Here is a 144,179-nt window from a genome sequence, read left to right on the forward strand (position 1 = left end):
TGGAAATATAATTATCAACTGATAATATGCAGAGACAGGTGGTGAGAAAGTGAGGTTCCATAGGAATGAATTGTGCCATAAGTGTATAAAAAGGGCAGAGAGATGGCAGAGAGTGAGGACAGACTGCACCTGTTGTATGTCGCAAAGCGCTGCTCCACTGTGTTCCAGATATGAATGCCTAATTGACTGTACTGCCTTTGGGTAAGATACTGATGCTAATAAGCTATTTTCTTATATCCACTTATCTAAGCACATTTGCTTATTTCCGATCTGACGAAGAAGGGCAACCTTCGAAAGCTAATCAAGAAATGTATTAAGTTATGTCCAATAAAAAAGGTGTCATCTTATTTTCTTTTCCATGTTTTATTTTGTTTGATTTCTATTGATAACCTTAAGAGTGGACTAACACGGCTACCACACTCCTCTACTTATATCCACTGAATTCTGGGCGTCTTACAGATTATGGAGCTCGTTAGTTCTCAGCCTGTGTAAGACAGTCGGAGCAGATATGGGGCCACAGTAATTAAGTCAGTTACACGGAACATGCAATTCTTTTCAGGGTGGTAGAAATCCTATAGCTTCCCCTGCCCAAAGGCTTTTTATAGCCGCTAAAATATACACAACACAGATACCCTGACACATATGTATAACCTTCACACAGACACACAAACACAGATGCACATGGAATACAGTAGTAAACATACAAAAGGAAAACACAGACATACAAAGTCACAGTAACACCCACAGACGCATACATATACCCCCTCCACACAAACTAAAGAGATACACAATGCCAAAAAACCATTGACAAACACATCAATGAAACAGAGACACGTACACAGATGAATTAGTAAGAATTCCATGAGTCATGCTTTTTTCCTTTCCCCTTCTGCTGCCACACCTTATCCCTGCAGACCTGGCTCGTAGCAATTCAGATATGTATTTTATTTTCAGTTTTACTGTAAAACCTAGAGACTGAACTTTATAGCTTTCATAATGTGCTGTGTACAGTGATAGCTAATGACTGAAATGTAATTGACCTGTTAGTGGTTGAAAAACACATCTATATCTGCTTCCAGTGTGTAATTAAATGTTCCGTACTCTTAGTGGCTTTATAAACCTCAGCCAAAGTCAGTTTCTAGCCCTTTCCACCTCCCAACCTTTGCTTTTGTGGGGGGTTTTTTACATTACATTTTTCTTTTATTTACAGGAATTCGTACCCTTACAGATTGTATTTGCCCTGAGTTGGTTTTATGATTCTTTTCATCACACACATATGTCGTAACTTTTTTTTTGCACTGATTTTTATTTTTTTACCATAGCTTGTTGTAATATAATTTTTATGGAGATCGTTCACTTAGATGTCCTTTTACAAAGCGATAAGGATACCGCAGCTGGTGAAAGGGTAGTCTTTCTTTTCTGCAGGAAATGGCTGAGTGGCAAGTAAAGCACTTGCCATGTGGCCATTTTGGTGGGGATCCCTTAGCACCACCCATTCAGGTGGTGGTAAGGGCTCCTGCACTAACCCGACTGTAACCGGGCAGCATGTGGCACTGCCCGATTACCCACTGGGTACAGCCCGGCGCTACAAAAATACCGTGGGATGTGCTCAGGCAGCCTGTGGTGGTTCTGGGATCGGCATATGCGTATTTTGAGACAGAGCTTAGGCGTGCCCTATGCTAATCAGGTACTACTACTACTTATCATTTCTATAGCGCTACTAGACGTAGGCAGCGCTGTACACTTGAACATGAAGAGACAGTCCCTGCTCGACAGAGCTTACAATCTAATTAGGACAGACAAACAGGACAAATAAGGGATAAGGACAAAGGGTAGCAAGATTCCGGAATCCCAAAGGCTACTACTACTACTTATCATTTCTATAGCGCTACTAGACGTACGCAGTGCTGTACACTTGAACATGAAGAGACAGTCCCTGCTCGACAGAGCTTACAATCTAATTAGGACAGACAAACAGGACAAATAAGGGATAAGGACAAAGAGTAGCAAGATTCCGGAATCCCAAAGGCTACTACTACTACTTATCATTTCTATAGCGCTACTAGACGTACGCAGTGCTGTACACTTGAACATGAAGAGACAGTCCCTGCTCGACAGAGCTTACAATCTAATTAGGACAGACAAACAGGACAAATAAGGGATAAGGACAAAGAGTAGCAAGATTCCGGAATCCCAAAGGCTACTACTACTACTTATCATTTCTATAGTGCTACTAGACGTACGCAGTGATGTACACTTGAACATGAAGAGACAGTCCCTGCTCGACAGAGCTTACAATCTAATTAGGACAGACAAACAGGACAAATAAGGGATAAGGACAAAGAGTAGCAAGATTCCGGAATCCCAAAGGCTACTACTACTACTTATCATTTCTATAGCGCTACTAGACGTACGCAGCGCTGTACACTTGAACATGAAGAGACAGTCCCTGCTCCACAGAGCTTACAATCTAATTAGGACAGACAAACAGGACAAATAAGGGATAAGGACAAAGAGTAGCAAGATTCCGGAATCCCAAAGGCTACTACTACTACTTATCATTTCTATAGCGCTACTAGACGTACGCAGTGCTGTACACTTGAACATGAAGAGACAGTCCCTGCTCGACAGAGCTTACAATCTAATTAGGACAGACAAACAGGACAAATAAGGGATAAGGACAAAGAGTAGCAAGATTCCGGAATCCCAAAGGCTACTACTACTACTTATCATTTCTATAGCGCTACTAGACGTACGCAGCGCTGTACACTTGAACATGAAGAGACAGTCCCTGCTCCACAGAGCTTACAATCTAATTAGGACAGACAAACAGGACAAACGAGATAAGGGAATATTATAGTCAGGATGATAAAATAAGGGTTCTGAACAAGTGAATAAGGGTTAGGAGTTAAAAGCAGCATCAAAAAGGTGGGCTTTTAGCTTAGCTGAGTGGAGGAGTGGCCTAGTGGTTAGGGTGGTGGACTTTGGTCCTGGGGAACTGAGGAACTGAGTTTGATTCCCGGCATAGGCAGCTCCTTGTGACTCTGGGCAAGTCACTTAACCCTCCATTGCCTGCCACATTGAGCCTGCCATGAGTGGGAAAGCGCGGGGTACAAATGTAACAAAAATAAATAAATAAAAATAGATTTGAAGACAGAGAGGTAGTGTGGGTAAATTGCTGTGCGTTACTTGGTTAGCATGGGAGCCCTTCCCGCCTAGTAAATAGGTGGCAGTAAGGGTTCATGTGCTAATTGGGAAATCAGCATGTGGTCATTAAGGGGAAAATAAAAATTGTGGCCATTTTACTACGCATGTGGGGAAACCCACACCTCTGCAGTTCCTAACTTTAACTACTTATTTTTATGTCTATTGGTTCTTGATAGGGAAAGGGAAATGGGACTTGATATACCACCTTTCTGTGATTTTGCAACTACATTCAAAGCAGTTTACATAGTATATACAGGTGCTTATTTGTACCTGGGGCAATGGAGGGTTAAGTGACTTGCCCACAGTCACAAGGAGCTGCAGGGGGAATTGAACCCAGTTCCCCAGGATCAAAGTCCACTGTACTAACCACTAGGCTACTCCTCCACTAGCAACATTCCATGTAGAATCTCAAATAGGGAAAGGGAACTTCATTATACCACCTTTCTGTGATTTTGCAACTACATTCAAAGCAGTTTACATAGTATATACAGGTGCTTATTTGTACCTGGGGCAATGGAGGATTAAGTGACTTGCCCAGAGTCACAAGGAGCTGCAGTGGGAATCAAACCCCGGGATCCACCGCTGCACTAACCACTAGGCTACTCCTCCACTCTGCCTAATTGTGTTTCAACTTTAGTTAAGGGAAAATACAGCCTCCTGCAAAGGACAAAATGGATGGCATTCAGGGTGTAGTGTGGAAGAGGTGACAACAGTGGCAGTGGTACAAGTAGTGCTGTTATAACATATTTATTGTTAGAAGGAAGTGACTGTGAGGGAAGTAAGACATGCTGATTAAAATTATTTCCCATGGAGCAAGCCAGACCTAGTTTTATTGCATTGTACATGTGGCCTTGCATTTCTCATTTACCAAAATAGAGCAAGACTTGTGTCTCAATGAAATATTCCATTACGTCCCAAGGATCAGTCCAAACAAATGGGTTGTGACCATCCGCAAGCAGGAGGAAATAGAGAACACTAATCAGTTGTGCCTTATAAGGTCCTGTGCATAGCAACTGAGCCAGTATTCTCTATCTCCAGCAGGCAGGATAGTAGCTGCTGTGCAGTGAGGTGACTTTCTGTGTGGCCTCCTGTCCTGCTCGCAGGTTCAGTAGACTTGGGAATTGACTATCCTGTACTTCAGATGTAAACCTAGTGGTCTAGGCCCCTCTCTGCTCCCCCTTTGTCACTTTCTACCTTCTCTTCTCTGTCTTCCCTTGTTATGTTTCTCCTGTCTCTGTTAAAAAAAACCCCAAAACACTCACTTCATTTCTCTCTGTCAGTTTTCATGGTTTGGGAAGACTTTGGGCTGCAGAGCCTTGGAGGTAACAAGACTGGCAAATTTCTGTGACTATTGTACTCTTCTCTATGTCAGAGCCCTTTCAAAGCTATACACACTGTAGGGATAAGCTTTCCTCTACACTGTTTTCTTTCATCTGACATTCTGAATCTGCCAGTTTTGACTGCCGGTACGACGGCTTATGAGGGATAGACAGAGTCCACTACTGGCACACTTTTGGCAGGCTCTACGGCGGAGGTTCCCGCACTCCGTTACGCTATAGTGGCCATCTTGATAGCTGGCGCCCTACTTACTACTACGGCCCAGGACTCTGTTATCGTGAGTCTGGAAGTCTCCTCGACGCCATTTTTGGCCTGAATGTGTCCTCCTTTTGCATCAGGCATTTTTGTTAAAGATGGTTCAAGCTTCTTCTGCTCCTCCTCCTCACGTTGTGTCTGATGAGCAGATTTCTATGAAAAAAAAACCTTTCGATTTTACAGGATCTGGATGGCGTTTCTCCTCGGGAGTCAGAAGACATGTTTTCTGTGAATTCAGACCACTCTCTTTCTGGGGATATCCCTGACTTTGATTTCTGGAGCAGAAGGGGGAAATGATCCTACTGCAGCTATGTTCACTCCGTGTCCATGGTTATAGGAGGGCGTCTTAGAAACATAGAAACAGGACTGCAGATAAGGGCGAAATGGCCCATCCAGTCTGCCCTTCCTCAGTAACCACTAACTCCTCCTTTTCCTAAGGGATCCCACATGCCTGTCCCACAGGCCTGTCCCACGTGTCCTTAAATTCTGAGACAGTCTTCGTCTCCACTATCTCCACCAGGAGGTCATTTCACACATGCACCACCCTTTCCGAGTGTATTCTTAGATTCCCCCTAAGCGTATTTCCTCTCAACGTCTTCCTTTGGCCTCTCATTCCAGGGTTTTCCTTAATGTAAAAAAGGCTCACCTCCTGTACATTGATGCCACTGAGGTATTTAAATGTCTATCATATCCCCTCTCTCCCACCTCTCTTCCAGCGTATACATGTTGAGGTTTATAAGCCTGTCCCCATACGTTTTATGACTGAGACCACTTACCAATTTTGTAGGTGCCCTCTGAATATAATGGGTCCTGCCAGAACAGTTTGGGCAGCGGAAGCCATGGGCTTTCTACTATCCTGAAAAGGATTGTATGTTCCCTCTAAATACTTAATTACCCTGCCCTTGTATCTGCTTATGATGGTTTTACATAGTCTGGGCAGTAGCAAGCTCCACAATTAGAAAGAAACCCAGTATTCAATAGATATAGTAAGATAGTTTATTAGCATCAGCATCTTACCCAAAGGCAGTACAGGCAAGTTAGGCATTCACATGGTAGAACAGCACTTCACGACACGTCCTCTCTCCCCAGCCTTCTCTGCAGCTGTCTCTGCACCCCTCTGCCTTCTGAAGTCTTCTGATCTAATACCCTTTAGGCTGCCCTTTTTATACCTTTCTGACCCTATTCATTTCAATGGACCCTAGCTTTCTCACCAGAGCTCTTGGCCCTTATCAGTTGATAAGAATGACTTCACATGTTCCCAAACTCTTAAGTATAAACAAAATATGTTCAGGGCAACATCTGTGAAGAAATGACTTCACAGGCCATTTTGCCCTCCTCAGCTCCCCCTCCCTCTACTTGCACCTGACCCACTACTATCTTCCAATAGCCAAAACAACTTCGCTCATGACTACTCGCAGGTGCCAGTCCCAGCATTGTTGACAAGAGCAAAGTCCCCCTCCCTTGTCAGCTCTCTGGGAACTCACTTTAGCTTGTGCTGCAGTGAAATGTATTTTGTATCAGAGATGATTTTTGATTTTAAGAGGCCTAGCTCTTAGCCTGAGCCATTGGCCTGTATTTCACTGAGAGCAAGTGACAGTATATTTCTACAGCTCTCCACTGACTCCATCCTGTTTATATCTTTTTGTAGGTTTGGTCTCCCGAATTGCATGCAGTTCTCTAAATGGGGCCTCACCAGAGACTTATTCAGGGGCACTATCACCTCTTTTTTTCCTGCTGGTCATCCCTCTCCTTATGCACCCAAGCATCCTCCTGGCTTTGACATTGTTTTTTTCTACCTGTTTGGTCACCTTAAGGTCATCGGACACAATCACCCCCAAGTCCTGCTCTTCTTTCGTACACAGAAGCACTTCATCGTCGATATGGTACTGTGCCCTTGGATTCTTGTAACCCAAGTGCATGACTTTGCATTTCTTAGCATTAAATTTTAGCTGCCAATTATGAGACCATTCTTCAAGTTTTGCCAGATCTTTCCTCATGTCATCCACACCCTCTGGAATGTCAACCCTATTACATCTGTATCCTCAGAGCAAACTCCATTTACCACTACCCTCTGTTTCCTCCCATTTAACCAGTTTCTAACCCAGTCAGTCACTTTAGGTCCCATACCGAGGGCACTCAGTTTATTTATCAGTCGCTTGTGCGGAACCGTGTCAGAGGCTTTACTAAAACCACATCTAGCGCCCCTCCCACATCTAACTGTTTGGTCACCCAGTCAAAGAAATCAGTCAGATTTGCCTGACACGACCTGCCTCTGGTGAAGCCATGCTGCCTCGGGTCCTGCAGACCATTTGATTTGAGAAACCTCACGATACTTCGCTTTAGTAGCATTTCCATTAGTTTGCTCACCACTGAGTTCAAATTGACAGGTCTGTAATTTCCAACCTCCTCCTTACTTCCGCTCTTGTGCAGAGGGACCACATCTGCCTTCCTCCAGTCTTTCAGGACCACACCTGACTCTAGGGAAGCATTGAACAGGTCAGACAGAAGCCACCAGGACATCTCCTAGTTCCTTGAGTACCCTCGGATGTATCCCATCAGGCCCCATTGCTTTGTTTACTTTTAGTTTATTTAGCTCCTCACAAACACAATCTTCTGAGAATCAGTCCAGGTCTAAGATAGATCCATCCCTATTAGCATTTGTTTTCTGCAGTCCTACCCCCCGGCCTTTCATCCGTGAATCCAGAACAGAAGTAATTATTAAGCAGTTCAGCTTTATCCTGATCTACACATTCCTCCCCCTCAGTTTTGAGCCTCACAATGCTATTATGGCACGTCCTCCTGACAGCTTTTCCAGCTTCTCTTAGCTTTTCTACGTATTTTTGCCTGTCTTTCTCTTTCTGAGTTGTCTTGTATTGTACGAAGGCTATTTGCTGAAAAGATAAAGGAAAAAAGGATTGCCTGTTTTACAGGGAGTGGACCGCCATAACTACAGACCAGTGGGTCCTAGACGTTATTCTTAATGGCTACAAACTGGAATTTTGCAAGCGAGTCACAAATATTTTCATATTGTCCCCTTGCAACAGCTCTACCAAAAGTTAGGCAGTGCTGTCTACCTTAACATCCTTGATGCACCTTGGTGCCATTCAGCCAGTTCCTCTGACAGAGAAGGGCATAGGCCAGTACTCCATCTATTTTGTCATCCCAAAGAAAGAAGAATCCTTTCACCCAGTTCTGGACCTCAGGGGAGGTGCTCAGTGTGCTGCTGCGGCTACGAAAGCGAATAGAATGTTGGGTGTTATTAGGAAGGGTATGGAGTCCAGGTGTGCGGATGTTATAATGCCGTTGTATCGCTCCATGGTGCGACCGCACCTGGAGTATTGTGTTCAGTACTGGTCTGTAGGATAATTGCACAGATAATAAATTACCTGTGTCCAGGTTCCCCTAAGCAGAACTATCTGCAAGCAAATAATCCTGAATTAGGTCTAGGGGTGGGAACCTTGGAACCTAGCCAAATACTTCCGTTAGAAAGAACTGTAGCTGAGACCGTAGGCTGATATATATATTAGATTTATTATAGTATGTCAGGTAAGAAAATAGAGCTAAGGTATACAAAATAGAACTCTGCAAGCTTTGGCTGATTACAAAATTACTGGCTGATAAAAATTACACTCATACGTCACACTACTAAACACTAATTCTTATTGGTTACCAGGTAAAATTACACCACTGATCAGTCACACTATGTTACGAGGTAGTACAGTTATTAGCAGCTTCTCCTAATCACAAGTACGACAGCACCAGCCTTCTGCTCAGGTAAATACCACTAACTAGCCCCCGACTAGTAGGAAATGAATCTCCGTGTTTCTCACCAGGCTTAGACCTCAGGGTCGTGTCTCTTGGGAGCTGGCACGGGACACCTCACAGACTCAATCTGGATTCACAGCGAGTCTCAGTCGCAGCTGGAAGGGAACTCTGCAGCAGATAAGGAGGTCACAGGTCACGCAGGGCAGGTACAGCTGAACCACGATACTTTCCTCCAGATACACAGTTCATCAGTTGGTGGACCTTATTAGGTCTCACTGGTCTTCTTTTCACCTCCACCTTCTTCCAAGGCTTCTTACTAACTCCTTCTTTGTTCCCGCTCTCCCCGTACCTCTTGGTCCGGTGGCTGCAGGAACCAAACTGGATCTTGCTTGGTTCACTGCGTGGCAAGAACAGTTCGTTGTTCTTGACCTTCAAGTTGTTACATTTTGGTATGCATTTTCTGTTTCTCACCCGCCTTGCTGGAGCCAGCCTCTCAGGGAGATAAGGGGGCCTGCTTTGCCCACAGCATGTCCTTGGTGTTGAGCTTCTGCTGTAATTTTCCACAAGCTGCAAAGCTGTTACTTGCTGACACAGAGATGTGCGGGTCAGAGTTTACAGTCTCCATTTGCTGTCATAGGATTATACAGGCCAAGGCCCGCAAGGTGAGACACACAGGGAAATACTCCTACAGGTCTCCGTATCTCAAAAAAGATATAGTAGAATTGGAAAAGGTACAGCGAAGGGGATGATAGTGGGGATGGGACGACTTTCCTACGAAGAGAGGCTGAGAAGGCTAGGGCTTTTCAGCTTGGAGAAGAGACGGCTGAGGGGAGATATGATAGAAGTGTATAAAATAATGAGTGGAATGGATCGGGTGGATGTGAAGCGACTGTTCACGCTATCCAAAAATACTAGGACTAGAGGGCATGAGTTGAAGCTACAGTGTGGTAAATTTAAAACGAATCGGAGAAAATTTTTCTTCACCCAACGTGTAATTAGACTCTGGAATTCGTTGCCGGAGAACGTGGTACGGGCGGTTAGCTTGACGGAGTTTAAAAAGGGGTTAGATAGATTCCTAAAGGACAAGTCCATAGACCGCTATTAAATGGACTTGGAAAAATTCCGCATTTTTAGGTATAACTTGTCTGGAATGTTTTTACGTTTGGGGAGCATGCCAGGTGCCCTTGACCTGGATTGGCCACTGTCGGTGACAGGATGCTGGGCTAGATGGACCTTTGGTCTTTCCCAGTATGGCACTACTTATGTACTTATGTACTTATGAACAAGTCTCTCAAGGTGCAACATTTTCAGATGGAGACTCTGCAGTCTGTCAAAGCCTTGGTCCAGCCAGGCAAATTTCTCACCTCATTGGACCTCAAAGAGGCTTACTTTCATATACTGATTTGGCCTCCTCACAGGAGGCTTCTCCAGTTTGCGATCCTGGGAAAACATTATCAATTAATGGCCATACCGTTTGGCCTTGCCACTGCACCCCACACGTTTTCCAAAGTCACAGTGGTGATGGTGGTGGTGGCGTTCTTCCTTTGCAAGCAGGAGATCCAAGTATACCCTTACCTTTGACTGGCTGATTCGGGCTTCTGCTTATCAGGAGAGCCTTCAAAGTACTCAGAGGGTAATATCTCTTCTTTCTTCACTGGGTTGGGTGGTGAATCATGGCAAGAGTCATCTCACCCCCACTCAGACGCTGGAGTATCTGGGAGTATGCTTCGATACAAAGGCAGGGAAAGTTTTACTTCCCCAGCATTGTCAACGCAAGCTGAGGCATCAGTCTTCTCTCTCTTTCCTGCCTACAAGCATGGGATTATGTTCAGGTTCTCGTAAGTACATAATAAGTACATAAGTGTTGCCATACTGGGACAGACCGAAGGTCCATCAAGCCCAGCATCCTGTTTCCAACAGTGGCCAATCCAGGTTACAAGTACCTGGCAAGATCCCAAAACAGTATAATACATTTTATGCTGCTTATTCCCCAAGTCCATATTACTATTGGCTTATGGACTTTTTTTTTAGGAAGCTATCCAAACCTTTTTAAAACCCCTCTAAGTGAACTACTTTTACCACATTCTCTGGCAAGTGAATTCCAGAGATTAATTACACATTGAGTGAAGAAATATTTTCTCCGATTCATTTTAAATTTACTGCTTTGTAGCTTTATTGCTTACCCCTAGTCCTAGTATTTTTGGAAAGCGTAAACAAGCAATTCACGTGTACCTGTTCCACTCCACTCATTATTTTATAGACCACTATCATATCTCCCCTCAGCCTTCTTTTCTCCAAGCTGAAGAGCCCTAGCTGCTTCAGCCTTTCCTTAAGGGGAAGTTGTCCCATCCCCTCTATCATTTTCGTCACCCTTCTCTGTACCTATTGTAATTCCACTATATCTTTTTTGAGATGCGGTGACCAGAATTGCACACAGTATTCGAGGTGCGGTCGCACTGTGGAGTAATACAATGGCATTATAACGTCCTCATTTTTGTTTTCTGGTTCTGTTATTTCTAAGGCACATGTTTTGCTTGATGTTTCATAGTTTATTCTACTTTATAGAGGCTGGAGGTTTTTCTGTGAGTCACTCTCTTTCACTGCTTAGCTATCGAATACTGACTGAGTTGCTATGCACTCATTATTGTTCTCTAGCTCCACCTGCTGGCAGATGGTCACAACCCATTTTTCTAGGCTGATCCTTTGGGACTGAAGGAAAGAAAATTATCAGGTAAGACACTAATTTTTCCCTATTAAACCAGCCTGTTGGGAAAAAATGGAGCCAGCTGGCCATCACAGCTAGTGGGTATCACTGTGACACCCACATGGGACTCCAATTAGCATTTATTCTTCCAGTGGAGTGGAGGAGTGGCCTAGTGGTTAGAGCACCAGTCTTGCAATCCAGAGGTGGCCAGTTCAAATCCCACTGCTGCTGCTTGTGATCTTGGGCAAGTCACTTAACCCTCCATTGCCTCAGGTACAAAATTAGATTGTGAGCCCTCCTGGGACAGAGAAATATCCAAAGTATCTGAATGTAATGCCGCTTGAGCTACTACTGAAAAAGGTGTTAGCAAAATCCAAATTAATAATAATTGTCTGTTATGTGTCCATGGTTTTCATGTATCTGTGTGACACCTGTTTGGGGTTCCAATGAAGATCTACTCTTCTATTGTCTGTGCTGTGCTCATGCTTTTCAGGTGTCTGTGGTCTGTATGACATCCACATTGGTCTCTAATGAGGATCTACTCTTCCATTTTCTGTGCTGTGTTCATGCTTAGTGAGGAGGTTGAAGAATTTGTTGAAACCATATAATTTTAGAACTGTTGTACAGAGTTTGATTACTCCATGTTTTGATTATGCTAATGCATTGTAATTAGGATTTCAGAAAACTCAGATAAAAGCATTACAAATTGCACAGAATTCAGTAGCTAGGGTACTGACAGGCACCTGTTCAGCCCTCTCATAAACTGTCCCCTAAGTTTAGATATCCTGACGTTTAACCTTGGCGCCCCAATTCACACCTGAAGACTCTATATTTCTGAAGTTTCTTTATTGAATAACACAAAGATTACTCACAGTCAGATGTAATTCAGAAGCACTGCCCCATGGCATGGAGACTCCATAATTTTGAGAAGACAGTAACTCAGAGCTGGGTGAGTGGAGTGCAATATCTCTTCAGTAAGATATACACAAGATAAAAAACCAAGTACATTAACAGGGGGTATGGCAGGAAAGGGTGCTGTCTTAAGAAGACGGAGACTGTCTCAAGGAGAGAGGGATAGAGAAGGACACACACTGGCCCAGCAAGCAGGGGGAGACCCACCAATGGGAACAGAGCCTGCCATCTAGCAACAGCACAACCAATAATAACAGTTTTATTCAGATAGGCCAGTGTAGCTACATTCCCTGAGAACCACACCACCCACAATGCATCGTTCAAAGTGGAGGAGTGGCCTAGTGGTTAGGGTGGTGGACTCAGTTCCTGGGGAACTGAGGAACTGCGTTCGATTCCCGGCACAGGCAGCTCCTTGTGACTCTGGGCAAGTCACTTAACCCTCCATTGCCCCATGTAAGCCGCATTGAGCCTGCCATGAGTGGGAAAGCGCGGGGTACAAATGTAACAAAAATAAAATAAATAAAAATAATGTGACTCTGCAGTGAGAATGACAGCAAAGGTATCAGGGTAAGACTGTCAGAGGACAGAACAGCATCAGTCAGGTAGAACATATTCATCCAAAGCCCTACACACAGCAATGCTTCCAAAGCACCAAGAGGGAAAAGCGGCGGAACCACAAGGGAAAAGCAGGAAAGCTAAACACACAGTCACAAGTGCACACTGCACTAACACTAACCTGGACCTAAAGCAAGTAGCAAAAGCAAACGTTGCAAAGGCCCTGAAGGGAAGAACACCACTTCCTTATCAAGGCCCTCCCTGATCATGTCACACTTCCTATACCCAGGCAGACAGCACACTGAAACCCAGAGAGGCCCAACCCACACCAATGCAGCACCCTGAAGCACTTGAAGCCAGTACACCCAAAGAGAGGTAGAGCTAACTCAGTCCACCCACACAGCTGCAGTATACTGAAGCAATTAGAGTCATGCTGCTGGAAGCTGCCCGCATAGAGAGACAGAGCTAGCTCAGAAAGGACAGACAAAAGAAACAGAAGCCAGCTAAGAAGCCGACCACCAGGAAAAAGGTAAGTTTGAGAGGGGTTCTGACCACAATCATAACAACTAACTACTAATCATTTCTATAGCACTACTAGATGTACGCAGTGCTGTACACATTATAAGCAGGTACTTCCTCTGTCCCCAGAGGGCTGACTATCTGTTGTACCTTGTTAATATGATCATGAGTCCTTGTGCCTAGGCCGAGGCTTAGGAAGGATCTTGGCCAAGGCCTAGGGTTGACCAATCAGGCGCTAAGCAATACCATGGGCCACAAGGCCCTGCACACTCAGGACAATCAACAAGCACCACCAGAAAAGGGAGATAGACCACTCAGCCGGGCCGCAAGGCCGATCCTGAACCCACTCGTGCAGAGTCCAAGCATACGGGCTGCAAGGCCAAACTGGAACCAAATCATACACTAGGGAAGGGAAAAGAACAGCGAGGGGTCCTCAAAGGGACTGGAGCTCAAGTAGCGCACACAGTGCCAGCTAGTAACACAAAGGGAAGGGCAACAGACAAAACTGGCAGATACAGACTACAACCAGAGGGAGAGAATACAAACAAAGGCTACACAGTAACTCAGGTAGCGGAGAGCAAAGCCCAAAGGGAAAAAGGGAAAGCCAGGATCAGAATGGGACACTATAGACACAGAACCTACAAGAGCAAAGCTCCACAGGAACGGCTGAACAGGGAAAAACAGACTGAAGGAAAAGGCTGCCTTCAAATATAAGGACAGGAAAGAAGCAGGCACACAAGAGTACAGAAAGGGGTAAGGCAGACACCAGAGAAAGTCAGCCTAAAAGAGGCAGGGCTCACAGAAGGCAAATACCAAGCATTGCACATAAAGGGTTAATACTGAGTAAAGAGAAACTAAACGAACAAGCAGGAACGAGTTTACCACGGACAGAAAGGCTGCCTAACAGAGGCAGGGAGAAACGAGGCAGAGGACAGACCCAGCTGCACGGCAGATAAGCAATCAAGGACACGCTGGTTACAACCACCACACACACACACACACACACACACCACAAACAAAAAGGAGAGCAAGCAAAACTCCTGAAAATACACACTGGGCCTCGAGCACATACAGAGTAGGAGAACCAGAGCTCAGCTGACAGGAATTAACGCTAGAGCGTCCGTCCGCTGTAGGGAGAGGTAAGTTTAAATAGGTCTGACTTCTGACGTCTGCTGCTTTAGACGTCAGCTCAATCCCTGACAGGCCAATCAGAAGAAGCGAGTCCCAGTCATTCCCCTGTCTGTCTCAGTAGAATCATAACATACCTGAGGCCATGGAGGGTTAAGTTTCTGTACTGTGTTCTGTCTGTTTGCTCTTTTAGGAACGGATGCTGTGCTATGTTTGTGATGTCATTCTTCTTGTCAGTGAATTTATTACATGACCTCTGTGTTGTGTATTCTTCATAGGGAACGGGAGTCTGCTGTCTCCTCACTCTTGGATATTAGCGTTTCCTGTCATAAAACTGGACTGCTTTTCCATCTATTTTTTGTTTAAATGTAAGAAAGGTGGTATATTAAATTCAATAAACCATCTACTTTTCAATGTATAGTCTATCAAATCTCCAAAGTAAATAAATAAATAACAGTAATAGATTTATTTATTTCTGTCTTTGAGCAGAAGGTGGTGCTAGAGCGCTTGACCTGTTTCTCTGTCTCTGTGGACCCAGAACTATCGGGTGCTGCTTCTGCAGCTCTCTCCGCTTGCTCAGTCTCGCAGGCAGAATCAAACCCACACTTCATGGAGCCAAACATGGAGGGTATGTAGTCAGTTGCAGTACAGATGACACCTTTCCTTCCTGTGCCGTTAAAGGCTTCTAATTTTGTGTGAGCAAGGGCTTTGGAGTAACTGTTGTCAGTTGCATTACAGGAGGTGTGTGTGGGCAAAGTGACTGCGGAGGAGAGATGGCAGATCCCAGAGTGCAAATCTAAGAGACAGGGATCTGTGCACTTGTAATAGCTCAGCACAGTCTTATCGGTTCTTTCCGTAGTCAAAGAGACTTCCCTTCCCTTCTCCCTTGCAGGTTCTGTGTGGCTGCAGGAGGGTCATGAGACTGGAGAAGCTGTGGTTGAAATGTACTGGAACGGCACACGGGGAGCCATTTGTGGTTGTGAGTGGAAAGACGAGAATGCGTCTGTCGTATGTTGCCAGCTCCAGCATGGGTACATGAAATGGAGGAATTAAGAATAATGCAGTTAGAATGTAGCCACGTGACCCTGAATCTTTTAAGTTAGGGAACTTGCTGGAGGTCGTACAGTGAAACTGTGGATGGAATTAGAATTGGGGGTGGGGTGGGGAGGGACAGTTGATACCCCTGCCTGTGTGCACTTAACTGGAGAGTTTTGCTGAATAGCTGCTCTCCGACTGCCGCAGCGCTCTCTGGCTAGTACTGCTGGGGTGGTCCAGGGGCAGAGTCAAGGTGGACCTGGAAGTTCTTTGGGCATCGTTGATATTCACTGCCAGTGTCCAGATGACGATCCAGCTAGCCGGACCGAAGAAACTGCCGTCTTAACTTCTCCAGATAGTTACCAGCGCTGAAAATTGGCCGGACCCAGCTGCAAAAGTTGCATACATTCAGTGGTGGTATCCAGATTAGACCTAGCTCTGAGTATCTAGGCCAGTTCAGCCTGTGGTGGTCAGTCCCTTCACTGGCTCCCTATCCGTTTTCGCATTCTGTTCAAACTTCTTCTACTAACCTATAAATGTACTCACTGTGCTGCTCCCCAGTATCTCTCCACACTCGTCCTTCCCTACACCCCTTCCCGTGCACTCCGCTCCATGGATAAATCCTTCTTATCTGTTCCCTTCTCCACAACTGCCAACTCCAGACTTCGCGCCTTCTGTCTCGTTGTCCCATCCTTGGCCACCTTTAAATCTAGACTGAAAGCCCACCTCTTTAACATTGCTTTTGACTCGTAACCACTCGCCTCCACCTACCCTCCTCTCTTCCTTCCCGTTCACATTAATTGGTTTGATTTGCTTACTTTTTTTTTTTTGTCTATTAGATTGTAAGCTCTTTGAGCAGGGACTGTCTTTCTTCTATGTTTGTGCAGCGCTGCGTACGCCTTGTAGCGCTATAGAAATGCTAAATAGTAGTAGTAATAGTAATGTTGCCAGCCCAATTGACTCAAAAGAGAGACAGACGCAAATGGCAGGTAGACTGGCAGAGACAGGGCTATTATTTATATTTAAGAGAGATGCCACAATACACAGACACAAATGGAAGGTAACTTCTACTGCCCTGTTAAGCAAGAACACTCTATCTTTAGTAAATCACATTTCAAGGAAGTGAGCCTTTCTAGCATTCATTTACCAACAAGTCCATAAACCACTACTAAATGGATTTGGGAAAAATCCACAATTCCAGGAATAACATGTATAGAATGTTTGTACGTTTGGGAAGCTTGCCAGGTGCCCTTGGCTTGGATTGGCCACTGTTGTGGACAGGATGCTGGGCTCAATGGACCCTTGGTCTTTTCCCACTGTGTCATTACTTATGTTATGTACTTATGTACTTAACCTGACAATATATTTTGTTTCCAGCGGTTTTTATAAAATAAACACACAGATAAAAACCACTTCGGAAACAAAATATATTGTCAACTTGGGAAAGGATGTTAAAAAGTTCACTTCCTTGAAATGTGATTTACTCTTGCTTAAAGGGCAGTATAAGTTACACGTGTATCATCAGAACTTAGGCACACACAAGTGAGTTATGTCCATCAACCAGCGGATGGAAACAGAAAAAAAGTAGTTCCATATGATTTAAGGGCATTGTATAGCCTCAGAATGCTCAGTCTCCCAAGTGGATTGTTCATGGATGTGCAGCTCTACCCTGGTGCTTCAGTTTCTGACCCAGGCCCAGGTGCACAAAACCTAACGAGCTAGCAGCGTGGGTTTTACCGGTTTAGCGAGCACGGAGTTCAACCAGACATGCACAAAAGGATTCTGCAAGCTCTTTTTCTGTCACGATAGCAGCTAACGAAAATTTTGTGCAAAGCTATTATAATGAGCTGATTACTAAACAAGTGTACATGCAAAGCAATGCACAGCTGTTTTCCGAGCGATGCACAGAAGCAGCCCCTACCTTTACGTTCGGAAATTTAACAGGAGGTCTGGAGCTGTTGGTCCTGACAGTTTCGTGGTTGCAAGTACTCCACAGCCACTCCAGAGGGTTCTCTGCCACTCCTGCAAGAGGAGAAGGACTTGCAGGGAGAAACAAGATGCTCCAGAGCAGCCTCGTCCTGCTATTGTCAGGATAAAAATCCTTTTTTTAATTTTGTTCTTCATTGCCTGGAGCAGCCCTGCAGGCACCCACCCTTCACCTCAACCTCCCACGGCAGTGAAGTGCAACGAATCTTCAGCAGTGCCGTCACATAGCTGTCAAATGAAGAGGCAACTTTTGTCTAGGGGCTGGACTAGCTGCTGCAAGTGGGATTGGTGCTCGCTGAAGCAGCATGGGTGGAGAGCGTCACGCGTTTCTACAGCGAGCGCTTTAGAAATGTTAAATAGTAGTAGTAAATAGTAGTTACCCAAAGAGGCGAGAGACTCGTTGTTTGCTGTTTCATGTTTCTAGCAGAGAGGAGTCTTTTGTTTCGCAGTTATAAGGAAAAAAAAAACGACAGCGGCTTTCATACATGCAGCTTCTTTGCATGTATGAAAGTCTTGTACATAGCGACTGACTGTTCTGCGCGTGCTCTGCTGGCCAACTGGCTTCCCCCCCCTATTGCATATAAATGAGCGATTCGCTTTACGGGGACCTTAATGCATCTGGCTGTCAATGTTCTGGGTTTCAGTTGTGTCACTCTCAGCAGCAGCTGCTCCTCTTGGATCGGCAGGTCTTGGAGCGCCGATCGCTACCAGTAGCGGTAGCGATCGGCACCATCAACTCAAAACAATCCGTGCGCACACGGGGGACGGGGCCTATGAGCAAAGGCATTTTTGAGAGGGTGCGATGCCGTGCGAGCAGCCTCTCTTCTCACGCGAATTCCCTTGATACTTGAACCTGCTACTGAAAAGGACGCGGATGTGTGTACTCCTGTCCTCACTCCGGAGCGTTGGTTTCCTTGTTTGCTTTGGTTCTGTCAATACAAGTAAGTCCTCCTATCGCTGTTTGCTGGTGTGTTCAACTGCTTATGCTTTGATTTTCAGTTTCACAAAAAATAAAAAAATGTGAGACTAGATTTCGTTATAAATGACTAGGAAGATGTTTCTGAGGTGTCTTGCGATCAAATTATAAATCTGAAGGTTTGTAGTTTATAAGTGTCCTGGATACAACATGGAGGTTAGAGGTGAGTAAATATGTCATTTATTTTGAGAAAACCAGGTTATTTGCTGCGCCCTTTCCTTAAAATATTGAAGAATTTTTGATGCCTGAGCTTGAATACTAGTGTTCTCAGACCAGACCTACTATCAAATTCAAAAGGAAATTGTGGCACGCCACACATTGGATGTCAGGAGAGGTGCTGACTCTGAGGCAGGTTTTATATAATTACTAGTAAAAGAGGTCCGTTTCTGGAGCAAATGAAACGGGCGCTAGCAAGGTTTTCCTCCCCAACACCCCCCCCTTCTCCCTCCCTCCCTCCCTACCTGCCGACCCCTTCGTCGTTCTGACGCCATTGCTCCACACCTCCTGAACGTACCGTGCGCCATTGCTCCGCCCTCGGTGTGTGACGCCATTGCTCCGCCCTCGACGTCATCACGTTTGATGCGAGGGCGGGGCCCCGAGACTTGGCGATTTCGGTGACTTCACCACCACGAACCCTTCGAACCCGTCTTGAAGGAAGTGACGTCAGTGGCTTGGCTTCACTGACGTCAGTGTCTTCAGAACGTTGCGGGTGAGTTTTATTATATAGGATAAGTCAAAATAAAAAATAAATATTTTGTTTCATGCAGATCTCTTTTGTTTAAACATAACTAAATGGGCTATAAGCCTCTAATGCAGTCCATTTTGTTCTTGTGATGACTTATACTGTGCCAAAATTGAAATTTGAAAACTCTTATCTCTATCTGGTCGTTAATAAAAGGAGCTCATTGTGAATACTATCCACCCTAAAAGGATGTTTTGTGGCTATACATGAGAATTATGATATGATCCATTGTTTCATATTGTTGACGGTCTGTGATGATGTCTGTATGGGTGGTGTGTTAGGGTCTGTCCAGTGTAATATTTATGGTACAGTAAGGTTCTGAGTGTGTTTTTGTACAAGTTTGTGCATAGTGTTTTGCAGTTGAGGGATTGTTGGCCTTATTGAGGTGACAAACATCAACACTTTAATTTTAGTTTGTCATAACACCAGACATGGTTTGGTTTTAGAATATTTTGGAGGATCTGGTGTTGAATTGTTCCATAGATGTGTATGTGGTTTAGTGTTGGTTAAGTGCTTGAAATAATTGAGTTTAAAATATGATATGTCATTTATGATATATAAATCCATTTTTACACACACATAGAAGGATTACTTGTCAATAACCAGCAGCCCTTCCTTGGGACTCAATCTCTTCTCCACCTTGACAAATTTATATACCGAATACACTGCAAGAAAACTTTCACTTGCTAACCTTCACTCTCACTAATTAGTGTGATACTTATAACTTTTCACATTTGGGATGGGTCACCCTTCGCTCCCCTAGAGTAGATTTATGGTGATGCACAAGTAAATAAGGTAATTATGGATGTAAGCCCCACCCTTGGCCCCACCCCTAACCCCACCCTCTTTAGCCTCCCCAAACAGTTGGGCCACTGACCGCCTATGGGAATCCTGGATGTGGTTTGAGAAGCGTGGGAAGAGGAACCCAGCCCGGGGAGGAACTTGGCTGAATACTTGTTCACCATGCAAACAAGGCTAAAGAAAGCCGGTGAAGCCACCAAGCTTTACCTGGAAAAGGCTCAAGTGGGTCAAGCATGAGCCTACAATCGGAAGGAAGTTTAACGGACCTTCCGGATAGAGTTCTAGTCCTTTTACCCTCTTCCGAAAGTAAGCTGTTCTGCAAGTGGCAAGGTCCTTATGAAGTTGTGGAAAGCACAAGACCTGTCAACTATAGGGTGGCACAGCCAGACAAGAGGAACAAGGCAAAGGTCTTCCAGGTCAACTTGTTGATGAAGTGGGTCCCCACGATGGCAGCCTTAGTTCAAGGAGACGACTTTGGGCCAGAGGTCCCAATAGATTCCAGACCCTCACAAGTTCCATTTAGCGACCAGTTCTCCAACCTGGAGAAGTTGGTACGCCAGAATGAAGATGTGTTTTCTGAAGTGCCATGTCAGATCTACCCGGCAACTCATGATATTGTCACCGAACCAGCTATCTAATCCCAGAAGCCCGGCAGCAAGCGGTAGCAAAGGAGGTCGCTGGAATGCTAAAAATGGGAGTTATTGAAGAGTTCACCAGTAACTGGGCATCTCCCATTGTGCTGGTACCAAAACCGGATGGGAGTATCTGGTTTTGCATTGATTTCCAGAAGGTGAATGCTGTCTCCAAGCTAGAAGGGCCTGATTTATTTCAACCCTGGACCTTACCAAGGGATATTGGCAGGTACGTCTCACCCCTGAGTCTGCCCCCCTTCAACCTCAATTCATGTCCTCTAGTTCTACCGCCTTCCCATCTCTGGAAAAGGTTTGTTTGCAGATTAATACCTGTCAAATATTTGAACGTCTGCCAAAAATATTTCTGCCTAGGCGTATTCTGTAAGCTGCGCCTAGATTTAGGCACGGTTTATTGAATATGCCTAGCGGCCATGCCTGAGCCTAACTCTAGACGCATCCATTTATTCCAAATAAAACTAGGGGTAAATACTGGCGCCTAAGGCGCTGAGCAGGTGTCTTCTATAACTGTTGGCACAGATTTTTGGAACGCCCACAGCCATGCCCCCTTTTTGGCAGCGCGCATTAGAATTTACATGCACCACTTTACAGAATATGCCTTGCAAATTGTGCGAATAAATTCTAATTAATGCCAGTTAGTACAAGTAATTATCGGTGCTGATTGGCTTGTTAACTAATTAAAGTACACACGCAAATCCAGAATAGAACTGGATTTGCATGCACAATTTTGGTCACGCTATACAGAATCCGGGGGAATTTGTGCAGAGTTGTATAGACATGTGTACTTTTACAGTCTACTGCACAGACCACTAGGCTACTCCTTGTACTTATAAATACGCATAAAGTACATGCCTCAGAGCGGGTGAAAATTTGTGCCCTATTGGGAATAGGTCTGGGGGCATATATTCTACAGGCACATTCATACCTATTGCATTTATAAAATAGACTAGTAAAAAAGGCCCGTTTCTGACACAAATGAAACGGGCGCTTGCAAGGTTTTCCTCGGAGTGTGTATGTTTGAGAGAGTGTGTGTGAGAGTGACTGTGTGAGAGAGAGAGTGAATGTGTGTGTGTGTGTGTGACAGAGAGAGAGTGAGACTGGGTGCGAGTGTGTCTGTGAGAGAGAGAGTGGATGCGAGTGTGTCTGTGAGAGAGAGAGTGTGTGTGATTCTTCTCTCTCCCCTGCCCCCCCTCCAGCCACCCAGCGATTCTCCTCTCTCCCTTGCCCCCCCTCCAGCCACCCAGCGATTCCCCTCGCTCCCCTGATTACCTCCTTTGAAGCGGCTGCGTTATTGAAAGCCCTGCCCGTCTCTAGCCTTCCCTTTGAGTTTGTTCCCTCAGAGTCCCGCCCTCGCGGAAAGAGGAAATGACATCAGAAGGTGGGACACTGAGGGAACGAACTCAAAGGGAAGGCTGGAGACGGGCAGGGCTTTCAATGACGCGGCCGCTTCAAAGGAGGTAATCAGGGGAGCGAGGGGAATCGCTGGGTGGCTGGAGGGGGGGCAAGGGAGAGAGGAGAATCGCTGGGTGGCTGGAGGGGGGGGGGCAGGGGAGAGAGGAGAATCACTGGGTGGCTCAGGAGAGACCTGTGAAGTGACGCATGCGCGGCACGTCGGCCACAGCTCATTTATATAGTAGGATGGTTTTTTGGATGTATTCTAGGCTCTGTGTTATGCAATTTTCCTCTAAATAACACAGGGGATAAAAGGGCTCCTTGAGAGACTTCATATTCTGAATCCATAGGGGCTGAAATCTGCCATTTTATAGGACAGTCTGTGATCTACTAGTAAGAAAACTCTCAAGCCTGACACTGGGGGTCGTACAGCCTTGATAACAACATTGCATGATCCACTGAGGCCACTGACTTATTCAAAGGAACCAGCACAGTTGAATACCTCTATGTGAACTGACCTGAACATCACCTAGTAATGAGACTAACACTGTCTTCATATGGCAGATATAACAAGAGCCTGATTGGAACTTGTCTAATTCAACCGAAAGAGTTCTAATTCCTGAAGGAGAAATCACTCAGTTCCTGGTATAGAGAATATCACACATCTGGAAGTACTTATGTCAGTCTTACAAAATAAAATGACTCCGCTGTCATATTTATCAATCTGAGGGAGATGGGAAAAAGCATAATTAAGTGGACAAGCTTGATGCAAAGAGTATCCTCTGAGATGTCCAACTATGACCCAGTTGTACAAGAACATCCATTGTAAGTTCTTATAATAAATCATAGGTCATTGATAACTTCTTGCAAAGTGCACATTAAGCAAAGAAAACGAAAGCTCTGAAAAAGCAATTAATGCAGAGATGGAAATTTCCCTTAAAGGAGTCAAAAGGTTAGGAATATTTACCGTTATCATGGGAGAATTCCCAATATATGAATCTTTCTTTATCTGCCTTCACCAAATTACAGCAAGTTACACTTTTGGCCCTTGAGAATAACTCTTGTAATAATACCAGCAGCCACGAGAAGACCTTGGTGCCGCTGACCTCCAAGTTTGTGTCACTGCTCATGGGTGGAGGAAAGGGAAGGAGGGGAGGATAAAGGTGAGCTGGATTTTCAGAAGGCGTTTGACAAAGTACCTCATGAAAGACTCCAGAGGAAATTGGAGAGTCATTGGATAGGAGGAAGTGTTCTATTGTGGATTAAAAACTGGTTAAAATATAGAAAACAGAGAGTAGGGTTAAATGGTCAGTATTCTCAATGGAGAAGGGTAGACAGTGGGATTCCCCAGGGGTCTGTGCTAGGACCACTGCTTTTTAACATATTTATAAATGACCTAGAGATGGGAGTAACTAGTGAGATAATTAAATTTGCTGACGAGACAAAGTTATTCAAAGTCATTAAATCGTGGGAGGATTGTGAAAACTTACAAGAGGACCTTACGAGACTGGTAGACTGGGCGTCTAAATGGCAGATAATATTTAATGTGAGCAAGTGCAAAGTGATGCATGTGGGAAAGAGGAACCCGAATTATAGCTACATCATGCAAGGTTCCACATTAGGAGTCATGGACTAGAGAGCTGCACGGGAACAGGGTTTGCAGGGAACCCGCGGGATTCCCACAGGGACAGAAGCAGTTCTGTGGGGTTCCTGCAGGGATGGAAGCAGTTCTGCGGGGTTCCCATGGAAGTGTAAGCTACACCTGCACCAGCCTCTCATCTACCAAGTATCAAGTTCTTTCAGTGCTGTCTCCTCCTCCTCTTCCTCCTTGCTTTAACAGCACAAATGTGGAAAATTTTCCATTAAGGAGGTGGTAGAGACACAAATGATGATGGAATTCAAAAAGGCATCGGATGAACACAGAGGATCTCTAATTAGAAAATGGAAGTTATAAAAAACCTAAAACGTGGTAAATGCAGTTAGCTTAGCAGAGTTTAAAAAAGGTTTGGACAGCTTCCTAAAGGAAAAGTCCATAGACCATTATTAAATTGGATTTGGGGAAAATCCACTATTTGTGGGATAAGCAGTATAAAATGTTTTGTACTTTTTTGGGATCTTGCCAGGTATTTGTGATCTGGATTGCCAATTGTTGGAAACAGGATGCTGGGTTTGATGGACCTTTGCTGTGTCCCAGTATGGCAATACTTATGTAGATTGATTATATATATATAAGAGAGATATATAGATAGATAGATGTAGAGAAAGAATGGACCCGGGTTAAGAGGAGAGGGACGAAAGGAAGAGACAGGGAGAGATTTTGGATCTGGGGGTGGGAGGGAGGGAGAGAGATTATCAGTCCTTTAGGGAAGGGAAGGGGGTTGAGATTTGATATATCACATTTCTGTGGTTACAATCAAAGCAGTGTTTTTCCTGAAATTTTATTAAGTTTTAAAGCACAATAACAATGAAAAATGCATATAGCATTTCAATAATAGTAAAAATGAAAAACCAGGTACGGTATAATAAATATAGTATTACTACTGTAGTTGTGGGATGCAAAGTTAAATGGTAATATGATACAATCAAAGCAGTGGAAGGTTAAAGGACTTGCCCTATCACAAGGAACTGCAGTGGGAAGTAAATAAAATAGCTTTAATTGTTTGATTAACCATGATTAAAGTGTTTAATTACCCAATTAATCACGATTAAATATTTTAATCGAAATGCAGCCCCACAGTTTTGCCATATTACCAATACAATACACTCCTACATTTTGAAAATTACTTCCAGCATCTAAGCTGTGATCGTCAGGAACAATGTTTCCTCCGCTCTGTCCCACTCTCTAGAAATTGATTCTGTGGAAATGCACTTCTGTTATGGGAAAATGAATTGTACATTCTATAACAAATATTCAACCTTTAATATCAGTGTAGAGCTGGCCATTTCTCTGCTTTTGAGCCTATTAGAATTGAACATATAGGGGGCAGTTGTATAACTGGGTGCTTAGATTCCGTCACGACATCTCTGTGCAAAGATTCCATTTTAAAATATGCTTATATTTAGGCATGCCCACTTACACCATGTCAATAGCAGGTATAAATGTGCCTTCCTAAATACAGCACTTTAGCACATACCTTATTCCACAGCCACCACACTCCCGGACTCGCTCCTCGTGGCCGCCGCTCCTGCGTCGGTTCCCTGAGGCAGGGGTTTGCAACTCCGGCATGCAGCTGCCGACAGCTGACTCCTTCTGGGAACCCACTGTCGGTGGACCTAGGAGCCAGTGGCGTAGCCAGGGGGGGTGCCAGGGGAGCGGCCGCTCACCCAAACGGAGTTCTGCCAGATCTGGCGCCTATTTTTTTTCAATGTGTTGCATTGAAAATGTCCTCTGGCACTGGCGGAAGTCCACTCTCGCTCACCCCGTGCCATCAACCTGGCTTCGCTTCTGCTAGGAGCATGCTCATTTGTTGTACGAAGCAGTGGCAGGTGCCACAGGATGATATCATGACGGGGCCCTACTTCAGACGCTCAGTACCGCACCTCAGTGCTTTCACGTTGCTAGCCCCAGTTCCTGCCTAGCCCTGCCAAGCTTCAGGTTCCTGCCACACATTAGCCAGTCTCCATGTCCTTCCAGGTTCCTGCCAAGCTCTGGTTCCTGCCATGCTTCAGCCTAGCTCCAGGGGATGGGACGACTTCCTTATGAGGAAAGGCTAAAGCGGCTAGGGCTCGTCAGCTTGGAGAAGAGACGGCTGAGAGGAGATATGATAGAGGTATATAAAATACTGAGTGGAGTGGAACAGGTATACTAGGACTTGGGGGCACGCAAAGAAGCTACTAAGTAAAACAAATTGGAGAAAATATTTCTTCACTTAACAAGTTATTAAACTCTGGAATTTGTTGCCAGAGAATGTGGTAAAAGCAGTTAACTTAGCAGGGTAATTTCCTAAAATGGACTTGGGAAAATCCACTGCATATGATAGTTTAAGCAGCATAAAATCAGTTTTGCTGTTCTGGGATCTTGCCAGGTATTTGTGACCTGGATTGACCACTGTTGGAAACAGGATACTGGGTTTGACGGACCTTCTGTACATTGCAGTATGGCAGTTCTTATATTTGTAAGTGGAGAGGCATTTTCGATAAAACATCTAAATCCGATTTTGTATATTTTGCTAGAAACATCCAAAAATTGAGTGGTGAACAAAGCCTTTTTGGAACTTGAAAAATGTCTTTTTGGTTTGAAAATTGCCCTTTTCCTAGACTTTTTGTGCTCAGTACATTTTTTTATGGGGGGGGGGGGGGGGGGGACTATTTTGGAAAATAAAATGTCCAAGAGAAAAACATCCAAAAACCAGCCTTTGGGATGTCTGGGGTCATCATTCTTAGTAGAGAGGCCACACAGACATCCTAAGAGAGTAGTGAGGCAGCCTAAGGGGCAGTGAAGTGGACTTCACATAAAAGGTCCCAGGTACACATCTCACCATAATCCCCTTATATTGAATGAAAAGCTCTCCAGGAGCAGAAAAATACCTACTGTACATCACTACAATAGCTCTAAAGCTTGCAGGTGTCACCTAGATGTAGGTACAGTAGGTATTTGGAAGACACACACTTTCCACCACAAGTGTACCAGTTAGAGTGGGATATGGGCCTGGGTCCCCTTCTCTACAGTCCACTGCACTGACCACTAGGCTGCTCCTGGGACCTGCTTCATGCTCTAATAGGAATGGCATCATATCTGAAGCTGTTGTAGAGCCTGGTATGTGCTATCACTGTCACATCTTAGGGGGCTTGGAGAGGCTCAGTGACCACTGGGGGAGTAAGGGGAGGGGGGTGTGCCTTAATCCATCCAGTGGTCATTTAGGGCACCTTTTAGTCACTTAGTCATGACTGAAATAGTTCTAGCCAAAAACATCTTAATTTTGACCTTAAACATTTTCATTTTGTTCCATTATTGCAGAAGAACGATTGTCTTCTGGGGCCACCCATGTCCTGCCCAAAATATGCCCCTTTGAAATTTGGACGAACTGTGGCGCAAAGCGTTTAAAACTAGGGTGTCGAAAATTGCAGCTTGGACATTTTTGAGAGAAAAACGTCCTTCTGCCACTTTTTGATATTTTTTGTTTTGAAAATGAGCCCCTAGAGAAGGGTGTTATATTAAAACTGTCAAGATTTTCAAAAAGATTGCACAAACTTAGCTTGTTCTTGACAGTCTGGTGAGACCTAAGATTTCAACCTACAGACCTAACTGCATTTGTTGTGTAACAGAATTCTGTCATAATCTCGTCCTCTGGGGAATGGTTTCACCCAGTTAATTAATTAATTTATTTGTAGCATTTGTATCCCACATTTCCCCACCAATTTGCAGGCTGAATGTGGCTTACATTATGCAGTAATGGCGATCGCCATTTCCGGGTACAGAATTACAAACGGTATTGCATTAATCTTGCAGGCCTTCAAATATGATGCAACTTAACACGTAAGAAAGGTCTTAATTTTCTTCAGCCATTAGAAGGAAGAGTGAGTAATTTTTACAGATGCCTAGGCCCAGGAGTGGAAGAAGTTGCTTTTCTCTGTGCGAGATGCTACTGTGAATTCATGAAATCATGAGAGTAGCCAGAGTGGAGGTGATTCGTGTACTGTCCTGGGCAAGACTTCAATGATTTTCTAGAGCTCTTGAACCTGACAGCAGAATAACAGCCCAGGCTGCCAGAAAAGGGCTGAAAAATCATCAGATATTTGAAACAGATGGTCTGGAAATTTATATGCGTTCTGTGAGGGTCACGTCAGCCATTCTGCTAGAGTTAGGGGCCGGGGTGTCTTCTGTGAACGATGCCTTTATACTTTTTGGAAATGATTTTCTACCTAAAGCCAGGATAAATGTTTTAAAACCTTTACTGTTGGTGGAAAATGTTGTGTAGTCTTTGTTTTAAGGCATGGATTTAGGGTTCATGTAGCTTTTCTTTCTAATAACTGAGGTGTGATTGATCAGGAGGATATGTGACATTAGTAGGGGGGAAAGATATGAGCAACCTGTTTAAAGTAGATGTGCAGTCTTCTTTATTTATTTACAAAGGCTTGATATAGAATTAAGCTAAAAAGGAGAGAGAAAAGAGAAGTATAAAGAAATCAAAACCAAAAAGAAATTAGGTGCATGTCATATGCAGTAGAGAATAGCAGGACAGGGAAGGAGAAGGGAGGGACTAATTTGTGTCTTGGTAAATATTCAGAAACAGCCAGGTCTTAAGCAGCTTTTTGAATTTTGGGAAAGATACTTTGAGTCTGATGTTCAGTGGTAGGTAATTCTATAGATGTGGTATTCGTCCCAGAGTACTGATAGAACTGAAAATTGAACTTGCGGCATTATTGTTTGTAAAATCGAGCATGGTACCGGAAGATTGGAGGGTGGCCAATATAACGTCGATTTTTAAAAAAGGTTCCAGAGAAGATCCGGGAAATTATACACCGGTGAGTCTGACGTCGGTGCTGGGCAAAATGGTAGAGACTATTATTAAGAACAAAATTACAGAGCATATTCAAAAGCATGGATTAATGAAATGTGGAGGGGCATAATCGAAAGGGGTGCCCAAGTTTTCCTGAGGATGTCCTCACAGGACGTCCCAGCAAAGGGGCGGGGAAACCCGTATTATCGAAACAAGATCGGCGTCCATCTTTCATTTCGATAATACGGTCGGGGACGCCCAAATCTTGACATTTAGGTCATCCCTAGAGATGGTTGTCCTTAGACTTGGTCGTTTCTGATTTTTGGCGATAATGGAAACTAAGGACGCCCATCTCAGAAATGACCAAATGCAAGCCCTTTGGTCATGGGAGGAGCAAATATTCGTAGTGCACTGGTCCCCCTGACATGCCAGGACACCAACCGGGCACCCTAAGGGGCACTGCAGTGGACTTCAGAAATTGCTCCCAGGAACATAGCTCCCTTATCTTGTGTGCTGAGCCCCCCAAAACCCACTACCCACAACTGTACACCACTACCATAACCCTTACGAGTGAAGGGGGCACCTAGATATGGGTACAGTGGGTTTGTGGTGGGTTTTGGAGGGCTCACATTTACCACCACAAGTGTAATAGGTAGGGGGGGATGGGCCTGGGTCCGTCTGCCTGAAGTGCACTGCACCCACTAAAACTGCTTCAGGGACCTGCATACTGCTGTGATGGACCTGAGTATGACATTTGAGGCTGGCAAAAAATATTTTTAAAGTTATTTTTTGAGGGTGGGAGGGGGTTAGGTATCACTGGGGGAGTAAGGGGAGGTTATCCCCGATTCCCTCTGGTGGTCATCTGGTCAGTTCGGGCACCTTTTTGTACCTTGGTCATAAGAAAAACTGGACCAGATAAAGTCGTCCAAATGCTCTTCAGGGATGCCCTTTTTTTTCCATTATGGGTCGAGGATGCCTATGTGTTAGGCCCGCCCAAGGCCCGCCTCTGCTACACCTTCGCCATGCCCTTGTGAATTTTGGTTGTCTCTGCGACGGAAAGCAGTTGGGGACGCCCAAAATCGGCTTTCGATTATGCTGATTTGGGCGACCCTGTGAGAAGGACGCCCATCTTCCGATTTGTGTCGAAAGATGGGCGTCCTTCTCTTTCGAAAATAAGCCTGAAAGTCAACATGGATTTAGTGAAGGGAAATCTTGCCTCACCAATCTACTACATTTCTTTGAAGGGGTGAAAAAAACATGTGGATAAAGGTGAGCCGGTTGATACTGTGTATCTGGATTTTCAGAAGGCGTTTGACAAGTGCAATTCCGTTCCTTTTATCTTGCTGCACCTCACGCCTGGAATAGACTACCCGAGCCTGTACGTCTAGCCCTGTCTTTGGCCGTTTTCAAGTCCAAACTTAAAGCCCACCTCTTTACCACTGCTTTTGACGCCTAACCACTACTACCTTGCCCTGTCCTTTTATCCTCACCTCTTTATTCCCTTACCGTTATTGTTCTGTCTGTTTACCTGTCTGTTTACCTGTCTTATCTAGATTGTAAGCTCTTTGAGCAGGGACTGTCTTTTGTGTATGGTGTACAGCACTGCGTATGCCTTGTAGCGCTATAGAAATGATAAGTAGTAGTAGTATGAATGCTAGCTCCTCCCACGACCAAAGGGCTTTCATTTGGTCGTTTCTGAGATGGGCGTCCTTGGTTTCCATTATCGCCGAAAATCAGAAACGACCAAGTCTAGGGACGACCAAAATTTCAAGATTTGGGCGTCCACGACCATATTATCGAAACGAAAGATGGACATCCATCTTGTTTCGATAATATGGGTTTCCCCGCCTCTCCATTGGGACGTTTTGTGAGGACGTCCTCAGCAAAACTTGGGCGTCCCTTTCGCTTATGCCCCTCCATGGGACCTTACATCTGATATGCATACTTTTTTTAAAAAATTTGGACTTTGAAAAATACAAAGGATATAAAACATTTGTCTGAAGCTGCTCTTCTCCAAGCACAGGAAACCGCCCAGCAGTCTTCTAAAATAAATTCTTTGGAGTCTAAAATTCAGATGCTGGAATCATTGGGTACAGTTTCAATTAAGGAAAAGAATTTTGCACATCGTCAATTGGAGTATTTGGAAAATCAAGTTAGGAGACATAATTTGAGACTGCTCAACTTTCCCATGTCACCTCTGATTTCACCTGTAGACATGGTTAAGAAATATTTGATTGAAATCCTGGGGATGTCAGGAGACTCTTTACCACTTATAACTCGAGCTCAGTATTTGCTGGGGAAATTTCCTGATAAGATTTCTCCAGATCAAGCTGGAGATGGCATGAACATCCTTCTTGGAATCATCATTGGAAGTAATTACACAGAGAACTACTATGGTGGTATCTTTCGCATTGGAGATGGATTACAATGCTGCTTTGAAGCTTTCATTTAGACATTTAGATATGTTGTTTTTTGGTTCTAAAGTTAGGATATTTCCTGATCTTTCAAAAGCAACACAGAAAAGGCGCAAGGCCTTTTTGGCCTTTCAACCAAGGATTTTGGCCTTGGGTGCCAATTTTGTATTGAGATTTCCTTGTTTACGTTTTGTGCTATTTCAGAGTAAACAGCAACTGGAGGATTTTCTTGTAGCCAGAGAAGGAATAAATATTGTATAGTCTCAAACGAACACTGTAGTGACAGGTTGGGGGGGCACTGTATGGGTATGCGATAATCGAGTGATATCCTTTTTTCCTTGTTTCTTTTCTTAAAATTCTTGGATCCTACATATTGTGGACGAAAGTGTTTTTCTTTTTCTTTCTCATATCATTATGTGTAAAGTACATTGTATTTATTCCCAATTTCTATTTTATCTCATTTGCTTTTTGGATATATTGTTAAAAGAATTAATTTAAAAAAGGGCTTTGGAGAAGAGCCAGGCTTTCACCTGCTTCCTGAAGTAGAGGTAGTCTCGAGTTATACGTAGCCCCTCTGGGTGTAAATTCCAGAGCGTGGGGGCTACTCCTGAGAAGGCTGGCTGGCTGGTGGGTATCACTTTGTACAATTTCATTTTGATGAGGGGGCAGATAATGATGATCCTTGAGAGGACCTTTGAGGTCTTAAAGGTGCGTAAAGGGTTAACTTATTCTTTAAGTACTCTGGCCCTTTTTGTCTGAGGGCCTTGAAAATCATACAGAGAGTTTTAAATTTGGCCCTTTAAGGTAATGGTAGCCAGTGTAGTTTTTGCAGGAAGGATGTGATGTGATCACGCCACTTGCAGCTTTCTATCAGTCGTGCTGTAGAATTCTGAATTAGTTGGAGCTGATACAAACTCTTTTTGGTTTTGCCAGTGTACAGGGCATTACAGTAATCTAGTCGTGATGTTATCATGGCTTGGATCACTGTGGTCAGACTCGTCTTTTCAATATATGGAGAGAGATTTCGTAGCTGCCGTAGATGATAGAAACAATTTTTGAAGGCTGTTTCAATTTGTGGGATCAGAGTGAGTGATGAGTCTAGTATCCCAAAATTCATGACCTGGGATTTTAGAGGGAGTTCATACTTTCCAAAAGGTGTTTTGAAGTTGATTTTAAACATCAATTAATCATGGAAAAGGCATCAGTCAAATCCTGGCCTAATGGCGCTGTCAGTTGGATATTATCATCAGCACAGAAAATTCACATGCCTCTAAGGTATGGGATCTCATTCTAGCCCTTGGGAAACACCTAACCAGTCAGGTTTTCAGGATACCCACTATGAGTGTGTATGAGATAGATTTGCATACAATGGAGATGGGAAATGTAAATTTATCGCATGTATTATGTATTTAGTTCACACCTTTCCGATGGCAGTTCAAGACAGGTTACATTCAGGTACAGTATATATTTCTCTGTCCCCTGAGAGATTGCAATCTAAGCTGCAGCAAGCACTAAAGGGTGCTTACCACATCTTAAAATGGCATACTGCGGGTTGCGCTGAAGTGTCTTGTGGTAATGTTTGCTTGTGCGTGCACAAACCACATGCTAAAACTTCTTTTTTTCATTTTTTGGTGGAGGGGTGTGTCTTGGGGGCGGAGAGTGAACATATTATACAAATTGGTTAGTGCATTGGCATTGCTGTGTGCTGATCGATTAGGGCAGGTTTATAGCATGAGTTACTACCACCTACAAAATAGGGACCGGTAGGGTCTCATGTGCTAATGGTAAAATGAATGTGTGGCCATTCATGGAAAAATCAGAAATTCGGGCCTTTTACCCCGTGGTAAACATGGTCTTTGCTCACAGGAAAGACCCGCATAAGGGTGCGCTATGGTCACTTTGTGCTGCAGCTTTGAAAAAAGGACAATGGACAAGGCCACAAGAAGTGCTAGTGGGATCTGAACATTCATATTCATTGCAGATATACTGAAAAGCTGAGGACTGAGTTTCTATAAGGAATTCATTTCATAAAATATATCAAATAAAATGATAAATTAATAAACTATAAAAATAAACATCAAAACAATGTGAAACAACCCATAAATCAAGCAATAAAAACAATTCATTATTACACTATTCAACTTTGATTAAAAACCTTATGAAAGAAATAAGCTGTTCAATTTTTATGAAAAGTCATTTCTATAGTACTAATATAGGGATCCATCATTTGTACCTTATTGTCCTGTGCTCAAAGATTGAAATCTTGACCCTCCCAAAATTGGAGCAGTTGGTCGTCTATCACTACCGATGCTCGTCTATTTGGTGCAAGGAGGAAGCACCACAGTACGGTGTCGTAAAAGTGGGTTGTATTCACATGTCATATATGAAAGTGCATGGACAGAAACATATTTTAAGACTGATGCTTAGTAACCAATCTGACTAGCTTTGAAGTTTTTCTGATAGTCTTGTCCTTTTTTTCCCACCAGTAGGCCCTGCCTTTATTCCTACTCGGCTGGTTGGCGGCAGCACTGCCTTTGAGGGAAGGATTGAAGTTTACTATGGTGGCGAGTGGGGCACAGTCTGTGATGACCAGTGGGACGATGCAGATGCAGAGGTGGTCTGCAGGCAGCTAGGCCTTGGGTGAGTATCTTTTCTAATGTCTCAGCCCCAAGACCTAAGATCAGGACAGGTAACAATAACATTTCTACATAAAGCAATGACTAGCAACCAATTGTGAGCAGCATGCTTCCCAGCCTGGAGCAGTCACTGGTGGAAAAAGGTGAAAATGAGGCAGGTTTCCTGGGGACATGATTTGGACACTGTGCAGAGTGCACATCTGATTTCAGAGTTCTGCCCTGCATCTTACTGAACAGTCATTTATTCCTCATTAAGTGGGTCATGTACTAATTGTACTAATGATTATTCCTATAGGAACTACAGCAGATAGAGTACAGTAACTGTTAGTAAATAACCCCTAAGGGCCTTATTTAGTAACCCAAAAAAACGATCTAGGTGTTGTTGTAGATAATACGCTGAAATCTTTTGCCCAATTTGTGACAGTGGCCAGGAAAGCAAACAGGATGCTAAGAATTATTAGGAAAGGGATGGTGAATAAGACCGAAAATACTATAATGCCTCTGTATCACTCCATGTTGCGACCTCACCTTGAGTATTGCTTTCAGTTCTGGTTGTCGTATCTCAAAAAAAGATATAGCGGAATTATAAAAGGTTCAAAGAAGAGCAACCAAAATAATAAAGGGGCTGGAACTCCTCTCATATGAGGAAAGGCTAAAGAGGTTAGGGCTGTTCAGCTTGGAAAAGAGATGAATGAGGGGAGATATGATTGAGATATACAAAATCCTGAGTGGTGTAGAACGAATAGAAGTAAATCGATTTTTTACTCGTTCCAAAAGTACAAAGACAAGGGGACTCGAGGTCTTGGATTATTCTTCTCCACCTGCAGAGGTTGCAATGGCTCCCTTGCATAACACACTCAGGGAAGTTCTTATGCGAAACTGGTTGTTCCCGCTTTCTAATCCAGTGGTTCCCAAGAAAACTGAGTCCCAATACAGAATCTATGGAGAGCCTGTAATTGTGAAGTCTCAATTGCCTCACGATTCCATGGTGGTGGATTCTGCTCTCAGAAGAGCCAAGAGTACTAGGGACTATGCCTCGGCACCCCTAGGCAGAGAGTCTAGGACCTTGGATTCTTTTGGGAGGAAAACGTATCAGGCCGCTATGCTCGCAGCCAAGATTCAAACATACCAGCTCTACACGAGTATTCACTTGCAGAACTCGGTAAGGCAACTGTCCAGTTTGGTTGAAGCACTTCCTCCGGAGCTCACCGAACCTTTTCACCAGGTGGTCAGGCAGCAGAAGGCGTGTCATAAATTCCTGGCCAGTGGTACTTATGACACTTTTGATGTAGCATCCCGAGTAGCTACTCAAGGTATAGTGATGCGCTTATGAAAGCTCCTTTTGAGCCACTGAATTCCTGCCATCTGAAGTACTTGACCTGGAAGGTCATTTTCTTGGTGGCTGTTACTTCAGCTTGTTGAGTCAGTGAGCTGCAAGCCCTGGTAGTGCATGCACCTTATATTAAGTTTCATCATAACAGAGTAGTCCTCTGCACTCACCCTAAGTTCTTGCCGAAGGTGGTGTTGGAGTTCCATCTGAACCAGTCAATTGTCTTGCCAGCATTTTTTCCTCGTCCTCATACGCGCTCTGGTGAAGACAAGTTGCACACCTTGGACTGTAATAGAGCATTGGCCTTTTACGTGGCGTGGACAAAGCCCTACAGACAGTCCGCCCAATTGTTTGTTTCTTTCAATCCCAACAGGAGAGGAGTCGCCATTGGAAAACGCACAATCTCCAATTGGCTAGCAGATTGCATTTCCTTCACTTATGCCCAGGCTGGGTTGACTCTAGAGGGCCATGTCATGGCTCATAATGTCAGAGCCATGGCTTCGTCCGTGGCTCACTTGAAGTCAGCTTCTATTGAAGAGATTTGCAAGGCTGCAACGTGGTCATCAATCCACACATTCACATCTCACTACTGCCTTCAGCAGGATACCCGACGCGACAGTTGGTTTGGGCAATCGGTGCTGCAGAATCTGTTCGGGATTTAGAATCCAACTCCACCCTCCTAGGCCCTGTTTTATTCTGTTCAGGCTGCACTCTGTTAGTTGTTCTTCGTAGGTCAATCCTTGTTATGTCCTCGCCGTTGCGAGGCCCAATTGACCCTTTTTGTTGTTTTGAGTGAGCCTGGGTGCTAAGGATACCCCATCAGTGAGAACAATCAGCCTGCTTGTCCTCGAAGAAAGCAGAAGATACATACCTGTAGCAGGTATTCTCCGAGGACAGCAGCAAACCCGCCCTCCTCCCCTTTGGAGTTGTTCTTATTCTCTGATTTGCTTTTTATTAAACTGAGGAGGGCACGATTTACCTTTGGTAAAACCATGTTGTCTCGGATCTTTCAACTTATTGTCTTCCAGGAAATTCACTATCCTTTCCTTCAGCATCGCGTCCATTACTTTTCCAATAACCGAAGTGAGGCTTACCGGCCTGTAGTTTCCAGCTTCTTCCCTATAACCACTTTCGTGAAGAGGGATCACATCCGACAGTCACCTCACATCTCTCAGTAATATAATGATTCAGCGTTTCCCTAGGATAGCGTCACCTTGTATCTCACAATAAGACACTGAACATTAGAACATAAGAGGAGCCATACTGGGTCAGCATAAAGGTCCTTGTAGCCTAGTATCCTGTTTCCAACAGTGGCCAATTCAGGTCACAAGTACCTGGCAGACTCCCAAAAAGTGGCAAGATTTCATGCTACTGATCCCAGGTATAAGCAGTGGCTTCCCCAAGTCTGTCTCAATAGCACACTATGGACTTTTCTTCCAGGAACTTGTACAAATCTTTTTAAAACCCAGCTACATTAACTGCTTTTATCAGTCTTGTCTTCTAGAACAAGATTTGAGCATTTAAAGTTTTTGGCTGTTAAAACTATGGGAAAAATGCAAATTTCAGTTTAAAACTGTGGGAAAAGGGTTGTACTCTATAGCAACTTTTCTTATTTTAAAATTCTAACTGTGTGTATCGATATCCTACAATTCCTCTTTTAAACCCTAATTTTTAAGCTGTGCTATCTGTCTTTGACATCAAAGACGGGTGGAGGTCCTGCTCCTTCTTGGTGGTGGTGGTGGTGGTGGTGGTGGGGGGGGGGGGGTTGGCGGCACCGGGGGGGGGGGCTAAAATGTGCCCCCTCACCTCGGGCTCTGGACCCCCCCCTCCTGCCGAAGTCTGGCTATGCCCCTGCTGTATACATTATGTGCAAGTACTTTCTCTGTCCCTAGAGAGCTCACAATTTACTAACCCTTCACACGCTAGTGGTATAATATCATTAAATCTCACGTGGACACCTACTTAATTGTGGGGACCAAACACGATTGCAGTGCCTCAGGAAGAGAGCAGGCAAAGAAGAGAAGTACAAAAATTTAGCACTCTGGGAAACTTCCCTCCTACACAGGTCCGAGACTCATTACAGTCCAAAATAAACACTGAAAGGAAAGGACACAAGGCTCAAATATTACAGGAAAAATAGAAAAGCTGTTTATAGATATATTGGCAGCAAATCAGAGACACTTATGCAGGATTACCCCAAATGATGGTAGAACCTTAAATGTATGTACCTGTCAAGCTACAGCAAAGTTAACACACACTAGCCGTAGTCCTAGAACTTATGGGACCCCTGACTGCCAAGGCACTTTGCAATGAGAGAAACAGTTCAACCTGACAGATGGCCACACTCTCTCCCACTTGTGGATGCCGGATGCAGAGGTGGTCAGGGAGCTGTTGAACTCCTTTCAAGAAGGCAGGCGTTCACCCTCTTAGGACGGAGGCAGCAGCAGACCCCCGGCTGGTCAGCAGATTGTAGCTTTGGCCACTTCTGTAACGAGCTCAGGTGGCTGTCACTTGAACTGACCTTGATAACAGCCAGCATCCTCTGATTAAGAGTCATCCTGACCAAGGACCAAATCTGTTGGGGCCCAAAAGTTCAGCTTTAGACGCTGTTACTGTTTTCCTCTTTACCGTGATCTCTCCAGCTTGATAAACAAAGTTGATATTTACAGTTAGTTTTGCCTCACATTAGCCTTGGTGTGTCTGTCAGCAGTGTGCTTGAGGCCTGTTCATGAGAACTGACACTGACCTAAGTCTGTTCCTTAAAAGTCAGGTTCACAATATAGTCTCACTCACACACACAAGGAGTGACACTGGCTGCACATACTGCAGTGGGACATGTTTATCCACTCCTACCCTGGCTGAGATAATATTTAACCACTTCTCTGACCTCATGTGCAACTTTCTTTAAATCAGTCACCTTACTTTCTAACTCTTCCTACTTTCTTACCTATCTATATGTTGTTTTACCCTTCACTATCAATTATAATGTTCTAGTACATATTGTGTTGACATTGTAAACAGGGGCGTATCTGCGTGGGGCCTCAGGGGCCTGGGCCCCCGCAGATTTTGCCCTGGACCCCCCTACCGCCATCAACCCTCCCCCGCTGCCGTTCTTACTTTTGCTGGCGGGGGACCCCAAACCCCCGCCAGCCGCCCCGCGGTGTTTGAAATTCATCTTCGGCCTCCGTGGCCGTGCTGCTGTGATAGGCGCTGTTGAAATCCACTTCGGAGTCTGACGTCGTTGTACGTTGTACGTGCTGCGACGTCAGACTCCGAAGTGGATTTCAACAGCGCCTATCACAGCAGCACGGCCACGGAGGCCGAAGATGAATTTCAAACACCGCGGGGTGGCTGGCGGGGGTTTGGGGTCCCCCGCCGGCTGAAGAAGAAGTTTTTACGGCAGCGGCAGGTGGAAGCAGACCTCGGCTGGCGGGGGTTGGGGTCCCCCGCCAGCAAAAGTAAGAACGGCAGCGGGGGAGGGTTGGCGGCGGGAGGGGGGTGGAGAGAGTCATTGGTGGCGGTGGGGGCTCGGCGGCGGCGGGGGGGGGGGGGGGCTAAAATGTTCCCTCTGGCTCTGGCCCCCCCTACCGCCGGAGTCCAGATACGCCCCTGATTGTAAATAGTATACTATGCCATACTTTGTATTGTTAGTTGAATATATTTACTGCTGTAATTGCCTATTGCTCATGTTTGATCTATTCTTACTGTACACCGCCTTGAGTGAATTCCTTCAAAAAGGCAGTAAATAAATCCTAATAATTAAATAAATAACTAAGGATAGTGCCTGTTCTGTCCTCACACCCTTCTGTGCAACAGATAGGTCCATGATCAACCCAAGCTTTGACTGGAGTAGTTCAATGATTGACAATCTGAGAAATGTTGACGCCTCTCTTTCTGTCTTTTGGATAGGGGTGTGGCTAAGGCATGGAGTCGAGCCACCTTTGGAGAGGGCTCCGGCTCAGTCTTACTGGATGAAGTTCAGTGCACAGGGAATGAGCTGTCCATCGAACAGTGTGCAAAGAGTGCCTGGGGCGACCACAACTGTGCCCACCACGAAGATGCTGGCGTATCCTGCACACCTCTCACAGGTACCCTGACACTGGCGTATCTTACACACCTCTCAGGTATCCTGACATTAGCACAGCATCACGAGTAGCCTGACATTGGCATATCCTGTCCACTTTTCACATGTACCCTGACACCAGTGTATCCTATATAACTCTCATAGGAATCCTGACACCGACGTATCCTACCCTCCTCTCTCAGATATCTTAACACTGGTGTATCCTAGACAAATCTCACAGGTATCCTCACACTGGCATATCCTGCACAGTTATCACAGTAATCCTGACACTGATGTATCCACAAAGATCAACAAATGTGAACATACACCACTCCGCCACATATATTCAGAACTGTTTTATAATATCTGCTTGCAGTGGCGTTCCTAGGGGGGCTGACACCCGGGGCGGATCGCCGATGCGCCCCCCCCCCCCCGGGTGTAGCACCCCCCCTGGATGCAGCGCGGACCCCTCCCCTGGCGAAAGGACACCCTCCACGAAGGAACACCCCCCCGGGTGCACGCCGCTGGGGGGGGGGGGGGGGGGGGGCCGCGCGCGCCTGTCCTCCGTTGTTCCATGCTTTTTCTCTGCCCCGGAACAGGAAGTAACCTGTTCCGGGGCAGAGAAGAAGCATGGAACAACGGAGGACAGGTGCGCGTGGCACCCCCCCAGCGGCGTGCACCCGGGGCGGACCACATCTACCGCCCCCCCCCCTAGGAACGCCACTGTCTGCTTCTTATATTACTATCATGTTTTACCATTATCATGTTACCAAAGATTCTTCTGTTACACTAAATGTCTGTTTTCTATTTAATTTCCACTACCCATGACGTATTGTAAGCCACATTGAGCCTGCAAAGAGGTGGGAAAATGTGGGATAAAAATGCAATAAATAAATAAATAAATCCTACACACCTCTTGTGGGCACTCTCCAGACATGCTCTGGTGCTGGAAGTCATGCTCCTCCTTTTAATAGAAATATTAACTTGGAATTTCAAGTTCTCATCCGTTATTAATTTTGCACTGATTTTAATAAGGGATCGATACAGCACCTTTCTGTTCAGCTTGTTAGCTTATATCATCTGATGACATGTTTTTTGCAGATTAAAGAGAACAGGTTCATGTTGAGTGAAATTCTTAAATGTAAAGTGTCACCTACAACTCGTTTGTTGGCCAGTAGTTCTGTGTCTTTAAGTCATTTAGCTTGCTGTCTTCATTTCTTTCACTTTCCCCTGTTCAATGAAGAGTTGGGGTTGAGCCATGGATATGACTCTGTCTCCTGTGTTGGTCCTCAGATGGTGTGGTGAGGTTATCCAGTGGGAGCAGCAGCCACATGGGACGCCTGGAGGTGTATCACCGAGGACAGTGGGGCACTGTGTGTGACGATGGCTGGACTGAACTCAATACATTGGTCGTTTGCCGGCAGCTTGGATTTAAGTAAGATTTATTTATTTGTAGCCTTTGTATCCCACATTTTCCCACCGATTTGCAGGCTCAATGTGGCTTACATTTGCCGTAATGGCGATTGCCATTTCCGGGTAACAGAATTACAGTTAGTGTTGCGTTAAGGTGCATACATACATGGTAACATACATGGAATATATGGATCTGCTGTAAACACTGTTAATGGAAGACAAATGGGGTGGTCTCTCAGAAACAAAAGGAGGTAAAACCACTGTCAATTATTTTGTGCAGACTTTATTAAAAGTTAGGAAGACTAAAACATCCAACATGGCCACGTTTCACTCAAATGGCTGTTCCAGGAGTAACAAAACAAGTGGGTGAAATATTGCTAAGATCGGTTAATAAATAAAATAAAGCAGTCCTCCTGACCAAAACTGCCAGAAAACATAGTAACATAGTAAATGACGGCAGATAAAGACCTGTACAGTCCATCTGGTCTTCCCAACAATCCATCCAGTCTTCTCAACAAGATAAACTCATTTTACATGGTATGTGATACTTTATACCCGAGTTTGATTTATCCTTGCCATTCTCAGGGCACAGACCGTAGAAGTCTGCCCAGCACTGTTCTGAAGCTAACGTCGAAGCCCTTTAAAATTTACACTCAAGCCCATCCCTATCTATTCAGTCACGATCAGGGCAGAGACCGTAGAAGTCTGCCTTCACTGGTTTTGCTTCTCATTTATCGCTTAAGATTCCGTAGATCTATTCCTTCTAAACAGGATTCCTTTGTGTTTCGCCCACCTATGTTTGAATTCCATTGCCGTTTTCATCTCCACCACCAGGGCATTCCACGCATCTACCACCCTTTCCGTGAAAAAATACTTCCTGATATTACTCCAGAATCTGCCCCCATCAACCTCAATTCATGTCCTCTAGTTCTACCGCCTTCCCGTCTCCGGAAAAAGTTTGTTTGCGGGTTAATGCCTTTCAAATATTTGAATGTCTGTATCATGTCACCCCTGTTTCTCTTTTCCTCCAAGGTATACATGTTCAGGTCAGCAAGTCTGTCCTCGTATGGTTTGCAACGCAAATCCCATACCATTTTTGTAGCTTTTCTTTGCATTGCTTCCAGTCTTTTTACATCTTTAGCAAGATATGGCCTCCAAAACTGAACACAGTACTCCAAGGGGGGTCTCACCAATGACTTGTAGAGGGGCATCAACGCCTCCTTTCTTCTGCTGGTTACGCCCCTCTCTACGCAGCCTAGCATCCTTCTGGCCATGGCCATTGCCTTGTCACATTGTTTCTCCATCTTTAGATCCTCGGACACCAACACTCCAAGGTCTCTCTCTTGAGTTGAGCTTACTGATATCTCCCCTCCTATGCGGTTTCTCTCCTTTGTGATTCTGCACCCCAAGTGCATCACTCTACACTTCTTGGCATTACATTTTAGCTCCATATACAATTAACACCAGTATATTATGTTATCAACTTAATCCAACATTTTGTAATTTAAATTTATATTTTAAATATGCAGTGCTCAGTATATATTGATGTGCCAGACTACCATTTATCACGGTACCAGCATATAGCAAACAACAACCCTGTACTATCATAGCACTGGACCTACCTAACCTTCCAGACTGGCTGTTTAGATTTTGCTTAATTCACAGTATAGTCAAGCAAAATCAGTGCTTTAAAAACCATAATGGATATTTTCTTTGTTGTTCCCAACGTAAAGCCACGTTTCATCTTGGCGGCATCTTCAGGAGAACATACTTATAACAAAACTTGTCAAAGTATAAATTGCAGGGAGGAGCTTGTTGTGGAGTTGCCTCCCGCATCCCAGCATCCTGTTTGCTTTTTTGACCAACGCCGCACACTGGGCAGCTGATTTCAGCTCATTGTTCACAATGACACCTAGGCCTTTTTCTCAAGTGCTGACCTCCAAGGTAGACCCTAGCATCAGATAACTATCATTTGGATTATTCTTCCCAATGTGCATCACCTTGCATTTGTCCACATTAAATTTCGTCTGCCATTTGGGTGCCCAGTCTTCAAGTTTCGTAAGGTCTTCCTGCAATTTTTCACAATCCACATGTGTTTAGACAACTTTGAATAGTTTTGTATCATCTGCAAATTTAATCACCTCACTTATCGTTCCAATTTCCAGATCAGGGCCGTGCCAACATGGTAAGCGAGGTAAGCATGGCAGGAGGGCGCCATCCTCTGGGGGGCGCCCCGCCGCACCATGCTTACCTCGCCCTCTTCTCCCCAGATCCTTTTCCTTTTTTTTTTTGTTTAAATTTACCTCTGTCCGGCGGCGTAGCGTCAGTGAGAAGGAGGCAGCGCTCCCCCGCCCCGACGTGTCTACTAGTCTTCCCTTCGCTCTATGTCCCACCTTCTTCTGACGTCATTTCCTTGACGTCAAAAGAAGGTGGAACACTGAGCGAAGGGAAGACTAGTAGAGATGTCTGGAGCGCCGTCTCCTTCACTGACGCTGCGCCTTCGTTCGCTGCCGGAGGTAAATTTAAAAGGGATCTTGTTGGGGGGGGGGGGGAGAAGAGGGCGAGCAGTTGGGACATGGGAGAGGGTGAGGTAAGCATGGCGCGGCGGGGCACCCCCCAGAGGACGGCGCCCTCCTGCCGTGCTTACCTCGCTTACCGTGTTGGCACGGCCCTGCACATTAGTTTTAAATGTACTACTTTGTAGCTTCTTTGTATGCCCCCTAATCCTAGTGTTTTTGGAAGGAGTAAACAAACGATTCACGTCTACCCTTTCCACTCCACTCATTATTTTATAGACCTCTATCATATCTCACCTCAGCTATGTTTTCTGCAAGTTGAGGAGCCCTACCTGCTTTAGCCTTTCCTCATAGGGAAGTCGTCTCATCCCCTTTATCATTTTTGTCACCGTTCTCTGTACCTTTTCTAATTGCACTATATCTTTTTTGAGATGCGGTGACCAGAATTGAACATAATATACGAGGTGTGGTCGCACAATGAAGTGATACAAAGGCATTATAACGTCCTCATTTTTGTTTTACATTCCTTTCCTAATAGTACCTAACATTCTATTTGCTTTCTTAGCCGCTGCCTTACACTGAGCAGAGGGTTTCAACGTATCATCAACGATGACGCCTAGATACCTTTCTTGGTCAGTGAGTCCTAATGTGGAACCTTGCATTACATAACTATAAATTGGGTTCCTCTTTCCCACATGCATCATTTTGCACTTGCTCACATTAAACGTCACCTCCCATTTAGATGCCCAATCTCCCAGTTTCGTAAGGTTCTCTTGTAATTTTTCACAATCCTCTTGCGTTTCAACAACCTTGAAAAACTTTGTTGTCAGCAAAATTAATTACCTCACTAGTTAATCCTGCCAGAATTCTGCTCGATTGTGGAGCGCAGAATTCAGCATTTCTCCAGAGAATCTGCAGAAGCTTACCCCCGCCGTCCCGCCCAAATCTCTGCACACTGCCGCCCGATATACCTGTGCATTCCCTGATGGTCTAGTGGCCTCTTCAGGGGGCAGGAAAGAACCCCTCTCTTTTCTGCCCCTCAGCTGCAGTTCCTTTCTGGTGCCGTGCTTTTTCAAAATGGCCACTCGGCCATTTTGAAAAAGCACAGTATCAGCAAGAGAGCAGTTTCAGCAGGGCAGGAAAGAGTGGGGTTTTTTCTTCCACTGAAGAGGTACTCCCACTGCAGCTCCTACTCCTCCTACCTCAGGTGAGTATGGGGGTGTTTGGAGGGAGGGAGTGGCTGTAAAAAAAAAGAGGGGGCATTCTGTGGGTGGCTGTTAATAAAATAGGGATGCTGTGGGAGGGAGGGGCTGCAACAATGGGAGATGCTGTGGGTAGGAGAGATGGGGCTGGAAAAAAATTTGAAAATTTTGTGTGCAGAATTTGCAAACTTTTTGAGCAGAATTTTCAAATTTTTTGGCACAGAATTCCGGTGGGAGTAGGCAAGACCTACCTTGGCTGAATCCATGCTTGTCTACGTCTTCTGTAATTTTATTCCTTATAATAGTTGCCACTTTTTTGCCCAGCACTGACTTCAGGCTTACCAGTCTGTGATTTCCCTGGTCATCCCTTGAACCCTTTTTAAAAATTGGCGTCACATTGGCCACCCTGCACTGCAGGTATTATGGCCATTCTGAACAACACAGCAAGCAGATCAGGGGAGTAGCCTGGTGGTTAGTGCAATAAGACTGTAAACAAAGGGACACAAGGTTTAAGTCCAAGAAATTTTTCTGAGCCTTCCAGAAACAGAAAAATACCTGCGGTACCTAAATATATAATCCAACTTCAAGCCTGAAGGCTATTGTAGAGGTGTAAGTTCAGGTACAGCAGGTAATTTTCAGGTCCTGGAGGGATCACATTTCCAAGAAAAAGAGTTATAGCATGGTTTGAACTTGTGTCCCTTGGTTTACACATCCACCGCACTAATCTCTGTTCTGCAAGTCCCTGACACCTTCAAGCATGCTGTAGTCACACCACTTCTCAAAAAACCTTCACTTGACCCCACCTGTCCCTCCAACTACCGCCCCATCTCTCTTCTACCCTTCCTCTCCAAATTACTTGAACGCGCTGTCCACAGCCGCTGCCTCGATTTCCTCTCCTCTCAGGCCGTCCTCGATCCGCTTCAATCCGGCTTTCGCCCACTACACTCGACAGAAACAGCACTCTCTAAAGTCTGCAATGACCTATTCCTTGCCAAATCCAAAGGTCACTATTCCATCCTCATCCTCCTCGACCTATCGGCCGCCTTTGACACCGTTAATCATAATTTACTTCTTGACACACTGTCCTCATTCGGGTTCCAGGGCTCCGTCCTCTCCTGGTTCTCTTCGTATCTTTCCCAACGCACCTTCAGAGTATATTCTAATGGCTCTTCTTCCACCCCCATCCCGCTCTCTGTTGGGGTTCCTCAAGGTTCTGTCCTTGGACCGCTTCTTTTCTCGATCTACACCTCTTCCCTGGGCTCGCTGATCTCATCACATGGTTTCCAGTACCATCTCTATGCTGATGACACCCAGCTTTATCTGTCCACTCCCGACATCACAGTCGAAACCCAGGCCAAAGTTTCGGCCTGCCTCTCTGACATCGCTGCCTGGATGTCCAACCGGCATCTGAAACTGAACATGGCAAAGACCGAGCTCCTTGTCTTTCCACCCAAACCCTCTTCTCCTCTTCCCCCACTTTCCGTCTCTGTTGACAACGCCCTCATCCTCCCCGTCTCTTCAGCCCGCAATCTCGGAGTCATCTTCGACTCCTCCCTCTCCTTCTCTGCCCATATCCAGCAGACAGCTAAAACCTGTCGCTTCTTCCTCTTTAATATTATCAAAATTCGCCCATTCCTCTCTGAACAGACCACCCGAACCCTCGTCCACTCGCTCGTTACCTCTCGTCTTGACTATTGCAACCTTCTTCTCACTGGCCTCCCGCTTAGCCATCTATCCCCCCTTCAATCTGTTCAAAATTCCGCTGCACGTCTTATCTACCGCGTGAATCGATACTCTCATATCACCCCTCTCCTCAAGTCGCTTCACTGGCTCCCGATCCACTACCGTATACAGTTCAAGCTTCTCCTATTGACCTTCAAGTGCACTCAATCTGCAGCCCCCCTTTACCTCTCTACCCTCCTCTCCCCGTATGTTCCCACCCGTAACCTCCGCTCTCAGGACAAATCACTACTATCTGTACCCTTCTCTACCACCGCTAACTCCAGACTCCGCCCCTTCTACCTCGCATCACCTTATGCCTGGAACAGACTTCCCGAGCCCATACGCCATGCGCCCTCCCTGCCCATCTTCAAGTCCTTACTCAAAGCCCATCTCTTCTCCCTTGCTTTTGGCGCCTAACCACCTTCCCCATTCATGTCACCTCCACTGACTACATAGTTTATAACCTTTAGATTGTAAGCTACCTACATTGACTACCTAAGTTGTAAGTTACCTACACTGACTACATAGTTTGTAACCTTTAGATTGTAAGCTCTCTTGAGCAGGGACTGTCCTTCCCCATGCTAAACTTGTACAGCGCTGCGTAACCCTAGCAGCGCTATAGAAATGCTAAGTAGTAGTAGTAGTAGTTGCAAGGATAACTGTGTGGCCATATGGGGACGAAAAATGATAAAGGGGATGGGACGACTTCCCTATGAGGAAAGGCTAAAGCGCCTAGGGCTCTTCAGCTTGGAGAAAAGGCGGCTGAGGGGAGACATGATAGAGGTCTATAAAATAATGAGTGGAGTTGAACGGGTAGATGTGAAGCGTCTGTTCACGCTTTCCAAAAATACTAGGACTAGGGGGCATGCGATGAAGCTACAATGTAGTAAATCTAAAACGAATCGGAGAAAATATTCTTCACTCAATGTGTAATTAAACTCTGGAATTCGTTGCCAGAGAATGTGATAAAGGCAGTTAGCTTAGCAGAGTTTTAAAAAGGTTTGGCCGGCTTCCTAAAGGAGAAGTCCATAGACCGTTATTAAATGGACTTGGGGAAAATCCACTATTTCTGGGATAAGCAGGACTTAGAGACTTTTTTTTTTAATGTCCCTCCACGTTACTATGTTACTTCATAGCCAGCATAATTTTGGGAACTAATTCCATTTACAGTGTTCATTTTGCAGGATTGCAGACACTCTCTCTTTCATCTTACTCTACTGTTTCATAGGAAGAGGAAGACATTTTCTGTGCAGCTTCGGAATTCTGAACATGTTCTTGTCCATCCAGGTATGGGAACAGGTTACTGGACGACTTCCCTGAGGGAAGCCCAGGCCCCATTTGGCTGGATGAAGTCAGGTGCTCAGGCCAGGAGTCCTCTATCTTGCAGTGCTCCAAACGAGACTGGGGCAAGCATGACTGCAGCCACCAGGAGGACGTGAGGCTCACCTGCCACCCAGATAACGCTGTCTACAGGATCTCGCTAGGTATGTTCCATAAATATGCCAGGCTCTGGGGTTTGCGGAGCAGAAAGTCTCCAAGTGCTAATGTGGGGATTCAAAGTTATCATTTTATACAAATATTCAGTTACCTTGTGCTGCTTGCAGTGGGAGATTTCCCTCAGAAAAAATGGCCAGATGGGTTTGAATTAAAGTATTAAGAGGCAGTATTGACATAAGTTTTGTTTGGGGAAGCCATCGGAGAGCACTGTCCACCCCCCCCCCCCCCCCCCAAATGTTGTAGAGGTGATATTACAGAATTGTTCCCCTTCCTCCATGCTAATATGACTTCCTTACCCCCTTGCCCCCCTACAAAGAAAGCAATCTACACTGATGAGTCATGAGAGCCTATTGTATAAAGACCCCGACACGCATAGCTTGTCTTTAGAAAATAAGCCCTAAGTCCATTTTCAAGGTGCCCTTTTTTAGAGTCTACTCAGTCTTCTTGACATTTTGGACTTATCAGACTTTGTATCTTACGCTAAATGGCTGCCAGAAGACGCATTGAAGGCGCGCTAGTTACTTGGAGGTGCTCAAGAAACAGGTTCCCCTGACGCAGCCATTTAGTGGCGAAACAGGGCTTCCCTGTCGGGAATTGAAGAGAGTGCAGGAATGGATTAAGAAACTGCATGGATACGTGGAAGAAGGCTACGTTTGTTTCACCGTCCAAAGATAAGTAACGGTTTTTCGTTACATTGTATTTAGCAACTAAAAGGCGTGTCCTTTAAAAAGAGGAGTGTCCGGTTTCACTGAGGTCTTTTTTTCTCCACCATCTTTCATAATTGGGAGTCTATACTCACCCTTGAACACTTTTGTCATTGTAGAATCTTTAAAAATTGTGGTGATTATATTCTACATATTCCATAATTTAGGGTAATTAAAATCACCCATTATTATAGGGCTGCCAAATTTACCAGCTTTCCTAATCTCTGTAAACATTTCTTCACCTGTCTATTCGTTCTGTCCTGGTGGATGGTAGTACAGCCCTACTAGTATACTCCTTCCCTTCACACATAGAATTTCTATCCGTAATGGTTCCATGCTGCTACCTCTGTCATGTAGAATATTTATTTTGCTTGACTCAGTTTCCCCTTTAACATATAGCGCAAACCCCCCCCCCTTGCATTTTGATCCCCTCTATTATTGCGATATAATTTGTATCTTGTCACACGGTGCCTCATTGATTGTCCTTCTTCCACCTAGTCTGTGAGATGCCTATTATATCTACCTCATCATTTAGTGCCATATACTTTAACTCTCCCATCTTATCTTCTGTTCATTTCCAAATCTTTTCTCCTCACTCCCTCCACAGCTAAGGATCCTGTGTGCTTATCCCAAGCTTTACCCTTCACTCCACTTCAGCTGAAGATCCGCTGTGCTTATCCCGGGCTTTACCCCTTACTCCCTCACAGCTAAGGATCCTCTGGCCGTATCCCAGGCTTTACCTCTCACTCCCTTGTAGCTGAGGATCCTCCCTGCTTATGTAAAGCTTTACCCATCTCTCCTGCATAACTAAGGATCCTTTGTGCTGATCCCAGACTTTATCCCTCACCCCCCTACAGCTAAAAATCCTCTGTGCTTATCTTAGCCTTTACCTTCTCCCCTCACAGCTATTGATTCTCTTTGTTCATCCTATGCTGTCTTGAAGTGTTATCACTGTTTTTATGTCCATTACCTCCACATCGAACAGTCCTGGCCAACTACTTGCCAGACAATGCGTCCACCTAGGGAGGCACAATTGGAGGGATGACACTAGCTTTGCATTCAACATCTCTAAACGGGAATGAGCGCAACTGACATGGGTCATTTTTTACCCTCGTGGTTCAAGGTCTGCCTGGAGGGGGGGCACGACATGGCATATCTTGAGCATGAGTGTATGCTCAAGGCCTCATGCTGTCCACGCCTCATCATAGAGGCTGACCGCTGCATCATTGCCACGTTCCAAATTATGTTGTCTTGTAGGGTGATAGGAAGACGAGAGGCTGAACTCTTGGAGGGTTATATTGAAGGGGAGAAGCTGAAACCAGGAAGAGGTAGGGCAGGAGAGAAGCTGGACATCCCTGGAAGGAGTTAGGAAAGAGAAGATGGTGGTCACCAGAAGCACTGTTCACTGCAAGGGCTGCTTGGGCAGAATTTATACAATTGGTATACAGATTTAATTCCTTAAGCCTCCTCTCAAATGGCCTTAGGGGCAGACCCTGCTCGTTTTATATAGTAACGTAGTGGATGACCGTAAAAGTTTCCCCGGCACTGGACATAACTCCCCAAGTACTAAAGTTGCAGAAACACACTCCAGCCCATCCCAATGTGTCTAGCCGTAATCGGAGCACAGATCCTAGAAGTCTGACCTTATTTCCCAATTACTGGAGTTACTGTTTAAACACCACTAAGTTTTGTTTTGTCTCTTTCCAAATAGGAATCTGTTGCATTTATCCCACACATTTTTGAATCCTGTTACTGTTTTCATCTCCACCAACCCCCACAGCCTTTCATGAAAAACTACTTCCTGACAATATCCTAAGTTGATCCCCCCCCCCCCTTTCTGTACACTGTCTGCAGTCTGTCTATATCATTTTGGTGCTCTCCAGAACTGGACATGGTAATCTAGGTGACTGCTTCTACCCAATGCTCCCTAGCAGTGCACTGGCTTGACCACAACCTTAACATATTGTCTCACCACCTTGAAATCTCAGTACTGCTAAGGTCTCTGACTCCGACTAAGGCACTTGAGTCCTTGCAGTTTTAAAATGTGCATCGCCATGCTTTGTGACCCACAGATAACGTAGGTCCATTATGGCACTGACCTCTCATATGCAGTACGTTCCTAATATCAGGGACTTTTGCCAGTAGGTATGTATATTTGAAGTAGAATGGAGAAATAGCTCGGTGTCCAGTGCCTATGTGATTATAGTTACAAAAACTCTTCAGCCTCCTGGCCTGATCTACTTCTATCCTGAAATAAATGCTAATTTAGCTAGAAGGAAGGAGTGGGTGTTGTGGCACTCTGGCGTACTGGAAAGTCTCTGTTACAGTGGTATTAAACTGACCTCTGAGCTTGAAACTTTATTCCACCCTACAGAATAAAAAAAACAACTCAAAATGCTACAGATGTTAGGTTCCCACTCACACTGTTCTGGGTCCGCCACAAATGATTAATTTGCCAGTGATTATGGGGGACTTTGACAGCTGTGGTTAGCTTCCTTGAATTCTGGCCTGTGTCTGGTGTCTGACATAGGCCAGACGCAAGTCATCTTTGTAACCTGAACCCCATCACCTCCCCAAAACTCTTTCCAGTCATGCTGCAAGATTATGTTTCCCTTGGGCTCATCAGACTCAGAATGTCGGGCTGTAGGATCCATATGAGAGTGATATAAACATTCAGAACGGAGAATGTATTTAGTCTATTGCTAACAATCTGGGTCTTTGTGTATGGTAAACATAAGGACACAAAGCACCTGCCTGCCCTGAAATTATTGTTTTCGTAGTAATTGGAAAGAAGAGTGGTTTCAAAATTAAATGATGTGACTGGGAATTAGATTGGCTTCTGGGGTCATGTACAGACCTCAGACAAATCACGTGCATTGAGTTGTAAGAACATAAGAGTAGCCATACTGGGTCAGACCAGTGGTCCATCTACTCACTATCTTGCTTCCAACAGTGGCCAATCCAGGCCACAAGTACCTGGCAGAAACCCAAATAGTGGCAACATTCCATGCTACCAATCTCAGAGCAAGAAATGGCATCACCCATGTCCATCCTCCTCCAGAAATTTGTCCAAACCTTTTTTGAACCCAGATACGCTAACCGCTATTACCACATCCTCCGGCAAAGACTTCCAGAGTTTCACTATTCGTTGAGTGAAAAAATATTTCTTCCTATTTGTTTTAAAAGTATTTCCATGTAACTTCCTTGAGTGTCCCCTAGTCTTTGTACTTTTGGAACGAGTAAAAAATTGATTCACTTCTCCTCGTTTTACACTCTCAGCATTTTGTAGACCTCAATCATATCTCCTCTCATCCGTCTCTTTTCCAAGCTGAAGAGCCCTAACCTCTTTAGCCTTTCCTCATACGAGAGGAGTTCCATCCCCTTAATCACTTTTGTTGCTTCTTTTCTAATTCCACGATACCTTTTTTTAAATACAGCGACCAGAGCTGACTGCAATACCCTAGGTGAGGTCGCTCCATGGAGCGATAAAGAGGCATTATCATGCTCTCAGTCTTATTTACCATCCCTTTCCTAATAATTCCTAGTTTTCTGTTTGCTTTTTTTTACTGCCGCCACACACTGGGCGGAAGATTTCAGTGTATTATCTACAACAACACCTAAATCTTTTTCTTGGGTGCTACCCCCAAAGTGGACCCTAGCATCAGGTAACTACGATTTGGATTGTTCTTCCCAATGTGCATCACTTTGCTTTTGTGCACATTAAATTTCATCTGCCATTTGGATGGCCAGTCTTTCAGTTTCCTAAGGTCTTCTTGCAACTTTTCACAGTCCGTATGTGTTTTAACAACTTTGAATAGTTTTGAGTCAAATGCAAATTTAATCACCTCCCGTGTCGTTCTGATTTCCAGATCATTTATAAATATGTTAAATAGCACCAGTCCCAGTACAGATCCCTGCGGCACTCTACTATTCAACCTCCTCCATTGAGAGAAATGGCCATTTAAACCTACCTTCTGTTTTCTGTCCAATAACTAATTCCTAAGCCTACCCTATGACTTTTTAATTTTTTTCAGGAGTTTCTTATGAGAAACTTTGTCAAAAGCTTTTGAAAAATCTAGATACGCTACATCACCATTATTCACATGAAGCAAATTGGTGAGACAGGACTTCTCTTGGCTGAAATCATGCTGACTCTGTCCCATTAAACTTTGTTTATCTACGTGTTCCATAATTTTATTCTTTATAATAGTTTCCACTACTTTACCCAGCATTGAAGTCAGGCTTACCAGTCTGTAATTTTCCAGATCACCCCTGGAACCCCTTTTAAAAAATTGGCATTACATTGGCCACCCTCCAATCTTCAGGTACTATGGATGATTTTAATGACAGGTTACAGATTACTAACCTCAGATCAACAATTTTATGTTTGAGTTCTTTCAGTACTCTTGAATGCATGCCATCCGGTCCAAGTGATTTACTACTCTTTAATTTGTTATATTGCTACAGTGTGTCTTCCAGGTTCACCAAGATTTCTTTCAGTTCCTCTGCATCATCACCCTAGAAAACCATCTCCAGTCACTATATATATGAAATGAATGCGACAGTTGGGTTCTGAGGCTCCTTTCCCTTTGTGTTAATTTTGAGTTATAAGAAATTGTCAGTTTTAAGAAGAGTGATTGTAGATACATCATGACAGCCTCTTGTTTCCTCTTTGAATTGGTTTGGTTGTACAGGTAGATCTCTTACATCTTCTTCCGTAAAGTTCGAAGCAATGAATTAATTCAGTCTCTCTGTTGTGGTCTTGTCCTGTCTGAGTGCTCCTTTTGTTCCTTCATGATTTAATGGTTCCACGGATTCCCTAGCAGATTTTCTGCTTCTGAGTACCTGAAAAAGTTTGCTTCATGACCTTGGATGGGTCAGTCTTTCTCCATTTCCAGTTCAAATTCTGCTTGACTTTCTAAGAAAGATTGAATGCTTGAGTGCCTCAGTACAAAACAATGAAGCTAACGATTCACAATGAGAGTTAGATACTAATATATACAAAGAGAAACAAGATTTCAGGATAATCAGATCTGATGATCATGAGGTAGCGAGCAAATGCAATACGATGGTGGCCGAAGCTAAAGAAATGCCGTAGGAAAGGTATAACCAGTACAGCGAAGGAGTTGACTACTGCAGCTTACTCCTCACCGGCCTCCCACTTAGCCATCTATCCCCCTTCAATCCATTCAGAACGCTGCCGCACGTCTTATATTCCGCCAGAACCGATTTACTCATATCACCCCTCTCCTCAAGTCACTTCACTGGCTTCCGATCAGATACCGCATACAATTCAAGCTTCTCCTCCTTACCTACAAATGCACCCGGTCTGCGGCTCCTCACTACCTCTCTACCCTCATCTCCCCCTATGTTCCCGCCCGTAACCTCCGCTCACAGGACAAATCCCTCCTTTCAGTTCCCTTCTCCACCACTGCCAACTCCAGGCTCCGCTCATTCTGCCTTGCCTCACCCTATGCCTGGAACAATCTTCCTCAACCCCTACGCCAAGCCCCCTCCCTACCCATCTTCAAATCTCTGCTTAAAACTCACCTCTTCAATGCTGCCTTCAGCACCTAACCTTTCGAGAAATATAGTATGCCCTATCATATTGTCTCTACACTTGTCTTTTAGATTGTTCACTTGTCTCTAGATTGTACACCTGTCTTTTAGATTGTACACTTGTCTTTAGATTGTAAGCTCCTTGAGCAGGGACTGTCCTTCCATGTTAAATTGTACAGCGCTGCGTAACCCTAGTAGCACTTTAGAAATGTTAAGTAGTAGTAGTAGAAGGAGGTGGCAACAGATGGTGCATGTGAGTGGTGGAGACAGAAACAGTGACACAGTTAAGACGTTGCCATCAGAACATGATATCACTAGGTACAGAGGAGTGAAGTGGAAAACAAATGGAACAGGGATTAGATTGGGCAGATTAGGTGGGTGTTATGGTCCTTATTTTCAACATTTTAGTAGCGTTATACATGTTGTCCCATTCTCAGCTCTTCTTCTGACTCTGTGTGATTCTGGGTAAGTCACTGTATTTCTCAGTGAAGGAGACTTTCCTTTAAGGATTCAGCTGCTGGAGACGTCAGCAAATATGGAAAGGAGAAAATCAAAAATATTTCATGTCAGTACGTAAATCCTAAGAGTTAATTTCAAAGTAAAATAACCTCTCAGAAAAAGCTATTTCTAGTTCACATTGCAATCATTTGCAACTGCTCCTCACAGTGCTTTCCAACACTGGGGATAACATGCCATTAAAATATAGTGTCCCCTCTTAGGAGAAGCAGTGAAGTCAACCAAAACACATATTTCTCCTGTACCCAAATCACAATGAGCTTACCACTTCTTTCATGGTTGAAGGTGATGAGGAAGGTCCCTTAATTGTCTCACTAGTGGTGTCATTCAGTCATTCCCATCCTTATTTCTTCCTTCCACCCAATCTTTCTTCATGAAACAATATAAATAAATTAAATAACGCTGGTTCTACCATCTCTGTGCACTGACAGCTGTAGCTTCCCACAGGTCCACCTATCCGGTTGATGGATGGGGAAACCAAGAAAGAAGGCCGAGTGGAGATTTCCATCAGTGGTCAGTGGGGGACAATCTGTGATGATGGCTGGTCAGACAAGGATGCTGCTGTGGTCTGTCGTCAGCTCGGCTACAGGTACCCACTGTAACTAGACAGTACAGAAACTTACTCCATGCTCTGGTTTATCAGATCAGTCCAAATTTATGTGCATTAATTGCTACTACTACTGTTTACCATTTCTATAGTGCTATTTGACGTACATAGTACGTACAGATACTCATAAGAGAAGGGCCATGTTTCACCGATCTTACAATATATTCTTGGCACACATAGGACAATTTTGATTAGACTGAAATGGAGATAGTTTAGTGAAAGACTTGTGAGAAGCAGGTTGAAGTAGTCTTAAGTGGGAGGTGCTTGAATGTGGTTGGGGGTTTCGATAGTGTGCTCAGGAAGTAAGAGAATAATTATGGTGATGTTTTGGAAAAAGAAATCACAGATTTTAGCAGTGCATTTGATGTGTGTGCAGAAAGAGAAGAGTCAAAGATGACCCCAAGGTTACAAGCTGAAAAGATTGGGAAGATGTTGTTGTTATCCACAGAGAAAGGGATCTCTTTGTGTGACCTGAGCATAGCCAGTTGGAATATGCTGATTTTGTTTTTTTTTGCACCTGTCGTTTCATGTCTTGCATGTAAAATTCTTTGATGTGTCTTTAAATTTGAAATGGATTGTGTTCTCTTTATCTGGTGTCTTTATTGAGAGGATGAGTACGATTTAGGCCTGAACGATAGTTTCATTCTAACAAGTCTCTCATGAGGGATTTTGCCATACGCTTTCTGAAAATCTAGATACACTACATCAACCGGCTCACCTTTATCCACATGTTTATTCAGACATTCAAAGGAGCGGCCTAGTGGTTAGAGTGGTGGACTTTGGTCCTGGGGAACTGAGTTCGATTCCCAGCACAGGCAGCTCCTTGTGACTCTGGGCAAGTCACTTAACCCTCCATTGCCCCATGTAAGCCGCATTGAGCCTGCCATGAGTGGGAAAGCGCAGGGTACAAATGTAACAAAAATAAAATAGATACTATTGGAGATTCTACATGGAATGTTGCTACTTTTGGAGATTCTACATGGAATGTTGCTACTATTGAGATTCTGTTGCTACTATTGGAGATTCTAGATGGAATGTTGCTACTATTGAGATTCTGTTGCTACTATTGGAGATTCTACATGGAATGTTGCTACTATTGGAGATTCTACATGGAATGTTGCTATTCCACTAGCAACATTCCATGTAGAAGGCTGCACAGGCTTCTGTTTCTGTGAGTCTGACGTCCTGCACGTACGTGCAGGACGTCAGACTCACAGAAGCAGAAGCCTGCGCGGCCACATTGGTGATCTGCAAGGGCCGACTTCTACATGGAATGTTGCTAGTGGAATAGCAACATTCCATGTAGAATCTCAAATAGTAGCAACAGTGGAGGAGTGGCCTAGTGGTTAGGGTGGTGGACTTTGGTCCTGGGTAACTGGGGAACTGAGTTGGATTCCCACTTCAGGCACAGGCAGCTCCTTGTGACTCTGGACAAGTCACTTAACCCTCCATTGCCCCATGTAAGCCGCATTGAGCCTGCCATGAGTGGGAAAGCGCAGGGTACAAATGTAACAAAAATAAAATAGATACTATTGGAGATTCTACATGGAATGTTGCTATTATTGGAGATTCTACATGGAATGTTGCTATTCCACTAGCAACATTCCATGTAGAAGGCTGCGCAGGCTTCTGTTTCTGTGAGTCTGACGTCCTGCGCAGGACGTCAGACTCACAGAAGCAGAAGCCTGTGCGGCCACATTGGTGATCTGCAAGGGCCGACTTCTACATGGAATGTTGCTAGTGGAATAGCATACGTGCAGGACGTCAGACTCACAGAAGCAGAAGCCTGCGCGGCCACATTGGTGATCTGCAAGGGCCGACTTCTACATGGAATGTTGCTAGTGGAATAGCATACGTGCAGGACATCAGACTCACAGCAGCAGAAACCTACACGGCCACATTGGTGATCTGCAAGGACCGACTTCTACATGGAATGGAATAGCAACATTCCATGTAGAATCTCAAATAGTAGCAACAGTGGAGGAGTGGCCTAGTGGTTAGGGTGGTGGACTTTGGTCCTGGGGAACTGAGGAACTGAGTTTGATTCCCACTTCAGGCACAGGCAGCTCCTTGTGACTCTGGGCAAGTCACTTAACCCTCCATTGCCCCATGTAAGCCGCATTGAGCCTGCCATGAGTGGGAAAGCGCAGGGTACAAATAAAAAAAAAATGAAGGTAATAACTGGAAATAAGACAAAACATAGCGCTGCTTTTACTAAGATGAGCTAATAGATTTAGCGCGTGCTATGCTAAATTGTAAGAAGTCCATAGGAATGTAATGGGCAGCATGGTATTTAGAGCATGTTAATCATTAGCACGCACTAAATCCATTAGTGCACCTTAGTAAAAGGAGCCCACAGAAAATAAAATATGATACCTTTTTTATTGGACTAACTTAATACATTCTTTGAATAGCTAACCCTTCTTCAGATCAGAAATCTCTCTCGTCATCCCTCCTTCTACAGATTTCAAACAAGCCAGATCTATTCCAATCTATCTAAATTTCCCCGCAAAATATTGATGAGCACAACAACCCTCCTTCTTCTCCTCCTCCTCCTCCAGCTCTCATCCACTCTTCCCTTGAGGGCTCTTTCACCTCTTTCCAACATCGGGCAATCACTAATCATGCAGTAGGTCATGTTCAGCCTGATCCCGTCAGTCTGGCCGAACCTCCAACAAGCTTAACCAGGTACTGAATGGGATAGAGACACTGGCCTCAAATTCCAATCCAAGATTGTCTTATTATTCCACACTTTTGAGGTCCCTTCTATCCCTCCAGGACCTAAGAGGAAATATTTTTTCATGCAGAGAATAGTTAAGCTCTGGAACTCGTTGCTAGAGGATATGGTAACAACGGCTAGTGTATCTGGGTTTAAAAAAGGGTTAGACAAGTTCCTGGAGGAAAAGTCCATATGTTATTGAGATGGACATGAGGAAACCACTGCTTGCCCTGGGATTGGTAGCATGGGATATTGCTACTATTGGGGGAGGAAAAGATAATCACATATGATTAATTAGGAGATATAGGGGCTCAAGAGACAAAAGGGGAAAACTACAATATAGGATAGAAAAGAGATGGAGAAAACATCAGGGTCACGGGGGGACAAATGTGTCAAGCACTCTCTGCTAACCTCCAAAGGCCTTTAAAAACAGGTGGGTTTTTAAATCACTTTTAAACTGAGATAAATTGGAGAGAGCTTTCAGACTATGCGGTAAACAGTTCCAGAGCTGAGGACCCTGGACAGAAAATATGGAGTGACGAAGAAGCATTGAAAAAATGTCATCAAATGAGGGATCAACTAGAAGGTATTGTTGAGAGGAGCGTAAGGGCCGAGAGGGTGTATTGGGAAAAAGGACTATAGAGAGAAATGATGATTCCTCCGTAGTCCGTATCTTATAGACCAAAAAGAGTAGCTTGTACTGGATACAAAAAGAAATAGGTAGCCAATGGGCATCTTTGAGAAGTGGAGTGACGTTGTCGTGTTTTTTATGCCCAGTAATAAGCTTAATAGCTGTGTTCTGAACAAGTTGTAGGCATCTCAGTTCGTGCTGAAGTAGACCAGTGTAGAGAGAGTTACAATTCTTACGATCAACATCTTGAATAGCTTATTGAGTGACAGCTCCTTCCTATTCACCAGCTTATGTTGAGTTTGTCTACATGTGGCACCAATATAACAATATTTATATACCTATTTCCACATTGCCTCTCCCAACAGGGAACTCAACCATTCCTTCCAAGCCTTTGTAAGTGGAGGAGGTTCTCTAAAGTTTAGCTTATTCAGGGCTTGATAGAGTCTTGACACTACCTTTTCCCTCTTTTTATCCTTAAAACATACCATCTGTAACAGCCACATCTCTCTGAGCAATCCTGCCTTGTATTTCTTAATAAAGTATGTCAGCTGATTAGAACTCTGTATTTAGTCTTCTCAAACTCTTGAGCTTAAATTCACACCCCATCCTCCATTAGCTCAAAAAATGTAGTTACCTCTGTGTTTCTATTGTCCCATTATACTTCCTTCCTGAAAATGGAGACAAATGGGATCTTGCCAGGTATTTGTGACCTGGATTGGCCACTGTTGGAAACAGGATGCTGGGTTTGATGGACCTTTGGTCTGTCCCAGTATGGCAACACTTATGTACTTAGGATTCTGAATGGAATCTTGCTACTCTTTGGGGTTCTAAATGGAATGTTGCTACACTTTGAAATTCTGCTTGGAATCTTGTTATTCTTTAGAATTCTAGAATCTTGCTACTCTTTGGGGTTCTAGAATCTTGCTACTCTTTGGGGTTCTACATGGAATGTTGCTACTGTTTGGGTTTCTCCCAGGTACTTGTGACCTGGATTGGCCACTGTTGGAAACAGGATGCTGGGCTTGATGGACATTTGGTCTGTCCCAGAGTGGCAGTACTTATGTACTTAGGATTCTGAAAGGAATCTTGCTACTCTTTGGGGTTCTACATGGAATGTTGCTACACTTTGAAATTCTGCATGGAATCTTGTTATTCTTTAGAATTCTAGAATCTTGCTACTCTTTGGGGTTCTACACGGAGTGTTGCTACTGTTTGGGTTTCTCCAAGGTACTTGTGACCTGGATTGGCCACTGTTGGAAACAGGATGCTGGGCTTGATGGACCTTCGATCTGGTCCGGTATGGCGACACTTATCTACTTATGTACAAATCCTGTATTTTACTAAATGGGGAGCTTTGGATCTCACTCCCCCAATGAGGGTGGGGTGGGGGGGCACACATCCCCTGTTTGACATATTTTCCTTCCCCAATCCATCCAGATCTTAAAACTAGACTAGAGAAAACACATCATTCTCCATAGACACACAGCTGTTGTCTTCTAACCTCTTATAGAGTGCCCTCAGGGATTTTAATATCACAGCCTTGTAATGCCTCCTCAGATTCAGACATTATCTGGTCCACTAAAGAGTCAGGATTGTTATCAAAAAGTAAAGCTTTGGTCTTATCGGTGTTTAACTTGAGTTGATAATGTAACATCAAGGACCTAATCAGTGTTAAACATCTTTGAAGAACTGATGATATTGAATGTATCTATGAATAAATCAGAATTAACAGTAATATCATTGGCATAACTGTAAGTGATGTAACCCTCTCTAGGTAGTTCCAAACCCATAGAATATAAGAAGATATTAAATAGTGTAGGTGACAAAGGAGATCCCTGTGGGACTCCACAAGGATTTCTCTAACTATCCGATAACTTTCCATTATGTTTTACTTTATATGACCTAGAAACCAAAAATCCTCTAAACCACTTCAATATGTTACCATCAATACCTATATGATTAAGTTCAGAAGGCAAAATATTATAATCCACCAGATCAAAAGCTGACGATAGATCGAACTGTAAGATTAAACCTTTACCATTTTGACATGGTATGCGCCAAACAGCATCATAAAAGACACAAAACTGTTTCTGTTCTATGCCATGTTCGAAAGCCTGATTGGGTAAAGTGGAGAAAACATCAAGTTGCGTCAAGTATGAATTAAGCTGATTACAAACTAAGCCCTCCATTAATTTATCAAAAAAAGGTATTGATGCGACTAGTCTGTAGTTAAAAATGGAACCACTAGACTCTTTCAAATCCTTCATAATCTTTCTGGAAAGAGTCCTTACATAAGTAAATACTGAATCCAATGAAACAGCATAAGCAGAAACTCAAAAGGAGGTGTATTCATCAAAGAAGGCGGAAAAAGGTCCAACCGTACAATGTGATTTAGAATATTTATAGAAGAGTGATTTAAATAATGTCCGCTCAATATAGGCAGAAAATCCGTCCATTTCCTATCAGCCACTATTTCAAAAGAACTAGTTGTAACCTCATATCTTTCAGTCTGCGTTAAATTTGAGGCTCTAGCTTTTAAGTTTCACTTTTCTTTTACTTCTCCGCTGCTTCTTCTCTGTGACATCTTGTTTGATCAACTTTTGTTAGCTGGTGTCTATCACCATAGGAAAAGACTTCACAACATCATTATCTTAAAAACACCATGAAATAGAATTCTGAAACGCAGTACAAACAAATTTCATTCCTGCCAAAATTCCATACAAACGTACTTACTCTAAATCACTCTTAATCTAGGATGGTTGTTTTTCTTGTTCTGCTGCTGAAATTCTGAAGCTGTAAATCATTAGTTGGTGAATATAGAGACTTGTGTTCAGCAGAGCCTCAAGAGACAGGGAGCGGTGGAAATTAGAATAACAAAGTTTTGGTTACAATAAAATAAATGTAAGTAAGCTGCACAGTTGAAAAATGTGTCCTCAGAACATTACAGGCCTCTTTAATAACGTTTCAGGAAGGTAAGTGTAGAAGATGCTGAAGCTGAGGAACTGTATATAGGGCACGGCCTTCTTGCCTGTAAAAGTGGGGGAGCCAAAGTGGGAGAACCTTGTTGTTATTCTTGCAACATCAATTGTATTTCTGTACCCTGATTCCGATAATTTTGTCTTCCTTCCTTCTTGTCATTAGGAATTGTAATATTTAAACCAAATTGTACAATAATTTCCCCAAAAAATTCTGTTACCATGGATTAATAAGATTTCTTTTTAAAAGAAATGTCTTATGGGCTTTCCTAAACTGAAGATAACCACAAACCTTAAAAGAAAAGGAGGAGGGGGGAAGGCACTTGATATACCACCTTTCTGTGGTTTTTGCAACTACATTTATTTATTTATTTATTTAATTACATTTGTACCCTGCGCTTTCCCACTCATGGCAGGCTCAATGCGGCTTACATGGGGCAGTGGAGGGTTAAGTGACTTGCCCAGAGTCACAAGGAGCTGCCTGTGCCTGAAGTGGGAATCGAACTCAGTTCCCCAGGACCAAAGTCCATCACCCTAACCACTAGGCCACTCCTCCACTGTTGCTACTGTTTGAGATTCTACATGGAATGTTGCTATTCCACTAGCAACATTCCATGTAGAAGTCGGCCCTTGCAGATCACCAATGTGGCCGCGCAGGCTTCTCTTTCTGTGAGTCTGACGTCCTGCACGTACGTGCTGAACGTCAGACTCACAGAAAGAGAAGCCTGCGCAGCCTTCTACATGGAATGTTGCTAGTGGAATAGCAACATTCCATGTAGAATCTCCAATAGTAGCAACATTCCATGTAGAATCTCCAATAGAAGCAACATTCCATGTAGAATCTCCAATAGTAGCAACATTCCATGTGGAATCTCCAAAAGTAGCAACAGAATCTCCAATAGTAGCAACATTCCATGTAGAATCTCCAATAGTATCTATTTTATTTTTGTTACATTTGTACCCTGCGCTTTGCCACTCATGGCAGGCTCAATGCGGCTTACATGGGGCAATGGAGGGTTAAGTGACTTGCCCAGAGTCACAAGGAGCTGCCTGTGCCTGAAGTGGGAATCGGTTCCTCAGTTCCCCAGGACCAAAGTCCACCACCCTAACCACTAGGCCACTTCTCCACTCCATTCAAAGCGGTTTACATATATTCAGGTACTTATTTGTACCAGGGGCAATGGAGGGTTATGTGACTTGCCCAGAGTCACAAGGAGCTGCAGTGGGAATCAAACCCCAGGATCCCCCGCTGCACTAACCACTAGGCTACTCCTCCACATTCCAAAACTGTGCAGCCTTATAAGAAAAAGTAGATTGAAAAATCCTCTTTGCCTTTACATGGCAAAATCAGGGAAACTTTAATAAAAAAACGTTTTCTAGTAGATGTAGAAATAAAATCATTTAGAAAAACAAAATGAACACCTAAATAAGTAGGAGTCAATCCATTCAAAGCTTGATAGGTCAAAGCTGATACCTTAAATTGAAATCTTGCCTCCGGTAGTAACCAATGCAAACAGCTTAATAAAGGAGTCATATGATCATATTTGTCTGCGGGAAAGTTAACTCTGGCTGCTGCTTTCTGTAATTTAGACTTAAGCAACTTTGTGCAACCAATAATTTAAAGACAGACAAGTCAAAAAAATGTCCAAATATTCTTAGTGTCTTTAATAACAGAAATGAATCTCTTAACTAAGTTCCTAAAGATAGTTGAGTATCCACCTGAATTAGAAATGATTAACTTGCAGCATCATATCACTCAGAGGTAACGGTGGACCTACCCATAAAACTTTGATTTTTCTTCTTTATTAAGCTTCAATTTATAAGCAGAAACCCATGAATTGACTAAATCTAAACAACCACAAAGACATAGTAACATACATAGTAACATAGTAGATGATGGCAGAAAAAGACCTGCCCGGTCCATCCAGTCTGCCCAACAAGATAACTCATATTTGCTGCTTTTTGTGTATACCCTACTTTGATTTGTACCTGTGCTCTTCAGGGCACAGACCGTATAAGTCTGCCCAGCACTATCCCTGCCTCCCAACCACCAGCTCTGGCACAGACTGTATAAGTCTGCCCAGCACTATCCCCGCCTCCCAACCACCAGCTCTGGCACAGACCATATAAGTGCCCAGCACTATCCCTGCCTCCCAACCACCAGCCCTGCCTCCCAACCACCGGCTCTGGCACAGACTATATAAGTCTGCCCAGCACTACCCCCGCCTCCCAACCACCAGCCCCGCCTCCCAACCACCGGCTCTGGTGCAGACCATATAAGTCTGCCCAGCACTATCCCTACCTCCCAACCACCAGCCCCGCCTCCCAAACACCGGCTCTGGCACAGACCGTATAAGTCTGCCCAGCACTATCCCCGCCCCCCAACCACCAGCCCCGCCTCCCAACCACCAGCTCTGGCACAGACCGTACAAGTCTGTCCAGCACTATCCCTGCCTCCCAACCCCCAGTCCCGCTTCCCACCACCGGCTGTGGCACAGACCGTATAAGTCTGTCCAGCACTATCCCTGCCTCCCAACCACCAGTCCCGCTGCCCACCACCAGCTCTGGCACAGACCGTATAAGTCTGCTCAGCCCTATCCCCGCCTCCCAACCACCAGCCCCGCCTCCCGATCTTGACTAAGCTCCTGAGGATCCATTCCTTCGGCACAGGATTCCTTTATGCTTATCCCACGCATTTTTTAATTCCTTTACCGTTTTCATTTCCACCACCTCCCGCAAGAGGGCATTCCAAGCATCCACTACTCTCTCCGTGAAAAAATACTTCCTGACATTTTTCTTGAGTCTGCCCCCCTTCAATCTCATTTCATGTCCTCTCGTTCTACCGCCTTCCCATCTCCGGAAAAGGTTCGGATTAATACCTTTCAAATATTTGAACGTCTGTATCATATCACCATATCAGATTCCATGTCCTGCGTTGCCAATAGTAATGTCATCTACATATATAAAGGATTGGATCTTCGAGTTCTCTAGGCTTTTGGCTAATGTAGATGTATTTATATACCCCACTTTTTTCCACATTAAGCAGACTCAAAGTGGCTTCCAATGTACAGGAATCAATTACAATTACATTAGATAGAGAAAAAGGAACAGGGTAGGAAGGGAAAGGGAAGAGGGTCTAAAATAGACTGTGGAAGATTATTGTTAGAGACCGTGGCTGTGAGATAACTTGTGGTCTGGAAGGAAAGCAAGGGTTTAAAGGAGGGAGTTTCCTTAGCACTGATTTACTGTGTGAAAAAATGATTATGCTGACTGAGAAAATGAATGTTAGATATTCTCTCTTAGAAGAAATTTGTGACAGACAGTGGAAACTTTCTGAGGACAAAATTAATTTTTCCATAGCAAAAGTCTTAACCCAAGAAAGCATTGAGTATATGGAATAGCTGTTGATATGTGTCTAATTTCATATACAATCTGTTTAATACTGAAGCAGCGGAAGTATTACAGCCTTAGTTAACCAACGTGTGAAAAGAAGTTTTATTGAAGCCTTTGTCAAACGTTGCTTATCTACTTGGGCTTTATCCAAAATAATGATAAATACTAACTAAGAAGTTTCATACCAAAAGAGTTTGGTTGACAGTAGTATAATTGGTCATTTTAAGGAAAGGAAACAGAGGGAAGACTTGTTAAATAGAAAAATAAGACATTAAGACACTCATTTTCAAAGCAGATGGACATCTCAAAATGGCTAAAAAAAATTCCATCTGCCAAAAACGTCCAAATCACTTGAAAGGCAGAATTTGGAAGTCTTACACTGCAGTTCATCCAAATAGCAAGGGGGCGTGTTGGAGGCGTGTTCTATGGGTGGGACCAGGGCGGGCCCAATATTAGGAAGAAATGTCCAAGGCAAACAAGAAGGACATGTCCGGGCACTGGAACTGAATTTCGGGGCATAATTTTGGGCGGGCAGGTTGCTGGAGCTTATGCGAGCCCGGTCAATATTCAGCTGAGTCCGCTTAAGAAAGTGCAGCCCCACGAAAATATCGCCCCACTCCCCAGGCAGCTCCGCTCCGCTCCTTACCACCCCCCCCCCCCCGGGTAGCTCTGCTCTGCCCTGCCCACTCCCCCTCACCAACAAAAGCCCCATCCCACCCCCACCTCCCAGTCAGGATAGGACCCTCCCCCTGGGCCTACCTGACCTCCCTGGTGGTCCAGTGGGGCATTGAGAGCAGGAGCGATGGGGACTTCCTGAAAACAGCTGCTGTGACCACTTGCAAGGGTGGGTAGAGTGGAGTGATTCGGGGTGAGGCCAGTACAAAGCGGAACTGCCCGGGGGAGGGGGGGTGATGTTGTCGGGGGCTGCATCGCCATGGGAGGGAAAAAAATAAACTTTTTTTTTTTAACATGGGGCCACGGCCCGATATTCATCTGGGGCCTGCATGAAGATAAGCGGGTGAATTTCAGTCGGCTTTTGCAGGCCTTGGCTGAATATTGCCGGCTGCATAAGTCCTGGCTGCTGCCCAGTGCCTCCTCTTAGCCTGCCCCTGACCATTCTTCTTTTTTGGGGGCCAGTCAGAGGCGATATTCAGCAACACTCCCCAATTTAGTGCCGCTGAGTATCCGCGGTTGGGCGGCGACAGGTGATTTAAGTGGCCTTAAATCACTTTGAATAAAGGCCTCATACTTTTTTTAATTGGATCCTCACCTCGCAATAAAACACGAATAAATTCACCACCATTGACACACCAAAACTGAATCTTCCAATTTCGGATACCCTAAAACTTCTTGGAGTTACCATCGATCGACACCTAACACTTGAGAGTCACGCGAAAAACACAACCAAGAAGATGTTCCATTCAATGTGGAAACTAAAAAGAGTAAGACCTTTCTTCCCAAGAACCGTCTTCCACAATCTGGTACAATCAATGGTACTCAGTCATCTAGATTACTGCAATGCACTCTACGCTGGCTGCAAAGAGCAAATAATCAAAAAATTTCAGACAGCTCAGAACACCGCAGCTAGACTCATATTCGGCAAAACAAAATACGAAATCGCCAAACCTCTATGAGAAAAACTGCACTGGCTCCCACTCAAAGAACGTATCACGTTCAAAATTTGCACCCTAGTTCACAAAATTATTCACGGAGACGCACCAGCCTACATGTCAGACCTGATAGATTTACCACCCAGAAATGCCAAAAAATCATCCCGTACGTTCCTCAATCTTCACTTCCCAGGTTGTAAAGGTCTTAAATACAAACTAACGCATGTGTCAACCTTTTCCTACCTGAGCACACAATTCTGGAATGCATTGCCGCGAAACCTAAAAATGACTTATGAACAAACCAACTTCCGAAGTCTACTGAAGACCCCTCTCTTCAACAAGGCATACAACAAAGATCAACAAATATGAATTTCTGTATTAACATGTTTCTTCATTATCATGTTACCCAAGATCCTCTTTTATTACTAAATGTACATTTTCTTTATAACTCTTATATATTTCTTAAATATCTCCTAAGACGTCTGCTTGTTAAAATATTTCCATGTTCTATCACTATCATGTTACCAAAAATTATATGCTATTACTAAAGGTATACTTTCTCATGTATTCTCACTATTCATGATGTATTGTAAGCCACATTGAGTCTGCAAATAGGTGGGAAAATGTGGGATACAAATGCAACAAATAAAAAAAAAATAAATCCTGAAAGAGTTGAAGAATGGGAGAGAGGTTACATCTTTAATAAAGGACAGAGTAGTGAGGTTGCCGTGTTGGTCCACTTTAAAGATAATAGAAAGAAATAAAATAAAGGAAATAAAAATGTATTGTTAGTCCAAATTTTCCTCTCTTTTCTTTTGTTTTATTTCTATTTATTATATTTAATATAGGGAATTTGGCCTTTCTTAATTTGTAATACCTAACAAAGCCAGTACATCATTAGCGAGTGATTGTAAGAAGGATGATGGATGTAGCAGAAAGACCAGCACACCACACTAGTTGCTTATATGCTCGACTCGACGACAGTGAGGCGTGCTTATGGAGAACATTGCAGCTGGGGCTCATAACAAGTGACATCAAACTCAACCACATCAGCGTCATGGATACCTGAATGCGGAGTTCCACAGGGATCCCCCCTCTCACCGACTATATTCAACCTAATGATGACACCCTTGGCCAAACTACTATCGAATCAGAACCTAAACCCAATTATATACTTTGATGATGTAACGATCTTCATCCCATTCAAACAAGATCTAAGGGAAATCTCCAACGAAATCAAGCAAAGCCTACATATCATGAATTCCTGGGCAGATGCATTTCAGCTGAAACTCAATGCTGAGAAAACCCAGTGCCTGGTACTCACCTCGCAATACAACAAGAATAAATTTACCACCATCAACACACCTAAACTAAATCTACCAGTTTCGGACACCCTAAAAATCCTCGGAGTCACCATTGATCGACACCTAACACTTGAGAACCATGCAAATAACAACCAAAAAGATGTTTCATTCAATGTGGAAGCTAAAAAGAGTTAGACCATTTTTTCCAAGGATTGTCTTCCGCAATCTGGTACAATCACTGGTACTCAGTCATCTGGACTACTGTAACTCACTGTACGCTGGTTGTAAAGAGCAAATACTCAAAAAACTCCAGACAGCTCAGAATACGGCAGCCAGGCTAATATTCGGCACACCAAAATACGAAAGCGCAAAACTCCTACGAGAAAAACTACACTGGCTCCCACTAAAAGAACGCATCACGTTCAGACTTTGCACTTTAGTCCATAAAATCATCCATGGTAATGCCCCAGCCTACATGTCAGACCTAATAGAACTACCACCCAGGAACGCAAAAAAATCTTCTCGCACACCCCTTAATCTTCATCCTCCCAAATGTAAAGGTCTGAAATACAAATCAATGCATGCATCTACCTTTTCCTATACGAGCACGCAGCTCTGGAACGCGCTGCCACGTAACCTGAAAACGGTCTATGAATTGACCAATTTCCGCAAACTATTGAAAACGTATCTCTTCGACAAGATATATCACAAAGATCAACATGTGTAACTGCATAATCTTTAAAACTTCCAGAACTGTCTTATAATGTCTTTTGCTTTAACACCATCATGTATTTCACTACCATGTAACACAAAACCCTCTGTAAACTAAATGTATATTCACTTCTATTTCCAGTATCCATGATGAATTGTAAGCCACATTGAGCCTGCAAAAACGTGGGATAATATGGGATACAAATGCAATAAATAAATAAAATAAATAAAAATACCAAGAACTTGCAAGGTTAAAAAAAAACGTCAGCCATTCGCCATGTCTACCTAATTTGCTCCTTTTCCTTGGGGGCTGTAGAAAGAAGGAGGCTGCATTCTTACGACACTACTTTTGGCTAACTCCAGCAGAATCAGTCCTGACATGATGCATGACGCTCCTTGTGGAGACTGGCGAAGTACCATCAAACGGTACTGTTCCTGCTTCTTGCAGAATGAACAGACAGACTGCTGGAACCCATTTCTCTTTCAGAGTAAGAATCTTTCTCAGTTCTTCAGCCATTATAGCATCAGGCACCTGATTTATAAGGTTTATTTGCCCTGCTTTGTGCCCAGAGGAAATCCTTTTATAGCACTGCGGCTTTACAGACCTTTGAGTAGCTGGAGAGGCTTCAACTATAAGCACATTCCTGCAAAAGCAATATTACAAAACAGGAAGCAGAGAGCTTTTTATTAGAAGTTAGGGTCCGAAAATGATTCCAGCAGAACAGTCATTAAAGGGTTATTTATACTCCTCATTGGCATGTGCAGTGTACTATCATGATTTATGTTACTTGGTCTTTCATTCTGCTACTTGTAAGGAGCTTTTTTCCCAGGCTGGCTTGCAGGGCCAGGGAATTACAGCAGTGCCGAGTCTTGCTGGGAACTTTTGATTTATTTGTCGTATTAACTTCTGCACAGTTGAATTGACAGCTGGTTCTCTTCTGCTTATGAGATCAGGGACTGTCAGCCAGTCATGGGTTTGCTTCAGTGCCTGCATTGGTACATCCTGGGGGTAATTCTCTACAGTTCGCTAAACATTAGGCGCCAGGATGCTGCACGGCAAACGTGACTTCTGTATTGGCAATTAAGTGCATAATTGCTAGCGTTAAGTCTGCAGTTACACACAAACATTTAAGCGCATCCGCTTACACAACGCCAAAATGACTAAATGTTACAGTTGTGTGAAGAACTGTCAGGATTCTCTAAGCATAGCGTGGAAGCTCTGGTCACACCCCTGACCTGCCCATTCCCCCTCCCATGTCCACACCCCCACCTCGCAGTACGTACTATACAATATATGCGTATTGGTTACAGAATACCAACTAAGTGTAGTTAAATGCAAATTAATTCCAATTAGCACCAATTCTGACCAGTAATTGGTTGTTAGTGTCAATTAGCAGCTGATTTGTCTATTAAGTTATGCACATATTTTTTTTTTTTGTTGTTACATTTGTACCCCGCGCTTTCCCACTCATGGCAGGCTCAATGCGGCTTACATGGGGCAATGGAGGGTTAAGTGACTTGCCCAGAGTCACAAGGAGCTGCCTGTGCCTGAAGTGGGAATCAAACTCAGTTCCTCAGGACCAAAGTCCACCACCCTAACCACTAGGCCACTCCTCCACATATTATTCTGTACCCTGTGTGAGTGTAATCATTAAACGGGGCATGCATGGGTGTCTCTGGCGTTTAGCACATGGTAATTTGGGGTCTGCGCTTAAAAACGCTAGAGCATCTTAGTAAACAGGGCCCTTAGCGAGTCACAATGAACAAGAAATGGTATACGCAGGGTATAAATGTCAATATGTAATGTAATGAACAATGAGAGAAGGAACATGCCGAGCTATAAAATCAGGCTACAGAGAGTATGTTTTGGATTATTCTTTCTAATGTTCATTACTTTGTATTTGTCCACATTAAATTTCCAATGTCCTAATGTCTTCCTGCAATTTTTCACATTCTGCTTTGTTTTAACAACCTTGAATAGTTATATGTCATCTGCAGATTTAATTACCTCACTCGTTGTTACGATTTCCATATCATTTATAAATATGTTAAATAGCACCAGTCCCAGTAAAGATCTCTGCAGCTCTCCACTATTCCCTCTCCTCCAATGAGAAAAATGACCTTTTAACCCTACCCTCTGTTTTCTGTCCTAATCCACAGAAGGACATTGCCTCCTATCCCATGACTTTCTCATTTTCTCAGGAGTCTCTACTTATTCTTTCATTCTCTTCCTGAGTCAGTACGCCAAGCTCCTTCTCTGGCTGTATTGAAATCTAGGCTAAAAGCCCACCTTTTTGAGGCTGCTTTTAACTCAACTCCTATTCACTTGTTCTGTACCTTTTATTTATTTATTAGGATTTATTTACCGCCTTTTTGAAGGAATTCACTCAAGGCGGTGTACAGTAAGAATAGATGAAGCATGAGCAATAGACAATTACAGCAGTAAAAATATTCAAAAACATCGTGTAATGTCTTTCGGGGAGGGTGTGGTTAGTGAAAGTCCTTGGGAGGACCTTAGTGTCCTTGGCGGTGTGTGGAGGATCATCCTGTTTTTCAGGTACTCAGGGCCATTTCCTTTCAGGGCGTTGAAGATCAGACATAGAGTTTTAAATTTAGCCCTGTATTGTACTGGTAGCCAATGAAGTTTTTGCAAAAATGGTGTGATGTGGTCACGTCGCTTGCAACCTTCTATGAGTCTTGCTGCTGCATTCTGAATCAACTGGAGCTGGTGCAGGCCCTTTGTAGTCAGATCATTGTATAGTGCATTGCAGTAATCCAGTCTTGATGTTACCATGGCATGTATAACTGGGATAAGATTTACCTTCTCGATGTAAGGAGAGAGGCAGCGTAGCTGTCGCAAATAGTAGAAGCAGCTCTTGAAGGTTGCTTGGATTTGGGGAATCGTAGTAAGTGTTGAATCTAACTGTATTCCAAGGTTTCTGACTTGTGATTTGAGGGGGAGTTCATACTTCCCAAAAGGGATTTTGATGTCAGGTATGTATTCACTTGTGTTAGGGACCCAGAGAAGCTTGGTTTTACTTGGGTTCAGGCAAAGTTTGTTGTGTTTAGCCCATTCTTGAATTGATGTTAGACAAGTGATCAGTTTATTCAAGGTTGTAGGTAAGTCAGGTTCAATGGGTATGAGTAGCTGCACATCATCCACATAGATGTAGAACTGAGTGTCCATTGACCGAATCAGCTCATCTAGTGGCTTGAGGTAGATATTGAACAGAATAGGTGACAGTATCGATCCTTGTGGTACCCTGCAGGTAAGTGTCCATGGTGGTGATGAGTTGCTGCCAAACATTATGGATTGTTGCCTGTCTGATAGGTAGGATCTGAACCAAGCAAGTACTGTTCCATTGATACATGTTTCTGTCAGTCGTGCTAGCATGATATCATGATCTATGGTTTCAAAAGCTGCTGAGAAATCTAGCAGTACTGAGGCAAATCCCTTGTCTCAGTTTCTGTGAAGATCATCTAGCAGGGATACGAGGACTGTTTCTGTTCCATAACCAGGTCTGAATCCAGATTGACATGGATCTAGCCAGTTACTCTTTTCTAGCCATTCATTAAGTTGAACACAGACTGTTTGTTCTATGAGTTTCCCTAGAAACGGGATGTTGGATGCTGGCCTGTAATTTTCAAGTTTGTCCTGATCAAGGTTGTTTTTCTTTAGCAGAGGGTGGACCACTGCCCTTTTTAATGCTGTTAGTAGTTGCCCATTAGAAAGAGAGGTGTTCACAATTTTTGTGGCGCCTTCTATGAGGCCCATACTTGCCTGCTGCACTATTTTTGATGGGCAGGGATCGAGGGAGCAGGTAGTTGGTCGAAGGTCTCTTAAGATTTTGTCAGGGCTCTCATCTGCCATTGGGTTAAAAGTGTCCCATCCGTCTTTGTCAGGAGGGGGCGAGTTTGTGTACCCCTGGTTGACTGGTTGGGTACTGAGTGAGACTGCCAGTGAATCCTGGTGGAAACTTTTCATTTTGTTTGCAAAGTATGCAGCAAAATCATTGCAATTCAGTTTAAACTGGGCAGGCTGGTTCTGTTGTGGGGGTTGCAGTAGGCTGTTTACTATACTGAACAGCTGCTTGGTTGAATTGGCAGCCTGTGCAATGCATTGCGAGAAATACTGTTTTTTGGTTGCTGGTAATGCTTGGCGGTACTTTGCCATGTGCTTCCTACAGTTTAGTCTGTCTTCATCTAGACGAGATTTGCGCCATCTCCTTTCCAGTTTTCGTCCTTTACGTTTAAGGATCCGAAGTTCTGGAGAAAACCAAGGTGAGCGTTTGTGAGTGGGGCATAAGACCTTTTTTAGTGGTGCTGTTTCCTCTAAGGACTTGGCTAAGTGTGTATTTCAGATGTCAACTTGTTCTGACACTGTTGTCTTTTCATCTGCATGTGGACAGTCCAAGGCCTTTAGGAAATTCTCAGCGGTCAGCTTTTTTTTGTCTCTGATCTCCTTCCAAATTCTGGGAGGTGCCATTTGTTTTAGGTGGCCACTTATGGAGAATTTAATTAGAAAATGGTCTGACCATCATAGGGGTGTTATTTCAATACTGTTATCCCAGAATTCTGGGATATCCACCTCTTTGTAGAATATCAAATCTAGTATGTGACCCTTTTTGTGGGTTGGAGAATTGATCACCTGTGTAAATCCTAGTGCTGTCATCGTGTCTAGAAAGGCAGCTGTGGTGGTATCTGGGGTTTTGATGTGTAGATTGAAGTCTCCCATGATCACCAGCCTAGGGTAATTCAGGTTCACTTGAGTAATCAGGTCTAGGAGTTCTTCCACAGATAATGTGTTGTTACGAGGTGCTCTGTAAACCATGAGCAGCCAGATTGGTTTCTCCTCTTCAAGTTGTATTAAGAGAGTTTCAGATTCATGTAGCTGGGGGATGGATATTCTCTGCAGTTTGATTGTATCCCGAACCAAGATTGCTACCCCTCCACCCCGTGTTTTATAATTCCCACCTTAACTAATTCCCTTATCCCTTATTTATCCTGTTTGTCTGTCTTGATTAGATTGTAAGCTGTGTCGAGCAGGGACTGACTCTTACATATTTAGTGTTCAGCACTGTGTATGTCTAGTAGCACTATAGAAATGATAAGTAGTAGTTGTAGTCTTCAACTGCCTAGTCATGATAGACATTGAGGTTTCTGTGTATAATCTCAATAAAACCTTCATGCTTCCAGAAGCTCCACAGTTTGGCCACCTTCACCTGAAGCCTCTCTTTCCAGCTCTCTGAGGAAATGGACTAGCTGACATTTCTCACACGGCATGCTGTATATTTGCTGCCTCTCACTGAGCAAATTGTGATCAGAACTTGGGTGAAAGTTTCCTGTGCAGAGTGACTTGCTTCAGCAAAGGCTTTATTTAATCAAGCGCCTTAGAGGTGCAGGCAGAGGAGGAGTTACCAGTAGTGATGGGCTTGGTAGTCTTTCTATCATTACAGGTGCTTGTATTGAGATCTCCTTCCTGTGTCTTGGAAATTAGCAGCCGTCCCTTTGGCTGTCACGGACCTATTTTAAACACTAAATGTACAAATTCATTTCTGAATGTGCCTAATGGTAGACACCGAAAGGGGTGCCCATTCTAAACTCCCTGTCAGACTTCCTTAATGATCGTACTAGTGCTTGTTTCATCTCTAATGCACAGTTCTTGCCTTTACTTTGGAGAATAAAGATCAGTGTCTTACTTTGAATTATGCATGTTAATTCCCAGGGGCCCTGCCAAAGCCCGGTCTATGGCCTATTTTGGGGAAGGAAAAGGGCCAATCCACGTGGACAACGTGAAGTGTATGGGAAATGAGAGATCACTGGCCGACTGCATCAAGCAGGATATAGGGCAACATAACTGCCGCCACAGTGAGGATGCCGGGGTGATCTGCGACTATCTGAGCAAGAAGACAACAGGGAGAGACTATAAAGGTAAGTGGTGGAATACTGGGATGTGCACGGGTGACGGGGACTGCACTGAGAGTCATTATCCCCTCATTCCATAACTTGACACCTAAGGGTAAGCACCTTTGGCACTTAAATTTACCGAATACTAGCACTTAGCAGGTAAGTGTACAGTCGCGCATGTGACTGCCAAATTCTATAAATCAGCGCTACTCTTTAAATGGCACTGAAGGTTAGGCGCTGTTATTAAATAGCGCTTAGCGCCAGGAGCCATGACTTTATTTAGGCGCAACCATTTACACCAACGAAACCTTAGTGTAAATGTCCTTTATTCTATAAAGGAACACCCCTGATCCATCCATGGCTGCACCTTCTTTTTTGGAACCGCACATAAAAGTTATGTTTGTAAATTTTAATTAAATCCAATTAGCGCCAATAATTTATTTATTTATTTAATGCATTTGTATCCCACATTTTCCCACCTATTTGCAGGCTCAATGTGGCTTACATAGTAACCGTGATGGTGATCGCCAATTCCGGTATAACAGATACAGAGTGACATTGTAGAAGGTTCGTGTATGACAGACACATTAGGGAATAAGGAGGAAGGGTTGAGTTGTGTCCAGATCGAGTATTAGTTTCGTTGTGTTGCAGGATCGAGGCATTTAAGTTGGGTCATTAGGGTATGCCTTTTTGAATAAGTTAGTTTTTAGTGATTTCCGAAAGTTTGATAGGTCGTGCGTTGTTTTAAAGGCTTTTGGTAGTGCTTTCCATAGTTGCTTGCTTATGAAGGAGAAGCTAGATGCATAGGTTGATTTATATTTAAGTCCTTTGCAGCTTGGGTGATGGAGGTTTAGGTATGTGCGTGTTGATCTTGCAGTGTTTCTGGCTGGAAAGTCATTGAGGTCTGTCATGTATCCCAGGGTCTCACCGTAGATAATTTTATGAACTAGACTACAGAAAAATAACAGTGGCCTAGTGGTTAGAGTGGTGGACTTTGGTCCTGGGGAACTGGGTTCAATTCCCACTGCAGGCACAGGCAGCTCCTTGTGACTCTGAGCAAGTCACTTAACCCTCCATTGCCCCAGACACAAATAAGTACCTGTATATAATATGTAAGCCGCATTGAACCTGCTATGAGTGGGAAAGTGCGGGGTACAAATGTAATTTAAAAAAGTTTTTAAAGGCAATACATTCTTTTATCGGGAGCAATGTAGTTTTTCGCGTAGAGGTTTGGCGCTTTCGTATTTCGTTTTTCCAAAAATCAATCTGGCTTGATTGTACCAAGTTGCCCTCAGGAAGAAAGGTTTTGTTCGTTTGAGTTTCCACATTGATTGGAACATTTTCCTTGTCGTAGTTTTCGATTGGGTTTCAAGCGTGACATTTCGGTCGATGGTAACTCCGAGAATTTTTAGGCTGTCAGAAACAGAGACGGTGTAGTCTGGGGTGTTAATGTTGTTGGGTTTGTTCGTGTTGTATTGGGATGCGAGGATGAGACAGTGTGGTTTCTCTGCGTTTAGTTTTAGTTGGAATGCATCTGCCCATGAGTTACTACTACTATTTAGCATTTCTATAGCGCTACAAGGCGTACGCAGCGCTGCACAAACATAGAAGAAAGACAGTCCCTGCTCAAAGAGCTATGTAATAAAAGTGAGCCAAGTATAGGACAATCAAGCCATTGTGACATCACTGATGAGGTTGGCTCTTATTGGTGGCCTGAGGCATTATGACATCACAATATCACCTCTGATTACAAGACTACTACTACTACTACTATTTAGCATTTCTATAGCGCTACAAGGCGTACGCAGCGCTGCACAAACATAGAAGAAAGACAGTCCCTGCTCAAAGAGCTTACAATCTAATAGACAAAAAATAAATAAAGTAAGCAAATCAAATCAAATTAATGTGAATGGGAAGGAAGAGAGGAGGGTAGGTGGAGGTGAGTGGTTACAAGTGGTTATGAGTCAAAAGCAATGTTAAAGAGGTGGGCTTTCAGTCTAGATTTAAAGGTGGCCAAGGATGGGGCAAGACGTAGAGGCTCAGGAAGTTTATTCCAGGCGTAGGGTGCAGCGAGACAGAAGGCGCGAAGTCTGGAGTTGGCAGTAGTGGAGAAGGGAACAGATAAGAAGGATTTATCCATGGAGCGGAGTGCACGGGAAGGGGTGTAGGGAAGGACGAGTGTGGAGAGATACTGGGGAGCAGCAGAGTGAGTACATTTATAGGTTAGTAGAAGAAGTTTGAACAGGATGCGAAAATGGATAGGGAGCCAGTGAAGGGTCTTGAGGAAAGGGGTAGTATGAGTGAAGCGACCCTGGCGGAAGACAAGACGGGCAGCAGAGTTTTGAACCGACTGGAGAGGGGAGAGGTGACTAAGTGGGAGGCCAGCAAGAAGCAGATTGCAGTAGTCTAAACGAGAGGTGACAAGGGTGTGGATGAGGGTTTTGGTAGAGTGTTCGGAAAGAGTTCATGATTTGCAGGCTGAGTTTGATTTCGTTGGTGATTTCTGTTGGGTCCTGTTTGAAGGGGATGTATATCATGACATCATCTGCGTATATGTAGGGGTTAAGTCCTTGGTTGTATAGGGATGTGGCTAGGGGGGGGGGTCATCATTAGGTTGAATAGGATCTGTGACAGTGGTGATCCTTGGGGTACACCGCAGTCTGTATTCCATGGTGATGATATATTCGAATTTGATTTAACTTGATAAGTTCTGGTGGTTAGGAAGCCCTTGATCCAGCTGAGTACTCGTCCACCAATTCCGAAGTAATCTAGGATGTTTAGTAGTATTTTATGGTTAACCATTTCGAACGTGCTTGACATGTCGAATTGTAGGAGAAGTAAGCTTTTGCCTGCTGCAATTTCTTGTTTGAATTTGGGTAGGAGGGTAATTAGTGCTGTTTCGGTGCTGTGGTTAGAGTGAAATCCAGATTGTGATTTGTGTAGTATTGTGAAGTTGTTTAAGTAGTCGGTAAGTTGTTTGGTTACCATGCTTTCCATCAGTTTGATTACCAGTGGGATAGGTGCTACCGGCCGCACTCTGAAGTAGAGAGTTGCACGGGGACAGAAATCTTACCCATCCCCGCCCGTCCCTGCTGGAATCTTACCCGTTCCCACCCATCCCCACTGGAATCTTACCCATCCCCACCCATCCCCGCAAAAATTTAAACCATCCCAACCCGTCCCCACCCGTCCCCGCAAGAATTTAACCCATCCCCACCCATCCCCGTAAGAATTTAATAGTACATAAAAGAAAGTTCCAGTCAGCTCCCTCAGTCTCTCTCTGGATTTGAGCCACAGCACTGTAGGCAAGGAAGGAACAGAAGTTGCAACTTGGAACACTCTGGTGCACACATGTAAGATTTGTCTCTGATTCACTGGCAGTGTGTGCTGAGAGGTCGCCACATGCACGCGCCAGTAGGTCAGGTGACATCTGATCCTCGTGCCTGTGTCAGAGCTGAGGTCTGTGCACCAGCCTGGGAGCAAAGAGGATTAATAGTAACATAGTAAGTGACAGCAAATAGACATGAACGGTCCATCCACTCTGCCCAATAGTAACACGAGTGTGATATTATATACTTGATTATGGTCTTTCTTTCGTGTTTCTGGAACAAAGACCACAGAAGTCTATCTGGCCCCATCCTTATGTTCCAACTGCTGAAGTTGCCATCGAAGCCCACTCCAGCCTATTCATGTTCTCATTTGTGGGACACAGACCATAAAAGTCTGTCCAGCACTGTCCTCATGTTCCAGCCACTGAAGTTGCTGTCTAAGCCCTTTCTAGCCCATCCTACACCAGATTGCCATGTATGAGACACAGACCATACAAGTCTACCAGGTATCAGCTCTAGTTCATCACAGCCAGAGTCGCCATCTAAGTGTCACTTGACATATCCACACACATGCAGCCATTTAAGGTTAGCACGCCTTTTTGAATTCCGTCATCATTTGTGACTCTACCACCTCCTTAATGGAAGACTTTCCACATTTATGCTGTTAAAGCAAGGAAGAAGAGGAGGAGGAGGAGGAGACAGCACTCAAATAAATTGGTATTCGGTAGATGAGAGGCTGGTGCAGGTGCAGCTTACACTTCCACGGGAAGCCCACAGAACTGGTTCCATCCCCGCGGGAACCCCGCAGAAACTGCCTCCGTCCCCGCGGGAACCCCGCAGAACTGCTTCCATCCCCGCGGGAACCCCACAGGAACTGCCTCCGTCCCTGCGGGAATCCCGCGGGTTCCGCGGGATTCCCGCGGGGACGGAAGCCGTGCAGCTCTCTACTCTGAAGAGACTAGCGCTTAGTGCCGATCTTGTCTGAGCGCAGTTTATAGAATTTCCATATAATGAGGGAAGAAGATGGAGCAGAGGAAATAATTTGGAGGGGACAATTTGAATCCGAGGGAAAGGAGGAAAGAATAGTGAGCAGAGGAAGTGTCCATGGTCTGTTCAGGAATAACATGTCAAAGTCAGGACAGGAGTAGCACCAGGAGGACAATAATTAAATCCATAGAGGTTACTAGTGATTTACAGGAGTAAATGGACCGTCTGAAAATTGATCTCCCTCAGTGTGTGCACTTTTCATCACATTTATTGGAGGTTTTGGACAGGATCAGAAAATAATACACAAGTAGTGTATTTTCAAATGTGATCACATTATTTGCAATTAAAATTCTACCCACAGAAAAGGCAGGAACAAAAATCATGGCAGTTCTTAAAGGAGTATATATATATATGTGTGTGTGTGTGTGTGTGTGTAGACTTCAGGTCATCAGGTGGTAAGCACCCATGGAGCATATGCCAGACAGTTTTCTTGAAAATTGCTTCCTATTTGAAGGCTAATTGAAATGTAGGGACTGTGGGAATGGAGGAAACACTGTGGGATGCCTTAGAAATGCAAGTCCTTCTACTCTTGCTTCTAAAGCAAACAGCAGAGATTTACAGAGACCACCATGGCAGCCTTTAATGCATGTCCCGGGGTTATTTTACAAGCCTCTGCACAGGTAACTATTTTGAACTGGTTCAGAGAGGTGTGAGGGGTGTTAGTGGGGTCAGAACTGTTTTTTTTAAGAGGTGGTTAGGGAGTCCAGGGGTCTGAACTTCCTAAAAGAAAAGTCCATAAGCCATTATTAAAATGGACTTGGGGAAAATCCAATACTTCTTTCTAGAATAAGCAGCATAAAATGTTTTGTACTTTTGGGGGGATCTTGCCAGGTACTTGTGACCTGGATCGGCCACTGTTGGAAGCAGGATACTGGCTTGGTCTGTCCCAGTATGGCAATATTTATGTTCTTATGTCCAAACCACAAATCTTGTTCTGTATGATGGTATTGGTGCCAGGGATTAACCAGGGGAGCTTCTTTTTTTTTTTTTTTGTTACATTTGTACCCTGCGCTTTCCCACTCATGGCAGGCTCAATGCGGCTTACATGGGGCAATGGAGGGTTAAGTGACTTGCCCAGAGTCACAAGGAGCTGCCTGTGCCTGAAGTGGGAATCGAACTCAGTTCCCCAGGACCAAAGTCCACCACCCTAACCACTAGGCCACTCCTCCACTGTTGCTACTATTGGAGATTCTACATGGAATGTTGCTATTCCATGTAGAAGTCGGCCCTTGCAGATCACCAATGTGGCCGCGCAGGCTTCTGCTTCTGTGAGTCTGACGTCCTGCACGTACGTGCAGGACGTCAGACTCACAGAAACAGAAGCCTGCGCAGCCTTCTACATGGAATGTTGCTAGTGGAATAGCAACATTCCATGTAGAATCTCCAATAGTAGCAACATTCCATGTAGAATCTCCAATAGTATCTATTTTATTTCTGTTACATTTGTACCCTGCGCTTTCCCACTCATGGCAGGCTCAATGTGGCTTACATGGGGCAATGGAGGGTTAAGTGACTTGCCCAGAGTCACAAGGAGCTGCCTGTGCCTGAAGTGGGAATCCAACTCAGTTCCTCAGTTCCCCAGGACCAAAGTCCACCACCCTAACCACTAGGCCACTCCTCTGCTCCAGGGGAGCTTCTTGTTTATTTCCTGTGTTTGATCTTACGTTTACTGTACCCTATGTAGCACTTAGTGCATGGACATACTATTCCACATACCACCTGAGAAGTATTGCAGTCTGTATATGAATTTAACTGAAACTTACGCCCTGTAACCTCTGCATGCTTACAACATACACAGCTGCTTTCATTGGTATAATCATGCCTAAATGAAATCGCAGTTCCCAGTGCTAACTGCTATTCTGTAAACCTAACTTTAATTGCTGTTTGTAGAGTAGCCCTAAGCGTATTTTTTTAAGCACCGATTTTTTAGGTCCGGTTAGAGAATTCAGTCCTAAGCTGTTCCTCCATTAAGTGGTTTTTATGGTCCTGATCTGTTATTCTACTCACATTTCTGTGTTAGAGGGGAGAGTAGAGAGCAGAATGAAAGGAGGGGGCGAGGGAGGGGTGGAGGTGGCAACGAGAACAGAGGAGTGAGAGCCTGGGAAGCGGAGGAGAGGCGGGAGAGAATAAAGTGTTCAGGATGTTTGTAACAGAATTGGAAAGTTTAAGTCATCTGTATGCAGTGTAGTTGGAAATATTATATCTTATTTCCATATTTTTATTTTATTTATTTTACATTTGTATCCCACATTTTCCCACCTATTTGTAGGCTCAATGTGGCTTACATAGTACCGGAGAGGCTTTTGCAGGCTCCGGTGTGAACAAATACAGTGTGATGTTGTGGTAAGATCAAGTTCATGTGGCACGTCCGCATGAGGGAATCGGAGAACGGAAGAGTTGTGTTATGTCCATTACGTGCTTTAGTTTTGTTGTGTTGCAGAGATTAGGCATTTATGTTGGATCGTCAGGGTATGCCTTTTTAAACAGGTTGGTTTTTAGTGATTTCCGGAAGTTTAGGTGGCTGTACGTCGTTTTCAAGGCTTTTGGTTCCACAGTTGTGTGCTTATTTAGGAGAATTTATGTAGGAGAAACTGGATGCGTAAGTTGTTTTGTATTTAAGTCCTTTGCAGCTTGGGTAGTGCAGGTTTAGAAATCCATTATAAAGAATTACTTTAAATAATTCCTGGAACTCCTCATCTGTTCAAGTGTTCCAGGGGACTTTCCTAAGTGGCTGAAGAAGGCAGGGCTGCTGGGAAATGTTTTCTCCATATTTCATGTCATTCATTTATGTTATGTCAGATAATTTTATTTGGGAACATAAGAATTGTTTCCAACAGTGGCCAATCCAGATCACAAGTATCTGGCAGAATCCATTAAAGAGTAAAATGTAGACACTGAATCGTACAGTAATTTATTATTTCTAGGAGATTTGCTTAAAGGACAGTGGCCTCCTGTATTCTTAGGAGAGGGATATTTATTGTGTATCAGCTGGGGCTGTAGTTATCCTTGAAGCTGGATTCTAGGTACCCTCTGATTCCTTTTATTCCCTCAAGACGTCTGTCCCTGCCTTGTTTGGACATCTTTCTGTGTGTTACAGGGCAGAGTGTGATGCAGGTGTCAGGCTCCTGCCCTTTAATGGCAGCTTAGAAGAAAATCAAGCAAAGAAAATCTCACAGGGTTAACCTTCATGGAATACAGCTAGATATTCCCTGAGCCAGCCCAGACATGTGTCTGTAGCATGAAAAAAATAATAATATATATATATATATATGGCAGAGTAAATCTATCCAGAAAGTCAGTCTTTCATACACCTGAACAATTTTACTGAATCAGCGGGCAGGAAAGACTGGGGATCTTTCCTGCCCCAAAGACTCCACTAGACCACCAGGGTGGCTTTGGGTACGTACCGGGAGGGCACCCTGCGGCTCAGGGGAGAGGAGGCAAGGAGTCAGATTGCGGCAATGGCGGGAGCGGGAGGGAGCACTGCAGGGCCCTGTGCGACTGCTCCTGTCATCCCTGCCTAAGACCGGCCTTGTGTCTAGGACTCATGTCCTGAAGCCGAGCAGGCCAATTGATCCAAACAATGCAAGCACTGTTACACCGCAGAGGGCTTAGAGCTTGTATTGTCTTTAAAACTGGAAGCGTCCCAAGGTAGGAAGCCCGTGTTCCTTGCTTGTCTCTATATCTCTCCATGGTGTGACCTCACCTTGAGTATTGCCTTCAGTTCTGGTCGCTGTAACTCAAAAACGATATAGCAGAATTAGAAAAAGTTCGAAGAGGAGCGACCAAAATGATAAAGGGGGTGGAACTCCTCTCGTATGAGGAAAGGCTAAAGAGGTGAGGGCTCTTCAACTTGGAAAAGAGATGGATGAGGGGAGATATGACCGAGGTCTGCAAAATCCTGAGGGGTGTAGAACGAGTAGAAGTAAATCGATTTTGTTACTTGTTCCAAAAGTACAAAGATTAGGGGACACTCGAGAAAGTTACTTGGAAATTCTTTTAAAACAAATAGGAGGAATTATTTTTTCATTCAATGAATAGTGAAGCTCTGGAACTCTTTGCCGGAGGATGTGGTAGCAACAGTTAGTGTATCTGGGTTTAAAAAAGGTTTGGAGAAGTTCCTGGAGGAAAAGTCCATGGCCTGCTATTGAGACAGACATGGGAAGCAACTGGTTGCCCTGGGTTTGGTAGCATAGAATGTTGCCACGATTTGGGTTTCTGCCAGGTACTTGTGACCTGGCTTGACCACTGTTGGAAACAGGATACTGGGCTAGATGGACCATTGCTCTGACCCAGTATGGCTACTCATGTTCTTATGTTATGCTGGGGTTTTTCTGGTGCATTGTAGACAGGAGTGGTGCACTTTAAAAGTGATGCTTTTCTTCCTCACCAAGGCTGCAGTTAATTGATTTACCAAGCTCTGCTCCCTTCCTTACAGACTCTTTTTCTGCCAGCTGTGGCTCAAGATTAATCCATCGTCGGCCAAAGCGGATCATCGGTGGGAAAAACTCCTTGAGGTGAGTGCTTTTGACTGCACAGTGATCATCCTGTCAGAGTGTCAGGATCCTCCTAAACCACAGCAGTCTGCTGAAGCAACCTGCTCTGTACGTTTCCTCTTATAAAGGTCACCATTGATCTGGCTGTTCCTAAGATAAATGCCTCCAGAATTCAACTTCTGGAAAGCGATATCAGAGGTAGACACACTGGTAGCCCTCTCCGCAGGCTGCCTGCCTGGACACACTCTCCCAGCTTAAAGCTGATTGGATTAGATTCAACCAATCAGCATAGAGTGACAGGTTCCCGCCTTGCGCTCGGAACAGCAAATCCCCAGTTAACTGAGTAGCCAGGATCTAGCTGAAAATTTACCCGCTGCAGTACAAGGGGGCCCTTGGCGTGCATCAACAACACAGCGACATCAGCGCAGGCTCCTTTTTGCCGCAGCTTTGTAAAAGGACCCCTCACGGACTAGTGGGGGTGATGGTGGTCAGAGCACAGGGCTTCAAGAAACCTCCTCACTGAGATTTCAATAAGGACTCAGCAAAGGAAGATGCTCGAGCACTGCTGATGGTAGTATCTTAACCAGTCTTTAGTCTTTGCCTTCCACTTACTCATTGTTAATATAAAATCTCGATCTTAGCCACTCATTCAATAAACACCAATTTGTAGAGGCTGCAAAGGGGTGCCTCACCCCTTTAGCCGTGTGCCCATATACATCAGTTGCTCTTCAATTTTATTAGTGCCTAGTGCCGCAGATGGCTGATGTCACTCATGAAAACTATGCAGGTGGGCTGTGGGGTCAACCAGTTCCAATTCCTATTGCCTTTCTCCTATTTTTCTGCATCCTCCTGGGATAGTGTATCTACATTGCTGTGGATTTGTCTCTCCACATTGTTTGGGGGATTATCTCCTCCTAGGCTATGTGGGGGTGGGGGGTGGGGGGGCTAGCATACCTGCATTGCTTGGTAGTAATAACTGGCTTTGCTTTGTTCCTTGATTTAGGGGAGGTTGGCCATGGCAGGTGGCACTTCGCCTGAGGTCTACACATGGAGATGGGAGGCTGCTGTGTGGTGCCACGCTCATCGGCAGCTGCTGGGTACTGACCGCAGCACATTGTTTTAAGAGGTAGGCTGAGAACCCCACATACCATTTGATTTATTTACATTTATAGACTGCGATATCTCACAATAGTGTACTACATATGCTTTACAGAAGCCAACAACAGACAAGACACATTAAAAGAGTAGTTAGATGGACGTCCTTTCTAAAATGCCATTCTGACTCAGAATATGGATGACCATTTCTGCTGTACAGTGGGACACCTGTCAGAAGCAAGTTGCAATAGTCTAAGCGAAAAGTGATGAGTGTGGCTAAGAGTTCTGGTAGTGTGCTCAGAAAGGAAAGGATGAATTTTGCTGATATTATAGAGGAAGAAACGACAGGTTTTAGCAGTATGCTGAATATGTGCAGACAAGGAGAGGAGTTGAAGATGACCGCAAGGTTACAAGCTGATGAGACGGAGGATGAGAGTGTTATCCACAGAGATAGAGAATGGGGGAAGAGGACAGGTGGGTTTAGAGGGGAAAGACAAGAAGTTCAGTCTTGGTCATGTTTTGTTTCAGGTGTCAGTGAGACTTCTAGGCATCAATGTCAGACAGGTTGATACTGTGGCCTGGATTCCTTCTGAAATTTCTGGCATGGAGAGGTAGATCTGGGAGTCATCAGCATAAAGGTGATACTGAAAATCATGGGATGAGATCAGAGTACCAAGGGAAGAAGTATAGATGGAGAAAAGAAGAGGTCCCAGGACAGATCCCTGAGGTACACCAGCTGACAGTGGGATAGAAGTAGAGGAGGATCCACCAGAGTATACACTAAAAGTACGATGGGAGAGAGAAGAAGAAAAAAAGGAAAGAACAGAGCCCTGAAATCCAAGTGAGGACAGCGTATCAAGGAGTAGGCGGTGATCAACAGTGTCAAAAGCTCTGAACACTGGCTTCCTGTCTCTGCTCACATTATTTTCAAAACTCTGCTTCTTGTCTACAAATCCAGATCTCCCTCATCACCTTCCTATCTCAATAAACTCCTTGTTCCCTATGTCCCCCTTCGCTGCCTTCATTCCGCTGATAAGAACCTTCTGATGTAACCCTCTGCCACCCAGCTTCAGCTATCCAGTACCCGTCAATCAGCATTCCGTTACAATGGTCCCAAACTCTGGAATGACCGTCCACTATTCATCAGGAACCAACCCTCCATTCCCACTTTTAAGCAAACCCTCAAAGCTCATCTCTTTTCCTTCCTAACACAACCTGACTGTAGACTGTGATTTCTCTCTCCTGCCTTTTTTTCTCCCACCCTCTTAAGATTAACATGGTTTCGTATTGTATTTCTCTTTCTTCTACTGTTGCCACTTCATTATTATTTTTACTATTAGATGCCTTTGTTAATAAGCACTTGATTGGCAGTAATTAGGATTTACGCACAGATCTGCCCTTTGCTGTCTTCTATTTTTTATTTATTTATTGCATTTGTATCCCACATTTTCCCACCTATTTGCGGGCTCAGTGTGGCTTACAATACATTGTAAATGATGGGAGTACAATTTGTTACAATTCGGTTATGGATTACATTTTGATGAGTTATGCGAAGACAGGGTCAAAGTATCATTAAGGGAACAGAACAATGGAAAAGAGCAATGGAACATTGGAAAGAAACAACGGGAAACTGATAGAGCAACAAGACAATAACAAGAGAACATTCGGCATAGCATTTTTCTGTGAGTAAAGGTGTAAATGTGGTGACATTACGGGGGATGAGAATTCAGAAGAGAGTGTATTGATGCATTGCTGAACAGTGAGTGTGGACTTCATGTGTTTTGATCCTTTCAGTATAACATCCATGCCTAACTTTCATAGTGCACAATTCCAAAAGAGGCATGGGCAGGTCAGGGGCACTCCCAAAATTTAGGCTCGGTTTTATAAAATATACAGTACCTGCATTTCTATACCTAACTGCCAATAGTTGAGAACCCACATCAACTTCATCAGTCCCAGTTCTTATTCTACTACTACTACTACTATTTAACATTTCTAAAGCGCTACCAGGGTTACGCAGCGCTGTACAATCTAACAAAGAAGGACAGTCCCTGCTCAAAGGAGCTTACAATCTAATGGACAAAATGTGCAGACAATCAAATTGGAAAAGTCTAGATTTCCTGGATGGAGGTACAATGGTTAGGTGCCGAAAGCGACAGAGAAGAGGTGGCCTTTGAGCAAGGACTTGAAGATGGGTAGGGAGGGGGCCTGGCGTATGGGCTCAGGGAGTTTATTCCAGGCATAGGGTGAGCCGAGGCAGAAAGGGCGGAGCCTGGAGTTGGCGGTGGTGCTACAGGCAAGAGTGCTAGAGGCAAGAGTTAAACTGCTTTGAATCGCTTGTGAGAACAGTGATGTGTGAAGATGGTGTGATGAGAGTAAGAACTGGGACTGATGAAGTTGATGTGTATTTAGATGTAAAGTTCCCAGTAAAAGACTTAGATTTGACACTGCGTAGTAGTAGTGCATTTAGAGGCATATTTTCAAAGCACTTAGCCTTCCAAAGTTCCACAGAAACCTATGGAACTTTGGAAGGCTAAGTGCTTTGAAAATATGCCTCTTAGTAGGATAATAGTTGAGAACCAGCATTTCCACAAGCCTTTGACAGGCATAAATTAGGCATGAAATGCATGTTAAGCTAGTATTCTCTAGTTTTGGGCACCATTTATTGACTCTATGGCTTTGTGTTTGTAGAATCAGAAATTTCTTTGATAAGTCCTAGCTCTGGTCTGCACCCAATGTTGGACGAAGGCCATGGATTCAATGGATGCAGAATTTGTTTGATGTTAATACTGTAGGGGGAAGCTTATGTGTTTTGGGGGAGTAGCCTAGTGGTTAGTGCAGTGGACTTTGATCCTGGAGAACTGGGTTCGATTCCCACTGCAGCTCCTTGTGACTCTGGGCAAGTCACTTAACCCTCCATTGCCCCAGGTACGAATAAGTACCTGTATATACCATGTAAACCGCTTTGAATGTAGTTGCAAAAACCTCAGAAAGGCGGTATATCAAGTCCCATTTCCCTTCCCCCTTTCCCTTATGACATCACAATATCAGAAGTGAGCCAAGTATCGGGCAATCAAGCCATTGTGACATCACTGATGAGGTTGGCTCTTATTGGTGGAATGAGTGGAGGAGTAGCCTAGTGGTTAGTGCAGTGGACTTTGATCCTGGGGAACTGAGTCAATTCCCACTGCAGGTCCTTGTGAGTCTGGGCAAGTCACTTAACCCTCCATTGACCCTGGTACAAAATAAGTACCTGAATATATGTAAACCGCTTTGAATGTAGTTGCAAAAACCACAGAAAGGCATCAAGTCCCATTTCCCTTTCCCTTATGACATCACAATATCAGAAGTGAGCCAAGTATCGGGCAATCAAGCCATTGTGACATCACTGATGAGGTTGGCTCTTATTGGTGGAATGAGTGGAGGAGTAGCCTAGTGGTTAGTGCAGTGGACTTTGATCCTGGGGAACTGAGTTCGATTCCCACTGCAGCTCCTTGTGACTCTGGGCAAGTCACTTAACCCTCCATTGCCCCAGGTACGAATAAGTACCTGTATATACCATGTAAACCGCTTTGAATGTAGTTGCAAAAAAAACCACAGAAAGGCAGTATATCAAGCCCCATTCTCTTTCCCTTCCTCCAATGCTCCAAACCTTAATGTGGCCTCAGGTGCTGAAGCTTGCATTGCTACCCTCGTGGCAACTATTTGTTGGGGGTGAGGCATAGATGTGGCAGGTTTTTCTATTTCAAGAAGTTGGCAACCCCACCACAAGGGTTTCAACTTTCTAAGAAACCTGTGTAGTAGGTGGATGTGGGGAAAACTCTGGCCTTCTAAACACACACCTCAGCTCATACACCCTATGCTTAGTTTGTTGGAAGTTGATTCTGCCACAGAGTTGGTCTGAAGATATTCAGCAGGCCCCTGGGTCTTGAATCAACCATATTAGAGAAGAGGCTGCTTGGGGAGGGGTGAGGGGAAGAGAGAATGAGGAGGCTCTTTTAGGTGAGTGATGGGGAGAAAGAGAGGAAGTTGTATTGGGGGTGGAAGAGGGAGGACCAGAAAACTGAGGAGGCACCTGTGAGAGAAGTAGCAGGCCTGCCATGGAACATATTTAACTTTCCAGCTATCCTTAGGCAATGAAATGGTAAGTTGCCCCTTCTGAAATCGTAATTCTTGGCAGACCCTTTGAAGTCATGCTGGCTGAGTGGCCTTCCATAAGAATGGGGCTGTGCAGAAGTGATCCATTCAGACTTTAGCTGGTGGAGTGGTTGTTCCTAAATGTTGCTGTGAGGGAGTCTATAGGAAGTTACCAATCTCCTTTAATGACACTCCCTCATAGTGGCAGAACCACCTTAAACCTTACATTTCCTGCCCATGGGGGAAGTGACACATGAGGGTGGAGCAAGGAAGGTGTGGTCCAGGGAGTATAAAAGCTCAGGGCATAGCCAGGTTGAGGAGGCCCAGAGGGAAGCAGTCAAGTCCCACTGCATATGCCTCCACTACGTATGTATGATCCTCAAGGAAGTTACGTGGAAATACTTCTAAAACAAATAGGAGAAAATATTTTTTCCGTTAGAAGAATGATCGAGGGTTTCTATTTGTAAACCAGTATTCAATTTTAACAGGCTCACCACAGCAATGTCTCACCACAGGTATGTCACTGCACTTGTCCCTACCTACCTCCATTATCAGAATCAGAAAGCTATTTGTATTACAATATAAACTATCAGTTATATTGCTCTCAAAATACTTATCTGGAGATGGTATCTTGGGACACTACTTGCAACAACATGTCATAGTCCATATATCCGGAGTGAATGATAATTGTGAAAGTGTGCTCGTGCTCTCTTAAAATTGTTCCTCTAACTTCAAAACCACATATTTGCTCAACCACTTGGGTACTCCTTTCCTCATAATGATCTTCCCAACACCAGCTGTGTTTCGCAACGCTTTTGCTTCATCAGGGGAATTAACATATCCTAGAAGTTAGAAACATCATGTTTCAGGCCACTGTGTACGAGTCAAAATGCAAAGAGCACCAGTACATCATGGTCTTCATAAATAGTCAATTTAATTCTCACACTACAATGCCACAACCCCTCCAATAATTTATCATACGCTTCAAGACATACCTGTGGTGAGACATTCCTGTGGTAAGCCTGTCCCTATATTTATTGTGTTCAAGACCGCTTACTAATTTTGTAGCCGCTGTCTGGACCGACTCCATCTTGTTTATACCTTTTCGTAGGTGCTCTTTAGATTTTGTTGATAGTTTGTACAATTTTTATACTGGTGGCATAGAGGGTCATATGAGTACATGAGTGAGTAGTATGTCAATATATGTATGCTTTTCTAGGCACAGTGACACTCCCTGATGAAGAATTATTGAAACCCAGAGCAGTGGTCGGGGACCACGGAGTATGCAGAGCCCTTTGGGTGATTGGTTTTAGATCACTGATGGGTGATCACCGTGTGACATTTTAATATTGATTGAATAAAAAGATAAAATAGTGTGGATGGAACCACCAGCCATGAAGCAGTTTCCCGACATATACAGATAACGTTTTTGTTTTTTAGTATTATATCTGTGATGCTGCTATAAAAAGAATATGGAAACACAAAGTCCTTTACTTGTCTCACGGTGCAAATCTGAGCATATTCAATATACACACAGTTGCATTCATAAGTGACTGGTTTGCAATATATGAAGTGTATTATAATATCGTACCCCATGCGGATTATTAAAGGATTGCCGAGAGTGCATAGGATTAGTATTTCTCCTGTCTTTGAGGATTAGTCGTTACTGACCAATACATCCAACTTTTAGCCCTGGATGTTTTTGCTTTGCTCCATTATGGCAGAAAGATGTCCAAGTTGTGGGACTGCCCAAATCCCACCTCCAACACACTTCCTTGTGATTTGGACACACTGCAGACGAACTGCATAGAAAAAGTCTTAAGAATTTGTTTCGAAAATAGCGATTTGGATGTTTTTGAAAGAAAAACATCCATTTTTGAGCATTTTTCTGTTTTGAAAATGAGTCCCTTAATCATGTATCGATAACAAACGTGACTATATAATAAAACCACTCTTCAGACTATTGGGCATGATGTTGTGACATTAGTGACAAACTGCCGACTGCCTTCTGATGCCGGTGTTTAGTCATGAAGGAGTGTAACCTGTATGGAGTGGTGGATGCAGCTGTGGCTGCCTTGTTGGGCAACTGGATGTACTGTGGAGATATTTATTTGCCATCATTTACTGTGCTTATTGTGTTTATAATAAACAATTCCAAACAGGCCTTTTATGTTGGTTGGTTGCAGCCTACTTGGAGTTGGTAGACCTATTTATACATTGCTTGAATTTTGATTTTCACTCCTCAGGACTTCATTGTTTTTGAAGGTCCCTAATCTCTTATTTGGCCTGTTTGACTTGCGTAGATAGTCAGCTTTGTCTAAGGATTATCTCTTACTTGTTGATGTACAGTGCTTCTTACGTCTAGTCGCTCTGTAGAACTAAGAAGTAGTAGTAGAGTGGTTAAGTAGAAGATTCACCTTCCTGTGGTGTGATGAGAGATGCCTCTGCTTCCTGTTTTAAGTGTGAAGGTGAAGGATTATCACTCTTATTTTGGGTATTCTGCCTCTTGTTTTGGGCATGATGTTGGAAGACTCTTGCTTTCTGTTTTGGGTATTTCAGTTGAATTATCTTCTTCCTATTTTTGCTGTGATGACAGAGGCCTTTGCTTCATGTTTTGAGTGTAATGGCATAAGAGCCTTTCTCCTGTTGTGGTTGACATGCCAAAGGACTGAGATGTGTTTTGTTTTTCTCAGGTACGGTAAGAACTCTCAAAGCTATGTTGTGCGGGTTGGAGATTATCACACGCTTGTGCCTGAAGATTATGAGGAGGACATTGGGGTTGAGCAGATTGTGATACACAAGGAATATCAACCCAATGGAAGTGACTACGACATTGCCTTGGTGAGACTGCGTGGGCCAGAGGAGCATTGTACCCAGTTCAGCTCTCATGTCTTACCAGTTTGCCTACCCTTTAAGAGAGAGCGGCCACAGAAAATCTCCTCAAACTGTTACATCACTGGTTGGGGTGACACAGGTAAGAGCATGGCACAGGGTAACAGGATGCACTACTATCACATATGTCTCTGTGTTAGGCACAAGCAAGGAAGCAGGGCAATTCTATAACTGGGCACTACACACTCTTCGGTAACGGAGCATGTAAGTGCTTAAATGCGTAACCTCAAGGGGGGTGATCACACGGGTGAAGCTTGGGCATATTTCCCACTTACATGTGTAACTTATAGAATACTGTAAGTTATACACATAGCTTGTAGCACGTGAGCGTTACATTTAGTACTGTAGTTGCTCCTGTTCTGCTCAAAGATTCTAGAAGGATCAAAGTCATCAGGAATAAGTTGAGCCAGTCCTGGTCTTATTCCATTGCATCCATGGTGTTGGAGGCCTGTTCTTATCAGAGAAACTAACTGCAACTGCAATTCCACTGATACGTTGAGGTAAACTCTTTTGGAGTTCACCATGGTGGTTTGATGTTCAGTTACAGTTTTGCAATACTGCATAATGATGTTTTGTCTGTTTAGTTTTTATCTTCAAGAGCTTCTTTTGTTTTGGACCCCTGAGGTAGGCACTGTTGCGCCGAAACATGGCCTGTGTCGGGTCTTGAAGAATAAAGGATTCTCATTTGTCACTGTCTTGAAGACCCAGTTGTGCCTTTTTTCTTTTGTTCCTTGTGTTTTTGTACTCCTGAACCCTCTCTTCTGTCTCTTTATGAGGCAAATCCAGTACCAGCACTGATACCTGCATGTTCTGTACAGAGGTTGGGACATAAGAACATAAGAGTAGCCATACTGGGTCAGACCAATGGTCCATCTAGCCCAGTATCCTATTTCCTACAGTGGCCAACCCAGGTCACAAGTACCTGGCAGAAACCCAATTAATAGCACCATTCCATGCTACCAATCCCAGGACAAGCAGTGGCTTCCCCCATGTCCATCTCAGTAACAGACAATGGACTTTTCCTCCAGGAACTTGTCCAAACCTTTTTTAAAATAATCTGTTATCACTAAATGATACCTAACTTCCCAACTTATATTACTACTTAACTTAACGTGTTTTATTCTCAGTTTCTATTAATTGAAAGGTACTGTTAGAAACACTGAAGTATTTTCCTCCATATAAATTTTCAATTAATAGAAACAGAGAATAAAACAAGATAAGTTAAGCAGTAATATAAGTAATATAAGACAACACCCTAGGAGTGGCCTAGTGGTTAGGGTGGTGGACTTTGGTCATGAGGAACTGAGTTGGATTCCCACTTCAGGCACAGGCAGCTCCTTGTGACTCTGGGCAAGTCACTTAACCCTCTGTTGCCCCATGTAAGCCACATTGAGCCTGCCATGAGTGGGAAAGCGCAGGGTACAAATGTAACAAAAATAAAATAGATAATATTGGAGATTCTACATGGAATGTTGCTACTATTGGAGATTCTATGTGGAATGTTGCTACTATTGGAGATTCTACGTGGAATGTTGCTACTATTTGTAGATTCTACATGGAATGTTGCTATTCCACTAGCAACATTCCATGTAGAAGGCTGCGCAGGCTTCTGTTTCTGTGAGTCTGACGTCCTGCACGTACGTGCAGGACGTCAGACTCACAGAAGCAGAAGCCTGCGCGGCCACATTGGTGATCTGCAAGGGCCGACTTCTACATGGAATGTTGCTAGTGGGACTCTGGGCAAGTCACTTAACCCTCCATTGCCCCATGTAAGCCACATTGAGCCTGCCATGAGTGGGAAAGCGCAGGGTACAAATGTAACAAAAATAAAATAGATACTATTGGAGATTCTACATGGAATGTTGCTACTATTGGAGATTCTACATGGAATGTTGCTATTCCACTAGCAACATTCCATGTAGAAGGCTGCGCAGGCTTCTGTTTCTGTGAGTCTGACGTCCTGCACGTATGTGCAGGACGTCAGACTCACAGAAGCAGAAGCCTGCGCGGCCACATTGGTGATCTGCAAGGGCCGACTTCTACATGGAATGTTGCTAGTGGGACTCTGGGCAAGTCACTTAACCCTCCATTGCCCCATGTAAGCCACATTGAGCCTGCCATGAGTGGGAAAGCGCAGGGTACAAATGTAACAAAAATAAAATAGATACTATTGGAGATTCTACATGGAATGTTGCTACTATTTGTAGATTCTACATGGAATGTTGCTACTATTGGAGATTCTACACGGAATGTTGCTACTATTGAGATTCTGTTGCTACTATTTAAGGTTCTACATGGAATGTTGCTACTGTTGGAGATTCTACATGGAATGTTGCTACTATTGGAGATTCTGTTGCTACTATTGGAGATTCTACATGGAATGTTGCTATTCCACTAGCAACATTCCATGTAGAATCTCAAATAGTAGCAACAGTGGAGGAGTGGCCTAGTGGTTAGGGTGGTGGACTTTGGTCATGAGGAACTGAGTTCGATTCCCACTTCAGGCACAGGCAGCTCCTTGTGACTCTGGGCAAGTTACTTAACCCTCCATTGCCCCAGGTACAAATAAGTACCTGTATACAATATGTAAGCCGCATTGAGCCTGCCATGAGTGGGAAAGCACGGGGTACAAATGTAAAAAAAAAAAAAAAAATCCTCCCCGTCTCATCTGCCCACAACCTCAGAGTCATCTTCGACTCCTCCCTCTCCTTCTCTGCCCATATCCAGCAGACACAATTTGATCCACTCTACCAGAAGCACTGCAACTACCCATGAAACTGAATAGAAGCCAAAGCGTGGAAGGACTGGAGGCAGGGCTTTAAATAGGACAGGAATTAAGCCCCAACATGCACAGCTGTCTTCAAGATGGCTGCCCCCAAGCCCAAATATGGGCTTCCATCCTGAGGCTGCCCAGCTCCAAGATGGTCGCCCCATCCTAAGGCGCCCACCTCTGAGATGGCTGCCCTATCCTGGAGATGCCCAAATCCAAGATGGCCGCCGTACCCTCAGATGCCCATACCTTGCGTAAACAGGGAACATGACAGAGCCCGTCCTTTCGGAACAGTCTCCCCCTTTCCCAGAATGTTGCCCAGTTCCTAACAAATTTAAATCCCTCATCCCTGTACCATCGTCTCAACAACGCATTGAGACTTCGGAGCTGTGCCTGCCTTTTCGGTCCTGCGTGTGAAATGGGGAGCATTTCTGAAAATGCTACCCTGGAGGATCTGGACTTCAGCTTCCTACCTAACTTATCAAGGGCCTTGTTAAGGCAATTTTTGGACATGGAGCTAAATTTGGTTTGAAAATGGCAAAAATCTGGTAAGACTCGGGTAGTCAAAACTCATTGTTTGTTATTACGGTGGTTGTTACATTCTCTGCTGTCAATTGAAATGTTCTATTACATATTGTGTTGACATTGTAAGTAGTATACTATGCCATACTTTGTATCAGGGGCATAGCCAGACCTCGGCGGGAGGGGGGGTCCAGAGCCAGAAGTGGGGGGGCACAGTTTAGCCTGCTGCCGACCCGTCACTCCCGCTGCCAGGTACCTTTGCTGGCGGGGGTCCCCAATCCCCGCCAGCTGAAGTCTTCTTCAGCGCTGGTCTCCGGTGCGTTCGCTGATCTGTTTCTGTGAGTCCTGACTCCTGACGTCTGGCGCTGAAGAAGACTTCGGCTGGCAGAGGTTGAGGACCCCCACCAGCAAAGGTACCTGGCGGCAGTGGGGGGGGGGGGGGGGGGTCGAAAGTAGAGGGGGCCAGGGCTAAATCTGTGGGGGCCCACACCCCCGTGGTCCCACCTAGCTACGCTTCTGCTTTGTCTTGTTATTTGAATATTTTACTTCTGTGATTGTCTGTTGCTTATGTTTGATTTCTTCTTACTGTACACAACCTTGAGTGAATTCCTTCAAAGGGCAGGTAAATAAATCCTAATTTATTTATTTTATTGCATTTGTATCCCACATTTTCCCACCTATTTGCAGGCTCAATAGATAGATAACGTACCTTGTACTGGGCTTGCATGCTCCCTACATTCTGCACAGTCACACTGTGAGGGCTCAGCAGCTCCCTATAGTGTCTGCTTTCTCTGGACAATGGTGATCATTCCCTGAACTGTAACTGCAGATACCCTGTAGCACATATTACTAACTTCATGGTATCTCCATGCTTCCTAGAAAGGAAGTCATGTGTGCACCCTCCCTACACGGGATGTATGCTACCTAGAGTAGGTTCCATGCTTCCTACAGCTGCTGCTACTCCCTTCACTATATGTGAATGCTGCAAATTGTGGGGGGTCATATGTTGTAATCTAACTGTACCCTGTATACAGTGGTTGCCTTGCCCTGTACTGTATTTGCCCATTTCATAGACTGTAGCGCGCTCTGTGCAGTGTCTGTCACTCTGTGCTAATTTGTCTCTTCCTCCATAGGTCGTGCCTATTCCCGTACGTTGCAGCAGGCTTCCATTACACTGTTGCCCAAGAGTTTGTGTGAGCAGCGCTACGGGGGACGATTCACAAACCGCATGATCTGTGCCGGAAGCGCACGGGAGCAGAAGCATGTGGACAGCTGTCAGGGAGATAGTGGAGGGCCTCTGGTGTGCCAGCGTCCCAGTGGGAGCTGGGTGCTGTATGGAGTAACCTCTTGGGGCTACGGATGTGGCATTAAGGATTCTCCAGGTGTTTACACCAAAGTCTCGGCGTTCCTGCCCTGGATAAAAACTGTGACTCAGCCGTGAGCAGCTTTGTAAGCCCAGGGACAGAATTTCAGATGTGTATCCTGTACTGCGTTTTCATATCAGACGTGCCAGTGTACACATAGAAGCAAAACGTGGTTGGGATACAGGCAGCTTGTGTGCATTAATCTTGGTGCTAAAACCATACACTTTGCAGTTATGACTCATGTTGCACTTTTCTGACTTTTGAATTAACTGGGGCAGGAGCCCTGGCTATAAACAAAAACCAAAACAGGAATGACACTCACACTGTGTCTGTGAGGCAGAGCATTAAATGATCTTACTTCTAATAGCTGAATACGAGTTGTGATCCTGTTCACTGATATCCCCAACTGGAAGCTGATGGTTGTTGCATGTAAAACTGTGAGGGAAAAATCAAGTACTCTGCTTACATCCAAGCAGGAGTGACCTGCACTTTTGAGAGATGAAGGAACCTGCTGCTCCATACTGAGAGCGGTTTCACAGATCCACACTAAATGTGGGTCTCATTTTCTTGATTTATAGTCTGTATGGAAAAGAAATTATTACTCTTTAAATGATGAGGTGATATTCTCTGAGAATACAGATACACAACCTAGAGAGAGAGAGAGACAGGAGTAAGGTGAGCCCTGACCCATGCAGAAATGAGCAGTTATCACAGTGCACCTCGATTCAGGCGAGACTGAGTTGGGAGCATAGTGACTCTCATCCCAGCTGGAAATGAACAAAAACACAGCACGCCCTGACCAAGGCAGGATTAAGCTGGCCTCATACCAAGTACATATGAACAGATAGCATGGCAAGCTTTGAGGGGATGGGACTTGATATATTGCCATTCTGTGGTTGCAAATCAAAGTGGTTTACATATTATATGCAGCTACTGATTTTGTACCTGGGGCAATGGAGGGTAAAGTTTATCAATTTGATATACCGCCTCTTTCAAAGGACAAATGAGGCAGTTTATTTGTTCTGTATAGTGTACCTGAGGCAATGGAGGGCTAAGTGACTTGCCCAGGGTCACACGGAGGTTGCAGTAGGAATCGAACCTGGCTCTCCAGGTCCGCAGTCCGTTGCACTAACCATCAGGCCACTCCTCCACTCCTTGCCCAGAGTCACAAGGCGCTGTAGTGGGAATCAAACCCAGGTTCTTAGGCCACTGCACTAACCATGAGGCCACTCCTCCACTCAAACAGGAACAAGCATACCACATAGCAGGAGCAGCCCCTAACTATATGGCACTGAGCAGGGAGTATGGCAGTCCATGACTGGACTTGATGAGGCCTTACCACACACTCTGTCCCAGCAGACTGAGCAGAAAGCTTGGCGGGCCAAGACTGAAGCAGACTTAAATGAGTAGGGAGCATGGCAGTCCATGAACTAAGCAGGATGGTCTAGAGAAGGTACTGAGCACTGACCCAGGGTATCTGACCAGAGCATATCATGAGGACTGAGCCAAGTGAGCTAGCTGTCACCCAGAAGGTACTCATTACAAAGCACAGTGAGGCTGGACACAGGTAGGAATGAGACCATGGTAAGCACCAGCTCAAATAAGAGTGGCAGAGCCTGATGCAGGTGGGATTGAGTAAAGACCATGGTGAACCTCAACTCAAATGAGAGCAGCCAGAGAGTGGCAAAGCCTGATGCAGGTGGGATTGAGTAAAGACCATGGTGAACCTCAACTCAACTGAGAGCAGCCAGAGAGTGGCAGAGCCTGATGCAGGTGGGATTGAGTAAAGACCATGATGAACCTCAACTCAACTGAGAGCAGCCAGAGAGTGGCAGAGCCTGATGCAGGTGGGATTGAGTAAAGACCATGGTGAACCTCAACTCAACTGAGAGCAGCCAGAGAGTGGCAGAGCCTGATGCAGGTGGGATTGAGTAAAGACCATGGTGAACCTCAACTCAACTGAGAGCAGCCAGAGAGTGGCAGAGCCTGATGCAGGTGGGGCTGAGAAGGGAGCTTGGTGCACTCTGATCAAGATGAGACTGACCATAAAGCAGAAGACCTGTTGCAGGGAGAGCTGAGAAGACAGTATGGTGAGCTCTGACCGAGGTAGGACTGAGCAGATAATGGACAAGAAAATCTTTTCTTAGCAAATATGTCTTTGAAGCGTTACAGTTGTGAGCACTTGAACATGAGCAATTCATTCTATTTCTTTGGATTTAGCTCACGTCTTTTTCAGTTGTTGCTCAAAGTGAGTTACATTCAGGTATACTAGTTATTTCCCTGTCCCTGGCGGACTTACCAGTCTAACCCCTCTGTTTACTAAATTGTATTAGCAGCTGCCATTGCACTAATGGTGACACAGCCCGTTCACTCTGAATGGGCTGTGTCGGCATTGCTGCACAGTTTAGTAAACAGGGGGGTAAGTTTGTACCTGAGGCAAATGAGGTACATATCATCCCTCTCCTCAAGTCACTTCATTGGCTTCCGATCAGTTACTGCATTCAGTTCAAGCTTCTGCTACTAACCTACAAATGTACTCGATCTGCAGCCCCTCCTTACCTCTCAACCCTCATCTCCCCTTACGTTCCTACCCTTAACCTCTGCTCTCAGGACAAATCCCTCCTTTCAGTACCCTTCTCCACTACCGCCAACTCCAGGCTCCGCCCTTTCTGCCTCGCCTCACCACATGCGTGGAAAGGACTCCCTGAGCCCATACGCCAGGCCCCCTCCCTGCCCATCTTCAAATCATTGCTCAAATCCCACCTCTTCAATGTCGCCTTCGGCACCTAACCACTATACCTCTATTCAGGAAATGTAGACTACCCCAACTTGACATTTTGTCCTTTAGATTGTAAGCTCGTTTGAGCAGGGACTGTCCTTCTTTGTTAACTTGTACAGCGCTGCGTAACCCTAGTAGCACTCTAGAAATGTTAAGTAGTAGTAGTAGGTTAAGTGACTTGCCCAAGGTCACAAGGAGCAGCAGGCTTTGAATTGGGGTTCCCTGGATGTTAGCCCAGTGCTCTAACCACTGGGCTACTCCTTTACTACTCTACTGTGAATTCAGGTGGAGAAATCACAGAGACACAGCTTACCTCTGTTATTGTAAACCGCTTCGATTGCTATGGTAAGGAAGCGGTATATCAAGTGTGAATAAAGCGTAAACTGTACCGTACTTGTCTGCTCTCACCCCAATGATCTTTTAATGGTCACTTTGATCATGTATGTGGTAAACATGGTTTTATGACTACACTTCAGCATATAAAAAACAACAAAGCAGTGGAATCAAATGCATTTATTGGAACAATGCCCGACGTGGCCACGTTTCGCCCTCAGGCTGCGTCAGGGGTACAAACTATCAAAAGTGTATATAAATATATCATATACACTAATAGTGGGATGAGAACCGTTATTCCAAAAATCTAGTTCCACTTATCTGCTACTTCCAACTGCACTGATATGCAGAGGGCAGAACTGTGTCCAGAGAGTTGTTAGGATCCATCTGTTTTTCTGGAGCAGAAGAGAGCTGTAGTCTCAATCTACACAATTCATCCATCCAGCGCCTTGTATAAACCTTAACACCTCTGTGCGTTTTTCAACATTCTGTTGCCTAAAAAATACAATTCAGAAGGCATTAAGGGGTCCTTTTACTAAGCTGCACCAAAAGGGGGCCTGCAACGGCGTCAGTGTGTGTTTACGCCGAGTGCTGAGGCCCCCTTCTACCGCAGTGGGTAAAAGGCTGTTTTTTTTTTTTTTTAAAGAAATAGCAGTGCGGCAAGTGAAGAAACCATTGAGGTGGTGGTAAGGGGCTCCCACGCTAACCCGGTGGTAACAGGGCAGATTACCACCAGGTAAACACCAGCGCTACAATAATACAAATATTTTTGGAATAGTAAAATAAAAGGGAAATAGGGGGGAGGGGAGGGGAGGTGGGGGGATAGGTAGGCATATGTAGGGGTAGAATGAGATTGATCAAACAAAACAAAGTTTGTAACTTTGGAAATGTTGTGTTTATTGAAGACGTTCTTTGAATAAAAATGATTTAAACAAAAATATTTTTGTAGCGCCGGAAATGGGGCACGCCGGGGGTGAACATTACCACTAGGCTGCTGCAGTAGCCCAGCAGTACTTCCAGTTTAGTGAGCGGTAAGCCTTGCCACGGCGTAGTAAAAGACCCCCTAAGGTAGGAATTTGTTTTACTGGTCAGCCTCCTCATCCTATAATTTTGCAGAATACCAGTGGTTACGTGGGTTAGTGTACACTTGCATGAATGTAAGGGCTTATCAGTATGCCTTAGTGAGTAAATGCAAGGGAGGAGCACAGGCACGTGGGTTACATCTGTAAGTTGCGTGCTGAAGTGCTGCATTGAGGCAAATGTATTTCCACCAGCCTTAGACCGGCAGAAGTAGCAGATGCATTGATTGTATTACAACAGCATCTTGGCTCTGATGCCATTTGTAGAACTGACGATCAACCTGCCTAAATTGTGGCAGCCAGTTACAAGAATTACCCCATCCCTTTTGGGCTTTGATCTGGTCCATTTTACAAAATATATTATCAATTTCTTCCCCACTATCTGCTAAATTGATCATATTTCTTTCTTTAGCACTTAATGAACTCTTAACCCCCGATATTCTCAACTAATATATATTTTAACTAGTAAAAAAAGGCCAGTTTCTGACACAAATAAAACGGGTGTTAGCAAGGTTTTCCTCGGAGTGTGTATGTTTGAGAGAGAGAGAGAGAGAGTGTGTGTGTGAGAGATGGGGTGTGTGTGTCATAGAGAGAATGAGAGAGAGACAGAGAGTGTGTGTGTGTGTGTGTGTGTGTGTGTTTGTGTGAGAGACAGAGTGTCTGTGTGTGTGTGATAGAGAGATAGAGTGTGATAGACAGGGAGTGTGTCAGAGAGACTGTATGTGAGAGACAGTGAGTGAGTGAGTGTGAGCCCCCGGACCCCCTCCCCACCTCCCTCTCCCCTGCCCCGCCTCCAGCCATCCATGTCCAGCGACCCTCCCTCCTTGCAGCTACCCATGTCCAGCGACCCTCCCCTCCCCCCCGGCGCCATCAAACCCCCTCGCCACCCGCAGCTGCCAGTGGTAACGGTGTCTGGTCGCTGCTGTTTCCCTTGTTGAGCAGCAGCGGCCGCTACAAAAAGAAAAGAAGCGATAAATGTTTTTAAACCCAGCCCAAATCATTCGCAAATGCCCGAGTCTTAAAACGCAGTCTCTGGAGCCGCTCTTCCGGGGTCTTACTCCAGGGGCAGTGACGAGGCGAGAGGAGGAGCAGCTGCAGAGACTGCATTGTAAGACTTGGGCAACAGGAGAAGCAGCAGCAGCCAGACAGCATTACTACTGGCATCTGCGGGTGGCAAGGGGGTTTGATGCGCCGGGGGGGGGGGGGGGGGTGTTTGATGTGCCGGGGGGGGGGGATTGGGTGATGCACTGAGGGGGGGGGGGGGGTTCTGTGGTGCCATGCTTGTAGTTGATTCCCAGGCAGGGGGAGGAGTAGGGAAACACGTATTTCCCTACTCCTCCCCCTGCCTGGGAATCAGCTGTTAGTGACGTCATCCTAGCTACGGAGCCTAGCTCAGCAACTCCAGGAGCTACGGACACAGGCAGTCCCACATTAGAACGTTGGTGGTGAGAATTATTATATAGGATTGGACTCACTCTCCACCTGATATTGCATAATTGGAAAAATGCTGATTACTTAAATATCACATTTTGGTGCAACAGTCCTGCTGACTCATGAATATTAATGTAAAGCAGCTGAATTTTCTAATCGAATGGCAGTGATTAATAAAATTTGGTCAGCTGTGACCCAAAACTCACACTCTCATTAGCACTCCAGGTTTTTTCTTCTTTTACATATACAACATCATGAAATGTAATTCTATATTATAAAACACATCCACAGTTATTTCTGAGCATTCAGACTTGTATTATTATTTTTACAATGGGTTATGTATTGTTATGCTTATATAACAATTTTCTTATTGTAAATTTTGATATTATAACATTTTTTCCCACACCCCATGGACTATTATTGAGGTTTTTTTAAAGCCATCTGTAAACGTTGTTCTGTTTTCTACTGTAAAACTACAATAAAATATTTGAACTGATTTCCTTCCCCCAATCTCTGCCTTTGAATAACTATCGCAGAGGTCTCAGCAGCTCCATGTTCAACATGCTTCAAATTCACTTCATACAATATAAATAGCTTGATTTTGCATCCAAGAGTGTTTGAATCAGCTGTGCAAATGGGTTTAGCACACAATGTCCTTTTGCCACATCATTGATCTTTCTCCCTTGCAAAGCTTTTCACTTTGGGTGTAAATCAGAGCTGGGGGGGGGGAGGGGCTCATCTACATGCCACATTTTAAGGGGGTCAGCCCTTCGGTGGGGGACAGGACTTCGGAATCAACTCTGGAGATAAAATATTTCAACTATAAAGGTGATCCTTTTCAGGAAGGTATTAGCCTGGCTTCCTAATACCCTCAAGTCCAATATTGGTCACGTTTCTCCCAGCTGCCATTTTTAAATTTAGATGGGACGTTATCAACCTGGATTACTATTAAGATGTGTTATTTTACTGTTGCATAAAATGGGATCTGTGATCAAATAGCAGAGTTAGTGGTACGATAACACATCTTAATGGTAGCCCATGTTGATACAACCAAAAAACAGAAGAGCTGGAACCCTTGTAGCCACAGAGACAAGTCAATCAGAACAAGGGTGATGAAAGAAAGGGGGTTACACCAGACAATGTACATCCACTGACCAGAGCTCAAGCGCTTCAGAAGAAAATCATAAGGACTAACCTTCGTTATAAATATCAAACTCATCAGCAGACATCCAATCTGAGAGACTCCTGAGGAAGACCTTGTGGGCCAAAGCACGGCTCGTGTTGAGTCCTGGATGTTCAATAAAGGTGCAAGTTTGTACATTTTCTGGTGTCCCTCCCCTTTTCTTTCGTTGCCCTTGTTGTGATTGACTTGGTCAGGATCTTTTATGCCATTATTTTCATCATTCATATTTCCTTACAGCCGAGCAGGGTCATAACATCTTGTACATGGGCCTCCTATCCCTCTCCTTTCTTACTGCTGCAGCTTTCTTGCACCACGGTCCACTAGATGTTCAAAGGTCCCACCCTCCCCTTCACAGACGGGGGGTGGGGGGGTAATGGAAGCAAGGAAGGAGCTGACGCTCTGCATGGGGCACCTATTTCACTCATCTCACCCTTGTTACACCACTGCCATGAAGACACTGTTCTAATATCTACAGCTAGCTGACAGTATTATAATCCCCTCTTCTTCAGGATTAAATTGAATTACTACTCCACATTTCATGTTTGCAGTCAGTTCACTTTTTCATATAGAAACTGATTTCTCTAGTTTGTGTTCTGACCCTCAGCGTGCCACAGATGGTTACATTCTTTGGATATTAAGAAAAGTCCATACGTTTTATTTGGAAGCTGCCAAAGACTATCATGAAACAGAAGAGTTATTAGTGTCATATGGTCTGGGCAGGAAATTATTACTTGTGTCCAAAGCTACTATTCCAGATGGGTGAAGTGTTATGTTTCAGAGGCTTACAAGGCCATGCGTAAAGTTCATCGTTTTGATGAACACACTAGAACAGTTTATTACCCTCAGCAGAGAAACTCAAGACCCAGTCGAGCAGGATTGCAAAGCAGAGGTTTTAAGAAGTTCAAAAATGTACTTGCAGGAGGAAAAGAGTAAAAGGGGAAATTGAAGAGACACATTTTTCAAAATCCGACAGATTTCTTTACAAGGAAACAGAGAAAATGACAGCAGCTCAACACCGTATGGTCTGTCTGTCTGCCCATCCATGCTAAGCAATAAACTCTAAAAAAACTTACCTCTCCCTTAGAGATCCTCTGTATTTGCCTCATGCGTTCTTGTGTACCACAGCTCATCAGTAGCTGGAGCGGAGCTGAGGGTCAGACCGGAAGCAGGTACATGATCAATTTGTAGTGCCTGTGGCCAAAAATACTCTCCTTCCCTCTTACTATAAATGATTCCCCTGCTAGTTAGTGAGTTTACAGTAGTAACAGTAATAATGCTGGGCACAGAAAACAAGCAAAAGCAAAAAAAAAAAAGGTACTGGAGACCAGAGTAGTTTTAAGATAAAGCAAAGTTACTCACCTGTAGCAGATGTTCTCAGAGGTTAGCAGGACACAAATACCTGGCAAGATCCCAGAAAAGTACAAAACATTTTATACTGCTTATCCTAGAAATAGTGGATTTTCCCCAAGTCCATTTAATAATGGTCTATGGACGTTTCCTTTAGGAAGCCATCCAAACCTTTTTTAAAACTCCGTTAAGCTAACTGCCTTTACCACATTCTCTGGCAACAAATTCCAGAGTTTAATTACGTTTTAATTCATTTCTGCATTTTTAAACAGAACACAGAGGCCACGTGGGTCAGGGCCTAGGTATGACAGACACTAGTTATTGGGGGGAGGGGGGTGGTTAGTCCCAGAAATGACGCTGTTGAACCTAGAAAACCGTTTAAAACCACTGGGCATTTTCTGTGACATTCAGGGAAAAATAGCCAACGTGAAAAGAAACAGCTCAATTATGATTAAAATGTTAAAAAATCTCTTCAGGGAGAGAAGAGCTACCCTGGCTGGTACTCGGGCCGAAGTGGCCTCAGGGGCTGCAGTAAAAAAATAAGGAAACAAAGTTGCTGAACACTAATAAAGGGGCAAAGAGAAGATACTGAGAAAAAGGAAACAATGAAGAAAACACCCATAGCGAAGGGAGGGCACCTTGAAAAAAGAAAAATAAACGTAGCACTGAGGAAAGCTGACTGAAAATGAGCCGTTTCATGAAAAACAAATCCTGGTCTTGCACGCTCACGTTAGGAAGGAAGGCACTTGGGCATGTGCAGTCCGATGACAGAACGCTAGGTACTGTCTGCACTGGGCTTCATTGGATAGGCCTTGTTTGTCCTCAGAGAAAATGTCGCTTTCATTGCCAAGACAAGTTGCCCACAGTATTAAGATAAACGGATCATAACACTTCATAAAAGAAACATTAGAAGGACTCCTTGAGGGATTTCACTCACTTCCAACTCCAGCATCTTTCAAACGTTTAGTACGGGGAAGGAGGACTTGGGAAAAATCCACTGCTTGTTCCTGGGATAAGCAGCATATAATCTTCTTTCAGTCTCTTGCCAGGATTGGCCACTGTTGGAAGCAGGATGCTAGGCTAGATGGACTATTGGAGTGGAGGAGTGGCCTAGTAGTTAGAGTGGTGGACTTTGGTCCTGAGGAACTGAGTTCGATTCCTGGCACAGGCAGCTCCTTGTGACTCTGGGCAAGTCACTTAACCCTCCATTGCCCCATGTAAGCCGCATTGAGCCTGCCATGAGTGGGAAAGCGCAGGGTACAAATGTAACAAAAATAAAATAGATACTATTGGAGATTCTACATGGAATGTTGCTATTCCACTAGCAACATTCCATGTAAAAGGCTGCGCAGGCTTCTGTTTCTGTGAGTCTGACGTCCTGCACGTACGTGCAGGACGTCAGACTCACAGAAGCAGAAGCCTGCGCGGCCACATTGGTGATCTGCAAGGGCCGACTTCTAGTGGAATAGTAACATTCCATGTAGAATCTCAAATAGTAGCAACAGTGGAGGAGTGGCCTAGTGGTTATGGTGGTGGACTTTGGTCCTGGGGAACTGAGTTCGATTCCCACTTCAGGCACAGGCAGCTCCTTGTGACTCTGGGCAAGTCACTTAACCCTCCATTGCCCCATGTAAGCCGCATTGAGCCTGCCATGAGTGGGAAAGCGCGGGGTACAAATGTAACAAAAATAAAATAGATACTATTGGAGATTCTACATGGAATGTTGGTACTATTGGAGATTCTACATGGAATGTTGCTATTCCACTAGCAACATTCCATGTAAAAGGCTGCGCAGGCTTCTGTTTCTGTGAGTCTGACGTCCTGCACGTACGTGCAGGACGTCAGACTCGCAGAAGCCTGCGCGGCCACATTGGTGATCTGCAAGGGCCAACTTCTACATGGAATAGCAACATTCCATGTAGAATCTCAAATAGTAGCAACAGTGGAGGAGTGGCCTAGTGGTTAGGGTGGTGGACGTTGGTCCTGGGGAACTGAGGAACTGAGTTTGATTCCCACTTCAGGCACAGGCAGCTCCTTGTGACTCTGGGCAAGTCACTTAACCCTCCATTGCCCCATGTAAGCTGCATTGAGCCTGCCATGAGTGGGAAAGTGCGGGGTACAAATGTAACAAAAATAAAAACCCTGTATGGTATTTCTTACGTTCTTCTTTGAAACAAATAAATAACTTTCAAAATTATAACAATAAATAGATTGCATCCTAGAATTTTTTTTATTGTGTATGTGTGTTGTCAGATTAATAAACTATATCAAACAAAAAGTGTCAGCTGAAGAGCCATGACAATAATACATCAAGTTCACTGAGCCAAGGGCAGTATTCTTACGTACATGTGATAAAGGAACACAAGTCACACTAGCAGCTGGCAATGTGCTAATGCCGACACAGCCCATTCACGTTAAACGGGCTGTGTTGTTGGCATTGCCGCATGGCTTAGTAAACGGGAGTAAATTAATTTAAGTGTGCCAAATAAATGTTTCCCCAAAAATCAATTAAAAACACCCCACAAGTGTCTGCGTTGTAATAAATTGAAACTTTTTAAATGGCAGCCTCTGAACAAAAAGATTCAATAGTATACATGAAAACTTATCTGTAGGCAGATTTTCTTAATTATTGAATCATTTTGTGCAGATAATACTGTCGTATTTAACTCTCTTTCAGAGGTTATGGGTTCCTCCGAGTGCTGGCTGCTTGCTTTGTGAACAGATTAAGGATAAACTCCTGGCTGGATGATCCCCTGACAAACTCCTTCAAGGCCAAACCATCCTCCACTGCTGTTACCAGAGAGTCCACACAAAGTAGGCATTAATAACTGCTCCAAATCCTCCCATGGTCTTTGTGCCTTTGAAGACCACCTCCAGCAAATCCCACTCACCGTTCAACTGAGTGAATGAGGAAAGTTTTAGCTAGCCTCTTGAGAACTTCGGAACATTTTGTAACAGAGCTTATGCAATGCAAAGTGAAGAGCTCATCTGGGCAAATATCAGTAATGGGCAATTAGCAAGAACATCTCTTCCTGTCTACACAAGCAAACCACAGGAGACTTGTACCATTCAGAGGGTGAGAGCTCCTGTTCCTCAATGGAGATGTCTCCAGACAACCCCTCTGCTTCCCTAGCCCCATGCAACCAAATAGCAGCCGAGTGTAGACTCTCTTGGCTCTAATCCTCGACTTCTCTTCACCACATTGAACTCTCTCCTCAAGGTGCCCCCTCCCCCAACTCCCCCTTCATTATCTCCTCAGACCCTTGCTGAATTCTTTCACAACAAGGTTCAAAAGATAAACCTTGCTTTCTCTACCTCACTAGCTCTCCCTCCACTAGTCCGTTCCCCTCTCTCTCCTTCCCCTCATTCCCTTTCCTCCTTTCCTGAAGTTACTATTGAGGAAACTACACTTCTCCTTTCTTCCTCAAAATGTACCACCTGTTCCTCTGATCCCATTCCCACCCACCTTCTTAATGCCATCTCTCCTACTCTTATTCCTTTTATCTGTCACATTCTCAACCTCTCACTTTCCACTGCGACTGTCCCTGCTGCCTTTAAACATGCTGTGGTCACACCTCTCCTTAAGAAGCCTTCACTTGACCCTACTTGTCCCTCTAATTACCGACCCATCTCCCTCCTTCCTTTTCTCTCCAAATTACTTGAGCGTGCTGTTCACCGCCGCTGCCTTGATTTTCTCTCCTCACATGCTATTCTTGACCCATTACAATCTGGTTTTCGCCCTCTCCACTCAACTGAAACTGCGCTTACTAAAGTCTCCAATGACCTATTACTGGCTAAATCCAGAGGTCAATATTCCATCCTCATTCTTCTTGATCTTTCCGCTGCTTTTGACACTGTCGATCACAGCATACTTCTCGATACCCTGTCCTCACTTGGATTCCAGGGCTCTGTCCTTTCCTGGTTCTCTTCCTACCTCTCCCTCCGCACCTTTAGTGTTCACTCTGGTGGATCTTCTTCTACTTCTATCCCTCTGCCTGTCGGCGTACCTCAGGGTTCTGTTCTTGGTCCCCTCCTCTTTTCTATCTACACTTCTTCCCTTGGTTCATTAATCTCATCCCATGGCTTTTCCTACCACCTCTATGCTGATGACTCCCAAATCTACCTTTCTACCCCTGATATCTCACCTTGCATCCAAACCAAAGTTTCAGCGTGCTTGTCTGACATTGCTGCCTGGATGTCTCAACGCCACCTGAAATTAAATATGACCAAAACCGAGCTTCTCATTTTCCCCCCCAAACCCACCTCCCCGCTCCCCCCGTTTTCTATTTTTGTTGATGGCTCTCTCATTCTCCCTGTCTCCTCAGCTCGAAACCTTGGGGTCATCTTTGACTCTTCTCTCTCCTTCTCTGCTCATATCCAGCAGACCGCCAAGACCTGTCGTTTCTTTCTTTACAACATCCGTAAAATCCGCCCCTTTCTTTCCGAGCACTCTACCAAAACCCTCATCCACACCCTTGTCACCTCTCGTTTAGACTACTGCAATCTGCTTCTTGCTGGCCTCCCACTTAGTCACCTCTCCCCTCTCCAGTCAGTTCAAAACTCTGCTGCCCGTCTCATCTTCCGCCAGGGTCGCTTTACTCATACTACCCCTCTCCTCAAGACCCTTCACTGGCTCCCTATCCGTTTTCGCATCCTGTTCAAACTTCTTCTACTAACCTATAAATGTACTCACTCTGCTGCTCCCCAGTATCTCTCCACACTCGTCCTTCCCTACACCCCTTCCCGTGCACTCCGCTCCATGGATAAATCCTTCTTATCTGTTCCCTTCTCCACTACTGCCAACTCCAGACTTCGCGCCTTCTGTCTCGCTGCACCCTACACCTGGAATAAACTTCCTGAGCCCCTACGTCTTGCCCCATCCTTGGCCACCTTTAAATCTAGACTGAAAACCCACCTCTTTAACATTGCTTTTGACTCGTAACCACTCGCCTCCACCTACCCTCCTCTCTTCCTTCCCGTTCACATTAATTGATTTGATTTGCTTACTTTATTTATTTTTTGTCTATTAGATTGTAAGCTCTTTGAGCAGGGACTGTCTTTCTTCTATGTTTGTACAGCGCTGCGTATGCCTTGTAGCGCTATAGAAATGCTAAATAGTAGTAGTAGTAGTGTAGACCCTATGCCCCATCCTGAAGCTGTAGCCACCCGGACTGCAGTCCTAGCCCACATTCTACACTTGCTGCCATCCAAGTAGATCCAGAAGGCCCTGTAAGGAGTATCACTAAAAGGCAACGTTCTGGGTCTTCATCTGCTGGTTGGGAGCAGAACATACTGGACTGGTCTAGCAGGATGAACCTCTTACTCGCACGTTCTCCTCCTGTAATAGGCGGGATAGCATGAGACTTGGTTCCCTCCTCAGGGAAACCATTCTACCTCTATTCAGGGAAACTCTAGACTGCCTGATTTGATTGGCTGCACATGTTGTCCATTAGATTGTAAGCTCCTTTGAGCAGGTCCTTCTTTGTTAAACTGTACAGCGCTGCGTAACCCTGGTAGCGCTCTAGAAATGTTAAGTAGTAGTAGTAGTAGTAGGCCACTCCTCCACTCCCCTTGTCCCTTCCTTCCGTCTCACCCATTACTTCCCTCACCCGTAACTGTCTTGTCTGTCTGTATTATTTAGATTGTAAGCTCTTTTGAGCAGGGACTGTCCTTATTTGTTAAACTGTACAGCTCTGCGTAACCCTAGTAGCGTTTTAGAAATGTTAAGTAGTAGTAGTAGGATGAGGATGAGAGAATCTCTGAATGCGTGAGGATTGGGAAACCAGAAAATCAAAGACTGGGCCAGAGAAGCACATGCTTTCAAAGGCCCAAGTTATTTCTACAAATTAAGGGGCTTATTTTTAAAAAAAACGTCCAAAAAGTGGCATAAATCTGGATTTGGTAACCACAAAAAGAGGAAGCCTACTGTGAATCTAACTGCAAAGATGAACATGACCAACTGAAGAGTCCAGTGTAAATAGTTAAATAATCAACACGATGTATTAAAATTCCAAATATTCCTTTATTCTCAAATATTATCTTCTTTTATATATAAAAAGTAGATGAGCATTTAGCTATGGCTCGATGGTGGCCAAACCCGTTTCACTTTACATGCTTCATCAGGAGCCAAGCATCAACTTTCTCATAATATCAAGCAAGATGGTATCACATATTTTTGTGATCACGTTGCATCTTATCAAACCCCAATTCTTTCATGCAGCGTTCTTAGCTGTTAAGCAGGTTAGTATAATGGAACAAAACAAAAACGTTGGACGTTTTGGTCTAGACCTGTGTTATTAAAAGCCACAAAATAGTGCCCTAAATGATCCCCCACTGGTCACTAACCCCCTCCCACCCCAAAAATTATGATTAAAAACATTACTTGCCAGCCTCAGATGTTATACCCGGGTCCATTAGAGCAGCATGCAGGTCCCTGGAGTAGTCCAGTGGTGGGAGCAGTACACTGTAGATAGGTGGACCCAGACCTCCCCCTACCTGTTTCACTTGTGGTGGAAACTGAGAGCCCGCCAAAACTCACCAGAAACCCAGTGTACCTACATCTAGGTGCCCCCTTCACCCATAAGGGCTAGTGTAGTGGTGTACAGCTGGGGGTAGTGGGTTTTGGGGGGCTCAGCAGACATGATAAGATAGTAACGGTGAGATGTATACATGGGAGCATTTATTTGAAGTCCACTGAAGGGTCCCCTAAAGTTGCCCCATTGCTCTCCTGGGATGTCTGTGTGGTCAGGCTACAAAGAATGCTGGCTCCTCCTACAGCCCAAGGGCTTGATTTTGTTGCATTGGACCAAAAAGAAACACACAAAGCACAAAACCATCTAGCAAACAGTCATTTAAAAATGGCGTTTTTCTGTTTTGAAAATGGCTATATTTACCACTTGAAATTTCGGGCATTTTTAGCAAAAACATTCAAAGTTAGACTTAGACATATCAAAAAAGCCTCTCTAAGTGTCATACAGTAGGAGTATTTAGTATAAACAAGAAAACTTGTTACAAGCAGCATTTTGTAATCTTGATATGATCCGTTTTAGTACATAAGTACATAAGTAGTGCCATACTGGGAAAGACCAAAGGTCCATCTAGCCCAGCATCCTGTCACCGACAGTGGCCAATCCAGGTCAAGGGCACCTGGCACGCTCCCCAAACGTAAAAACATTCCAGACAAGTTATACCTAAAAATGCGGAATTTTTCCAAGTCCATTTAATAGCGGTCTATGGACTTGTCCTTTAGGAATCTATCTAACCCCTTTTTAAACTCCGTCAAGCTAACCGCCCGTACCACGTTCTCCGGCAACGAATTCCAGAGTCTAATTACACGTTGGGTGAAGAAACATTTTCTCCGATTCGTTTTAAATTTACCACACTGTAGCTTCAACTCATGCCCTCTAGTCCTAGTATTTTTGGATAGCGTGAACAGTCGCTTCACATCCACCCGATCCATTCCACTCATTATTTTATACACTTCTATCATATCTCCCCTCAGCCGTCTCTTCTCCAAGCTGAAAAGCCCTAGCCTTCTCAGCCTCTCTTCATAGGAAAGTCGTCCCATCCCCACTATCATTTTCGTCGCCCTTCGCTGTACCTTTTCCAATTCTACTATATCTTTTTTGAGATACGGAGACCAGTACTGAACACAATACTCCAGGTGCGGTCGCACCATGGAGCGATACAACGGCATTATAACATCCGCACACCTGGACTCCATACCCTTCCTAATAACACCCAACATTCTATTCGCTTTCCTAGCCGCAGCAGCACACTGAGCAGAAGGTTTCAGCGTATCATCGACGACGACACCCAGATCCCTTTCTTGATCCGTAACTCCTAACGCGGAACCTTGCAAGACGTAGCTATAATTCGGGTTCCTCTTACCCACATGCATCACTTTGCTCTACTTTCATTTGTAAAATGCAGAAGATGAGATGAAAAACACAGCTCTCAAAAGTCAATCAGTCTCTGTCCACTGCTGAAGAGAAGGAAATACTGCTGTAACTCCTACTTTCTGGCTCTGGATTGGCTTGGAAGTGAGTTTAAATTTTAAGGGGCTTCGACATTAGCTTCAGAACTTAGTACAAGAACAGTGCTGGGCGGATTTCTATGGTCTGTGCCCTGATCGTGACTGAATAGATAGGGATGGGCTTGAGTGTAAATTTTAAGGGGCTTCGACATTAACTTCAGAGCTTAATATAAAAAGAGTGCTGGGCGGACTTCTACGGTCTGTGCCCTGAGAATGACAAGGACAAATCAAATTTGGGTATAAAAGTATGACATACTATGTAAAATGAGTTTATCTTGTTGGGCAGACTGGATGGACCGTTCAGGTCTTTATCTGCCGTCATTTACTATGTTACACACATACATTTAGCAGGTGTAACATCTGCGTCATTTCTGCAAGAGCTGTGCTACTATTTTATAAAGAGAGACAAGCAAAACATAGGCATCCATTACAAATACACATCAGAGTTAATCCCAGTATACCAGACCCAGTTATCCTATGAGCTTCAGGCAATGAAAAGGCAGCTAGTTGGAATCAATTCTATGAATTTCCTTTATAGAATACTAGTAAAAAAAAGCCCCGTTTCTGATGCAAATGAAACGGGGGCTAGCAAGGTTTTCTTCAGAGTGTGCATGTGGGAGTGTGTGTGTCCCTGCCCTCTCTCCCTCCCCCTCCCCCCCTCCGAGTCCACCCCCTCCCCCCTCCGAGTCCACAGTGTTAAGTTTCCTGCTGTTCTGTGTTTGAGTTACAGAGAGAGTGAGGGCATCTCTCTCCCCTCCCCCCTCTGAGTCCTTCACTGTTACAGAGAGAGGGATTTCGTGATGTGCTGTTTTCCTTCACTCATGGGGAAACCGGATATCTCTGGTGCTTCACACTTCCGGCTGGAGGCTTCATAGAACGTTGGTCTTGCCTTTTATATATATAGACTAGAGTAACAAGGCCAACGTCCAGGAGTGAACACTTAGAGCAGCCAAAACACATGATAACTTCTAGGATTCCTTTAAATGACACACCATTGCAGCTAGGTGCCAATGTAACCAGAGTTGTCACCTGAATAGAGCTGATGAACAGACCAGGATCAGCTCAAAGTGTTTCCAACAGCACTGGGGCAAACATTTTGTTAGAATAAATTGCTGTTTTAGGCAGCTCCGGTTCTGTGGAGCTGATCTCTTCCGAGCATGATTCCCTTTGCCAACTGACACTCAGAGAGGCCTCAGGATGCTTCAGAGGACCCAGGGCCTGTCTTTTGCCAGCTGTGCCTGGTAGCTTTTCATAGTCCTTTTTGGAGGAATAAGGGTGTTACTGAGTCCTGGCTTCCTCTTGCCCCTCGCTGGCTGGCTGTCCTCTGTACTTGCCTGGGGCTGGTTAGTGGACAGGGCTTCTGTAGCTTCTACCACACTTTGCTGCTTTGTCACCGTGGGCTTCGGCAGCACCTGTAAATCACTGTCATGAGCAAACTTACAGCTGCTCCCGAAGCGACAGCGCCCATCCTTGCGGTATGCCAGGCAGATCTTGCGCCCTGCAATTTCTGCAGGCCTGTCTCTTGCAGTCAGTTGCACGTGCCTCTCCAGCAGGCTGAGCTGAGCCCTTTGCTCTTCACGAAATGGATTAGTAAAGACCCCAGCGCATGCCTGATGCTGCTTCACCTTGGTGGCCACTTCCAGCCTGGGGGATGGAAGGCGGGTCTCGCTGAGGTAGTCCACGTGGTGCTCTGGTACTGCCAGAGTTTCCTCTGAAGGGTTTGTATCATCAGGAGGGGCTTCAGAGTCTTCCTCACTGCTTCCTGCACCTTCCTCAAAGAAGTTCACTCCTGGTCCAAGAGACGTCCTAAGAAGCAAGGACATAGCAAGGTGAGAGGTTAGTGCAAAAACCCATTAATATGTTCTCCTGCACTGAATGTTAACTTTTCACTCCCCTCTTGCTAAGGGATTTCTCCCCTTTGTGTCTAGTAAACCCATAGGCGCCCCGTATAAGAGGCTTGGGGAGGCTTAGCCCAATCGTGGACTTCCCTTGGCTGCTAGGTGGGGCGCAGGGGGAGCGATCGCTCCCCCAAACAGATCTTTGTGACCGGTCTCTGCCTCCGTCCTCCCGCGCGAGTCTTGCACCCAGGGCCCGCCCAACACGCCGCCATGCCATGCTTACCTCGCCCTCCCATGTCCCAACTGCCCGCCCTCTTCTCCCCCCCAAGATCCCTTTCCTTTTTTTTTTCTTTTAAATTTATCTCCGAGTCCGGCAGCGCAGCGTCAGTGAAAGCGCTTCCCTTCGCTCAGTGTCCCGCCTTCTTCTGACGTCATGACATCAGAAGAAGGCGGGACACTGAGCGAAGGGAAGTGCTTTCACTGACGCTGCGTTGCCGGACTCGGAGGTAAATTTAAAAGAAAAAAAAAAGGAAAGGGATCTTGGGGGGGGGGGGGGGGGGAGAAAAGGGTGGGCAGTTGTGGCAGGGGAGAGAGGAACATGGATGGGATGGCAGGGCTCAGGGAGAGAGGGGAATTGCTGGATATGGATGAATGGAGGGGGCAGGGGAGAGAGGAGCATGGATGGGAGGGCAGGGCCCAGGGAGAGGGGAATTGCTGGATATGGAAGAATGGAGGGGGGCAGGGGAGAGAGGGGAATTGCTGGATATGGGTGAATGGAGGGGGGCAGAGGAGAGAAGAGCATGGATGGACATGGATGGGAGGGCAGGGCTCAAGGAGAGAAGGGAATTGCTGGATATGGGTGAATGGAGGGGGGCAGGGGAGAGAGGAGAAATTGCTGGACATAGAGGGGAGGGGAGGGAAGAGAGAGGAAGGAGATGAGGGAAAAGGAAAAGAAGAGGAAAAACTGCACATGGATGGAGAAAATAGGCAGAAGCTGGATCCACTGGACAGTCAAGTCTGCGGAGGACCCAGCTTTTACTTATGGATATAGAGCAAGAAATGAAGAAGAAAGGCGGAAAGTAAAGAAATAAATGGAAAGGAAGCCCTGGAAATGGAGTTAAGAGGACAGATAGCAACAGAATCGGATACTGGGCCAGCATGATCAGAAAAACAAAGTCACCAGACAACAAAGGTAGAAAAGATCATTTTATTTTCATTATAGTGTTTGGAATATGTCCACTTTGAGAATCAGGTGCTCAACATTAAAAGTTTATATTTATTTACTTATTTATGGCATTTTATCCCACATTAAACATGAATTAGGGTGTTTTGTGGCTCTATATGAGAATTGTAATATTATGATCCCTTGTTTCAATATTGTTGACGGTCTGCATTTTCCGTATGGGTGGTATATTGGTGTATTAGGTTCTGCCCAGTGTAATATTTATGGTACAGTAAGGTTCTGAGTGTGTTTTTGCACAAAGTTGTGCATAGTGTTTTGCAGTTGAGCGATTGTGCTTAGAATATGCTTTGAGCAACCACTTTATTCTTTGACATATGATACATATCTAATATCTAAATTTAATAAAAGGTATTGTGACATTTTTATTTATATTTTTTTCTGTGTTATCAATTATGGATTTAAGCTCCACCTCTGGCCCCACCTCATAACCCCGCCCCCTTTAGCCTCCCCAAACAGTTGGGCCACCAACTGCCTATGAGTAAACCTTACCCAATGTCTGTCATGGAAACGAAAGGGGTTTAACCTCCAGTCCAGCTGCTCAAATACACCAATAACAATATGTGTCTTTCCAGACTCTTTCCTTACCTCAGCTTCTCTTCCCTAACCCTAATTTCTCCCAGCACTCTCTCTCCCCTAACCCTATCCCATCCAGACTCAACTCCATTCTCCTCAATGTCAGCCTCAAGTACCCTGTCCCCAACACCTCCAAGCTACATCTGCACCTGGTTTGATAATGGCCCCTGACCGTTCCCAGAGTCTTCCTGCACATACTACCTCTGGGACAGCTGTTCTGTTTTCTTCCAGAATCAAATGGCTCTTGACTTGTGTCCAAATTTCTTCACTGTTCGCACAACACGGATGAACCTCAGAAAAATAACGTGGTAGACAACATGGTTCCAATATAAGCGTTGGCTTACTAGGACAGACCAAAGGTCCCCCACTATCTTGTTTCCAGCAATGGCCAATCCAGGTCACAAGTACCTGGCAAGATCCCAAAACAGTAAAACAGATTTTATGCTACTTATCCTAGAAGGAAAACAAGGGTAGTTGTTGTGGACTCAATGGTGAAGTCTAAGTGTTTGGGGGAGGGGGGGGGGGGAGAGGAAGGGAATTATTATTGAGGGAACAGAGTTAAGAGAGCCACACCTTGGGCAAATGGGAGTCACCAGTGCCCCCCCCCCCCCCAACTTTGCTGCAATTGGGCTGTCCTGAAGTTCTTAACGATGGGTCTTTGAAGCCCCTTTGAATCTGCTGTCAACCACCGATAGTTCTGCTCAACCCTGAGCAGCTAGTGAGGAATTGACAGAGCTATTACCGGATCTGCTTCTCACCACTCCTGCTCAGGCTTCCTTCATGACTCTCCGTTTCTCCCTCAGACTCAGAATCGTAATCTGCCAACAGCCCCAGGGAGCTTGGACGCTGTGCCATCTCACTGTTGTGTTCAAAGCCGTCACCTGCACAAGGACCAGCAATTATGAGTCACAAGTCTGCCATGTACAAGTCATTTTCTGAACTTGTAATCACTAATTACACAAGGCCTGACTATAACGCTAAGAGTGATCTCTGTTTTGAGATGAGGCCAAAGTACCAGGAGAAGGCTGCTCTAGGTCATTTTCATATGGGCTGGTAACAACACAGCACTTCTCTGTCCACATCAACTGTTTTCAGAAATCGTATTATAGGCAAAGCAATGCAACACTGCTGCACTTGTGAAACAGATCTGGAGAAAGCACAGTTCTCATCTTCACTACAAGAAACTGGTCAGCAGAGAGAGAGATGGGGGATCAACTGCTTTTTCTATTGGGAATGGCAAAAGTAGACATGTGAAAAGGGCCACAGGGATCTCAGTTAAGCAAGATCACCTGCCTAGCGAGCAATATTCACTGCAAGTGAGGTTTTATCAATCAGAACAAGTAGCAATACTTATTCAGAAAGATTAGATTAAGTGTGGAGCTTTAAGGAATGACTTCTTTCCACTTTTCCTTCGTTTAGTCTATTTTGTTTAGATAAGTTGATGCCTCAGAGGCTGCCTAGGTCTTTTTCCGGGCACTTTTAAAATTACAAGTACTGAAATTGTGAACCGCTTGCAGGCAGAGAGGGGTACGTAAGAACGTGACATTTTCTTCATCTTTATTTTGGGTTCTTTTAAGGTAGACAGAGCAGGTTTGTCTAAGTATTTCAGTTCACTGTTGATGCTGAAATTTGTAAGAATATGACTATCATTTTGACAGGTTAAAATATAGGTATTCGCACTATGGTGTCCATCTTATTTTCAGTTGATGTTAACACATTTATTATTTTGATATTGTATGTACATTTGTTTTTCAATGTTCTTACAGATAACCTGAAGCAGGCTGGAACCAAAACACAGCCACACCAGTTTTTATGATGGTTTATTTCAATAAAAGTTTGTTCTCATACTAACATACGTAATATAATAAACGATGGCAGATACATCCAGTCTACTCAATAAGGCCACTTGCGTCAGGTTACACTCTTTCATGATTAAACATGGGAATCACATTCATATGATATCAATATTATCAATATGCACGTTGGATTTGCCATTTTCAGGACAGACGTCTACGCAGCACTGGCCTTACTTCCCCACTAATGCAGATGCTGCCTAGACACCACTTCTGCCCATCTTAATGCATCAACAGTTATCAGGTTCTTTAAGTTTTGTTTTGATGCTATTCAGAGAGGCCCTGTTTTCTTTCATGCCTCTTTGAAATCCTTGACGGGATTTTGCATCTAAGCTCGAGAATGGACGTTAGCTTTTTAAATGTCGACCTCTTCAGCAATGGAGAAAGGCACCGGTTTTAAGCCTATCATTTCATCGATAGCCTACTGCACCCTCCGGGCTGCCTACATCTGGCTGCTTTTCTGCGACATCGAGGAGGGGCTCATTTTCAAAAGAGAAAAACGTCCAAAAAGTGGCATGAATCTGCATTTGGACGTTTTTCTCACAAAAATGTTCAAACAGGTGTTTTGAAAACCAATTTTTAGATGTTTTTCTATGAAGTCCGTCAGAAGTGAGTTCAAATCATAATGGGGCGTGTCAAAGGCGGGATCTGGACCTTCCTAACACTTGGACTTTTTTCATCCATAATGGAACAAGTGTCCAGGTCTAAAACTAAGACGTTTTGAGCTAGACCTGTTTTTATAATGAATAAAGCACAAAAGGGTGCCCTATGTGACTAGATGACCACTGGAGGGAATCAGGGGTGACCCCCCCCCCCCCAATAACCCCCCAGTGGTCATTGACCCACTCCCATCCACCACAAATGTGAATACAAATATGATTTAGCAGCCCCTATGACAGTCTCAGATGTTAGAGCCAGGTCTATTAAAGCAGCCTGCAGGTCCCTGGAGTAGTGGAGTGGTCAGTGCAGTGCACCATGGAGTGGGGGACTCTGGTTCCTATCTCCCTCTACCTGTCACATTTGAGGGGGAAACTGTGAGCCCTCCAAAACTCACCAGAAACCCACTGTACCCACATATAGGTGCCCCTTTCACCCATAAAGGCTATTGCAGCGGTGTACAGTTGTGGGCAGTGGGTTTTGGGGGGCTCAGCAGACAAGATAAGGAACTAATGGTGAGATGTGTACCTGGGAGTATGTTTGTGAAGTCCATGCAGTGCCCCCTAGGGTTCCCCATTTATCTCCTGGGATGTCTGGGAGACCAATCCACTAAAACTGCTGGCCCCTCCTACATCCCAATGGATTGATTATCTACGTTTTTCACTTAGATGATTTTTTTTTAAAATGGACCAATAAACAAATTGTCGAAAGCACAAAACCTTGTTAGAAACAGTATTTTCGAAAACAAAAGACAGACGTTTTTCTTGCTTGAAAATTAACTTTCCTATTCAGATTTGGACACTTTTGCAAAACGTCTAAAGTCGGACTTCAACGTCATATCGAAAACGGCCCTTGGTTGACCTGAAGTTCTTATTCACACTTCAAACCAACAGCATTTCAGGTTTCAGCAGCTTACGTTTATGTTCATTGGTCTGTTTGTGCTTTAGAAAATTATTTAAAGTTTCTTTTTTGACTGGCCCATACTGTGAGACATCAATACTCTGCACATGGTACACACAGTTTGCTTGGATCGTCTTCCTATTACTATAAAGGTCTTCCATACAGGACTATGTTTATCCATTTTCTTTAAGTACTATCTAACAACAACATAGAAAAAGCCACTCAAAACAGTAGATATAAGAACTGATATATGAACAGCTCCATCTTAGACAGGTTATAGGAAGTGCAGATGAGTTGCTTCTCAAGCTTCAAAGTACAGACTATTCTTAACTACAGGAAAAATGGATGTTTCTGTGCCAGGTACGTCCTGCATGAATACACGTTTTAGAAAATTAAACATACACAATATTGATGTGTTCAAAGCCGGCACATAACTGGTTCTCATCTTTGTGACCTTAGAAACATAACCAATTATTATCCCAATGCTGGCACAGCGAACAGTTTCCACTGCCAGTTTGGTATTTGGGGGTGGGGGGCAGGGCTTTTTTTGAGGGGGTACTGAGTACCAGCACCTTTTCCATTGTCTGCTAAAATTGACCCATGAACCCCAAGTTTTAATGAAAGAGCTCAGGCTCTACCACCAATTCTGTCTTGTCATAGATTCTGTGACTGGTTGCAGGGGGCCTGGCTATTGCGGGGTGGGTCCCTCAGTGATCACCCCACCCCTGAAGGGTGGTCTAGTAGTAAAAACGCACTGGGTGGGGGAGCAAAACCCACTGGGAGATTAAGGGGATAGCTGCCCCTAATCCCACCAGTGGAATGCTGCTTAATAGCAGGCCATCTACCAAATCTTCAAATGTTCTTGGTAGCAGGTGAAAACTCCCGTCCATCTTGTAGGACAGACATTTACCGCCAGAAATGCAGCCAGTGGTGGGCAGCGCTTTGTTCGCAGCCAGCGTTCAACCCAGATAGTCAATGTGGGTCGTTTTAAGCGAGTGGAACTGTATAGCCAGGTTTTTTCAACACAGGCTAATGCATGGACGAAAATGGTGTTAAAGGGGCGATCAAGGAGGACAAAGCCGTAGCGGAGAAATTAAATGAATTCTTTGCTTCGGTCTTCACCGAGGAGGATTTGGGGGGGACACCGGTGCCGGAAAGAATATTTGAAGCGGGGGAGTCAGAGAAACTAAACAAATTCTCTGTAACCTTGGAGGATGTAATGGGTCAGTTCAGCAAGCTGAAGAGTAGTAAATCACCGGGACCTGATGGTATTCATCCCAGAGTATTAATAGAACTAAAAAATGAACTTGCGGAGCTACTGTTAGAAATATGCAATCTGTCCCTAAAATCGAGTGTAATACCGGAAGACTGGAGGGTAGCCAATGTTACTCCGATTTTTAAGAAAGGTTCCAGAGGAGATCCGGGAAATTATAGACCGGTGAGTCTGACGTCGGTGCCGGGCAAGATGGTGGAGGCTATTATTAAGAATAAAATTGCAGAGCATATACAAAAACATGGACTGATGAGACAAAGTCAGCACGGATTTAGTGAAGGGAAGTCTTGCCTCACCAATCTAATGCATTTTTTTGAGGGGGTAAGCAAACATGTGGACAATGGGGAGCCGGTTGATATTGTATATCTGGATTTTCAGAAGGCGTTTGACAAAGTGCCGCACGAAAGACTCCTGAAGAAATTGCAGAGTCATGGAATCGGAGGTAGGGTATTATTATGGATTAAGAACTGGTTGAAAGATAGGAAGCAGAGAGTAGGATTGCGTGGCCAGTATTCTCAGTGGAGGAGGGTAGTTAGTGGGGTCCCGCAGGGGTCTGTGCTGGGTCCGTTGCTTTTTAATGTATTTATAAATGACCTAGAGATGGGAATAACTAGTGAGGTAATTAAATTCGCCGATGACACAAAATTATTCAGGGTCGTCAAGTCGCAGGAGGAATGTGAACGATTACAGGAGGACCTTGCGAGACTGGGAGAATGGGCGTGCAAGTGGCAGATGAAGTTCAATGTTGACAAGTGCAAAGTGATGCATGTGGGTAAGAGGAACCCGAATTATAGCTACGTCTTGCAAGGTTCCGCGTTAGGAGTTACGGATCAAGAAAGGGATCTGGGTGTCGTCGTCGATGATACGCTGAAACCTTCTGCTCAGTGTGCTGCTGCGGCTAGGAAAGCGAATAGAATGTTGGGTGTTATTAGGAAGGGTATGGAGTCCAGGTGTGCGGATGTTATAATGCCGTTGTATCGCTCCATGGTGCGACCGCAGCTGGAGTATTGTGTTCAGTACTGGTCTCCGTATCTCAAAAAAGATATAGTAGAATTGGAAAAGGTACAGCGAAGGGCGACGAAAATGATAGTGGGGATGGGACGACTTTCCTATGAAGAGAGGCTGAGAAGGCTAGGGCTTTTCAGCTTGGAGAAGAGACGGCTGAGGGGAGATATGATAGAAGTGTATAAAATAATGAGTGGAATGGATCGGGTGGATGTGAAGCGACTGTTCACGCTATCCAAAAATACTAGGACTAGAGGGCATGAGTTGAAGCTACAGTGTGGTAAATTTAAAACGAATCGGAGAAAATTTTTCTTCACCCAACGTGTAATTAGACTCTGGCATTCATTGCCGGAGAACGTGGTACGGGCGGTTAGCTTGACGGAGTTTAAAAAGGGGTTAGATAGATTCCTAAAGGACAAGTCCATAGACCGCTATTAAATGGACTGGAAAAATTCCTCATTTTTAGGTATAACTTGTCTGGAATGTTTTTACGTTTGGGGAGCGTGCCAGGTGCCCTTGACCTGGATTGGCCACTGTCGGTGACAGGATGCTGGGCTAGATGGACCTTTGGTCTTTCCCAGTATGGCACTACTTATGTACTTATGTACTTATGACCAGTTAAGTCAATATTCAGACTTCACCAGCAAAGATAGGCCTGCTTTTTATGTGACCTTATTTGGCCGCTAAGCCTGGCCGGTTAAGTTCCGAATGTTGGGAGACTTAACCAGTCATGCTCCCAGAACACCCCCAACATTGCTGCCTTTATTTTCAGCGGTGATAACCGGTTATCCACCGAGACACGAGTTAACCAGCTGGGAACAGTCGCTGACCAGTTAACTCGCACTGAATATTGGCCAGTTAGTCTACTACTACTTAACATTTCTAGAGCGCTACTAGGGTTACGCAGCGCTGTACAATTTAACAAAGAGAGACAGTCCCTGCTCAAAGAGCTTACAATCTAATAGACAAGTGAACGGTCGGTCCGATAGGGGCAGTCAAATTGGGGCAGTCTGGATTCACTGAACGGTAAGGGTTAGGTGTCTCTTTCTGAAATGGGGACTAAACGTCAAGGAACTTGCTCAGACCACACCTCCCTGTCCGATATGTGCTGACACTTCATAGGCCTTATCATTTTTAATTTATTTTGCAGCTACAAATATAAAACACAAAAGGAATGGGCTCCGCTCTGCGTTTCTTGTTCACAAGTAGGTTCTCTCCACGGTCAGACTCATGCATTCATTCATTCATTCACCCACATCGTTTGTCTCTTGCTTAAACAGCACCGCCACCCACAGAAAGAGGCAGTTCTAGTTTAAGAAGACAATGATCTTCCATGACTAGGAAGGGACTCTGCCATGTTTCAGCAGGCCCCATGGATTCATGGGTAGCGAGAGAAGAACCACCATTCAGCAGCACCAACAGATCACATACAATATCCAACACTCACTCTCCTGGATGGATTAATCAAGAACAAATGACTATTTTCATTTTCCATCTATCTGAAGAACATATGGGGATGGCAAGCAGAGGCTTCTGGTCTCAACTGTGCTATCTAAACCCTGCCCAAAGGGCACCGTGGCTTTGTCGCTGGGTGTGCGGACCAACTCACTCTGCACTCTCCAGAAAGAGCGACACAAAGAGTAATGACCCTCTCACCCTGCACTGTCCTGGGAACAGCACAACTCTGTCACCTGTGTCTGCACCCCCCCATCCCCCACGCACAGAAACCAATGACCTGAGCTGCCTACGCAGTCACAAGTTGATCACTACCAATTATAAATCCCAGGGGAGAGACACTCCACAGTACACCAATAAATCAATAGTCAGTCCGTATCCAGGTATAAAAGACAGTCAGAAAAGGATTCCACACTCCGAAACACTATATCTTCAGCCCCAATGAGTTAAAGAAGGGAAACAAAAGGAGAATTCGGTATAGGCTGATCCTTCAGCCAAGCCTGGTTTTCATTAAGTCTAGCTGTAAGAAGTATAAAATTTTAATGCTAAAATGTACTTGAAAATGATAAGTACCAGACGTATTGAAGAACAACAGACAGGGACGAGGAAATAGAAGCTTGCGTTCAGTTATTCCCCTGTCTGTTGCTCTTCAATACGTCTGGTACTTATCATTTTCAAGTACATTTTAGCATTAAAATTTTATACTTTTTTGACTGAATAAGTTTGAAGGGTTCCTTAGAAGAGGGTTATAGGGATCTTCATTAAAGTTTTTCACATTCGTGTTTGAATTTAAAAAAAATGTTTTTTTGTGAATTAGTTATACAATAAACTCTGAAGGGTTTCAGAAATCAGGAGTATTGATGATGTATAGAGCATGACAGTGAGCCATTGTTATGGCTAGACTCACTGACACTGAGGGATCAGCCTATACTGAAATTGTCCTTTTGTTTCCCTTCTTTAACTCATAGGGGCTGAAGATATAGTGTTTCGGAGTGTGGAATCCTTTTCCGAGTGTCCTATATACCTGGATAGGGATTGACTATTGATTTATTGGTATGCAGTCACGTGTGTGGAGGATTCATCCTGCCCATGACCAAAAATCTGAAAGAGAATGAATAATCTGGGCATTCAGGGAGGTTGTAACAACACCACATCCATCTGCTTGACTTGTCAACAAACACCCTGGGACCAGCACTCGCTCCCACCTGTATGAGAAGGGTCCTGTGTCTCTCATTGGCACATTCAGGAGCAGCCAAAGCAGGATGTGTCACACATGGGAGAGAGAGGCAGGCATCGAAGGACAGGAGTCTGCAAAAGACCAACAGAAATAGAAAGTCCTCAGAATATTTCTAGTGGAACACACCAAAAGACCTGGTACACATAAATGGGTAAATGTATTTTTAATTTGCACAAATGGAGAAAATGTTTCTAACCCAACTTACCAATTGTTTCCGTCTTCTTATTTCAACCCAATCATTTTTAATTTTAATTTGTAAAACTTGTTTTTATTTGCGGTACATTAAATAAAATTGAACTGCGAGTACCTCAAGGGGGCACTTGCTGGGTGAGATGTTTGTATGGAACAATCTAATACGCATGAGACAGATCTGCACACAAGGGAAACCCCCATGTAAATCTCTCAAATTCACTGTGATAATCCTGAAAACCTGACTGGCTGGTGATCCTTCATTGTAAAAGGCAACAAATCTTTGCTTGAAAATAGGTAAAAGGACCCCCCCTCCCCCCCCAATATCCAGTGTGTAAAGGGATAACTTATTCTTTAAGTACTCTGGCCCATTTTGTCAAAGGGCCTTGTAGCCAGTGTAGTTTTTGCAGGAAGGGTGTGATGTGGTCATTCCGCTTGCAACCTTCTATCAATCGTGCTGTAGAATTCTGAATTAGTTGGAGCAGATACAAACTCTTTTTGGTTTGACCAGTGTACAGGGCATTACAGTAGTGGTCAGAATCGTCTTTTCAATATATGGAGAGAGATTTCGTAGCTGCCGCAGGTGAAGGAGACAATTTTTAAAGGCTGTTTAATTTGTGGAATCAGAGTGAGTGATGAGTCTAGCAGTATCCCAAGATTCCTGACCTGTGATTTTAGAGGAAGTTCATGCTTCCCAAAAGGTATTTTGAAGTCCGGTATTTGTCCACTTGTGTTTGGTACCCAAAGAATCTCTGTTTTGCTTGGGTTCAGGCAGAGTTTGTTGTTTACCCTTTCCTGAGTTGCAGTTAGGCAGGCAGTGGGTAGATCTGGTTCAGTGGCCATGAGTAGTTGCACATCATCAACACCAGTGGTGTAGCTATGTGGGGCCATGGGGGCCTGGACCCCCGAAGATTTGGCCCTGGAGCCCCATGCCGACAACCCTCTTGACCCCCCCTCCCGCCGCCAACCCTCTCCCACCGTCGCCTACCTTTGCTGGCGGGGCACCCCAACCCCCACTAGCCGAGGTGCAAAAAACAATGCGTGCTCCATTTTTGAGCTGATGGCAGGACCGGATATTACTACTTGCCATTTGAGCAGTGTTTTATGACGGGGTGTCCTTCCCCTGACGAAGCCCCATTGGCGAAACGGGTCCGTTGGGGAGGCCCTAGTTCGACGCTGCTACAAGGTAAGTTGTTTTTTTGGACCTTATGTCCTTAATAGTAGGATGTAGCATTTTGCATTAAAAAAATTATTTATAAAAATATACACTGTTTAACACCTAGGGAGGAGGTTGGGTAAGGACCAATGATTGAATTACGATGACCGTTCATGAGTAATCCCATTAATTTGGCTGATTGTCACCTAAGGTCTTTTTCCCCCACTTCCATTAATTTTTTGCTATCTTGCAATCTGTCTAATTAGATTTGCTGTGTTTTTTCAAAAGTAAAGTGGAGTTTCCAAATTTGTGTGTTACATTTGTATCCCACATTTTCCCATCTATTTGCAGGCTCAATGTGGCTTACATAGTGCCGGAGATGTGTTCGTGGACTCCGGTGTGAACAAATACAAAGTGGTGTTGTGGTAATAGTTCATGTGAAGCAGTCAACAGAAGAGTTGTGTTATGTCCATTACAGTATTAAAGTAAAATTATCCAAAAATAAAAGTTTGAGGTTTTCTTTGAAACATCATGTAATTCTGCTCAACTCGTATTTGCTTTGATAAGTTCATAAGTATTGCCACACTGGGACAGACCAAAGGTCCATCAAGCCCAGCATCCTGTTTCCAACAGTGGCCAATCCAGGTCACAAATACCTGGCAAGATCCCCAAAAAGTTCAATACATTTTATGCTGCTTATGCTAGAAATAAGCAGTGGACTTTTAACCAAGTCTACCTTAATAGTGGTCTATGGACTTGTCTTTTAGGAAGGTAGCCAAACATTTTTTAAACCCTGCTACGCTAACTGCTTTTATCACATTCTCTGGCAGGTTGTAAGTACTCGCTAAGAGAATAAAGCATCAAAGTGTCTTTTAAATCAAATATCTTTAAAAGAAGGCTACTTTAAATGTGAAAGGAATCACACAATCTAGTTGATGAAAAAAAGAGATTTAAAAACATTTGAATAAGAAATCCAGATGTATTTCCATACAAAACATGAAATATTAGGCTATGTGTGTTTATTTTTTTTATAATGAAGACATTTCTATATCAAAAAAATATGCAGGCATATTGCGCAGCACTGAGATCCACAATAATCAATAATAGGATTTCTAACACACCGCTAGTCACTTGATATTCTGTTTTCTTGTTTACTGAATTGATTATATCCACTATTAAGCTCATTTTCAAAGCACTTAGCCTCCCAAAGTTCCATAGAAACCTATGGAACTTAGCCTCCCAAAGTGCTTTGAAAATATGCCTCTTCGTCTACACTTGTTCTGTAAGTAATTAATTGTGTATCTACTCTTGAATGACGTTTGACATGATGTAATATTGTAAGCCACATTGAGCCTGCAAATAGGTGGGAAAATGTGGGATACAAATGCAACAAATAAATAAATAAGCTCAGAAGCACTGAAATTCATTTTCAATATGCATTCTCCCCCCCCCCCCTCCTCCAATGCCCTCCTAACAGAGAGAATGCAAAACCCTAGGAGGCCTTACTAAAACCTCACACGTTTGCTATGGTTTGCAAATTGCAATAGTGAGAGCAACTCTTTTGATCTTGCCAATATGGCGGCAAGCTCCGCCCACTGCCTTCAGCCCAGATAACGGGCGAGATAGGCTCGTGCCATTAAAGGTCCTTGAGATCAGAGATAGGTTGAGAGTAGCACTGGGATAGGTTGAAGGAAAGTGGGGTCATATCAGGACAGGTTGAACCGCGCCAAACTTTCAGTAAGAGTAGATTGAGGTGTAATAAGTTCAGACTGTAGACTATTAGCATAAGGTAAGAACGATATGGGAAGGTCGGGAGCAGCACTACTTACTTGCTCTTTACGTCGTGGTGGTGGTGCTGCTCCTCTCATCATGGCCGCTAAGTACGTCGTTTCGGCAAGGACGGAGGTGGTTTCGAACCCCAGCAGCCAATCATCACGAAGGAGCACAAGAAACGTAACCAACTGTTCCTGTGTCACCAATCGGAAGCGCCTTCGTCATTATGCTCGGAGGATGGGGGCGGGCCAAGAAATCCCAGCAGCCAATCAGCGAGGAATGTTTAGTTACAACAGTCAAAAGCTGGGCGCCACTTTGTGAAGCACGTACGACGACGTACGTATCGCGAATCCCACCAGCAGCCAATGAGTGAGGAGCGTCTGGTCCTCCAGTGGGAGGGGTGTGACAGAATCAGGCATTGCTACTTTTGCAAGACTGTTGGCGGGAAAGTTTTAATTTTGGCGGGCTGCGCTTTTTTTTTTTTTAGGTTACTTTGTTGTATTTGTAAGGTATTTTGGGCGATATTCACTATTCAACCGTTCAGGCTGTCTCAAGCCTCATTCTAGTAACAGGACGCGAGATGACGTCACAACGCTGAAGCCAATTAGATTCAACGTCCTTTCCTTCTCCTCCGCTCGGCCGTCATCCCCGTTCACCCAAAACAGAGCAAGCAAACCTATGAGCTGCTGCATCCACCTGTCGTGCTTAATTGTTGGTAGGATTTTTATTTCACCTCACTCATATTATCTAATGTGCCAGCTTGTGCAGAATACAGAGCAAGCTTAATAATAGAATAACTTTTCATAGGTAGAGTAGTAATTTGTTCTAAATTGTAAATCATTGTGGGCCCCTTTTAGTAAGTGGCAGTAAGCCCAATGTGGGCTTACCACTCGCTAAACAGGAAGTACTATTGGGCTGCTGTTCCCACCCCTAGCGCGCCATACCATGTGCTTCCCAGTTACCGCAAGGTTAGCGCAGGAGCCCTTACCGCCACCTCAGTGGGTGGTGGTGAAGGTGCCCCCCCCCCCCCCCGAAATGGCCACACACAGCCATTTCCTGCAGGAAAGAGAGACTTCTCTTTTAACAGCTGCAGTAAAAGGGGACCTCGGCGCCCATGAAAAACATGCGCCAACGCAGGCCCCCTTTTTACACAGCTTGTTAAAAGGGGCCCTGTGTCATTTGAAGAGGCTGGTTATAGGGTCTCCGTGTATTCATGCAGAGATGTTTTCACCTAATGAAGGTCCACCAGAACAGACAACACGTTATGAGAATCAGGTGCTTAACAATCAGACTTTATAAGTACAATTTAAAAAAATAACATTAATTAGGTTGAAACTGGGAGCATTTACGGTAACATCTTTTTTTTCCTGTGCCTACATCAAAAGAAAAAGATAGCATGTGGGAACTTGTTCCTTTTGTTTTGTGGATTGCAGTGGTATATTATAAAAATGCACTTGCTTTTTTTTTTTATTACTACTATTTCATGGGGGGTATTGAATAATGAGGGAAGGGCTTCCTTTATGCAGAGGTTCTGTCCAGAGTCAGTCTAAATGTGCCAACATTGTCCAGTTCACCACACTATTAGCTGCCAAGTTCATACAAAGTAAATTATGTTCAATAGAAAATAAATCTGTTTGCTCAGGCTCCCTATTATATGAATATTCCATCACTGTTTCATTATTGCTACCAAGTATTACATATTAAGGGCATTTGCTTTAAATTTTGTTTTAATTTGTTTATCCAGACCTTACATGCACATGGTTTTGCCATTTTATTTATTTATTGCATTTGTATCCCACATTTTCCCACCTCTTTGCAGGCTCTATGTGGCTTACAATACATCATGAATGGTGACAACATGAGAAAATACATTTAGTGTTGCAGAAGGATCGTGGGAGCACGATAATAAAACATAATATTAGTTTAACAAGTAAAAGTTGTAAGACATTTCTGGATATATGGGTATATGTATAGGAGTGCTCATTTATTGATCTTTGTGTTTTAAACCTAAAGGTGAATCCTAAGGGTGGTGGAACAATTAGGTATAAACTGTGTTGTTTCTAACTTTACTTGTTTTGGACTCCTTTGGGTCCTATTGATCTGAACATCTGCTGTCTGGAATTTTGGAAGATAGAAATGAGAAAATAAAAATTAATTTTTGGATGTATCTCAACTTTGTTAACTGAGATGGAACCAGGCTGCTGGCACAAACATTTAAAAAGGAGATAGAGCAGCTTTTAAAATAAAATAGGGTGAGGGGGGGGGGGGGGAGGGAACTGACAGTCGCCCAGCAGTGCATGATTCAGTGTGGAGCATCCTTGGATGATACTAATGAAAGAAGATCTTTAGGAAATCTCAATAGAGAAGTTTCAACAATGGTGAAAAAAAGACAGGAATGTTCAATGGGAAAACAAGTAGTATACAATGCCATACTTTGTATTGTTGTTTGAATATTTTTACTGCTCTAATTGCCTCCTGCTCATGTTTGATCTATTCTTACTATACACCTCCTTGAGTGAATTCCTTCAAAAAGGTGGTAAATAAATCGTAATCAGGGTTGCCAGGTGGAAAATTTTTTTCTAGCCCAATCCAGCCCAAAAACCAGCCCAAAACCCGCCCAAACACAAACCCCGCCCCTGACACCCCACCCCCGCGTCATCACCCCCGCCCCCGCCGTCACCGGCCCCGCCCCCGCCGTCATCGGCCCCGCCTCCCCCGACATCGGCCCCGCTTCCCACGTCATCGGCCCCGCCTCCTACGTCATCGGCCCCGCCTCCTACGTCATCGGCCCCGCCTCCCACGTCATCGGCCTGCCCAAAACGTCACTAACCCCGCCCAAAAAACGTCACTAACCCCGCCCCCCCGCGGCCGAAAAAGGCAAAAAGCCGCCCAAAAAACCGCAACCCGCCGCAGGCAAAAATTTCCCGTGGCGGGTCGCGGAAAACCGCCCAATTGGGCGGTAAAACCGCCCACCTGGCAACACTGATCGTAATAAATAAGTAAAGCAGCCTGTACATGCAAGGAGAAAAGACAATTGGAAGTGTCTATATACAAATGCTAGAAGCCTAAAAATAAGATAGAAAAGTTAAGAGTATATATCACTAAACAAAGAGGTAGATATAAAAGGCATCTCAGAGACTTGGTGGAAGGAGGACAATCAATGGGACACTGTGTTATCAGGGTACAAATTATATCGCACTGATAGAGTTGATCAAATTGGGGGGGGGGGGGGTTGTGCTATAATTTAAAGAGGGAATTGAGTCAAACAAAATATATATTCTGCACGAAACAGATAGCAGCGTGGAATCCTTGTAGTTAGAAATTCCATGTGTGAAGGGAAACAGTATACTTGTAGGGTTGTACTACCCTCCTCCAGGACAGAACAAACAGACAGATGAAGAAACGTTTACGTAAATTAGGAAAGCTGGCAAATTGGGCAACATTATAATAATGGGTGATTTCAATTACCCCAGTATTCTGGATAAATGCCACCTCGGGGAGGTAAAATTCTTAGATGTAATCAGTGACTGCTTCTTGGAGCACCTGGTCCAAGAACCGACGAGGGGGAGCTGTTTTATATCTAGGCCTTAGTAGAATGCAGGGCATGGTACGAGAGGTGATGGTGTTGGATCCACTGGGAAACAGTGATCATAACATGATAATCTGAGCTGATACCTGGAGTGAAGTAACTAAGGAAATCTACTGTAGCAGCATTTAATTTTCAAAAGGGAGATTATGATAAAATGAGGAAAATGGATAAAAAGACGCTAAAAAGGTCAGCTGCAAAGGTTAGGACATTAAATCATGCATGGACTTTGTTTTAAAATACTATCGTGGAAGCCCAGACCAGAAGTGTTCCATGTATTAACAAAGGTGGAAAGAAGAGCAAACGACAGCCAGTATGGTTAAAGGTGAAGTGAAAGAGGCTATTAGAGCGGATCTTGCCAGGTATTTGTGACCTGGATTGGCCACTGTTGGAAACAGGATGCTGGGCTAGATGGACCTTTGGTCTTTCCCAGTATGTACTTTTTTTTTTTGTTACATTTGCACCCCGCGCTTTCTCACTCATGGAAGGCTCAATGTGGCTTACATGGGGCAATGGAGGGTTAAGTGACTTGCCCAGCGTCACAAGGAGCTGCCTGTGCCTGATGTGGGAATTGAACTCAGTTCCTCAGTTCCCCAGGACCAAAGTCCACCACCCTAACCACTAGGCAACTCCTCTGAAAGGCTAAAAGAGAATATGGAGAAAAGCTTGCCGCAGAGACAAAAACTCATAGGAACACCTTTTTCAGGTACATCAGAAGCAGAAAGCCTGTGAGGAATCTGTGAGGCTGTTAGATCATGAAGGAGCAAAAGGGGGACTCAGGGAGGACAAGGCTATAGCGGAGAGATTGAATAAAGTCTTTGCTTTGGTCTTTATGGAAGAAGATGAAAGAAATGTACTTGTACCAGAAATGGTTTTCAAGGGTGATGATGCGGAGGAACTGAAAGAAATCTTGGTGAACCTGGAAGACGTACTGAACCATACTGACAAGTTAAGAGTGATAAGTCACCTGGACCGGATGGTTTACACCCCAGGGTACTGAAAGAACTCAAACATGAAAATGCTGATCTGTTAGTGACCTGTAACCTGTTCTTAAAATCGTCTGTAGTACTTGGAGATTGGAAGGCGGCCAATGTAACGCCGATTTTTAAAAAGGTTTCTAAGGGTGATCTGGGAATTGGAAGGGTTCAAAGAAGAGCAACCAAAAGGATTAAGGAGATGGAGCTCCTCTCATGAGGAAGAGCTTGGGAGGTTACAGCAGTATTGGATCTTACTAGTCTTCGTGAAAGCTAGTTTGCATATTTCTGACAGATGGCCACAACAACTTCTGGTCCCATTAGTCAGTCAGCATTGAGGACATGCCTGCAGCTGTATGAGATCGTGCCCTGGTTTCTCTCTTTTCAGCAAGCAAGCTGTGCAAGAAAACAAGTTTAGTGTGAGAGAATCCACCCCCCCTAAAGTGTGCAATAAGTGTCCTTGGTTATGCTGCTTAATGTTTGAAAGACTAATTTTGTCAGTGATACAACATTTCTGTTGTTGGGAAACATTGTTTATCTCTGATTATGATATTTACATCTTTTAAACTCATTATATGCAGCTTTTAACTCCTAACCCTTATTCACTTGTTCAGAACCCTTATTTTATCATCCTCACTTTAATATTCCCTTATCTCTTGTTTGTCCTGTTTGTCTGTCCTAATTAGATTGTAAGCGCTGTTGAGCAGGGACTGTCTCTTCATGTTCAAGTGTACAGTGCTGCGTATGTCTAGCAGAGCTATAGAAATTATTCAGGGTCGTCAAGTCGCAGGAGGAATGTGAACGATTACAGGAGGACCTTGCGAGACTGGGAGAATGGGCGTGCAAGTGGCAGATGAAGTTCAATGTTGACAAGTGCAAAGTGATGCATGTGGGTAAGAGGAACCCGAATTATAGCTACGTCTTGCAAGGTTCCGCGTTAGGAGTTACGGATCAAGAAAGGGATCTGGGTGTCGTCGTCGATGATACGCTGAAACCTTCTGCTCAGTGTGCTGCTGCGGCTAGGAAAGCGAATAGAATGTTGGGTGTTATTAGGAAGGGTATGGAGTCCAGGTGTGCGGATGTTATAATGCCGTTGTATCGCTCCATGGTGCGACCGCACCTGGAGTATTGTGTTCAGTACTGGTCTCCGTATCTCAAAAAAGATATAGTAGAATTGGAAAAGGTACAGCGAAGGGCGACGAAAATGATAGTGGGGATGGGACGACTTTCCTATGAAGAGAGGCTGAGAAGGCTAGGGCTTTTCAGCTTGGAGAAGAGACGGCTGAGGGGAGATATGATAGAAGTGTATAAAATAATGAGTGGAATGGATCGGGTGGATGTGAAGCGACTGTTCACGCTATCCAAAAATACTAGGACTAGAGGGCATGAGTTGAAGCTACAGTGTGGTAAATTTAAAACGAATCGGAGAAAATTTTTCTTCACCCAACGTGTAATTAGACTCTGGAATTCATTGCCGGAGAACGTGGTACGGGCGGTTAGCTTGACGGAGTTTAAAAAGGGGTTAGATAGATTCCTAAAGGACAAGTCCATAGACCGCTATTAAATGGACTGGAAAAATTCCTCATTTTTAGGTATAACTTGTCTGGAATGTTTTTACGTTTGGGGAGCGTGCCAGGTGCCCTTGACCTGGATTGGCCACTGTCGGTGACAGGATGCTGGGCTAGATGGACCTTTGGTCTTTCCCAGTATGGCACTACTTATGTACTTATGTACTTATGTACTAATGATAAGTAGTAGTAGTCTTTGGGATTCTGGAAGCTTGCTACTCTTTGGGATTCTGCATGGAATCTTGCTACTTTGTCCTTATCCCATATTTGTCCTGTTTGTCTGTCCTAATTAGATTGTAAGCGCTGTTGAGCAGGGACTGTCTCTTCATGTTCAAGTGTACAGCGCTGCGTACGTCTAGTAGCGCTTTAGAAATGATAAGTAGTAATAGTAGTAGTCTTTGGGATTCCGGAATCTTGCTACTCTTTGGGATTCTGCATGGAATCTTGCTACTCTTTGGGATTCCGGAATCTTGCTACTCTTTGTCCTTATCTCTTTTGTCCTGTTTGTCTGTCCTAATTAGATTGTAAGCTCTGTCGAGCAGGGACTGTCTCTTCATGTTCAAGTGTACAGCGCTGCGTACGTCTAGTAGCGCTATAGAAATGATAAGTAGTAGTAGTATTTGAGATTCTGTATAGAATCTTGCCACTCTTTGGGATTCCGGAATCTTGCTACTCTTTGGGATTCCGGAATCTTGCTTCTCTTTGTCCTTATCCCTTATTTGTCCTGTTTGTCTGTCCTAATTAGATTGTAAGCTCTGTGGAGCAGGGACTGTCTCTTCATGTTCAAGTGTACAGCGCTGCATACGTCTAGTAGCGCTTTAGAAATGATAAGTAGTAATAGTAGTAGTTATATAGAGCTGAAACCAAAGGAGTGTTTATCAAACTTTATATGGCTGCGACCACAGAAAGCACACAACCATGGCTGATGATGCTTTCACGGACAGCCAACCAGGTCTCAACGCCAAACACAGATTTCGTAACTCCATTTGTGAACACCATGATAAAAAGAACCTGTTAATATAAATCCTGCCTGGAATGCAAAAGGATGAAGGTAAGTTTGGTGAGCCATATGGTGATCACACTCATCTGCATCCCCCCTTGACCCCTGGAAGCTCCCTGCTCTGGTCAATAGCAAGCTTGGTGCATCTTAATGTGTGTGTGTGTGTGTGTGTGTGTGTGTGTGGGGGGGACAGTTTATGGGAGCTGCACAGCCATCTGCAGAAAGAAAAACTGCAGCAGTTACCTAGGGTACTGTGCTTCCCAGTGACAATTCTGTCTAATAATAAAGTTTTTCTATACCATCTCGGCTCTGAAACTAAGTACGGAAGACTCAGTATCTTAACATCCATAAATAGATGCACTGGATCTCAAAGTTAAAGGTTGTTTACTGACATTTTCATTGTTTACAATCTTCTGAATTTCAAGCAATTCTTTTCACATCTCAACTCTATAGGTAAGAAATTCTAGAAATAAATAGGAACAGCTACAACTGTATTGTAGATACCAGGGGCGTAGCTACGGGTGGGCCCAGGCCCGCCCACCCAGCGCACACACAACTGCAGCAGCAGCCTAGCTGCCTAGCGTGACGTCAGAGAGACAGCACCCGACACGTGGCGCTCTGGCAGCTGATCTCAGGCTCCGTCCGATTCTGTCCTCAGACCCGCCACACATACCGCATGCAGCAGCTGAGCCTAGCGCCCTAGCGTACTTTGCGGGCACCCGCGCTCAGGGCAGGCTCAGAAGACATCATCAGCCCACGCCCACCTACCTTCGGGCTTAGAGAGAGACAGCGCGTAGGTGGCGTCGTTGTTGTTGGTCGCACTGCATTCGCGGTAGCGGTATGACGTGTCCCGGACATGGCTGTGCGTGGCGGCGTGCCTCAGCCTCGCTTTCGCTCGGCTCCGCTCGCTCGACGTGACGTGGCATCTGAGAGAGGGCAGGGTAAGGCTAAAGCTGCACATGGCCACATGCACGTACGAAAGATTCAGCCTGGCCCTGCCCTCCTTGGCCTGGAAATGTGGAAACAGAAGAAAGGTCTGGTCGAAGTCGAATTCCTGTCTCCCGGCCCCAGGTAACTTACTGCCAAGCAGCAGCTGCCAGCCCAGCCCAGCCCAGCAGCAGGTAATAAAATGCTTTTTGGGTTTTTTTTCCATCTTATTTTTAACATTATCATGGTAATTTGTTTTTAAAATTAAGCTAGCTGGGGCCTGGTGGGCACTATTAAAATTTATTGTTGTGGAATTTCTGGGTGGGGTAAGCACTTCACTGCCTAGGGCAAAAAATGTATATATTTAATGATTAAAATATACCTTTTTTTGCCCTGCAATGAAGAGCCCATCCCCACCCAGAAGCCCACCTATATATATATATATATATATTGTGCCCGCCCATATTAGCTCTGGGCCCAGCCAAAATGTCAGGTCTGGCTACGCCACTGGTAGATACTGGTGGAATCAAGTGAATAGAAACACAGTTTCCTCTGCTCCTTAATAGGATTGATGAATATAAAGAGCAATCACCGTTAATTACTTTAAAAGCCAAACATAAGGCAACCAATGCAAATCATATTTTGATTTGTTCAAAGTGATCTTAGCTGCTGTATTTTGCAGCAGCTGCATCCTTGATAACAGTAACTGTGCACTGCCTAAACATATACAATTGCAGTAATCAATACCTGAAAAGATGAAGGCATGAACCAATTTCTGCAAGTCGCCTAAAGAAAGGGAAACTGGGCATCCAGTAGCAGATGATATTTAGGAGTCCTTTTACCAAGCAGAGGTAAGTGCTAACGCTTGCTTACCACGTGCCAAAATGCAGTACCACATAGTAGCACAATCAGGTGCCCTGTGGTAGTTCAGGCATAAGAACATAAGAGTAGCCACACTGGGTCAGACCAATGGTCCATCTAGCCCAGTATTCTGTTTTCCAAACAGTGGCCAAGCCAGGTGAGAAACCCAAATCATGGCAACACTCCATACTACAAATCCCAGGGCAAGCAGTTGCTTCCCATGTCTGTCTCAATAGCAGACTATGGACTTTTCCTCCAGGAATTTATCCAAACCTTTTTAAAATTCAGATACGCTAACCGCTGTTACCACCTCCTCCGAAGAGTTCCAGAGCTTAACTACAAAAGTATTGCCATACTGGGAAAGACCAAAGGTCCATCAAGCCCAGCATCCTGTTTCCGACAGTGGCCAATCCAGGTCACAAATACCTGGCAAGATCCCAAAAAAGTACAAAACATTTTATACTGCTTATCCCAGAAATAGTGGATTTCCCCCAAGTCCATTTAATAATGGTCTATGGACTTTTCCTTTAGGAAGCCGTTCAAACCTTTTTTAAACTACGCTAAGCTAAACGCCTTTACCACATTCTCTGGCAACAAATTCCAGAGTTTAATTACACGTTGAGTGTAAACTTTGGCTACTACGTTGAGTGAAGAAATATTTTCTCCAATTCGTTTAAAATTTACTACATTGTAGCTTCATCACATGCCCCCTAGTCCTAGTATTTTTGGAAAGCGTAAACAGACGCTTAACATTTACCCGTTCCACTCCATTCATTATTTTATATACCTCTATCATATCTCCCCTCAGCCGCCTTTTCTCCAAGCTGAAGAGCTCTAGTCGCTTTTTCAAGGGTGACAATGCGGAGGAACGGAAAGAAATCTTGGTGAACCTGGAAGACGTACTGAACCATACTGACAAGTTAAGAGTGATAAGTCACCTGGACCGGATGGTTTACACCCCAGGGTACTGAAAGAACTCAAACATGAAAATGCTGATCTGTTAGTGATCTGTAACCTGTTTTTACTTCCCTTTCCTCAGAGGGAAGTCGTCCCATCCCCTTTATCATTTTCGTCGCCCTTCTCTGCACTTTTTCTAATTCCACTATATCTTTTTTGAGATGCGGCGACCAGAATTGAACACAATATTTGAGATGCAGTCGCACCATGGAGCGATACAAAGGCATTATAAAACATCCTCATTTTTGTTTTCCATTGAGTGGAGTGGAACAGGTAGACGTGAATCGCTTGTTTACTCTTTACAAAAATACTAGGGCCAGGGGGCACACAATGAAGGCATTAAACAATAAATTTAAAACATATCAGGGAAAATATTTCTTCACTCAACATGTAATTAACCTCTGGAATTCATTGCCAGAGACTGTGGTAAAAGCAGTTAGTTTAGCAGGGTATAAAAAAAGGTTTCAATAATATCCTAATTGAAAACTCAACAAGCTAATATTAGAATGGACTTGGGGGAAATCCACTGCTTATTTCTTGGAGAAGCGGCATAAAATGTATTGTACTTTTTTGGGATCTTGCCAGGTATTTGTGACCTGGATTGGCCACTGTTGGAAACAGGATACTGGGCTTGATGGACCTTTGGTCTTTCCCAGTATGGCAATACTTACGTACTTAGGATTCTGAATGGAATGTTGCTACTCTTTGGGGTTCTACATGGAATGTTGCTACACTTTGAAATTCTGCATGGAATCGTGTTATTCTTTAGAATTCTAGAATCTTGCTACTCTTTGGGGTTCTAGAATCTTGCTACTCTTTGGGGTTCTACATGGAATGTTGCTACTGTCTGGGTTTCTTCCAGGTACTTGTGACCTGGATTGGCCACTGTTGGAAACAGGATACTGGGCTTGATGTACCTTTGGTCTGTCCCAGTATGGCAATACTTACTTAGGATTCTGAATGGAATCTTGCTACTCTTTGGGGTTCTAAATGGAATGTTGCTACACTTTCAAATTCTGCATGGAATCTTGTTATTCTTTAGAATTCTAGAATCTTGCTACTCTTTGGGGTTCTAAATGGAATGTTGCTACACTTTGAAATTCTGCATGGAATCTTGTTATTCTTTAGAATTTTAGAATCTTGCTACTCTTTGGGGTTCTAAATGGAATGTTGCTACACTTTGAAATTCTGCATAGAATCTTCTTATTCTTTAGACTTCTAGAATCTTGCTACTCTTTGGGGTTCTAAATGGAATGTTGCTACTCTTTGGGTTTCTCCCAGGTACTTGTGACCTGGATTGGCCACTGTTGGAAACAGGATGCTGGGTTGATGGGCCTTTGGTCTGTTCCAGTGTGGCAATACTTACTTACTTAGGATTCTGAATGGAATCTTGCTACTCTTTGGGGTTCTACATGGAATGTTGCTACACTTTGAAATTCTGCATGGAATCTTGTTATTCTTTAGAATTCTAGAATCTTGCTACTCTTTGAGGTTCTAGAATCTTGCTACTCTTTGGGGTTCTACATGGAATGTTGCTACTGTTTGGGTTTCTCCCAGGTACTTGTGACCTGGATTGGCCACTGTTGGAAACAGGATTCTGGGCTTGATGGACCTGCGGTCTTCCAGTATGGCAATGCTTATGTTCTTATGTTTGATGAATGTTACCAGAAGTACATACCAAATAACCAAATGACTTCTGAAAGAATGACCAGCACAAAAGACTCCTTTTTTCCAGTCCAAGTTTATTCCTCCACATTACAGGTATCACGCCACGATCAGAGTAATGTCTGTTAAAAAGAAATCTGAGAAAATAATTTTCAGCCATTTTCATTCAATGTGAATGACAATCTTACTGCTAGAAACATTGAAATCAACTATTTCATGTCTTCCTGAGGAAGTTCAATGTATTTAATCAACAGAAAGTGAACTGTGCCTGCTGCCTTTGAACTGATGAATAAAATGTTATGATGGACAGAATAATGTGGCCAGTTACAGAGCAGCTGCGTCTAGACAGGGTCTCAGCCACGCCAAGCAAGCCTTAAACACCATGTAGACTTCTCATTTTAGATTTTAAAGGACTACTATAACTAATGGAAGTAAAATAAGTGGAACACTGTAGGGATGAGTCAGTAAAAGTCCAAGTAAAAATTTTGTTAACATTGCACACTACAAATGTAGTTATTGCCCTGGTCACTAAGTTACTAATATGAGACAGTGCTAAAGGAAGCATTATGGAGAAATTCCCCTTGTTAACCAGCCAAATATGTGAGGGATCCTTTTACCTCCTGACACCAAAAAAGCCCCTCTGAGTTGACTATCCCCCCTTTCCACCTCACCATGGTCTCACTCATTGAAAATCCCAGGCCCTGATCCTCTCTCTAAGCTCCACAGCTCATAAGTAGATGTTTCTGAAAACCCTGCAAAGTCTTCGCCATCAGGAACACGGGTCCCTCCTGCAGCACTTCTCCATGTGCCACTTTGCTGTGCATGAAACTAAGGATAGGGGAAGGGGCAGGAGCATTGATAAGCCCCTCAGTCTTATGTAAAAAGTTAGTATGCTAGAACCAATTCATATCTAGTCTTGAGATGGTGTTACGTTTATTGGAGCCCACTGGCCTGAGTAGATTTAGTGGGGGTTATTTATTAGGGTAGTATTTAACTGAAGCCCTCATTATTTGAATATTAGGCATGTGCCTGATACTAATTTTCAGCTTGGATGTTTGCATTCTCAGTTTAATACAGGTTTTCACCCATTCTAAATCGTTGGAGGCCAGGTCTCTAATTAGCGCATACTTTAGGAGTTAATAACCTTTAGTGACTCGGCCCATAAAGATAATGAAGAAACATACATATTTCTATTTCATTGCCACCCTGGGTCTTTCACTCTTTTTCTGGCTTTCTTTTCCTGTTCATCTGCTTTTCTGGGTTCTCAGTTGTCTCTGACGACAACAAGTCCTGCTTCACTTTGATCTAATCTTTGGTACATTTGCCTTGTCCTTGCATTGTGCTTCAAGCAGCTGTGTGAACGCTGGAAGGACAGACAACATCAGCCCTAGTACTGCTCTGGAAAAGTAATGTTATACCTTTGCCTGGATCAAGGAGTGATAATAAACTTGGAAGAGACAGCACCAAGGAAAACGACAGTTTTGTAAATATCATACTGTCTACTAGAAACATTTTAAAAAACAAAGTCATAGCTAAGCAGGAATATTTATGTATACTGCCAAGCACCATATTGGAAGCCTGGATCAAACGTCCCATGCAAACAGCAACAGAGCATAGTCCCAGCAGCTCCATGCCACACCCAGAAGGATTTCACTCTACGGCTGTCTCTTAACTTTCTGTTCCACTTACAGTAATCAGCTTTGTTATTTTAATGATGGACTAGTAGATCCACTACCTTCATTTCCCATCTGTTGTCTTTTCCACAATGTTTCTGTAAGCAGTTATATAAAATTCAACTCTTCTACATCAGAAAGAACTTGTCCTGATTTGTGATGTCTGAATGTCTGGATTAGATTATAAATTGCATGGGAAGGGACTCAAGTGTTTCTGTATAATGCTAGACATATCTCTCAGCACTACAGAAGTCATAAATTAGCAGTAGGAGCACTTTTCATTGGTTTCCATACGTGTATCAGACCAATCTGACAGAGTGTGCCTTTTCGATTATTTCTGGGCACAGCATCCTTGTGTTACATATTTGTTCTTTGTACCACTCTTTCTAGGCATTATCTTACAGGTACAACCAGGAATATGGTGAGAAGACAAATGAGAAGCCACATCGTTACTTTATTGAGATAAACGCGTGAAACTGGACAGTTGCATAGCTGGTTCATGAAGATAATTTATCAGCAGTGGGTGGTCGTTCTTATGTGTTTGCTACAGCCACATGACCCAAAAACCAGCAAGGGGAAATGTCTTAGCCCCCATTGCTTCTAACCAATGCAAATGTCCCCAACATACATGTCAACATCATGACAAAAGCATCTTCCATTCCCAACTCAATGGGTAACTCCTGGAGACCTGGAACTGCTGCTGTGATAGTGAAGAAGATCAGATTTCCAGTTACTGTAGACAGTGGAACCAGTGCTAGGGAGGCTGGATTTCCAGGTCTTCTCTTTCATTGTTATGGTGTGTTACACGGTTCCTGGAGACTTAGGGCTGGTATTGGCACACTGAAGATCTGATTTCCAGTACTTGTCTTTCACTGTCATATGCTACAGAGGTTTTGGAGAATGTAGACTGGTGGACTCAGGAAGACTGGATTATCAGTCCTTATCTTTCAGTGCTATTTTCATCCCACCGCTGGAAGGGAGATTGGATTTTCAGTCCTTGTCTTTCAGTTCATTATAAAGAACCTGAAAATGGGGTGGTGCGTGGGCAGTACAGTGCCGGGACACTGAACAAGTTCCAGTCTGTTTCCTGCTATCTCACGTTCTGTAGCTCCTGCCTCAGCCATGATGGTAAAGGCTGTCCCAGTCTGTGTAAGAGCTTGGACAGTTCCACATTATGGTCTTGGTAATATTTGGATAGAAATACTCTGCACTGATGGGATTGAGGTTAGAATCAGAGAAAAAAATATTAGAAGTTAATCCAGACACTGCTAATGAATAAAACTCCCCTTGCATTTTAGTTTGTCTTATTTCTCAATGTTATCGCATTTGCTACAGTTAAGTTGTAAATTACACAGGGGCTGATTCACTAAGATTCTTCTCCCCTCAAAGACACAGAGGCATATTTTCAAAGCAACTTAGACTTCCAAAGTTATGTTGAGGGGCATTTTTGATATGACATCTAAGTCGGACTTTGGGCATTTCGCGCTAAACGTTCCAAATCCAAATAGCAAATGTAACCATTTTCAAACAAGAAAAATGTCTTTTTTTTTAAAATGTCATTTCGAATAATGTTTTGTGCTTTGTGCGTTTATTATTTTAGGTCACTTTCGAAAAAAAATGCACAAAATCAAGCCATTGGGGGGATGTAGGAGGGGGCCAACATTTTTAGAAGAACTGGTCCCCCAGACATCCCAGGAGAGCAAGGGGTACCTTGAGGGGCCACTGCTGTGGACGTCATATAAATGCTCCCAGGTGCACATCTCACCTTTGCTCCATTATCTTGACCCTTGAGCCCTCCAAAACCCACTACCCTCAACTGTACACCACTACCATAGCTCTTATGGGTGAAGGGGGCACCTATATGTGGGTACAGTGGGTTTCTGGTGAGATTTGGAGGGCTCACAGTTTCCACCACAAGTGGAACAGGTAGGAGGAGATATGGGCCTGGGTCCACCTGTCCAAACACACCACTCTTGCTGCTCTAATGGATCTGGCTGTAACATCTGAGGTTGTCACAGTTCTACTCTTATTCACAATTTTTTTTTCAGGTGGGAGTGGGTGAGTGAATACTGGGGGAGTAAGGGAGGGTCATCACTGAGTCCCTCCAGTGGTCATCTCATGTTGTGTCTTATTCATTATAAAAACATGCTTAGACCAAAATGTTGACGTTTTTGCCCTAGACGTTTTGGTTTGGTTCCGTTATGGCTGTGAAATATTGATGTGTTAGGCATGCCCTAATCCCGCCTTAGAAATGCCCCGACACGCCCCCTCGTGATTTGAACGCACTGCAGACGAATTGCATAGACAAACGTCTGCAAAATAGGTTTTAGAAAGACCAAGTTGGATGTTTTGAGAAGAAATGTGACCAAATACTGCTTTATGACACTTTTTGGATGTTTGTCTCTTTCAAAAAATGAGTCCCTTAAGTAATTTATGGATCTTTGTATGTCTAAGTGCTTTGAAAATGAGTCCCACGGTGAACTGGGCCCTTAACTGTTATATACCGGTATTTCAACAATTTACTATACCACTCAAAGTCAGGCATCTATGTATTTACTAATCAAAATTAGGGATGACAAAGAAAGACTCATACCATCAAATACATAAGAACACAGAAAGTTGAAAGTTACAGTTCCTTATCATCCTGCTAGATCAGTCCAATGGGTTGAGTCTCCCTACCAGCAGATGGAGGTAATGATACTGACCTGTTCCAGGTATAAGGGCTTGTGCAGCCTGGAATTCTCCAGTATTTCTCTACCTCCAGCAGATGGTGTAGGTTGGTTTGGTGTAGGAGATCCCTGGTTCGGGTCTGACTTCCCAGGATATAGTCAATGACCGGCATCCTAAGTTGTATCCTTGGGCCAGTATTGCTGCTGGGGTTCAGTCCATGTTTTTATCCCAGTTAAGCTCAGAGGAGTCTCCTTTTGCAGCCTTAAGCTCTAGCCTACAGGCTCTAGCTTGGTGTGGCTTAATGGCAGCAGTTCCCTTGGAGCCCTTGCCAGCAGGGAAGGGGGGGGGGGGGTTGGGGGGAAGAGGGTGTGTGGATTCCCTTACCCCTCACCCTGTGCATCCCAGCAGTAAGACAAAAATGGTTTAACTGGCTATTCAGCTTTATTCCCTTAATGAATGTTAGGGGACTAAAGTTGTGTAAAGCAAACAAACAAACAAACAAACAAACAAATAAACAAAAAACCCAAGCAAACAGAAAAGCAAACAAAGCCAGACATCTACAGCATAGTGGAAAGCAATGCTCCGGCAGCCTTTCAGTCAGCAGGTAGGCCCAGAGTTCCTGGTAAGATTGCATACCCAGGGGGCGTTATGGAACCTGTGGGAGTTAGCTGCTGTGATGGATCTGACCCCATTTTGGCCCTGATGACCTCCTGAGATCCATCTTCCAACATGACCACGCTGCCTGTGGCACTACAGATTTTAGTGAGAAGGGTGGCTATCTTGATGTCATCCCATCATCTTGTGGAGAGCGGGTCTAGCAGGGTAGGGGAGTGGATGGGCCCTCTATCCATCCATCCATTCCAGCTGATAGGGTCTGGAGGTCTCTCCAAGGGCCCTGGACTTTGGATGGCTTTGAATGTTAAGCAGGTTATGGTGGGGGGCGTTATGCATGCAGGATCCATGCAGTTGGGGTCCTGAACTTTAGTGCAAAGAGACATAGGCAACCAAGTGGGAATTTGAAACGGAAATAGAAGCCCTTCCTGCTTGTGTCTCTCCTGTGGGAGGCGAATTCCCTAGAGCTGTGGGACTTCTCACTGGCCAAGGCAAAGGACTCTTTGGTGGGCTGGCTGTTCTGGCACGAGGAGCTAGATGAGCTTATTGAATTCAGTGACCAAGGTACTGTGTATTTCATCATCCCAGGTGGAGCCAGCAGATGTGGACACCATCCTCCAGGACCTCTGGAGTCCACCTAAGGCCTTCCCACTGCATAGGGCCCTCTCCCAGATGGTGTTGTCTGAATCAGAAGCCGACCAAAAATGGCCCCCCAAACCAGCCTCCCACTCCCCTCAAGAGACCCCCCCCCCCCCGGCCTGCCCACCAGCTCCACCTGCCCTTCCCTTCCTTGTCCCTGTAGGTCCTCTCTGGGCCTACCTTCTAAAGGCCCTGGTGGTCTAGTGATTGACTTCTGTGGGG

The 144,179-nt window shown here is 44.3% G+C and overlaps 3 protein-coding genes across 4 annotated transcripts in view; 1 reads left to right on the top strand and 2 right to left on the bottom strand.

Annotated features, from left to right (window-relative positions):
- Nucleotides 1-14,950: 14,950 nt before the first annotated feature.
- Nucleotides 14,951-95,920, top strand: PRSS12 (serine protease 12). Its single transcript, XM_030192722.1, has 11 exons — nucleotides 14,951-15,011; nucleotides 33,309-33,459; nucleotides 38,695-38,873; nucleotides 40,142-40,283; nucleotides 46,989-47,185; nucleotides 54,425-54,566; nucleotides 73,653-73,858; nucleotides 82,649-82,727; nucleotides 83,710-83,832; nucleotides 90,632-90,912; nucleotides 95,256-95,920. The coding sequence occupies exons 1-11, from the start codon at nucleotides 14,993-14,995 to the stop codon at nucleotides 95,561-95,563; spliced, it is 1,827 nt and encodes a 608-aa protein (XP_030048582.1). The 5' UTR covers nucleotides 14,951-14,992; the 3' UTR covers nucleotides 95,564-95,920.
- Nucleotides 95,921-112,683: 16,763 nt separating this feature from the next.
- LOC115461753 lies at nucleotides 112,684-126,964 on the bottom strand. 2 transcript variants are annotated; one of them, XM_030191800.1, is made up of 4 exons: nucleotides 126,882-126,964; nucleotides 123,676-123,778; nucleotides 116,070-116,208; nucleotides 112,684-113,479 (listed from the first exon to the last, which is right to left on the bottom strand). In XM_030191800.1, exons 3-4 carry the CDS (start codon nucleotides 116,180-116,182, stop codon nucleotides 112,876-112,878), a joined length of 717 nt encoding a protein of 238 aa, XP_030047660.1. In that variant the 5' UTR covers nucleotides 116,183-116,208; nucleotides 123,676-123,778; nucleotides 126,882-126,964; the 3' UTR covers nucleotides 112,684-112,875. The 2 variants fall into 2 exon arrangements, with proteins under 2 accessions (XP_030047660.1, XP_030047661.1); XM_030191801.1 differs by lacking the exon at nucleotides 116,070-116,208.
- Nucleotides 126,965-138,451: 11,487 nt separating this feature from the next.
- LOC115462256 (bifunctional heparan sulfate N-deacetylase/N-sulfotransferase 3-like) overlaps nucleotides 138,452-144,179 on the bottom strand; it is a gene marked incomplete in the record, with an annotated part of 197,607 nt that continues 191,879 nt past the window's right edge. Inside the window, 1 exon segment of the mRNA XM_030192266.1 lies at nucleotides 138,452-141,246. Within this exon segment, the coding sequence (XP_030048126.1) occupies nucleotides 141,127-141,246 (120 nt within the window).

The sequence above is a fragment of the Microcaecilia unicolor genome, chromosome 2 (assembly GCF_901765095.1).
Source record: "Microcaecilia unicolor chromosome 2, aMicUni1.1, whole genome shotgun sequence".
In the NCBI taxonomy this organism is placed as follows: Eukaryota; Metazoa; Chordata; class Amphibia; order Gymnophiona; family Siphonopidae; genus Microcaecilia; species Microcaecilia unicolor.

Bases quoted from the DNA above. Each gene is read 5' to 3' on its own strand.
- PRSS12 (XM_030192722.1), top strand. The intron at 33,460-38,694 runs GTGAGTATCTTT...TCTTTTGGATAG, and splicing joins TGCAGGCAGCTAGGCCTTGG to GGGTGTGGCTAAGGCATGGA. The intron at 90,913-95,255 runs GTAAGAGCATGG...CTTCCTCCATAG, and splicing joins CACTGGTTGGGGTGACACAG to GTCGTGCCTATTCCCGTACG.
- LOC115461753 (XM_030191800.1), bottom strand. From the start codon at position 116,182: ATGGCACAGCGTCCAAGCTCCCTGGGGCTGTTGGCAGATTACGATTCT. The intron at 113,480-116,069 runs GTAATAGCTCTG...CTTGCTTCTTAG, and splicing joins AGTGGTGAGAAGCAGATCCG to GACGTCTCTTGGACCAGGAG.